The 144,179-nt window shown below is 44.6% G+C and overlaps 2 long non-coding RNA genes across 2 annotated transcripts; both read right to left on the bottom strand.

Moving 5' to 3' along the window:
• Positions 1 to 41,286: 41,286 nt before the first annotated feature.
• LOC140387232 (uncharacterized) lies at positions 41,287 to 68,972 on the bottom strand. Its single transcript, XR_011933794.1, has 4 exons — positions 68,938 to 68,972; positions 50,844 to 50,870; positions 45,698 to 45,733; positions 41,287 to 41,314 (listed from the first exon to the last, which is right to left on the bottom strand). It is a non-coding gene; the product is annotated as an uncharacterized lncRNA (long non-coding RNA).
• Positions 68,973 to 77,930: 8,958 nt separating this feature from the next.
• LOC140387231 (uncharacterized) lies at positions 77,931 to 110,490 on the bottom strand. The gene is made up of 3 exons (XR_011933793.1): positions 110,454 to 110,490; positions 89,695 to 89,721; positions 77,931 to 77,966 (listed from the first exon to the last, which is right to left on the bottom strand). It is a non-coding gene; the product is annotated as an uncharacterized lncRNA (long non-coding RNA).
• Positions 110,491 to 144,179: the final 33,689 nt, after the last annotated feature.

Below are 144,179 nucleotides of genomic sequence, written 5' to 3'. Positions count from 1 at the left end.
AACATTGGGGCAGTATACGGTACCCGGCTTAACCTGATCCAGGAAACCCCTGTCTCCAAGCCAAAAGTATAAAAGACCCCCGAAACGGTGAAGATCCCATACAAGATCCTGAACACGCTGCACGGTAGACATGTCCTTGCAGAATGGCAGAAACTGATCGGATCGCCATCATTCTCCCTCCGCAACCCCAAATTCGCCACCAGCGCCCGGGACCCTGCCAGGCGCGACCCCAAAAACGAAACCAGTGCCCGGCGCCCGCCAGACCTTTCACAAGGTCAGACGCCTCTCACCAGATCCCGGGACCATCCAGACACAGCTGTCGACCGAGAAAGAGACGAAAACGCAGCGATCTGCAGGCGAGACAGACGACAAGAGCTTTCATGACATCTCTTACCAGCACAACCCTGGCAAACATCCAAGCGATCGAAAACAAGCTCGACGAACTAAACGCTAGACTTACCTCTCAGTGCCTTCTGCTTCACAGAGAGATGGCTCACCTCTGCCTCACCAGACTGTGCCATTCAACCTGAAGGCTTCTTAATACACTGGACAGACCACACGGCGTCATCCGACAAAGGAAAGGGTGGAGGGTTTTGCATCCTCATCAACTCCTCCTGGTGCTCGGATGTAGCCGTCTGTTCCCCGGATCTGGATACATGTGCTGTATGCAGGTCCGGGGAACAATGAAACAGAACACCTGGAGGCTTTGTTCATCGTGGCTTGGGAAGACAAACACTAGAAGGTACTGCAAAAATTCCACCAACACATCTCCTCTCCCACCAGGGGCAATACGATTTTCGGCCACAGTTACATAAAAATTATGGGCCAATCCAGCCCACGACCGCACTTCGGAAAATTGGACAATATGACGCGACTTCTTCTCCCGGCACACAAGAAGAAACGTCAGCTGGAGAATCCGGTTAAGACGGTCATGCAGTGCTGGTCCGAGGCAACAGACGAGTTCTGTTTGGACTGTTTGGTGTCAATGGACTAGCCCATATTTAAGAACGCAACGACCAATCTAAATGAGTATGTCACCACCGTCACAGACTTTATCAGCAAATGTGGAGATGACTGTGCACCAAAAAACGAAGGACGCAGATTCCCCAACCCGAAACAATAGCTTAATCGGGAGATTGACTCCCGACTGAAGCCATGTCTGAGACATTCAAGTCAGGCGTCCCTGAATCTACACAGGAAATCCATCTACGACATCCAGAAAGTCAGCAGAGATGCTAAGAGACACTATAAGACCAAGTTAGAGTCACGGACTGGCGTTTAAGACTCTAGTCGGTTGCAGCAAGACTTAAAGAAGATTACGGACTATAAAGCGAAGCCGAACTGCATCTCTGGCAACAGCGCACCCCTCCCCGATTAAGTCAATGCATTTATGCTCGGCTAAAGCAGGAAACCATCAAGCCGCCATCGACAGCACAGCAACCCGGACACACCCACACACGAGGTTACAGCTTCCGAACTCAGATCCCCATTCTTGAAAGTGACGGGTCCGGGCGGGGTCCCTGATCGTGTATTCAGATCTTGCACGGACCAGCTAGTAGATGTGTTCGCGGATATCTTCAAACACTCACTACTCCATTCCGGGGTCGCCACCAGCTTCTAGAAGACCACCATCATACCTGTGCCAATGAAGAACCAGGCAACGTGTCTAAATAGCCATCGGGGTAAGCCATGGGGTACGGGCCTCTGGCACGGAGTCTGTCCCTGTTGCTCAGAAGGGAAGGGGGGAGAGGAGCAGAGCATTACTAATTGGGGACTCGATAATCAGGGGCAAAGATAGGAGATTTTGTGGGAGCGAGAGAGACTCACGTTTGGTATGTTGCCTCCCAGGTACAAGGGTACGTGATGTCTCGGATCGTGTTTTCCGGGTCCTTAAGGGGGAGGGGGAGCAGCCCCAAGCCGTGGTCCACATTGGCACTAACGACGTAGGTAGGAAAGGGGACAAGTATGTCAGGCCGGCTTTCAGGGAGCTAGGATTGAAGCGCAGAACGAGAACAAACAGAGTTGTTATCTCTGGGTTGTTGCCCGTGCCACGTGATAATGAGATGAGGAGTAGGGAGAGAGAGCAATTAAACACGTGGCTACAGGGATGGTGCAAGCGGGAGGGATTCAGATTTCTGGATAACTGAGGCTCTTTTTGGGGAAGGTGCGACGTCTACAGACAGGACGGTCTACATCTGAACCTGAGGGGCACAAATATCCTGGGGGGGGAGATTTGCTAGTGCTCTTTGGGGGGGGGGGGGTTAAACTAAAGCAGCAGGGGCATGGGAACCTGGATTGTAGTTTTAGGGTACGGGAGATTGAGAGTATAAAGATCAGGAGCACAGGTTTGACTTCGCAGGAGGGGGCCAGTGTTCAGGTAGGTGGTTTGAAGTGTGTCTACTTCAATGCCAGAAGTATACGAAATAAGGTAGGGGAACTGGCAGCATGGGTTGGTACCTGGGACTTCGATGTTGTGGCCATTTCGGAGACATGGATAGAGCATGGTTGTTGCAGGTTCCGGGGTTTAGGTGTTTTAGTAAGCTCAGTGAAGGAGGCAAAAGAGGGGGAGGTGTGGCGCTGCTAGTCAAGAACAGTATTACCGTGGCGGGGAGAATGCTAGATGGGGACTCTTCTTCCGAGGTAGTATGGGCTGAGGTTAGAAACAGGAAAGGAGAGGTCACCCTGTTGGGAGTTTTCTATAGGCCTCCTGACAGTTCTAGGGATGTAGAGGAAAGAATGGCGAAGATAATTCTGGATAAGAGCGAAAGTAACAGGGTAGTTATTATGGGAGACTTTAACTTTCCAAATATTGACTGGAAAAGATATAGTTCGAGTACATTATATGGGTCGTTTTTTGTACAGTGTGTGCAGGAGGGTTTCCTGACACAATATGTTGACAGGCCAACAAGAGGCGAGGCCACATTGGATTTGGTTTTGGGTAATGAACCAGGCCAGGTGTTAGATTTGGAGGTAGATGAGCACTTTGGTGACAGTGACCACAATTCGGTGATGTTTACGTTAGTGATGGAAAGGGATAAGTATACCCCGCAGGGTAAGAGTTATAGCTGGCGGAAGGGCAATTATGATGCCATTAGACATGACTTGGGAGGGGTAGGTTGGAGACGTAGGCTGCAAGTGTTGGGCACACTGGATATGTGGAGCTTGTTCAAGGAACAGCTACTGCGTGTTCTTGATAAGTACATACCGGTCAGGCAGGGAGGAAGGCGTCGAGCGAGGGAACCGTGGTTTACCAAAGAAGTGGAATCTCTTGTTAAGAGGAAGAAGGAGGCCTATGTGAAGATGAGGTGTGAAGTTTCAGTTGGGGCGCTTGATAGTTACAAGGTAGCGAGGAAGGATCTAAAGAGAGAGCTAAGACGAGCAAGGAAGGGACATGAGAAGTATTTGGCAGGTAGGATCAAGAAAAACCCAAAAGCTTTCTATAGGTATGTCAGGAATTAAAGAATGACTAGGGTAAGAGTAGGGCCAGTCAAGGACAGGGATGGGAAGTTGTGTGTGGTGTCTAAAGAGATACGCGAGATACTAAATGAATATTTTTCGTCAGTATTCACTCAGGAAAAAGATAATGTTGTGGAGGAGAATGCTGAGACCCAGGCTATTACAATAGATGGCATTGAGGTACGGAGGGAAGAGGTGTTGGCAATTCTGAACAGGCTGAAAATAGATAAGTCCCCGGGGCCTGATGGGTTTTATCCTAGGATTCTCTGGGAAGCCAGGGAAGAGATTGCTGAGCCTTTGGCTTTGATTTTTATGTCATCATTGGGTACAGGAATAGTGCCAGAGGACTGCAGGATAGCAAATGTGGCTCCTTTGCTCAAGAAGCGGAGTGGAGACAACCCCGGCAACTATAGACCGGTGAGCCTCACGTCTGTTGTGGGTAAAGTCTTGGAGGGGATTATAAGAGACAAGATTTATAATCATCTAGATAGGAATAATATGATTAGGGATAGTCAGCATGGCTTTGTGAAGGGTAGGTCATGCCTCACAAACCTTATCGAGTTCTTTGAGAAGGTGACTGAACAGGTAGACGAGGGTAGAGCAGTTGATGTGGTGTATATGGATTTCAGTAAAGCGTTTGATAAGGTTCCCCACGGTAGGCTATTGCAGAAAATACTGAGGCAGGGGATTGTGGCTGATTTAGAGATGTGGATCAGAAATTGGCTAGCTGAAAGAGGACAGAGGGTGGTGGTTGATGGGAAATGTTCAGAATTGAGTTCAGTTCCCAGTGGCGTACCACAAGGATCTGTTCTGGGGCCGTTGCTGTTTGTCATTTTTATAAATGACCGAGAGGAGGGCGCAGAAGGGTGGGTGAGTAAATTCGAAGACGACACTAAAGTCGGTGGTGTTGTCGACAGTGCGGAAGGATGTTGCAGGTTACAGAGGGACATAGATAAGCTGCAGAGCTGGGCTGAGAGGCGGCAAATGGAGTTTAATGTAGAGAAGTGTGAGGAGATTCACTTTGGAAGGAATAACAGGAATGTGGAATATTTGGATAATGGTACAATTGTTGGAAGTGTGGATGAGCAGAGGGATCTCGGTGTCCATGTACATAGATCCCTGAAAGTTGCCACCCAGATTGATAGGGTTGTGAAGAAGGCCTATGGAGTGTTGGCCATTATTGGTAGAGGGATTGAGTTCCGGAGTCATGAGGTCATGTTGCAGCTGTACAAAACTCTGGTACGGCCGCATTTGGAGTATTACGTACAGTTCTGGTCACCTCATTATAGGAAGGACGTGGAAGCTTTGGAATGGGTGCAGAGGAGATTTACCAGGATGTTGCCTGGTATGGAGGGAAAATCTTATGAAGAAAGGCTGATGGACTTGAGGTTGTTTTCGTTAGAGAGAAGAAGGTTAAGAGGAGACTTAATAGAGGCATACAAAATGATCAGGGGGTTAGATAGGGTGGACAGTGAGAGCCTTCTCCCGCGGATGGAAATGGCTAGCACGAGGGGTCATAGCCTTAAACTGAGGGGTAATAGATATCGGTAGAGGTCAGAGGTAGGTTCTTTACGCAAAGAGTGGTGAGGCCGTGGAATGCCCTACCTGCAACAGTTGTGAACTCGCCAACATTGAGGGCATTCAAAAGTGTATTGGATAAGCATATGGATGATAATGGCATAGTGTAGGTTAGATGGCTTTTGTTTTTTGACTTCCCATGTCGGTTCAACAGCGTGGGCCGAAGGGCCTGTACTGCACTGTATCGTTCTATACTCTATGTCCTGGCCTTGACTTCAATCGTAATGAAGGGCTTCCAGAGGTTGGTAATGAGGCACATTAACTCCATACTACCAGAATTCTTAAATCCACTGCAATTCACAAAGCGCCACAAGTTGTCCACAAAAGCCGTCATCTCCCTGACCCTGCATTCATCCGTGTAGCATAACGACAACAAGGACTCGTACATCAGACTCCAATTTATTGACTGCAGCTCTGCCTTCAGTACCATAATCCCAGGAAAGCGTATTTCAAAGCACCAACACCTAGGGCTTGACTCCTCATTCTGCAAGTTGATCGTTGACTCCCTGAAACGTAGACCAATCAGTAAGAATAAAAAAACAACAGCTCCTCCACAGTCGTCCTCAATAAGGGGGCCCCTCTTGGCTGCGTACTCCGATCCCTTCTATACTTCCAATATACACACGATTGCGTGGCAAAATTTGGCTCAAATTCCATCGACCAGTTTGCTGGCGAAAGGACAGTAATGGGTCGGATCTCGAACAACGATCAGTCAGATTAAAGGAGGGAGATAGAGAACCAAGTGGAGTGCCCGATCGACAACAATCATTGCCTCAATGTCCAGCAAAACTAAAAAGTTGGTCATCAACTTCAAAAAGCAAAGCATTGGAGACACCACTGTCTCCATGAGCGAGGCAGAGGTGGAAATGATTGACAGCTTCAAATTCCAAGGTGCGTACGGTACCAAAACTCTGTCGTGGTGCACTGACGTCGACACTACAACCAAGAAAGGCGAAGAGCGCCGATACGCCCTCAGGCAACTAAGGGAATTCGGCATGTCCACATTGACTCTTACCAACTTTTACAGGTGTACCATAGACATCATCCTATATGGCTGCATCACAGCCTGGTATGGCAACTGCTCGGCCCACCAAACTACAGAGAACCGTGAATACTGCCCAGTCCATCACACAAACCAATCTCCCATCCATTGACTCTGTCTACACCACCCGCTGCGTTTGGACAGTGGGCAGCATAATCAAGAACCCTTCCCACCCGGTTTACTCACTCTTCCAACTTCTCCCATCGGGCACGAGACACACAAGGTTGAGAAAACATACTGACAGATTCAAAAACAGCTTCTTCCCACTGTCAACAACCTCCAAATCGACCCTCTTATGAACTGATGGACTTATGGACTTATGGACTGATCTTATCTCTTCACTCATCTTCTCTACTGAGTAGTACTACACTCCACTTTGCTTCACCCGATTCCTGTGTCTATGTATTTACATAATGTATTTTATGTTTTCCCAATTGTGTATTTTTATTTCTTGTACGGAATGATGCGTTCAGCTGCACGCAGGACGATACTTTTCAATGTACCTCGCCACTTGTGACAATTCTCCAATCCAATCATTACACTACTCAGTCTAGGGTGTCCTGTTGTCGAGTTGGCTTCTCAACATATTGATCCAAATTACCATACCGCATACATTCCAGAATATACTCTTCTGTGGTATTGTGGCTAATTTGATTTTCACAATCTATATGCAGATTGAAATCACTCATAATTGCAGTTATAGGACATCACGTGGCGCAGTGGTTAGCACTGCTGTCTCACGGCACCGATGTTCCAGGTTCGATCTCGGCTTTGGGTCATTGCCCATGTGGATACATAGATATAAAGAAGATAGTAGCAGGAGGAAGCCTTTTGGTCCTTCGACCTAGCTGCGCTATTCATCACGATCATGGCTGATCATCCATCTCAATAAACTAATCTTTCTTTCTCCCCATAGCCTTTGATTCCATTCTCCCCAAGTGCTATCTCCAGCCGCCCCCTCAATATATTCAAAGTTTTAGCATCAACTACTTCATGTGGCAATGAATTCCACAGACTCACCAGTCTTTTGTCTCCTTACTTGAGAAGGGACGTACTGGCACTGGAGGGTGTGCAGAGGAGATTCACTATGTTAATCCCAGATCTGAATGGGTTGGATTACGAGGAGAGGTTGAGTAGATTGGGGCTGCACTCGTTGGAATTTAGAAGGATGAGGGGGGATCTTATAGAAACATATAAGATTATGAAGGGAATAGATAGGATAGATGCGGGCAGGTAGTTTCCACTGGCGGGTGACAGCAGAACTAGGGGGCATAGCCTCAAAATAAGGGGAAGTAGATTTAGGACTGAGTTTAGGAGGAATTTCTTCACCCAAAGGGTTGTGAATCTATGGAATTCCTTGCCCAGTGAAGCAGTAGAGGCTCCTTCATTAGATGTTTTTAAGATAAAGATAGATCGTTTTTTGGAGAATAAAGGGATTAAGGGTGATGGTGTTCGGGCCGGAAGTGGGGCTGAGTCCACAAAAGATCAGCCATGAGCTCATTGAATGGTGGAGCAGGCTCGAGGAGCCAGATGGCCTTCTCCTGCTCCTAGTTCTTATGTTCTTATGTTCTATGTTCTTTGTGTGAAGAAATGTTTCCGTATCTCTGTCCGAAATGGTTCACCATGAATCCTCAGACTGTGACCCCTGGTTCTGGACACACAGATCGTTGGGAACATCTTCCCTGCATGTACCCTGTCTCGTCCTGTTAGAAATGTGTAAGTCTCTGTGAGATCCCCGTTCATTCTTCTGTACTCCAGCGAGAACAATCCCAACCTTGTCAATCTCTCCTCTTATGACAGTCTCACCATCCCTGGAATCAATCAGGTGAACCTTCGCTGCACTCCTTCGAGAGCAAGAACATCCTTTCTCAGGTAAGGAGACCAAAACTGCAAATCATCCTCCAGGTGTGGCTTCACCAAGGCCCTGTAGAATTGCAGCAACACATCGCTGCTTCTATGCTCGAAACCCCTCGCAATGAAGGCCAACATATCATTAGCCTTCTTTACCACCTGCAGCACCTGCATGCTTACCTTCAGCGAATGGTGCACAAGGACAGCCAGGTGCCGCTGCACACTCCACTCTCCAAATTTACAACCAATCAAGTAGTAATGTGCCTTCCTGTTTTTGCTTCCAAAGTGAATAACCTCACACTTATCCCAATTATACTGCATCCGTCATTGTTTTGCCCAATCGCCCAACCTATCCAGATGATGCTGTAGGATCCTTGCATCCCCGTCACAATTCACGCTCCCACGTAACTTGGTACCACCTGCAAACTTTGAGATGTTACATTTTGGTCCGTCATCCAAATCATTAATATATATTGTGAATAGCTGGGGTCATGCACCGATCCCTGTGGTACCCCACTAGTTACTGCCTGCCAATTTCAATAGGGCCCATTAATCCCACCTCTTTGTTTCCTCTCTGCCAATCAGTTTCCTATCCATGTGAATACATTTACCCCAATCCCATGCTCTTTAATTTTGCACAATAATCTCGTCTGCGGGACTTTGTCAAATGCCTTAAGAAAGTCGAAATATACCTCACCGACTGGCTTCCCCTTGTCAACTACATTGTTCCATCATCAAATACTTCCAACAAATTTGCCAAGCACGACTTTCCCTTCATAAATCCATGCTGACTCTGACTGATCCTGCCACTGCTTTCTAAATGTTCCTCTATAAAGTCCTTGATTATGAATTCAAGCATTTCCCCCACTACCGGTGTTAGGCTTACTGGTCTATAATTCCCTATGTTCCCTCTCCCTCCCTTTTTGAATATCGGAGTGACGTGAACTGCCCTCCAATCCGCAGGGACAGTTCCAGAGTCTATAGAATCTCGGAAGATGACCACCGATGAAACCGTTATTTCCAGAGCCACGTCCTTAACCACTCTGGGATGCAGATTCTCAGGCCATGGGGATTTATCCGCCATCAATGCCATCAATGTTTCCAGCACTATTTCTCTACTACTATCTATCTCCCTCACTAAATCCCTCTCACTAAATCTTTCATTCTCCAACATTTCTGGTATCTGATTTGTGTCCTCTTTTGTCAAGGCAGAACCAAAGTATATATTCAATTGCTCAGACATTTATTTGTCCCTTATTTCATTCCCCTGTTTCTGTGGGGGTCGACATATCTCTTTGCCAATCCCTTTCTCTTCACATATTTATAGAAATTCTAAGTCAGTCTTTATGCTCCCTGCAAGCTTCCTTTCGTACTGTACTTTCCCCTTCTTAATCAATCCCTTCGTCCTTACTTGCAGGATTCTAAATTGCTCCTAATCCTCAGACCTATTATTTTTCTGGACCAATCTGTATGCGTCTTCCTTGTATCGGATACTATTTCTAATTTCCTTTGCTAGCCATGGATTGGCCCTCATGTCCCCTTTGCTTTTGTGCCAGGCAGGAATGAACAGTTGCTGCAGTTCCTCCATGCTTTCCTTGAATAGTTGCCATTGTCTACCCACTGTCATTCCTTTAAGTAACTCTCCCCAATCTATCAAGGTGAACTCACACCTCATAACTTCATCGTCGCCTTGATTAAGATTCAGCACCCTTGTCTCCGAATCAACTACTTATATCTCCATCTTGATAAAAACGTCTATCATGTTATGGTCGATCAACCCCAAGAAGTCTCGTACCGTCACATTGGCAATGACTCCCTTCTCATTACGCAGTGCCCAGTCTAAGCTGGCCTGCTCTCCCGTTGGTTCCTCCGCACACTGTTCAAGAAAACCATCCTGTATACACTCCAGGAATTCCTCCTCTACGGCACTGTGGCTGACTTGCCTAATCTATTTGAAGATTAACATCAACCATAATCACCGATACTCCCTTGTTACATGCATCTCTAATTTCTTTTTTAATGGCATTCCCAACCTCACCACCGCAGTTTGGGGTCTATATACGACACCCACTGATGTGTTTTGTCCCTTGGTATTTCTCAACTCTACCCATACAGATTCCACATTATCAAACAGATTTTCATCTGGATACACTTCCTGACGCACATGCTTATCCCAGCACTGGAAATGCACCTGGCCTCCCACAGTGCGGAAAGAGGAGCAAACCAAGGTTTTGAGATTTCCTGCTTTGACGTAATCCTTTAAATTAAACATTTAAAACTTGCTTCATATCATATTACAGCTAATTCTATAGTGCCCTTGTTACCTTGTCCTCGTATTTATTAATTATTCTCCTCACATATTATGAAACACAAAACGGAATTTCAAACCATGAAAGTGATCATGTTGTAATGACTCATTAACTTTACCTACAACTTAACCATCAGCTCTCTCTCTTGTTTCCTCTTCTCCCATTTCCACCCAACTCCAAAAGCACTCTGACTCAGCCATTCATTGAACATTCTAATATTTACTTCATTACTGATGTCTGTATTTCCCTGCGGTCTCCTTCCTTCCTTTCTCAAATCGTGGATTTTCTACTTAGCGCCAATCGTCCTGAAGAAATAATTCCAGACTGCACTGGATGCAGAAAACTGTGTAGGAATGCATTTATTATTTCTTCAGCAACCTCCTTCAACTCTCTCGATGCAAGCCTTCAAGCGCGGCACACTTTAAGTCCTGATCAAATATTAAATTTATGTATAATACTACAAGTAAAAAAGATTGGAAAATTATCATTTACACTAGTCCTACTTCGATTCTTCGTTATGTCTGAATTTTTTTAATCCTTTACTCAATAAAGGAAGACATAAAATATTTACAACCTTAATTGCCATTTCGTCGTTGGCCCCACAGTGCGTTTTTGCTAAACATTGATTTTTTGTTGCATTACTATGCGGCCATAGGGCGGCACGGTAGCACTGTGATTAGCACTGTTGCTTCACAGCTCCAAGGTACTAGATTCGATTTCCGACTTGGGTCACTGTCTGTGCGGAATCGGCACGTTCTCCCTGTGTCTTCGTGGGTTTCCTCTTGGTGCTCCGATTTCTCTCCTCCCACAGTCTAAACATGTGCAGGAAAGGAGGACTGGCCATGCTAAAGTGTCCTTACTGTCCAAATCTTTTAGGTGGGGTTACTGGTTATCAGGATAAGGTGAAAGTGTGGGCATAAGTAGGGAGCTCTTTCCAAGGCCCGGTGCAGAGGTGATGGGCCGAGTCACCTCCTTCTGCATTGTAAATTCTATGACTTGCAGTTGTTCTTTATCTTTATTGCCAGTTTGCTATCATGATCAATTTTTAACTTTTAATATTTATGTTTGCCCTCATTTTCATAATTGAAAATTCTTCCAAATCTCAAGCAACATTTGTGTAGGACTCTTTCCTTGGTCGAATTAATTTTTTTGATTTTCGAATTTTGAAACACATCTCTTCATCGGTTTTTTGAACATTAAATTAAATTTATATTTGTTACAAATAATGCATAATTTCGTCATGGTTAACCATTGCCTGCATCTTAAGATATCTTTCTAAATTAAAAGAGCCAATTTTCAGCTGATAAGTTCATAATTTCCTCCGATTTGATTCACGGATCCATATCCAAAAAACGAGATTTAATATAGAGTACCCTTTTGTCGGATGCTGCGTGTACCTCATAGGAATCCATATTGCAAACGTTCTAATAGATTTCCGCTCCACAAAATTTGCAAGAATCGATTTGCCCAGTCCTATTATAGATCAAATCCTCAATGATAACAACATTACCCAAATAACAAACACATGTGTTCTCCAGAATTATACTGTGATTTGCAAGGCATATTTCATGATCCGCGATATTTGTTGCTGCTGCTGTTTCCGTGATCGATCCAAACAGATTCTAGCCTTGATCTATCTAAATAGGCACATAACTCTTGAATGTAAGAGTTAAATGTTAAATAACAGGGCTACCCCAGCTTATGCAGCGTTTGTTCTTCGTAGGTATTACCTGCACTTCTATACAGCGATCCAGATTTTGTTTCCCTGAAGGCGCATCTTTATACTTGCGATCGTTTCAAGCATATCAACTCCGATTTGAGTTGGAAATTTACCTGTTTTATTTCGATATAGATCCAGAACAATGCAGATCAAAAGTTTCCTGTGTAGGACTTTGATCAACACTGTCTCCATAATTTTATTTTATGTGGCACCGAATTCAAAGATCGCTTTCAGGAAATACCGGGAACAAATTGGCTAGGCGGTAATACGTTCGAGGATTTTGGCGGGGAGAAACACATCATGGTGTTTGGACATTAATATGACAAGTAAGTCGCTTGTGGGGTTGTGTTTGTTGGATAATTGAACTGAAGTGGGTGCAACAACTGAAGGGCGACTGACAACATGTTGAAAACGGGAGGAATGAGGAAGATGGCATATCGCATTTTTGGGAAGATGTTCAAGGGACCAGACAGACAAATGTGGTTGGCGCAGCTAGGCAGATCGGATAAAACGTAGTGATAAAGATGTATTCAGCTAAATCGTAGTGTGCTTCAGCCAAATGAACTTCGAGAAGCACAGGTGCAAATCAAATCAATATTGTTCCAAGCACCGTCGTCGTTTCGTTTTGTATATTACCTGCATCTCTTTTATCAGCTTGTTCGCCTTCACGTAGTCAAAATAAAATACAACTATAAACAGTTAAATCACAGAATGCCTCCCGACTCTATGAAAAAAGGGTACACCGACGCCCAATCCCCCAGCAATGCCCGTAACGCCACCGACCCTACACATTTTCGAAAGTTGGTGCTGTTTCAGGTAACCTGAAGGAAAGCCGCGCAGGCACATCGTGGGCAATGTCCACACTCCACATAGCCACATTTTCGAAGGTCGGATTCGAAACCCATTCCCTTGCGCCACGATGTAGCAATGCTGACCACTGTGCCACCGTGCCAGCCGCAAAAAAAATGAAATTGTAGAATATGACCCTTATGGGCATTTGTGTATTTTTCTCAGGACGGAATAAAAACTACATATTCGCTTTCAACTTTTGCATTACCTCAGATGTTTATTTCTGTTTTTGACAAGCATAGTATGGCACGAAATTCCGAAAATCCATTTTTGCATCTAACGGTTCGTTCACGCAATACCTTGTATCATTCTTCACACAAAGAAACTGAGAATGGCATGCGCTTAACGTTTATGCTAAACAATGTTGTCTTTGCCGCAAAACATGAGAAAACATAAGCCGCATATAACGGGTGCAAGGAGCTTTTTTAAAAAAAATTGATACGGGAAATAATAGCTAATGCTGAAAGGCACTGCGGAGACCGAAAAACAAAACCCAGTTCTTGTCAATATTTTTTTAAAATTTAGAGTACCCAATTCATTGTTTCCAATGAAGGGGCGATTTAGTGTGGCAAATTCACCTACACTGCACATCTTTGGGTTGTGGCGGCGAACCCCACGCATACACGGGGAGAATGTAGAAACTCCACATGGGCAGTGACCCAGGGCCGGCATCGAACCTGAGACCTGGGCACTGTGAGGCAGCACTGCCACCTCTGCGCCACAGTGCTGCCCCTATAGCATCCTTTCTGTATTAGAGTAATGAGAACTGTACATAGTTTTCCAAGTGTGGCATCTTTAAGGTCTTGTATAACTTCCCAAAAAAAATAGCAACAGCTATATTCAATGTTCTGACCATGAAACCAAGCATGCCGAAAGCCTTCTTCACCACCCTGTCTTCCCTTGTCCCCACTTTCAATGAGCTATGGACGCGAACTCCTCGAACACTTTATGATATAACTCTCCCCTACTCCACACCATTAACTGAGAAGGTGCTGCCCCGAATTGATCTACCAAAATGCATCACATCATTTATATCTAAATTAAATTCCCTCTGCCACTCATGGGCCCATGGGCCCAATTGATCAAGATCCCACTGCAATCCTAGATAACCTGATTCACTTTCCACTATGCTACCTATTTTGGTGCCATCTGCAATCCTACTAACGATGCCCCCTAAATTATCATCTAATTAATTAATATAAATAGCAAATAACAGTGGACCCAACACTGATTCCTATATTTAAAGCAAAACTTCAGTTTGTTCCGGGGCTGTGGAGCTTCCCGAACCCAAATTGGATGCCAGTGAGCAGGTGCATTCCAAACACGTATCACATTATTGCACTACTGATAAGTCTTTCATCAATTACTTAATGTTCGAGATTAGACAGATGTGGTATTGAGTTGCCAGGTTGGTTTGTCCTGCTGTTTGTGGACCGGACATATCTGGGCAATGTTCTATGTTGCTGGGCCAATGCCAGTATTGTACCTGTAATGGAACAAACTGGCATGCGGCCCGGCAAGCTCCAGAGAACAGAACTTGTGGTTTATTGCTGAAATATTGTCAGGGCTCATGGCCTTTTCAATTATCATTGCTTTCAATCGTTTCTTGATATCACATGGAGTGAAATAAACGAGCTGTAGCAAGGCATTAATAGATGATGGACAACTTTGGAAGATGCCGGAATTGACCAATAGCTGGCCACGTCTAGCTAATGAGTATACCTGCTGCGTCAGACTTACCCCTAGCACTGATGCGTTTAGCTTCTCCTTTATGGAGTAGAGGGATATTTGAGCAGGCTCCTCCGTCGGTGATTTTTTTTTCAATTATCCAGCATCATTCATGCTTGGACATGGCTGCAGATCGTACATCTGATCTGACAGATCCGGTATCTGTTAATTCTGTTTATAACTTGCTCCTTCAGTCGTGTGGCACACAAGACGTCCTGTTTTGTAGCATAACCATGTTGTCATATCATTGTTCGGTATATCTTGTGTTGATCACGACCTGCCTCATGCATTCTTCATTTAAACATGATGCATCCCCTGATTTGGTAGTAATGGTAGAGGGGGGCATACGCCGGGCCATCAGGTTACAATTTATGGTTTGGTGCAATGTTGCTGCTGTTCATGATCAGTAGCGCCATTTTGGCTGGACATTATTGTCATGCTTGATCTGTACGAGAGATTGTACCATTTAGCACGGTGGTAATAATAACATGATGGTGATATGATCACTGTGATGACGTGACTCTGTCTCTGGAAAATATGTGGCACTCCTACCCATTCTGACATGAACAGTTGCATCTGCGGCACGCAGGTTGGTGAGGGAGTGTGTTTTTCTTCCGTTTTGTTGTTCTCATCACTGCAAGCCTGTCTTCAGATTCGCCACTTCGATTACACTCTGGTTCCCCGTCAAACTCCCCTGGTGTTCGAAATTGAAGAGTTCCGATTCATCAACTAGAGCGTTTCATATGGTAACCAACAGAATGTTTTTTTCCCATGTTTACCTCACGCCATTGAACTTCGGCCGTCAATTTTGAGGACCCCCCCCCCCCCCCCCATAAGTCCCAACTTCTAGGTATGACCAGGTGATGGTCTCTGTGACGTTGCACGTAAGGTATGGCACGATGAGTACGACAGTCAGGCTAGACTTTGAAACCACTATCCCAATTTTGAAAAGGTGGACTTTGCAGGGCCGACCGGGGTGTGTTTGTTCTTCTCACTCCATTGCCTTCTTTCATTCATTTTTATGTGACTTCGTAAACGCAATGGCTTGCCGGACCATTTAAGAGTCCATCACATTACTCTGTGTATGGATCAGCGATTATCCAGGTATTTGTGCATTATTAAAAGTGACGTCGCACCCCGGGCCCCAGAACATAACCCTGCATTTCTGTTTCATTGGTAATACCCATGTGTCACCGCCGCCCCACAAGGTTATGTTGGCTTCAATTGGAAGTTGGCGGATTGTTTAATTTCTAACTGAGCTTTCGCCTTTTTATATGATTTTAAATGAGTCTTGGGTTCAGTGCATACAGATAAGCTTTTCATCGGGATTTCTCATTGCCGCGACGCTAGGCTGTCGGGAAACTCGCGGGCGGGGGAGCGTTGCCAGGTTCAAAGAAGCCAGGTCACCGGAGAAATCCGCCCGCATTTTGAAGGCAATTTAATTTGAAGCCGTCCCAGCAACAACACCTAACTTGAGTCCAGGTGACGTGCTCATAGAATCATAGAAGTTTACAGCATGGAAACAGGCCCTTTGGACCAACCAGTCCATGCCGCCCAGTTTTTACCATTAAGCTAGTCCCAGTTTCCCGCACTTGGCCCATAACCCTCTATACCCATCTTACCCATGTAACTATCTAAATGCTTTTTGAAAGACACAATTGTACCCGCCTCTACTACTACCTCTGGCAGCCCATTCCTGACACTCACTACCCTCTGAGTGAAGAAATTGCCCCTCTGGGCCCTTCTGAATCTCTCCCCTCTCACCTTAAACCTATGCCCTCTAGTTTTAGACTCCCCTACCTTTGGGAAAAGATGTTGACTATCTACCTTATCTATGCCCCTCATTATTTTATAGACCTCTATAAGATCACCCCTAAGCCTCCTACGCTCCAGGGAAAAAAGTCCCAGTCTATCCAGCCTCTCCTTATAACTCAAACCATCAAGTCCCGGCAACATCCTAGTAAATCTTTTCTGCACTCTTTCTAGTTTAATAATATCCTTTCTATAATAGGGTGACCAGAACTGCACACAGTATTCCAAGTGTGGCCGTACCAATGTCTTGTACAACTTCAACAAGACGCCCCAACTCCTGTATTCAATGTTCTGACCAATGAAACCAAGCATGCCGAATGCCTTCTTCACCACCCTGTCCACCTGCGACTCCACCTTCAAGGAGCTATGAACTTGTACTCCTAGATCTCTTTGTTCCAGAACTCTCCCCAACGCCATACCATTAACTGAGTAGGTCCTGGCCTGATTCGATCTGCCAAAATGCATCACCTCACATTTATCTAAATTAAACTCCAGCTGCCATTCGTCGGCCCACTGGCCTAATTGATCAAGATCCCGTTGCAATCCTAGATAACCTTCTTCACTATCCACTGTGCCACCAATCTTGGTGTCATCTGCAAACTTACTAACCATGCCTCCTAAATTCTCATCCAAATCATTAATATAAATCACAAATAACAGTGGACCCAGCACCGATCCCTGAGGCACACCACTGGTCACAGGCCTCCAGTTTGAAAAACAACCCTCTACAACCACCCTCTGCCTTCTGTCGTCCAGCCAATGTTGAATCCAATTGGCAACCTCACCCTGGATCCCGTGAGCTTTAACCTTCTGCAACAACCTACCATGCGGTACCTTGTCAAAGGCTTTGCTAAAGTCCATGTAGACAACGTCTACTGCACTGCCCTCATCTACCTTCTTGGTCACTCCCTCAAAAAACTCAATCAAATTTGTGCGACATGATTTTCCACGCACAAAGCCATGCTGACTGCCCCGAATCAGTCCTTGCCTCTCTAAATGCTTGTAGATCCTGTCTCTCAGAATACCTTCCAGCAACTTACCTACTACAGACGTTAGGCTCACCGGTCTGTAGTTCCCAGGCTTTTCCCTGCTGCCCTTCTTAAACAAGGGCACAACATTCGCCACTCTCCAATCTTCAGGCACCTCACCTGTGGCTGCCGATGATTCAAATATCTCGGTTAGGGGACCCGCAATTTCCTCCCTAGCCTCCCACAACATCCTGGGATACATTTCATCAGGTCCCGGGGATTTATCTACCTTGATGCGCTTTAAGACTTCCAGCACCTCCTCCTCTGTAATATGCACACTTCTCAAGACATCACTATTTATTTCCCTTAGTTTCCTAACATCCATGCCTTTCTCCACCGTGAATACCGATGAGAAATATTCATTCAGGATCTCACCCATCTCTTGTGGCTCTGCACATAGATGTCCTTGTTGATCCTTAAGAGGCCCGACTCTGTCCCGAGTTATTCTTTTCCCCTTTATGTATCTGTAGAATCTCTTTGGATTCTCCCTTGCATTATTTGCCAAAGCAATTTCATGTCCCCTTTTTGCCCTCCTGATTTCCCTCTTAACTCTATTACGACAATCTCTATACTCTTCAAGGGATCTACTTGATCCCAGTTGCTTATGTACGTCATATGCCTCCTTCTTCTTTTTGACCAAAGTCTCAATATCTCGAGTGATCCAGGGTTCCCTACTTCTACCAGCCTTGCCCTTCACTCTAAAGGGAATGTGCTTACCCTGCACCCTGGTTAACACATTTTTAAAAGCCTCCCATTTACCAGCCGTCCCTTTGCCTGCCAATAGTCTCCCCCAATCTACCTCTGCAAGTTCCTGTCTGTTCCTAATCTAGGACAAAGGTTCGGCACAGCATCGTGGGCCGAAGGGCCTGTTCTGTGCTGTATTTTACTATGTATTTTTCTATGTTCTATACCATCAAAATTGGCCTTGCCCCAATTAAGAATTTTAACTCTTGGGCCAGACCTATCATTCTCCATAGCTATCTTAAAACTAATGGAATTATGGTCACTTGTCCCAAAGTGATCCCTCACTAGCACTTCTGTCACTTGCCCTTCCTTATTTCCCAAGACGAGGTCAAGTTTTGCCCCCTCTCTAGTCGGTCCATCCACATACTGAATGAGAAATTCCTCCTGAATACACTCAACAAATTTCCCTCCAACCAAGCCCCTAATGCTATGGCTGTCCCAGTCAATGTTGGGAAAGTTAAAGTCCCCTACTACTACCACCCTATTATTCTTGCAGCTATCTGCAGCTCATATTCCTATGTTGACAATGCAGCCTCTTCCCTCGGGCGTTGTCGATGTAATCGTTTAGAACAAGACAAGGTGTGCCACTCAGATGTTGTGCAATGAAAAAACTGACCTTGAGCAAGGTGAAGAAATGATACCTGGATAGATACCTGGAGCAGTAGAGGCTAGCAGTTCTCTATCAACTGGTAAGGAGATTTGTATTCATAAACTACTGCACCGAAGAAGAAAAAAAATACATATTTCGAATTGCTCACGGAACAGGGGCACTGCATTTGAAGAAAGTAACTTTGACAGTCAGGAACTTTATTCTAATAGAGGAAGAAACAGAAGACCACGAAGAAGTGGAAGGAAAAGAAGAATGAGATGGAGGACGAAGAGAACTCAGCGAAGAGTAGGCTGACACTTCTTCTGGGGAGCAGGATTTAACTATCAATAGGTGCTGAGATGAAAACATATTCAGCCACCTCTCCGCTCATCCCCTATGTTGATTTATCTTCTCAATTGATATTGCTTGAGTACTTTTTATTCAGCTGATTTTAATTAGTGCATCGTAGCTCAACTGCTTTTTCTTCAAAACATAAATGAACAATTTTGAAACTACTTGCGAACAGCCGGCTGGCCCTTTTCCGTATCTGCGGGCCGCAGCCCAAAATTCTGACAGATTGTATTTGTTCCGTATTCGATATTGTGGAAAGGGAGGCGGGTTAAGTATACCACTTGGGCAATGTTATCTCCCGAAATATTGTTCATAAGTTGTGTGAGTTGGAGAAATATTTTAATGATGTTAGCCTTTTTTATTCAGTTGCTCGTTTTCCGAAGGCTCCCAAAGATACCCATGCCTAATAGCTGTTGAAATAATTGAAGTGCGTCAGAGAAAAATGAGTGACTCGGAGCAATTACATCTGAAGGCTGAAGCAGTTGAGCGAGGGTTTTTATTAAAGACCATGTTCGCATTTTCATGCCTGTCAAGTCATTTCAGTCGTGAAATCACGCGCTAAAGGGAAATGTTTGTCCTTTCAATTGTCGTGAAATAACAAAAAACGGAATAAAACGTCTGACGATTATTGTTAAAAAAAAACATTGCCACTTTCGAAATAAAAAAACTCGTTTACGAACGTGCTTTAGAGGATGACATCGGGCATCCTAATATGATCCGGCTGCCGTGTGAATCCGGATCCACAGAAATGTCATTAACTCTGAACTGCCTGTATAAATGGTTTTGCAAGGTTGGAATTCGTTCTGTGATGTGAAATACTGGCCCAGCCGTGGTGCCCACATCCAGGGACTGAAACATAGCTTGCCAGGTGATTTGTTATAATGACGTAAAATAATGATTATTTTTGACTGGTTTTAGGTGAGAGAAAACATCGGAAATACTGGCGATTCTGCATGTTTTGCCCAATTCTTAGGCCCGCTGGACAGACTTAATTACTGCGGATGCTGGAATCCGAAACCAAATGCTGGAAAATCTCTGCAGGTCTGGCAGCATCTGTAGGGAGAGAAAAAGAGCTAACGTTTCGAGTCTAAATGACCCTTTGTCAAAGCTAAAATGCATAGAAAGTGGGATGGATTTATACTGTGGAGTGAGCAGAGTATCCCTGCTATGAGTTCCTCTGCTTTTTGGCCTATCATACATTTCACTCTCTCTAGCGACTGCCATTAGCCCGCTTCTCCATTGTGTTCCATGACTATTCGCAATGTTTTATCTTGGTTTCTGGGGCTTAGACTCACCTTTCATTCCCGCACCCCATAGTAAAAATATCTCCCACGTTGTATGCCTTTTAGATTTTACAAACTGTCATCTGGAGTCGTTTATCTCGTTTATCTCCCTACAAATGACGCCAGACCTGTTGACATTTTCCAGCATTTTGTCAGTTGGGCCTTAGGCCCAATGTCGGGGTAGAGGAAGACTTACTTCAGCAGAAACAATGAGTTCCCAGATGACATTGAATTTCAATGCGCAGTACAGACTGTGTCACAGATCGGAAGGATTATGGTTAGGAGAGTGGGTGGCTGGGCTGTTCAGATGTCACACGCTTCTTGCGCTGTCAACGTTTGGCTTCCGATTATTATGAACGATTAGATTTGAGGGGGTTCACTCCTTGTCAGGTTCCTTTCCTCTGCGATGTGCGGTTTTGGGACAGGGATAACCAGTTGTCAGTGGATTCTAAAAGTTTTCTGAAAGGTTTTGACGCCACTGAAGCATTTCCTCGTCCATACTGGGCACGTATGTGGCGTCGGAGCTCCGAGTAGAGTGCGTGTTTCGGGAGTCCAGTGCCAGGCTTGCGGACGATACGCTCCGCCCAGAGAAGCTGAACGACCGTGGCGAATGCTTCAATGGTCGATGGTTGCCTGAGCCAGAATACTGATGTTGATGTGCTTGTCCTGGTAATGCAGTTGGCAACGCTTTTAGCACTGTTGTTTCTACTCCAGGACATTTTGGTGCCTGCTGTACTTGATCCACGTCTCAGCCAACTGACCGTACGTTTGCGGCAGGGTCTGACATCGTCGTCTCAAAAAACGTTATTCGTCTCCCCACTCAATGCTGAGCTGCCGCACTGAAGACAACGTTGAACGTCTTTGTCGAATAAGTTGACACTAGACGTCTAAGGTATGGCAAGTAGTCCATGTTACCCATGGGCAAGTCGTGGACTTTGATAATAGAGGGGGGACGTGATACGTTGCAGGCGGTTTGGTTGCGGACCTTTACCGTAAAGATGCTGATCGTAAGGACATTGCACTCGTACACTCGGCAAAAGTGTTGAAGAATTCGGCTTCCAACTGCATGCAGAGGAATCATCGTCTGCATGTATTGGTTAAATAGGAGAGAATGAGACCACCATGGATCGGGACTCCAGAAGGCAACGTTTGATAAGATTCCCTTATTTCTGTAATTTAGCTCCTCTGCAGTGTGCAGCTTGCTGTAGCTCCGTTGAACCACAATGATAAAGAAGATATTGAAGAGCATCAGTGAAATGAAGCAGCCTGGACCGCAGTCAGACGATAAAGTTGATCCGTGGTGTAAGAATTGGGCTGAATCATGGCTTCAATGTCATCTTGGAACTGGCCGAAGATTATAACAAAATTGTTGGGGAGGGCGGGGAGAGGGGGGGGGGTGATGGAGATGACGCTCACCGCAGAATTCGGTAAGAATAAGGACGAGTAGAAGCAGCCGAAATTAATACTTCAAGTATTTTAATTCAAAGTCGAAGAAAAGGTCTTTGAAAAATCAAAATTTGCTGCAAGAAACTTTAGCCTATCCCAAGGATCACTAATCCATTCCAGACAAATCTGGGATAAGGAAGATCCTTGAATTGACAGTCCATCAATTCTTTAAATTACTTACCTTCACTTAGAACCAAAAAATAGACGGTGGGAAGAAAATTTTAAGATAGCAAAAGCAAAAATCCTTCCTGAGCGAAATAACTTTTGACACTTAAGATAACATTTTCGGAATAGTGTCTATCTGACCATCTGCATGTCTAAGAAATCCGACACAATGAAAATAGACAGACGTAGACAGATCTCTTAACTAACTCCCTGCTAACCATGTATTTTAGAAGCAGGCGGTTTGGAAGGGGATACTGAGATCATTACAGCAGGTACTCGTTGATAAGACAACAACCGTGACCATTTGGCAAAAGGAAATTAGGCAATGTTAAACGATAAGATAACAGAAAACCCCTTGACTAAATAGGAGACTTTATGTAAAAAGGAGGGGCATTTTATCAGAGCTGGTATCTCACTCTGCCCTGCTGAACTGGATTCAAGTTCTGTTCTGACAGCCTGCCTCGTCAAACAAAGACCATCACCGGTTTTGCAAGTATGTTTCTGTTAAACTTCTTAGAAATGTATTAGAAATTCATATGAGGTACTTTTGGATTTTCCATGGTTAAATATATAATTATCTTAGAGAGGTTTGTTTGTGAGCTGATAACAAAGGACTGTCAAATATTTTATATCCGTCGCAGATAATGAAGGACTGTTAATCAATTTATATTTTGAACTCCGAAATTCTGTATGTAAAAATTGAGAGTACTTTACAACGAAAATACTATTATTAGAAATTAAACTGTGCAGACTTACTCTCAATAAGTTTTAGATACTAGACTCTCATTTAAGAAGTCTTAAATAACCAGGATCCACGAGCGACAGCGGCAAGGATTTAGTTATGAGTGACGTATCTGAACTTCTTCCACGAGAAAGTAACTGAAATCGTGTTTGGCTGTTTGAGACACAGAAAGGCACCTTCCCCTAGTAAGATCTATTCTTAGGAGAGAAACAGATGTCCCTCTTTTGGTGTTTTGACCTAAATCATAGATTTGTAGGAAAATATTTTTCAGAATCCCGTGTACTTAAACCCGTCACAGAGGCAGCCAAAACTGTGCGTGAAAATAATGAGATATTTAAGTTTTTTGAGAAAGCGATGGTATCTGTCTTTGCCATTGCTGTTGTGACGAGCTTTGCTTTAGCAATTTCTTCATAAAGCATAAATGGGATCCGCTGGAGTATTGAAACCGTGCCCAAGATCGGGAGCATCAGGCTGGAGTTGACCAATTCGCCAACACGCCCCCTTATCTGGGCACGCAATTGACGAATAAATTAATTTTGAAAGTTAGATTAGGTGGTTCACCACTTCTAAGATACGGGTGAGAGATAATTCACATACTTTTGAGAATAACAGGGTCAAGTGATCATTCATGCCTTGGAGGATATTGTGCACCAAGCGATTACTGATTTGTGCAATTCAAACTCATTCAGGTTCTCTCAATATGTCATTCTAAAGTACTATATATTTTCTTCATCTACAAATGATTGCAATCGGCGGATGGTTGCACTTCTAAAACTCGAGTCCAGCAACTCCGATGTGCAGAAGAATCATTGCCTCAATTGTTTATTTCATCAATTTTTGGTGATGGAACAGTTCAAATAATAATTTCAAGCAAAATCTGAATTTTCATGCTGGAACTGAATAGGAGTATATCACCCAAGCTTCTGATAGTTAATTGGCTCGCCCCTCCCAATCGCTCTAGTGCTGCTCTGATCAATTGCTTACCACCGTTTTCAACTATATGGCCTGTATTTACTAACACTGCCTATTCTTAAATCAGTGAGTCACATTTTCAGGTCCTTAAATTCCATTAGAAGCATTATGTTGTGGGAACCTTGGAAGATTGATGTGATCCTCAGCCTACCATCAACCCTATTTTCGTTTCACTGGCCCAGGAACACTGTCCCTCCAGGCGACCTGAATTTATTTCGCAATCGAGATCGCAGTATGTAAGATCTCCTTGTAGATTTGAAAGTGGGAAACACAAAATATATTCGAGTGACCACCTAAAATTTCTACTTAATATGTCGAGCAACAGAAAGGCAGCTTTTTTGGTAGATCATTATTCAGAAGACAGCGCTGATGTATTACATGTGCTGGACAGAGGAGCAGTCCAAGGAAATCTAGTTACTTGCTTAAGCAGATATTGTTCTTTTTATTCTATTAACAACACGAGCCATAATTGGAATAATTAACGCATGTTTTAGTACGACGTTCAATGCATCAATTTTAATATACTGCAGTTCAATTTTAGTCAGAACGGGACCAAGTTACGTGCAAAAATGGAGAAAATATACAGTCAAGCATTAAATACTGTCTTCATTAGAACAATGTTTCCTGTAATCAGGATGTGTTTTATCTTTTCTTCCCAACTTTTCTTCTGTTTTGAATTATTACAGTTCCAAAGTATGTTTAATTAATGCGAGAAATGCGCGATTTTCAATCCAGTATCTCTGTCGGGCATGATTCTGTCACGCGATAGATTTACAAACATGTTGTCAAATTGTTCAAGGGGGTACACGCCATCGAATATCATTGAAAATTGCAACACCTCATCTTGTATTGTGCTTTTGTACGATGTCTATCCAAGTATTAATCTCTCCATCTCTCTATCTATCTATCGAGACGTAGACATAGACGTATAACATAGAAGTTACAGTGCAGAAGGAGGCCATTCGGCTCATCGAGTCTGCACCGCCCCTTGGAAAAAGTGTCCCACTTAAGCCCACACCTCCTCCCCTTACCCGTAACCCACGAACCCCACCCAAACCCTTTGCACACTAAGGGCAAGTTAGCAAGGCCAACGTACTTAACCTGCGCGTCTTTGGACTGTGGGAGGAAACCGGACATCCCGGTGGAAACCCACACAGACACGAGGAGAACCTGCACGGGCATAAACCAAAGCCTGGAATCGAACCTGAAACCCTGGAGCTGTGAAGCTACAGTGCTAATCACCATATTACGGTGCCGCCCTCAATTTATCTAGCTTGTACAAGGTTATGAGGGACAAGAACGTGGTGGTAGGAAGCAGCTGTTCCTTTTAGTAACATCCATCTCTCCATCCCTATATCCATCTCTCCACCCATACATAATTCTGTCCGTCCGTCCATCGATCTATTCATGTATCATTTACAAAGTTCTGAGGGACAAGGACAGGGTGGTAAGGGAGCAGCTGATCCTTTTAGTTCAAGGGTCAGCTGCGAACGGACACACGTTCAATGTGAGACGATGGAGGCAAAGGGGGAATTTAAGGTTACCGTTTTTAACCAGAGAGTGGTGGCGGTCTGGAGTGCATTGGCCGTGAGAATGGTGCATTCGGGCTCCCATAATTTTTTTAAAATATACCTGTGTTAGCAAATGGCACGTCACAACATACAACGCTGTCGGTAAAGTTTTGGCAAATGGGATTAGGTAGACAGGCCAAGTGTCTTCCAAGCGAGTAGCAGGGCATGAAGGGTCTCTTCTACAATGTATTGCTTGGAGATTCTGTGATGCTATCGCCTGTCTCGAAATATAACCACCCATCTGTACATCCCACGATCCATCTCTCTCTCTATCTATCTATCTATCTATCTAGCTATCTATCTATCTATCTATCTATTTCTCTATCTATCTATCTATCTATCTATCTATCTATCTATCTATCTATCTATCTATCTATCTATCTATCTATCTACATATATATCTATCTATCTGTCTATCTATCTATCTATCTATCTATCTATTTATCTATCTATCTATCATTCAATCTATCTAGCTATCTGTCTATATCTGTCCCTATCAATCGGGATAGCTCGCTACGCGTCTGTGTGTCTGTCTCTCGACATATCTATACATTTGAATTTAACCAAGACCAGATCACCTTGCTTACCTAATTCCTTTTGCGCCCTTTGGCATGTGGTTAATTCTAAGTCACAGGGAGAGAGAAAAGCGTTGTAATCAAGCTAAATTGGTCATTCTGGTGCACTTCTTGCACAGATGTGCTAATTCCTAACTATCTCCGAGAATGTACTAGGTTGGAGCGCAATGCAATGGGATAAAACATTTATTTTTCATTGTCACTTATTTGCTAACATCTGCTAAAAGTGCATCTACGATTCAGAAACTTGGATATGTTCCATCTGAGCCAAATCTTTTCAAGCAGCACGAACTTCATTATTTTCCAGAATTCAGGATATGTAAGATCTTTATTTTCTGTTATATTTCTTGCCAATAATCCTCTGGTGTTTATACATTTTTTGCAACTTCAAAACCAATGTTTTGTGCATTTTCTCAAATGTGATCTGATTAAGGTAAACGCCCTCCTGTAATAATACTTGGGTTTACGAAAGGGAATCTGAAATACCTTTTGAAGTCTTTTTATTCATGCTTATTTGATATTTACGATCAATGATCGGTGGGCTCACTCAGACAATTCAAGAGTCGAAGAACCTTCGCTCATCACCTACCTTCTTTTAGTTCATTCACTGTATCTTCTATTAGAGATATGGAATTTACAAAAATAGCTCGTGACATTTAAGGGGCATCTTGACAAATACATGAAAAGGATGGGAATAGAGGGATACGGGCCCAGGAAGTGAAGAAGATTGTGGTTTAGTCGGGCAGCATGGGCGGCACGGACCTGGAGGGCCGACGGGCCTGTTCCTGTGCTGTACTTTTCTTTGTTTTTTGTTCTTTGTTCATCATTTACACAGGGATATTGTTCACACAATTCAAACCAAAATTATTAATCTCCAGAACCACACAACTATGAAAATCATTCATTACAACCATCGTCAGTGGGAACAATGCATTAGTGCAGCTAATTATCGGATTGGTACAGACGTCACGAGTGATGGAATTCCCTGCACGTTCTTCGAGCTGAATATTCCTGGCCAGTAGCTGGCCGACATCAACTCAATATTTTGAACCCTGTTAACATAGTGTTTGGATGATTATTGCAAATCTCCTAACATGGTAATGTCTCCTCAACTGTTTCACATCTTTCCTGGAAGTTCGTGCTAAATTTCCATAAATCAATTGTGCACCTGACAAACTAGAGAACCTTTGTTTTTGGTGTCACAAGTATGATTGTGAAAAAGGTCAGTTATCCCACTTCGTTAGTCTTTGCCTCTAAGCAGCTTCAGCCCAAAATTGCTATCGAATGCTGACAATTTGTATCTTGTAAACCAGCTTGCTCGTCAGCTCCTGATCTGGTACTTCAGCAGTCCCCAATGATCTTTCATTGAACGCTTCCATTTCCGAGTTGAATCACGACATAATCTGAAAGAAGATTTGAAACGTAAACTGATCATCCCAAATCCACCGTTGGACTCTCGATCTCTCTTTCAACGAACAGATTGCATAGGACCAGTCTGCCGGCCACCAAACAACAGGACACCACATTGCCGCATTGCAAACGGCAGTTTTCCTCCGCAGGTGCATCACATACATCCGCCTCTCGCTGAGCTCATTCACTGCAGATTCCCTTGTCTGTTTTTGTCACATCATTTTTGTCTGTACGCGATGATTCGAATATCGGCTTCAGAGGATATCCAACTGATAATCTTATTGGCGAACAGCGTATTGTCCCCGTAAGTTTGTTCATGGCAACTTAATGCATTAAGTCTCGATTTGCATGATCTATTATGGCTGTCATACAACTAGTTGTTCATTATTAAAAAGCGCATTGATGTCAAGTATTTATATCGACCTAACATTAATCGCCAAACCATTGCTGTCATAACATAAGTGTTATGGCCCCGATTCAATACCCGAATTTTATAAAGATTCGGATTATATGCCAATGACTTGCATTAGTTAAAATTGTGAGAATACGTTATTGCACTAGGGTGTCATACCACTGATCATTAAACTGCGTTTCGATAAAATAAACGAGAAGGGCGGCTTGGTGGCGCAGTGGCTAGCAGTGCTTCCTCGTGGCGCTGAGGACCTAGGTTCTAACCCAGCCTCGGGTTACTGTACGTGTGGAGTTTGCACACCCTCATCTGCAGCCCGTGTCTGTCTTGGTCTGAGTCTCCACAGATCAGTGATGTGCGGGTGTGGTGGATTGGCCACGCTAAATTGCCTATCAATTTACACAAAAAAATGAATTGGGTACTTCAAATCAAAAGAAGACTCGAATTTGAACAGCGAGTTAAACATATCAGCAACAGATAATTAGCTTCATATTTAGCAGGTAAACATCGTGGGCGGGATTCTCCATTGGCCATCTCTAAATTCCGATTCTACGTCACCTAAAGAGCGGCGCAAATCCGTTCCTGTAGGCACGCACAGGAAACATCGTTTGCATGTCATTAGGGTGCCCGACCAGATATTCTCCGAGGCCACCCCGATTCTCCTCATCAGATGGGCCGAGTGCCCAATGGGGTGGTTCACTTGTTCTTTACAAAAATCGTGAACACTGGTGGCTAATGAGGAAGAGGGTGGAGATAAGACCGAACTCCTGCTCCTCGAAGACAGCGTAAGGGAACTGGATCTGGAACTGGATGAACTTCGGATCATTCAGGAGGCAGAGGGGATGGAAGAGCGGAGTTATAGGGAGGTAGCCAACCCTAGGTGCAGGACAAGAGTAGCTGGGTCAATGTCAGGGGAAGGAAACGAAACGGGCAGACAGTGCAGTGAACCCCCTTGGCCGTTCCTCTTCAAAAAAGGTTTACCATTTTGGATGCTGTTGGGGGTATGACCTATCCGGGGAAGACTCTGGCGGACAGGTCTCTCGCGCCGAGCCTGTCTCTGTGGCTCAGACGGGAAGGGGAAGCATAGAAAAGCAATAGTGATAGAAGACTCAATGGTTAAGGCAACGGATAGGAGATTCTGTGGTCGCTAACGAGACTCCGGGAAGGTATGTTGCTTCGCGGGTGCCAGGATCAGGGATCTCTCGGATCCAGACTACAGGATTATTAAGGGGGGGTGGGGGTGAGCCACCAGAAGTCATGGTGCACATAGGCAACAGCGACAGAGCCAAGAAAATGGATGACGATCTAAAAAGTGATTGTAGGGAGTTAGGTTGGTAGCTAAAGAGCAGGACCAACAACGTAGTAATCTTAGGATTGCTACCGTTGCAACGTGCAAGTGAGACAAGAAGCAGAGAGCGAGTATAGCTGTACACGTGAACGGCTGGTGCACGAGGGAAGCTTCAGATATGTGGATCATTGGGATACTTTCTGGGGAAGGTGGGACCTGCACATGAAGGACGGGTGGCACCTAAACTGGAGGGGCACCAATATACTGGCTGGGAGATTTGCCAGAGCTCTTCGGGTGGGTTAGAACTAGTTTGGCAGGGGGTGGGAACCAAAGCTATTGAACGGTAGCTGTTGAACAGGCAGAAATATTTGCAGCGGGTGTGCGAGGAAGGATAGGGCAAAGTTGCACTCAGTGGAATGGGTTAATGTGTGTCTGTTTGAATGGAAGGAGTGTCAGGAATAAGGGGACGAACTTAGAGCATGGATCAGTACTTGCAACTACGATCTTTTGGCCATTACGTAGACAATGATTTCACAGGGGCAGGAATGGTTGTTAGATATTCCAGGGTTCAGATGTTATAAGAAGAATAGTGAGGGACGGAAATGAGAAGGTGGAGTGGCACTGTTAATTATGGAGTGCATCACCGCTGCAGAAATGCAGGTACTCATGGAGGCTTTGTCTACTGAGTGAGTATGGGGGGTAGTCAGAAACAAGAAAGGGAAGTCACTTTATTGTGACGTTTCTGTAGACCCACCAATAGCAGCAGAGAGATGTAGAAACAGATTGGCCGGCAGATATTGGAAAGCTCTGGAAGGAACAGAGTTGTTGTCATGGCTGTCTTCAAATTCCCTAGTACTGATTGGAACCTCCTTACTGCAAATTGTTTGGAAGGAGCAGATTTTGTCAGGTGTGTAGAGGAAGGATTCCTTCCTCATTATGTAGATAGGCCGGCTAGGGGGGAGGCCATATTGGATTTGGTGCTTGGCAGCGAACCAGGCCAGATGTCACATGTCTTGGTGGGAGAGCATTTCGATGACAATGACCACAGCGTCTTGACCTTGACCGTCGTCATGGAGTGGGATACGATCAGGCCGTATGGGAAGGTATTTAATTGGGGGAAGGGGCATTATACTGCTATTAGAGAGGAGCTGAGGAGCATAAAGTGGGAACAGTTGTTTTTGGGGAAATGCACAACAGTAATGTGGGGGCTGTCTAAGGAGAACTTGCTGCGACTGCTCTATTGTGTTGTCCCACTGAGACGAGGAAGGAATGGTAAGGAGATGGAGCCTTGGGAGATATGAGCTTTGGAGCTTCTAGACAAGGGGAAGAAGGACGCTTAGGTAAAGCTGAGGAGGCAAGGATCTGGCACGGCTCTAGATGTTCCAAGGTAGCCAGGAAGGAACTGAAAAATGAACTTAGGAAATCGAGAAGGGGGCATGAAAATGACTTGGCGGGAAGCATTAGGGAAAACCTCAAGTTTTTCTACATTTATGTGAGAAATAAAAAGTTGATCAGAGTGAGAGTAGGGCCGAGCAGGGATAGTGGAGGGAACTTGTGCCAAGAATCTGAGGAGGTCGATTCCAGATAGATGGAATATTTTGCTTCAGTATTCTCCAGAGAGAGTGACCTTTTTGCTCATGAGAACAGCGTGAACCAGGTTCATAGACTCGAATAGGTTGATATTAAGAAAGAGGATGGGCTGGAAAGTTTGAAAAGCATCATGATAGAAAAGTCCCCTGGGCCTTAGGGGATGTACCCAAATTCACGACGGGAAGCGAGAAAGGCGATAGCTGCGCCGTTGGCCATGATCTTTGAGTACTCACTCTCCACTGGAGTAGTACCGGATGATTGGATGCAGGCAAATGTTGTTCCCCTCTTCAATAAAGGGAATAGGGAAATCCCGGGAATTACAGACCATTCTGTCTTACGTATGTGGTGAGCAACATATTGGAAGGAATTCTGAGAGATAGGATTCATAATTATTTGGAAAAACATAGTTTGATTAATGTTAGTCAACATGGCTTTGTGAGGGGCACGTCATGCCTCACATGCCTCATTGAATTCTGTGAGGATGTGACGAGACACATTAATGAAGGTCGCGCAGTGGATGTAGTGTATATAGATTTCAATAAGGCATTTGTTAAGGCTCCCCATGGTAGGCTCATTCAGAATGTCAGGGGACGCGGGATCGAGGGAAATTTGGCTGTCTCGATACAGAATTGGCTGGCCAAAATAAGACAGCGAGTGACAGTGGATGGAAAGTATTCTGCCTGGATGTTGGTGACCAGTGGTATCCCGCAGGAATCTGTTCTGGGACCTCTACTCGTTGTGGTTTTTATAAATGACTTGGATGAGGAAGTGAAAAGGTGGGTTAGTACGTTTGCCGATGACAGGAAGGTTGGTGGAGTTGTCGATAGTGTCGAGGGCTGTTGCAGGTTACAACAAGATATTGACAGGTTGCAGCGTTGGGCTGAGAAGTGGCATTTGGAGTTCAATCTAAATAAATGTGAAGTGATTCATTTTGGAAAGTCGAATGTGAATGCTGAATCCGAGGTTAAAGGCAGGATTCTTGGAAGTGCGGAGGAACAGAGCAATCTTGAGGTCCACGCACGTAGATCCCTCAAAGTTGCTACCCAGGTTAATAGGTTTGTTAAGAACGCATATCCTGTGTTGCCTTTCATTACAGGGGGATTGAGTTTAAGAACCCTTAGGTTGTGCTGCAGTTTTTAAAAACCCGGGTTAGACCACACTTGGAACATTGTGTCCAGTTCTGGTCGCCTCATTATAGCAAGAATGTGAATGCTATGGAGAGGGTGAAGAGGAGAATTACCAGGATGCTGCCTGGTCTGGGGGGCATGTCTTTTTAAGAAAGGATGAGGGAGTTCACTGAAGCGAAGAAGAAAGACAGGTGACTTGATATAGGTGTACAAGTGATGAGAGGCATGGATAGAGTGGATAACCAGAGACTTTTCCCCAGGGCAAAGATGGCTCGTCACGAAGCTGATTGGAGGACGGTATAGGGGAGATGTAAGAGATAGGTTATCTACACAGATGTGGTGGGTGCGTGGGAAGCACTACCAGCTGAGGTGGTGGAGTCAGTGACATTAGGTACTTTTCAGCGACTCTTGGACAGGCACATGGACAGCATTAAATTGAAGGCGTGCATGTTAGGTTGGACTTCGATGAGCATAAATGGTAGGCACAGCATCGTGGGCCGAAGGGCCTGTAATGTTCTGTACTTTTCTATGTACTACGTTCTATGTTGAGACACAGAGAGGAGCGACTGGGCGCTGCCGCGTTGGGCACTGGCCGTGCTCTCTGGGGTCGGGAGTGGCACGTGCCAGGGACACGGGAGAGGGGGATGGGGATTATAGGCCGAGTGGCATGGAAGTCACCCCAGCAAACTAGGGCTATGACTCGGCATGGACCACCATTCAAGTGGACATTGTCCCCCCCTCCCCCTGACCACCCACCTCGGCCGCTCGTTCTGCAGAGTGTCAACGACCGTATGGATGCCCCCACAAACACCCCCAGCCCCCTCCCCAGACAAACAACTCGCTCTGCCTCTCCACCCCCGTCCACATCCAAGCCGCTTCCCAAAGGCTGTCCACCCAGGGCAGTGTCAGCCAATGGCACCCCTGGCATCATGGGAACCCTCCACACGGTTCCTGGCAGCGACAGGGTCAAAACTATGGGAATGGGTGGGGGAAGGTACATGGGAGTGCAGATCACGCAGTCCCAGCCGAGGCTTCAATCTAACCCGGAAGACCTGTTGGGTATTGGAATACACACCGTGCTATTATGTTGTCCTTTCAGCCCCTGCGGACAATGGATATTGGAATTCAACCAGCAATGATAGGGTTCCGGCTAGTCGATGTATTGCGGCTGTACGAGAGTGTGCTGCTTGAGGACGAGGGAGCTGCACCAGCGGAGAGGACAGAAACGAAGTCTTCAGATGTTTGCACAGCTGACACCGCGGGGTGAGCGTGAGGGCACCCGCACTTGGTGGTGTCAAGGTAACGGTGGGTATGAACATTGACATGATCGGGTCCTTCCGGAAGCCAACTGAAAACATGTCCGGGACCTCACAGACATCGCTGCACAGGTGCATCCTGTATGCCCAGGCGGATCAATATATCCACTTGAATGAGAATCGAGTCCAGCATAATGCCGAGGCAGCGCGGTTCGCTGCCATGGACTGATGCCCCAGGTCCAACGGGTGATCGACGGGATGCATGTCCCGCTACGAGCACCGGCTGGTGACGGGCCGCTCTGCAAAAAACGAAAGGGGTTCCACTCTCTTTCAGACAGGGATAGATAGATCCATGATTAATGAGGGGATCAGGGGCTATAGGCAGAAGGCAAAAGAAAGGGGATGAGAAAAATATCAGCCATGAATCGATGGGCCGAGTGGCCTAATTCTGCTTCTATGTCTTATGATTTTGTGGCCACTCGATGGACGTGCAGCTGGTCTGTGATCATCAGCTGCACATCACGCACGTCTGTGCCCGGTACCCGAACAGTATGCATGAGGCCTTCACCCTGGCGGACTCGAAAATTCCTGATATGTTCGAGACACCCTGCCCCCTCCGGCTGGCGGTTGGTTCCTAGGAGACAGTGGTTATCAGTTGCAGTCATGGCTGCTGACGCCTATGCGGATGCCACAGAACTATGCGGAGACCCGCTGCAATGACGCCCATGGAGCGCCCAGGGGTGTGATTGAGAAGTGCATCCGCCTGCTAAAGATGCGGATCAGGTGCCTGGACATACACACACTCTCTTGGAGCCCTCCAGTATAATGCTGAAATGATTGCTCGCATTGTGTTAGCCTGCCTGCGTCCTCCACAATATCACGTAACAGTGGGGTGACGTGCTGGAGGAGGAGGATGAAGGCAGGGCCTCGTCCGACCAGCAGTATGCAGAGGTGGGCGAGGCTGGGTGGAACATGGAGCCCAGGTAGGCATGGGAAGTCGCACAAAATGTGTGTCTGGGCCAATGTACACAGGACGCTCTGAACACCTCCAGGTTCCCCGACTGGGGGTTGTGGAGGGATTGGCCAGGTGCTTCCCAAATCCGATCTCCCTGACTTCCTCCCTCTCTATCCCCCCGTCCCAGTCTCAGTCACTCCCACATGCAACTCACTATGTGATACATACCTGTCGCACGTGAGAACAGGCATTTGAAGGCCTGAAGGCTGTGTTAATCACTGCTAATGTGTTGTCTACCCCAAATTACACAAAATCATTCAACGTGTCTATCGATGCGCGTGGGACTAGGTGCTGTGCTCTTTTTCACTATCCTTATCACTACCCTCAAACTGCGCGTTATCTTTACCTCCGCCAATTTTAACTGATGTTCACGTTTCGTGGCCAGTTTCTGAAGATCAAAGTCTCATTCTTTTCCTTTTTCCTCTCGCTCTTTAGCTTTTTGTTCTGCCAGTGCTATTCTTTCTTCGTCCCTCATTTCTAATTTCATGTGCCATAATTATTTTTCATGCTTAAACTGCGTTTACTGGAATTGAATGATTGCCTTTTCCATTGATTCTGATTGTGTCTGACGCAATTGTAAATGCTCAGCTACCACCTCAATTACCCCTTTCTCCGGACTTTGTGAGGCAATGTTAACTGTAATGCTTTTGCCAAATCTAGAAGCCTTTTTTTAGTCTCCGTTTGTAAGGCACCTTCTTCACCCCCCAAAACGTCTGAGCCTCTGAAAGAGCCATTGTCCCCAACACACTCCCTGTATAAACTTGAAAATAACAGCTGAAAAGCAAACACAAATATGTTCACCCCTCACTGCTTTTACATTCAATAAGCCGCCCGCAATTGCGAAAGATAACATTTAATCCCACGAGCCGTCAGTTTTGTTGTGGGTTCGAACTAGGAACCTCCAAAGTGCATTATGCAGTTCACCTGACCTACAACGTTGATGTTGAATTTGGCTGCGATGAGCACAAGATCCTTCCCTTCAGGTGTGATTCATCAGTCTTCCTAGACACGTTAATCAAAATAAGCTTTATTTTACCAACTTGGTTAACATGTGGACATGCAGCAATATGTTTTTTTTAATCAATTACAAACATAAAAACACAACACAGCAACAGTCATCTCTGTATGTAACATTTAATGTGTTCCCCTTAACTGTTCCAATTCAAAAACCAAAATTAAATTGACCAAAAACACTTTTCAAGGGCGTGGCTCAGCACTCTGCATTCTCAGAGGAATGAGAATGGCCTTCCTGAGATTCTGATCCCAACTCACCATCAGAATTAGCCTCTTCCCGAAAGCAAACTATATATTTTAAGTTACTAAAGCATGTTGCTATAATCATTTTTTTAACTTGAACATCTCTTGAAAATGAAAGCACAGAAAGACAGGGAGAAAATGCTTCTTTCTCCCTCCGAGTTGACAGCAGTCAAACTTGAAATGAAATTAAAAGAAAGTCTCACAGCCACAACTAAGCTCAACCCACAAAATGGCATCACTAAAACCATGTGATGAGACAAAAAACGTTCTTAAAGTGACACTTCCATGACACTCTAGAGGGTGGGGGCCCAAGGCTGGCACTAATAGTGGGTCTGATCCATGGGATGGAGGATGATGACAGGCCGCTCTGTGATGAGCTCTGGTGCTGCGTATCGTTTGACAACGTCTGACTACTGCCCATGGAAGCATATTCCACTGTCCATCTGGGTGATCCTTGAATGCGAGCTGGCCATTACATCACGCAGTGCCATCGGATCCCCAGAGTGGTGGTAGTGTGGACCACGGACCACTCACAGAGTCCGCCCATTTCCCCAACCCATCCTCCGCCCATTTACCATCCCCCCTTCCCAACGACGAGCTGAAACCAACCCACCCCTAACACCCATCAGACACAGAACCTAGGCAGGTTGAAAAACTGGTTGCGAGTAATTATTATGAACAACTATTTATGTGCCCTAAACTGTGCTCTGTACCCATGCCACCTTAAATGCTGGCTACGTCTTGGCCTTACAGATCCAAACGCTACGTTCTGGTGGTTCGCCAAATGTTATATCAGGAGTTCAGGCGCCCTGTTGTGATTCACCATTACGACGTGGGTTCCCTTGGACGAGCATCTTCTGGGGCGATCCGGCCTGGATGTGTTTGGCTGCTGCTCAGCTGTCCTAGGCGGCATGTTGCCGCCCTGTGCTGCCCACTGCCCACGAGATGCGCCACGGACAGGAAGGGGTGTACGACGTTGTTCTGTTATCTCCCCTGTGGTGGCCATCGGCAGAGGCCCCATCACCTCCTCCTCCCTAGGGTGCCGAATGCCACCCCCCCCCCCCCAACGCTACTCCATGGGACATGGGTGAAATGGGAGCTATCCCCTGACGCTCGGCCGACATCTCGCACTGTCAAACCTGGATCTCTCTGATCTCGGCTAGTGCCTGCATGCTTGCGAGCATGGAGCACTGGGTGTGGACCATCTCCGTCTTGGACTGCACTTCATCAAGCTGCGATTGTGCCACCACATTCTTTGTTTGTGTTGCATCAGCCAGTGGAGCGCCATCTCGCTGTGTGACTGGGTCTGCTCCCTCTGTGTCTACGCCACGTTAGTCAGCTCCTCGGCAATACCGCCGCCGTTGACAGCCATTGCCTAGTGTAACGGAGCCGCGGTCAGAAGCACCTCTGCAATTTCCAGGTGGCTCGGAGACATGGACACCTGTGAGGCAGAACACCTGTATTGGGCATCGGATAGCGCCTGCGGAGAATGCTCCAGGCCTTGGAGATGATAATCCATACTTGCAACCGTCGCCTCCAATCCCTCCACAGGGAGGCCACCGGTGCATTGTTGGTCTGGGTGGCATTAGTGGACAGCTTCACCTCCTGTTCCTGACGTGGTTGGACCCCCTTCAACTGCGCCTGTAGGCGTTGGATGCTCGTCAATAACTCCTCATGTAATCCCAGGCATTGTAGCTACATTTCCACAATCTTTGACACTGTCTGTAACAGAACATCGAGACCCATCTGGGCAGAAGCTGCTTCTTCGGGCCAGCCTGCACTTCAACCGTCAGGCGTTTCTATTTCCCCCTGCTGTACGGGATCACCTGTATGGTTGTACCAGAGAGATTGCCAGGAGTGTTCCACTAATGTCCCCAACAGAGCTGAGTATCTCTGGGATGGTGGAGGGTGTTGGGGTCAGCTGTGACGGCAATATGTAGCGTCCTTCGACCCGAACAGCTGGGTGTCCTGTGTCTCGGATGGAGGGCTGGTCACCGAGTTACTCCCATCACTGTTTGGCTCATGAGAGGTTTCAGCTGTGGACTTGCTTGTACGGGGACGCCAGATGGACCCGCCCCATCCCCAGGAAGCCCTCTAAGACACAAGCCAAGACGCATGATTAGACCGTGGGCCATGGTGGTGGGGGTTGGCCTGGGCGTGGGTTGTGGTTGTTTAGCTGTGGGGTAGGTTGAGGATTTGGGTGATGTTGAGGGTGATGTGGGAATGATGATGGCGCGAGGATGAGGATGCTGTGGGTGCTGTGTTGTAGGTGGAATTGACAAACGTGCCACAGGCAACAGCAACTCAACAGGGTCTCATTCCCACACCCATGGGCTGATCTGCACCTCGGCGACCTCCCATTCCTCCGGGCTGCCAACCACGTCCAGCGCCCTCTGCTCTGCAAGAGTTGGGGGTCAGAGTTCCGGCGATCAGCCTCCTATATTCCCTCGCTGTCGGCGGTGATGTGCAGCCTTCTCGTTGAGTGGGGGAGGGTTTGTAGTGCGGCGGGGATACAGAAAAAACTGTAGTTTTAGTCAATCTGATCTATGGAACCCAGGTGATGGCGTCAGTGGCCAAGGACCCTGATCATGGCGGCCGGTATGGGTGCCAGCACGTGAAACACGTTGGAGGTTCGACCGCCCTCAGGGGGGTAGAAGGGTGTAGTTGCAGGTGTGTGGGAGGGGGTTTGATGCCTGGGGAACACTGCCACCTACTCACGTTGGGCGCGCTGAGGAGATTGTGCAGTTCTTGCTGACACTCCACTCCCGTCCTGATCGTGCTACGCACAGCGCTCACGGCCTCTGCACCACCGCCCAACGATCGCAAAAGGCGATGGCTGGTAGACTCCTACCCGAGCCAGGATACAGCGTCATCCAACGCACCTCCACCAATTAGAAAGGCAAATGCAATGTTATCAATCATGTGGATAGGGCTAGAGTACACGAGTAGTGATGTACTGCTCAGGCTATATAAGGCTCTGGTCAGACCCGATTTGGAATATTGGGAGTAGTTTTGGGCCCCGCATCTAAGGAAGGATGCGCGAACTTGGATAGGGCCAAGAGGGGGTTCACAAGAATGATCCCTGGAATGAACAGCTTGTCGTATGAGGAACGTTTGAGGACTCTGGGTCTGTAATCGTTGGAATTTAGAGGGATGAAGGGTGATCTTATTGAAAGTTACTAGATACTGCGAGGCCTGGATAGAGTGAAGGTGGAGGATGTTTCCACGTGTAGGAAAACGTGGAAACACAGGACACAATCTCAGACTAAAGGGACGATCCTTTAAAACAGAGATAAGGAGAAATGTCTTCAGCCAGGAGGTGGTAAATCTGTGGAACTCTTTGTCGCAGAAGGCTGTGGAGGCCAAATCACTGAATGTCTTTAATACAGAGATGTATAGGTTCTTGATTAACAAGGGGATCCGGTGTTATGGGGAGAAGGCAGGAGAATAGAGATGAGAAAAATATCAGCCATTATTGAAAGAAGGAGGACTCGATGGGTCGAATGGCCTAATTCTGCTTCTATGTCTTATGATCTTATGAAGTCGAGAGAGTTTCATTCTCTGTTTGTGAGATGGCTGTTGGCTGACATTATTGTGGCATGCATTTATTTCCACTCATCAAAATATAACTTGAAAGTTGAAAGATTTTGTGTCTGACTCGAAGCATGTTCATGTTTGGGGAGCTGTGAATAAAACTGAAATTAGTAGCGAGCATTGTCAGTCTTTTCGACTTGATGGATCAAATATATCTGATGAGGCAGGAAGATGATTGGACCTGAGAACCAACACTGAGCATATTGTACAGCAATTGTTCGGAGGCTGAAGAGATTTGCTACCACTCACCAAAGCCATGTTTAGATGCATTCCATATTAATCCTGCAAGTGGCTTATTAAACCAGTGACTCTCATTGACTTGAGATTCAACTAGCTTTTACCTGGTCACACACGGATTAATGCTGTTGTGATGTCAAAATCAGCCTCTCAATTTTTTTTCTTTCCATTCAGCACTTTGTCCCTAATTTAATCAACGTTATAATGAGGAATGGACAACTTCTTGTTTCATTTGTTTCATTTTTCCAATTAAGGGGCAATTTAGTGTGGCCAATCCACCTACTCTGCACATCTTTGGGTTGTGGGGGTGAGACTCACACAGACACAGACGAATGTGTAAACTCCACACGGAAAGTGACCCGGGACCGTAATCGAATGCAGGTCCTTGGCCCATGAGACAGCAGTGATAACCGCTTCGGCACGGTGCCGCCATAGGCTGTTGACTACTGAGCCGAAAGTGCATGCTGGTGCACGTGGTATTGATGCAAATGTGAGGTGAGAGCGACAGTCCTTGACATGAAGGTAATATTTCGTCTTGTAATATCATCAAGGGCTCCTGGAAATATTATGATCAATGGACTAAGATAAATTCCTTGGCTGTTTGGTATTATACCTGGCACGAAGCAAGATGATCTCGATATTTGGTTTTCAGTCATCTTATTTCCGGAACATCACTGCAGAAACTACGCATGATCGTGATATAGGCCCAACCATCCTCAGCTCTTTCACCGATGACCTTTATTCCATTCCAAGGACAGGAGTTGGAGTGTTCACTGATCTTTGCACAATGTTGTGCACTATTTGTGACTTCACAGACACTGAAGCAATCCATGTCCACATGCAGAAAGACCTGGACAATACCAAGGCTTTCTGTGGCAAATGCCAAGTAAAGCTTTGGTCACAAAAATGCCAGGAATGACAATCTCCAGCAAGATAAGATCGAACTATCGCCGCTTGACATTTGATACCATTGTCTTCGGAGAATACTCCACTGTTAACATCTTGGGTGGAACCGTTGCCAGAAACGGAACTTGATTGCAGTCATAGATAATGTTACTAATAGCAATAGCTACAAAGCTGTTAAAAAAGATTACCACATTTTAAACCAATATATGGGTGTCTTCGTCGCATCGCACCAGATTTATGGTGCGTCACGCAGTCGTGATTGTCCGTTTCGCCGGCTGGCCAATGGGGTTTCCCATTGTGCGGGAGGCGCACGCCGTCTGGAAATCCCGGTCTGCCGGCAAAATGGAGAATCGAGATGGCGGAGAATTCAGCCCATTGATTCTCCCCACCAGTGACGCAGAGTAGCAGCAGTGTGTAACATGTGCAATATGCACTGCAGCAACTCACTAAGATTCCTTAGAGAGAAGCTTTGAAACCCATGACCACGATCATCTCGAACGACAAGCATGTCAGATACCTAGGAGCACCAGCATTTATAGGTTCCCCTCGAAGTCACTCATGATCATCATCATTTTCACTGTTGTTAGGGAAAAAACGTGTAATTCCCTCACTACCAACACTGTGGGTGGAACTACATCCCAGGGACTGCACATGTTCGAGAAACGAAGTCATCAGCACCTTCTGATGGGCTACTGGAGATGGTAAATGAATGTTAGCCTAACCATTGAAGCCTAACTCCAGTAAATTATGAAAACTTGATGTCTTGAATGTTCTGCGCCGCTGCATTCAACTTCTTCACCAATGGACGGTCGGAGACTGATGCGCAGGTGATTAGTGTTGTTTACTTGGTCTTCCATTTTGAAGTAAAGATGTACTTGAACAAATTTCTACTTTCGCAGCTCAGTGTATGATTATATTCAATGTGCGCTTTCACAGTTTTTAGTTGAAGGACTGTGATTTCTCAGAGCCATTCCCAAATATTTTCACCGGTGTTATGCGCGATTCTTTGCTCTCTCTGGGACTGAAATGAATTCTCTGATGCATTGCATTCGTGATGCTTGTAACAAGAATGTATCTCAAAACAGGCAGCTTTGGTTTCAAGAGAGTTAATGATAATTTCACATTTGTTAATTTCAGTAACGCACAGTTCTCTCCTATCATTATGGATATTTCAATAATCGCCTGTTTCATTCTTTAAACGTACGCCGTCAATCACGACCAAATGAAATATATGGCTATAACATAATCTTAGAGCAGTTTGAGACCATTTCAACGATTGTCAAATTTCGCTGACAAATTTGAAGAGATTGCATCTGTACCATCTGCCATTGCGTGTGGCGAACGATTACATTTTAATTCCAAAGTCTGAAGCAGTGCCACAGAGTACCTTCTTCTTTTCGTTGCAGGTTTTTCTCTGTTGGGGAGAAACATATTTCCATCATTCATGATTTGGAGCGTATTGCAACAAATGCCGCTCAATGGTCCACTTGACATCTTCTGTATTAACATTTCTTGTTAATTTCCATATGCACTATCAGTGCATGAGTCATAGGAACAATAAATGAAACGCATATTCATATAATCACATTTAACATAGAATTATGCTTTACCGCACTTGCGAATCATATAACAAGACATAAATTGCAGATAATAACATGGATAGGCCCATTATTCTTAAAGATCCGACGACTGCAGTGAGTTTTTTACTGATTCGAAAAGCAATAGGCAGTTTCAGATGTTGTGCTTTAAATATATATATAGATATATAATTGCATGCTTCGACGTACAAGGTGCCTTCAGGTCCTGCACAAAGCCGATGTGGAATGACAATTCTATGAATGTGCGGGCTGCATGCAAATAAAGTACGGTCACCGTCCAAGTGACGCAAGTTATATAAGTATTGCTAAGAATCGGAAACAGGGCCATCGGCAACAGTGAGCCAAGCTGTTTCCACAGCTTAAACTGAGGAATTTCGATCAACAAGACATTGGAAGCCAACATTAAGTTGCCATGTTAAACGCCAATAATGGTTTATATCAATTCCAATTTAAGTATGCCGCAACATAGAAGAAGATAAGATTCGTCCGAGCATGCATTTCTTCAATTGCTTCCCAAGGAAGAGAAAATTTGGATTTTTTTTTGGCCTGCAACATTAAGAGACAACATGACGTTTTGAAAAGGCATAAAAATAAGTTGCTGTGCGGTAGCATACTATTGCTAATGACCCAAGCCATGATAAAGAATAGTTTTACATAGAAACAGACATAGAAAAGGGATGGACGTGGAGGTGATTTGACTCTTCAAGATTCTCCAACGTTCTTTATAATCATGGTTGATCATAGAATTTTCATAAAATCATAAAATTTACAGTTCAAAAGGAGGTCATTGGGCGCATCGAGTCTGCACCGGTCCCGCGAAAGTGCACCCTTCCTAAACCCACAGGTATACCCCATCCACGTAATGCGTAACCCCACCTAAACGTTTGGACACGAAGGGTCAATTTATTCTGGCCAATCCACCTATCCTGCACATCTTTTGACTGTGGGAGGAAACCGGAACGCTCGGAGGAAATCCATGCAGACACGGGAAGAACGTGTAGGCTCTCCACAGACAGCGACCCAAGCCGGGAATCGAACGTCGGACCCTAGAGCTGTTAAGCAACTTTGCGAACGTCTATGGTACTGTACTAATTTCTCAAGCATAATATTCCTTTCCTCGTTCCATGCTTTCATTGCTGATTATACCCTTGCTTTCGAAATATTACGCTATGATATCTTTGATAATGCACCCTTGAAACGTGCATACTACCATTGTTCGGCACATCGTTCTCTAGTTCCCCGTTATCTCTTTACCTCCCTTTTTGTATCGTTTTCCTTCCGACCTTTCCATAATCTATCTATTTATCTGTCTATTTATCTATCGATCTATCTATCGATCTGTCTATCTATCTCTCTGTTTCTTTCTATCCCTGTGTGCGTGTTTATCTATTAGTCCGTCCTTCTAGAGCACCCCATTTGAAGTTATTGGTCGAATTCAAAAATTTGGTAAAGGAAATCCACATGGTTCATTTTCATGTAACCATTCGATAAGCCATATGATCAAACATTTATTTCAGCTTCTTCAACGAACCGAAAGTCCCTGGATTCAGTTGACATCAGCAAGAACACTTGCCGAACAAACGTGCGAGGTATATGCCATTGAAAATCGAAACTAACGTGCAGTTTGGAAAGCCGAAGTAATACTTGCGAAGTAGTACTTAAACCATGAATTGTTAGATCGCCTAATTTAATTCTGGGGAGATTTTTGGAAACAAATAATATAGGAGCAGCTGCATGCCATTTGAAACTTCGAATCTGCTCCACTCACCATTGTGATCATGGATGTTCATCCAACTTAGTAACTTGAAACAGATTCCACCCAAAATTACAAATAACCATAAGGAAAATGTGTGTCTCATTTTCATTTGTCCATTTTGTGCTTTTACCTCGCCCACCAATTGCTAAATACAAGTTGATCGGACAGGTAGGATATACATTATGTCGCACTATTCGTACCACCATATGGAGTAATTCACTTGATTGGACCATGGTTTTTGTCCACGCACCATCAACTTGGAATATTGGTGGAGCATTTGGCAAGTTTTTACATTCTATCCGTTTCGATGTGGATTTTTACGAATGGTGCTGTTTCCTCATGCAGTCCAAATATGTGCGCGTTACATACAATTACCCGTTCTAAATTACCCCTTAGCACAGCTTGATGTTAGAGGATGGGATGAGGTGGTGCGGGAGTTGGCATTTTTGGAGCCTTCGTTTGAAGGGCCGGCGCAGACTGGTTGGGACTAATGACCATGGATGTTCATCCAACTTAGTAACTCGCGAGATTCTATGACTCTCAAGTTGAAAGATCGATCGGTAATTATATTCAACTCTCCATATTGAGGGAACAACCAGTTCATTTGTCCAAAGAAGTGTTTGGTAACCAAATAAAATGGCGAACAGCAAATCAAACACGGCATTTTGAACAGCATCTATTTTGTAAAATGTCAACCACGCCCAGACTAATGGCTGGCAATGGAGCAACGATAATAAGGATCGAGTTGATCCTGTAGCCTATCGTGACAGCGCGCAGAGTTATTTAATTAGCATCAACACTCAATCAATGATACGAGAGTTTACTCTTCCTGGTACCTATTTGAAAAATATATTTTTAATGAAAAAGCAACTTAGCTTTATGAACATACCGTTAGTATATGTAAACGAACGACGCTTCACAGGTGCAGCAGATAACCAGATATGTCTTCTAAAGGCATAAGGAGGCGTTTGCAAAATGGTCAAAGCTTCATGATGAAAGAAGGCTCAATGAAGTTCCTTAAGGCACATATAGAAAGGAAATATATGAAGACAGATATAGATGGTTAATTACATTTGAGGTCAAGGCAAGCAACCTTATGGTTATGAATGTGCAATCGACGCAATTTAGAATGCGTACGACGTCATAAGAGAAGATACACATACATCTCACAGTGATGTGCATGGAACAGGTTTCAAATATATCCGGGCCAAGATCACGTCGCTATTTTAAAGTAAGGCAGCTCATTTTAAATTCAAATTAATTATTTACTGTCAGCTACTGTTCTTGAGCGATGTCGTTGACGAGGGTAAGGGAGCGGGAGTTCGCCCATTTTCATTCATGTATGTGGGTGGAGTGCTGTAATTTGGATGCGAAATTAAATTTTCTCCGATCACCACATTGATACAGATGGTGGAACTTGGGTTGACATGCAGATAGAATGGGATATTCGCGGGCATGGATCATTTTCTCAGCAACACGTAAGCCGGCAGAAAGGTGTAGGGGTGCGACTTCATGGACTTGCAAGTAGGTCGGCAGAGGGATGTCCTGCATTTGTGTTTTGTAGGTCAGAACGAGATCCATTGCAACAACAACTTTATGAATCGACGGACTAAATGACAGGTTCCTGCAATGGTGAAAAATGTAGCCGGTAAATTGGAACAGTGCTGAATCCGATCGCAAGACATGTATAGAAATGTGCATCAAAGACTAGACAAATGATGGCAAAGGAAACATAACGACCGTGAAGAAAGCAGTTTTCTTAAAACATTTTTACACATTTCATAAAATTCATTATTCCGTCAGTTGAAGAGCAGATACATTCCCGCCCAATTTCCAACCAAACAAAACTCTCTCAAATTGCTGGAACTCCACCGATGCCAGCGACCCATCACACCCTACCTGGCATGCAAAATTACTAAACTTGGTTTTCCATTTTTAAAAATAAACTTAGAGTACCCAATTCATTTGTTCCAATTAAGGGGCAATTTAGCGTGGCCAATCCACCTACCATGCACATCTTTGAGTTGTGGGGGCGAAACCCATGGAAACACGGGGAGATTGTGCAAAATCCACATGGACGGTGAACCAGAGCCAGGATCGAACTTGAGACCTCAAGGCCGTGAAGCAGCAGCATTAACCACTGCCCCCACCGTGCTGCCCCAGGTTCTCCGTTTTGACAGTTGTGAATATGTAATGACCTCGTGACGAGGCCATATTGCATGGAATTGCTTATCAAGGATCCAACTTAAGAACCGATTATCACTTCATGCTGACGTCACATACTGTGCAGCAAAAGCGATTAAACCCTAGTTCTGATGCATCATGTATGAAAGATTTACAAACATTGCTGCGTACATTGACGAAGAGATTGCACTTACAAAAGCTTATACATTTACAAAGATAGCTCTCAGTGTTTTCTACAGATGACACTCGTGCTGCTTACCTGCTTCCTTTAACGCTGCTTGACACTTGGATAATTCTGGATCGCGATTATAAAGATATAAGTATTTATTTATTTTCACGAAATTGCTGGTGTTGCAGTCAATAAAATATGTTGTCGTTATATACAAAGTAGGACATTGTTGGATCCATCAGCTTCATGTTGGTGTCTGAACACAACAATTATATCATTGTTCAGCATTCTCAACGAGTTGCTTTGAAAGATCATTTGCCACGCGTTGCAGTCCTTACAATATGGGAATATACGTTGGACCCACTTGGAGAACCAGATACAAAGTGCCGAGTGACACGCCGTTACCTCCTTGAGCATTAAGACACCTTCCACACATGGCCTACGTCATTTTCAACCTGCGACCCCTGTTTTCTACGTGCAGCTAATGTGAATACAGTTTATTTGTTTACATTCTGTCGACCCACGATAATGCTGTACACTTTTATCACATTTCTGAACAATTTATTTTCGTTCAATGTGGTCGACCTCAAATTGGCCAAGCGATGCTAATTTCTGGGTTTCAACTTTATTTTCCAACCGAAAAGGCAATTTTCCCCAATCACTCACGTTTCATGTATTTAACCAATATTAGAACCATACAACCAGATTTACGTTACATCACCGAGGAAGATCATTCAGCCCACCTTTCTTATGTCAGACAATGGCTACCCAAGTGCCCTTTCTAATCACGTATTCCTGCACGAAGCCTGTAGCCCTATGGCTTGGAGCACTGACGATGCATTTCCAGGTACTCTTTGTATGAGTTTAGGTTAGCTTCCTCCATCTGCAACTCAGGCAGCCCATTCCTAACTCCTGCTATACTCTGCGTGAAATTATTCTTCGTCGATTTCCCTCGACACCTTCTGACACTTTAATTGAATCTATGTCCACTGGTATTCGAATTTTCCGCCAATCCATGCAATTTCATCCTGTCCACTCTATTTCTTCCCCTCATAATTTTAAGCAGCTTAAGCAAGTCACCCTTCAGCGCTTTTTCTTCCAAGGAAAATAACCCAAACAATTAAATTAGGCCCCGTTCTACACTGTTATAGTCCTGACAGCATTCCACTAATCCTAAGCTGCAGTCTCTCCAGATACAAAATATCCTTCCAGCAATGTGATGAGGAAAAATGCATATAATTCTCCAATTATAGTCTTACCAATTCCAATATTATATCCTTACTTTTATATTACATATTTTTGGCAATGAAGGAGAGAATTTCATATCCTTTCATTACAACCTTGTCTTCTTGAACTGCCGCCTTCAGGGATCTACTCACTTGTACGTCAAGGTCATTAACTTCATCTAACTTGTCTTAGTATAGTTCCATTTACTACGTAGTCCCAATAACTGTTGACACTTATTGAGAAACGCAAACAGCCTACAGTTCAAAATGTGTCCATTCGGCCCAGCGGCCCTGCTCCAAACCCTCTGAAACAGCACTCTACCGCGGCCTCCTCTTACGCCCTTTTCTCGTAACGCCATCACCCCAAAACAGCTGAACAGCGTTGAACACTAAGGGACAATTTCGGCATGGTCAATCTGTCTCACTACTCTGTGGGAGGCAACAGGAACACACTGAGGTGTAGAACACACTATGTAAACGCAGGGAAAACGTGCAAAATCCACAGAGTCGCACAAGGCCGGAATCAAATCCAGGTCCCTGGCAGCAGGGTTAACCAGTGGACCACCATGACGTTGGTCTCGGTGTTAAAATGGGCAGCACGGTAGCATTGTGGATAGCACAATTGCTTCACAGCTCCAGGGTCCCAGGTTCGATTCCGGCTTGGATCACTGTCTGTGCGGAGTCTGCACATCCTCCCCGTGTGTGCGTCGGTTTCCTCCGGGTGCTCCGGTTTCCTCCCACAGTCCAAAGATGTGCAGGTTCGGTGGATTGGCCATGATACAAATTGCCCTTAGTGTCCAGAATTGCCCTTAGTGTTGGGTGGGGTTACTGAGTTATGGGAATAGGGTGGAGGTGTGGACCTTGGGTAGGATGCTCTTTCAAAGAGCCTGTGCAGACCTGATGGGCCGAATGGCCTCCTTCTGCACTGTAAATTCTATGATCAATTCTGTGATGAAATCCATCTACCACTTTATCGCCCTCTTGAGAAACCCGTTAGGTTGTGTTACGGGAACATGGTGGGGGTGTGGGATGCTCTTTTCAAGAGCCGGGGCAGACTCGATGGGCCGAATCGTCTCCTTCTGCACCGTAAAGGTTATGATTCAATGATTCGGTAAGCAACGGAATACATACTTTTGTACTCTCATAACCAAAGAGGACACGAATCAGATAACAGAAATGTTGAAGAATGCAAGGTTTAGCGAGAGGGAAGGTTTGAAGGAGAATAATATTAGTAGGCAAATGGTGCTAGGAAAATTGATGGGATTTAAGGCTGGCCATCGACATCCCGGAGAAGTTGAGGAAGTGGCTCTTTAAATTTACAGAATTTACAGTGCAGAAGGAGGCCATTCGGCCCATCGTGTCTGCACCGGCTCTTTGAAAGAGCACCCCACCCAAGCCTACACTCCCACCCCATCCCCATAACCGAGTAATCCCACCCAACACTAAGGGCAATTTTGGACACTAAGGGCAATTTTAGCATGGCCAATCCACCTAACGTGCACATCTTTGGACTGTGGGAGGAAACCGGAGCACCCGGAGGAAACCCACGCACACACGTGGAGAACTTGCTGACTCCGCACAGACAGTGACCCAGTGGGGAATCGAACCTGGGACCCTGAAGCTGTGAAGCAATTGTGCTAACCACTATGCTACCGTGCTGCCCTCAAATAGTGCATGCATTGGTGGTTATCATACAGGATTTGCTTTTGCATCAGCGAGGAATAAACAGCTCTTGCAGTTCCTCCATGCCTTTCTTGAGTGCTTGTCATTGCCTATCCACCCTTATCCCTTTAGAATACGCTCCCCAATCTACGAACGCCAACTCACGCCTCATATCTTCACAGTTTCGGTGTTGAAGTTAAATAACTACGTTCTATAGACTATTCAGCCTTCCATGCAGATTGGAGGGTAGCTAATGCCACACCAATATTCAAAAAAGGATGAAGAGAGAAAACAGGGAATTATAGACCAGTAAGCCTAAGGTTGGTAATGGGGAATATTCTCGAATCCATTATCAAGGACTTTACAGCGTCGCATTTAGACAACAGTGGCGGGATGAGACAGAGTCAGCATGGATTTATGAAAGGGAAACCATGCTTGAAAAATCTATGGGAATGCTTTGAAGATGGAATTGTTGGCGTTGACAATGGGGAAGTCGGTATATTTGGACTTACGCAAAGCGTATGAGATTATCGCAAGTTTTAAGCACATGGGGTTGGGAGAAGTGTTTCGAGATGGATAGAAAACTGGTTGGCATAAAGGAATTTTCGGTAGGAATTAACGGGTCCTTCTCAGCTTGCAGCCAGTAACTAGTGGAGTGCCACAGGTATCGGTGCTGGGGCACCAGCTATTCTGAATATATATATATATGATTTGGCCTAGGGAACAAAATATAACATCTCAAAGTGTGCAGATAATACCAAATTGTTTGGGAGGGTGAAATGTGATGAGGAGGCAGAGTTCGTTCAGCATTATCTGGACAGGCTGGGTACGTGGTCAAATCACTGTCAGATGCAGTAGAATTTGCACAAATGTGAGGTTCTTCACTTTGGAATCAAAAAACAAGAAGGCAAATTACTACTTGGATGGCTGCAAATCGGGAGACGGAAATGTGCAGCGGCACAAGGATGTCCTCGTTCACCAGTCGCTGAAGGTAAGCATGCTTGCACAAGGCGTGAAAGAAGGCAAATGGTATGTTGAGTTTGATTGCCAGAGTTTTCGAGCACAGGAGCATGGATGTACTTTTGCATTTATTCAGGGCCCTGGTGAGACCACATCTAGAATATTGCGTGCAGTTTTCCTCTGCTTTTCTGAGGAAGGATGTTCTTGCTCTCGAGGCTGTGCAGCAAAAATGTTTTGGAGGCTGATCCCGGGGATGGCGGAAATGACGTATGAAGAGAGATTGACTATATTACGATTGTTAGCGTCGGAGATCAGACCAATGAGACTTATACAATTCTAACAGGATTAGATAGGGTGGATGCAGGGAGGATGTTCTCGATGGTGGATTTATCCAGAACCAGGGGTGACAGTCGGAGGAGTCGGCGTATACCATACAGGACAGTGATAAGGATACATCTGTTCACCCAAAGAGTCGCGAGACTGTGGAAATCATCACCACAGTAAGTAATTAAGGCTAAGACATTGAATACATTCAAGAGGCGGCTAGATATGACACTTGAAGTGAATGGAATCAACGGTTATGTGAAGAATGCAGGATTACGCTACTGTGTTGGACGATGAGCCGTGATCGTGACCAATGGCAGAGGAAGCTCGAGGTGCCGATCGGCCTCCTCCTGCACATATCTACTATGATTCTATGGTTCTATAAATATTGAGTATTAATCTACTATTAAATCTTTTTTAAAAAACATGCACACCATTGAATTTAAACAGACTGACCAGTGATTTTTGTGAAGGTTTTGCGGACTTCCCTTTTACACACAACAATTCTGGTGCACATCGTTCAGATCGAGAAAACGTGGGTTTGTATGAAAAGGCTTCAAGTCACTCAGCTAATAATTAATTTTTCACAGTGCGAGGTGTCTTGCCAACTCAAATCGGAACGATTCCTTCCTCTGTTCGTCCTTTTTTTTACCACATTCTGAAGAATAAATCACTCCGCGCCTTTTAAGGCACACTGAATATAGGAATGCAGTGGATAGTTATTGGATAACATTAGTTTCACATGCACATTCTGTTTTCCGATGTATTCTTTGTTATTCCGAGAATACCTTCTTATTCTGGATGTCATGCTATTTAATTCCGCGTTTATCTCGCTTGGAGATTCACTAGGCAGGCAGCATATCACATTTAATTTTGCATGCAGGTATTTTGTTTTATTCTCCTGTTTCGTCCAAGAGCGTTGTAATGTGTCCATGTCGTCCCTCTTAGAAACAGGGCGATTAATTATTCAAGTATCTCGTACACTGTCAATCGAAAATGATGGGAAAGCAATTTGCACGCGATTTCGAATCCTTAAAATGAAATTGTTACTTTTGTTTACATACTTCTTTTTAGTTGATCGATTTCATCATCTGTTCGGACAGACAGATAACAGGCACATTTAATGAACAGCACCTGATGTCCAAAGCAGACGTACGAAATGAATGCTACTTTAACTTCACCAGCCAGCTGACCACAGCAGAGCGAAATACATATTTTAATTTATTGGTAAAAAGGCATTCTGGTTGAACCACTGCGCATTAACAGGCATTAATTGTATAGTTAAGCATAATACACATCGGTGCAAAACTGAGTGCTTTCTGCCCCTTCCCATGATAAATTGGAGACACGGATTTCCTGAAAAAAGACATGCCTTACAGTGCTGTACATGAAGAGACCAGTTAAAAGGCTTCACTTCCAATTCCAAGGTGTGAATTATGAATTATTATGGACCTGGTGCAGGAACATGTTGTCATTTTTCCACTCGCGCCTGGACGACATGTCTTGAAGACAGTGCAGGTAGGTGCAGATTAACTTCATTTGGTGCCTTTCTATGTGGTAAATATTGTGTGTACCATACAACAACAAATTACTGCGGATGGTGGAATCTGAAATTGTTTGTACGATACCTGTCGTTGAACCTGATTTGCCGTTTCTCTGCAATTCTGTTTGGAGTTTGCACGTTCGCCCCGTGTGTGAGTGGATTTCATCCTGGTGCTCCGGTTTTCTCCCTGCATGTATGGATCTTAAGTTTAACTTTGGTGCCAGTAAACCAATCACCAAGTTCTATTATTACGGACCTGCCAATTACGATTGCTCTTGGAAAGCGGCCACTACTGATCATCTGAATTTGGTTGCGCCGGTAATACTGTGAAGATGGATGCATGCAGTGACATACCTCTGAAAAAGTAATAAACTTAAAGAATCCAATAGCGACAATTATCTCCCATTCTCTTGGGTGTGAGGGCAGATTGTGGGGGTCCATAGCCCCTCCTTCAAATCCAGATAGTTCCCCACGCGCAAAAACAAAACACACCCAGTCAACTGTTGTCCAAATGACTTCAATTTTGCCTCAAACGTGCCTAAATAGAGCCTTTTTTAAATAATAGTCGAGTCAACTCAGTTCTTGTCTGCGGCTCAATGGTAATGTTTGGACATACCTGGAGTGAATTCAGCAGTCCTATCGCAAGTGTCAATCGAAATCGCGCCTGTGAGCAAGGTATTGAGATGTCGGCTGACGAGGACACTGGATGAAAGTTTTATCAGGCTCCAGTGTCGACTGATAGGGCGGTTCATTGTGTATTGTATTTACACAATGTATTGAGTAGAGGGAACTGCATTTGGTCATGGACGCCATTACCGTGTGTAGTCCAGCCTAGTTCATCATTATTAAGATTTGTAAAGGTGCACAGTGCCGTCTGGAGCACAGTATCACGGGACATCCTAAGCTTCAGAGTCACCGCTGCAAACATTGCCTTCAGCAAACGTTTGATATATCGCCAAGTGAATCAGGCATTGCCAGTTGTCATTTTTATGATCACAGCAGAAGTTGGAGCTCGATCATCCACGCTGCACCTTCAGCCGAAGATAGCTGCGAATTTATACAGCATCAATGCCGATCCGTACACCCCCTTCACGTCCACGGACCCCATGGTTTGTAACCACAGCCCTTGCTATGTATTCACCGTACTCTATGACCTCGCCCACTCTGCGGTTGAACATGCTGTACACAGCAAAGTATTCGGTCTCCTACGCTTATGACCCACCTCAACGGATTTCGGTTTGGCAGAATACTGGCCCCCCCCCTGCGCTGCCTTTGTCTCTGTGCTCATTTCTGCAGGCAAAATACCGCCCCCCCCCGCGCCTGTCGCGTTGAACCGACCGTTTTATCCGACTCCACTATTCTCCCTATACGTGGATTCCGCCCTGTGGCCTGTTACTTGCTTTTGATGTTTTTATTGAGAACTGTCGGAGTAACAACACTCTATTTCTTTCTTCAACCTCTAAGCTTGCTGCACTCCACTCTCTCAGGTGCAACTCTGCCTTTGACATCAAAAGCGCCGACAAGGGGAAGAATGTTCTTGTCCGGGTATTGAACTCTTCCTCGCAGAGGCTCAGCGCCAACCCACATCCATTTCGTTCTACCTCCCTCTAAACGAAGACCCCACCGCTGATCACCAAACATTGGTATCGATTACTGTGACTGACCTCTTCTCCTCTGGAGGTAAATGCTCCACAACTGCCAATCACGTTGTCTTCCAACCCCAAACAGCCTGATTCTACTCCCTTTCCAAAAGTCACAAGCAGGACTGCCGCGGTTGGCTCATCGTTTCAGCCTGCTCGTGGCCCACCGAACTAATTTCTTCCTATCATCTTCTCCAGTCACTTCCCACCCTACATCCACGATTTCTCTGATGACCTTCAACATCTTATTGACGCAGTTATTCGCCCCTAACCTCCTGCTCTTCACTGTGGATGCCCAATCCCTCGCTACTTCGTTTCCCAGAAGGAAGATCTGATATCTCTCGGCTTCTTGCTCGAGCAGATGGCTGGAAATTCCCCATCCACCACCACTGCTTTCCGTCTTGTTGCACAATCGTCTCAATGAGCAAGCTCTCCTTTAATACGTATCACCTCCTCCAAACCAAAAGCATTGTCATAGCTGACCACTTGGGTCACAGTTTTCCCTGTATCTTCATAGGGTATGTGGAACATTCCTTTTTACAGTGATATTCCGTCCATATCACACACGCCTTTATTGGTACATTGGCGCCTGTTTACATCCCACTTCATGTCCCCGTTTAAACCTGTACACGGTATTAATTTGGCTTCCAATTTCCACTCTTGGATCACCTAATTACGGTCCATATCCGGCATGTTTCCCTTGCCTGGACGTCTCTATAACTATTGGTGGGGATACTCTGTCGACCAGGATCTATTACTAGCTCACCAACTGGAGTTCATCACAATGCACATCCTGTATGGTCTTCATCCTATTCTGCCAGTTCCTTCGCCTTCGTCGCATCAGTTCCAATGATTCCACTTTCCGAAACGGTGCTGCTGATGTGCCTTGTTTCTTCCTTCCTCGTGATTTCCAACCACTGTGGTCGTCAGGGAGTCTCAAAGGCAACGTGGACAATATCTGACATTACGAGTGACAACCGCAGAGAATTCTAAACTCCACGAGCTCTGAATCAGTGATGCATGCACCTTTGTCTTTATCTTCTAATTTGGCCTCTGTGAAGGATACAGAGTATAACTTTGATAAATGTTCGGAAAACGTTGTAGCGATGCATCACATTAATGCATTTAGATTCAGAGTACATTGAGGGTTTTATTTCCGATCACAGAACTTGATCAGTAAGGACATTGGTGACTTTTCTCTGCATGTTAAAGCGCACTTGCCTAAATAGCTGCTGAGTTTGGTTGCGTTCATGTTGCGTTTGAAGACGGTGAAGTTGTTGAGTAAGTATACAACAATGCGAATGGTAGAAACCGATAAAAGAATGTCGTGGCAACTTAAGGCGTCTCAAGGAGGGAAGGGTCTCAACGTGTGCAATGTTGAGAACTTGGGTTACCGTGGCCAATGGTTAGAAATATTGCCATTTTGAAAATAAGGTAACACATTTCTATTTCGTTGTATTGACGGATCGGGAACGAGACAATTCGATCGCAATTGCACCGAAACCTGGCGTTGAGTTGGAGTTGGGAAGAAACATTTTCGTTTGATCTCAAATATACGCATCTAAGCCGGTAAGATCCTAACCAATAGCAAGTTGCATTATCCAATTTCAGGTGTTTTGGTATTTAGTAGGGCATTTTCAACTGCAGTGTTGAAGTCATATTAAAGACAATGCAAAACGCTGCATCATCCACCCGCTTCCGCGAAATCCATTTCTACCCACCCTCCGTACACATCCACAACTGCAAGAAAGGCGTCGTGGTTCATTATGCTGCCTCAGAGCGCCAAGGACCCAGGTTCATGCAGGTTTTGACGTCACTGTCAGTGTGCAGTTTCCACATTGTTCTGGTATCTGCGTGGGTTCCGGTATGCTGGTCCAGTTTCCCCACAGTTCACATATGTGACGGTGAGGCATATTGGTCATGCCCAGTTTCCCCTTAATGTCCAAACGTTAGGTGTGATCACGGCGATAGGGCGCGAGACTGGGCCAAGAACAGGTGCGTTTTTGTTGGGTCGGTACGGACTCGATAGTTCGAACGGCTTCCTCCTGCAATGTAGTATTCCATGTTCAAAGGTTTTAATTCCTAACTTTAGATCATGATTGTTTAGTCAAGCTCTCAGACGAGCCTTGTAGACATAGACCAGAACACAATTTACTTCCACATGATAGTGCGTACGATCCGGCACTTTAACATATTTTCTGAAACACTGGAAAACGGTTATGCCAGCGGCCCTCAATGCTTATCCAGAAAAATCGTGCTCGATATTTACTCTTTGCCGAACACAGCAAACGAGATAATCACCGTTTAGTCTACTAAATTCGAATTCAAATCGGCATTTGTTTCATTATTTTTGTGCGTAATTATGCATTCTTGTTTACATTAAGTCCAAGTTCTATGGAAATAAGAGTCCATTGGATAACCTGGATAGTAAATTTCGACATCGACGCCAAATGTACGAAGGACACAGATCAGCGTACTGACGGAACAAGGCATAATACGTTACGTTATGTTATAAAGTAGAGTATTGGTTGAGATAACATGTTGTAATGTAAAAGAAAACAGACAGCCCACACAGAATCTGTCTGTACATGTCGTGGTCATGTATATTTCCAGTCCATCAATAACCACTTTAAATTGGAAATATCTTTATCTTTTTCTTTTAATGCCTCTTCTGCGAGAATGTAACATGCATACTTCAACGAGGTATTAGAAAATACTGCGACGGAAGAGCCGCCAGTGCCGGCTACATGCATTTCCATTATTTTTCATAGCATACCAAATTCAACTTAAGACCATAAGACCATAAGACAACGAAAACATGGATCGAGAAAAAAGGAGATTTTAACAAAATAATAAAGGAAAATGTTTCAACCAGAAACATATCTGTTTAAATTAGGCGTGAAATATAGACAATCATAATAAAATGTCAATAGTTAAGTGTCTCGTCTTTAGCCAAGAGAGACATGATTCATTTTCTATCCAGCATAACATAGCAAAGTTGAGACAGTTTGTGTGGAAAACCGCAGCTACTTATATAAATAGCTGAAGTTGAACTCACAAAACTTTTGAATTAACGGTTTAGTTCTGTTGGCTGAAATAACTGATTCCTGATGTAGAGCCAGGTAAACAGCAGGCGTGGATTTCACATACCGCCTGAGGCGAATTATCAAGATCCACCTTCTCAGCCTTGTCTCTAGCCTGAAGAATGGTGATTCTCAGATTCAATCACGATCACTCAACTTTCGCCTCAAAGGGAAAAGCAGCCTATGATAATCAAGGATGTTAAGTAGTTAAGGGACATTCCAATCAATTGTCTCAATTATGTTAAGTATCCAATAATTGACACTGATATGTAAAGGGGATTCAGGGAGCCTTTGTGTCAGGTAATGTAATGTTAGAGTTTGTGCAGAGTCTGTTGAAGCAAATGAAAGGTGTTTGTGGAAAATGAGCAGAACCTTTGACTCTTTATACAACAGCTGCAAAGCATATAACAAATGGTAGCAGATGTTGGTTGCTGTGCAAATGTGAAGGGTTGAAAGATACAACTTTTCCAGACCTAACCAAGGAGTGAGTGCGAAGAACCGCCCCCCCCCCCCCCCAAAGCTATATGGCTGAAGCTGAAAAAAGGATAAAGGTGGCGGGATATGGCTACCCCCCCCTTTTTTCTGAAAGGGTATCGTGAGACGAATGGAGAAGTGCAGTAGTTATGTAGACTAAGGTAACTGCCTGGGGAAAGGGAAAACAAGGTATTGCATTGGCTCTTTCTGTATCTTATGACAGTAACATTCGTAGCGAAGTGTTTTATGAGCTGGAATTGGAAGAGTTAGACTCAGAAGACGTTCTGCAGACTTTATTACGTTATACGGATAAGATGTATAAGAAGGACGACTTGTTAAGTGCTTATGAAGCATGGCCGGGTTTTCATAGTTTCCGGAAAATAGAGGATTTCTCCATTGAATACTATATAATGGAATTTGGCAGACTATATACAAGGCTGCAGAAACACAACTTGGAATTTCCACAGTCTGTGTTGGCCTTTAAATTACTTGACTGTGCTAGAGTGCGCAACATGGATAGGCTCCTGTTTTTGACAGGAGTTTAGTTTGCGGATACGGATACCTTATTCGATCACATGGCAGAAGCTTTAAAAACGTTTCTGGTGAAGCATTCGATTCTGAGTGCTCTGATGACCCAAATAGGGCAGTCTGCAACAATGCAGAATATGGAAGATACACTACTAACAGGATGCCGAAATCGTACGGCTACAAACAGGTTCCAAGGCTTTCGAAGGAGATCGGCACCCGGAAATTATGAAAACAGAAACCCAGTTAGAACCTACAATAGGTAGACGAACCCCAGAAATGCACTGGGCATGATAAATCAATGTTTTCGATGTGACTCTCAATACCATCATGCTTTCAACTGTCCAACACCGTTATATAGAGTGTTTGAAATGACACATGACACGGAAGAGTCAGAAGAGTAAAAACGTAGTGACCAGAAATAAGGCATTGACCTATTAACAAGCTGTTTTACGCCTATAATGAAGGTTTTGGTTGCAGAATCCTTCAATTTTGCTGTATTGGACAGTGGCTGCACATCGCCTGTGTGTGGAATTGACTGGTTAAAATGTTACCTGGAGTCCTTGAAGGCTGAAAATCGTAACAAGGTTAAGGAATTTGAAAGTTCCACAAGTTTCCGGTTTGGTAATGATAATACTCTGAAGTCGCTTAAAAGAGTGGTGATCCCTTGCAATATAGCCGGAGTGAATCACTTAATTAGCACTGACGCTGTATCAATGAGATACCTTTACTGCTGAGCAGACTGTCGATGAAGAAAGCACACGTGAAACTGGATATGGAAGAGGATAAGGCAAAAGTTTTTGGAAAGACGGTGGACTTACAATTTACACAGTCGGGACACTATTGTATTCCATTACTGACAAATAGTATTTCAAATAGAGTTGTTAAGGATGTGTTAATGACAGTTGAAAATGGGACTTTAGCTGATAAAAAGCTTGTTGTATTAATCCTACATAGGCAATTTGCGCATCCGTTTCCTCGGAGGCTGAAAAATCTATTAAAGGATGCAGGGGTAAGGGATGACGACTATAGTAAGCTAATAGAACAGGTTAGTGGTCGCTGTGAAGTTTGTAGGAAATTCAGAAGGACACCAGTACGACCGATAGTAACCCTAACTTTGGCCAGGGATTTTATCGACATTGTTGCCTTGGAGCTTAAGGTTTGGAATAACGCCAATCATATATTTATTTTGCATTTTGTACATTTAGCAACCAGATTTAGTCTATCAACGATTGTACGAAGTAAATAAAAGAGAGTAAGTCTGGATCAAATCGTGGAAAAATGGATAGGAACAGAAATGGCACATCGGCAAAATTCCTTACGGACAATGGGGGAGAATTTGCTCTTGATGAGTTTAGGGATATGTGTGAAAACGTGAAATTCACAGCTCTGAATACGGCTGCAGAAACCCCATTTAGTAATGGTGTGTGTGAAATAAACCATGCGGTAATAGATGCCATGCTCTGGAAAATTTTGGCAGATAGAACAATCTGCAAGCTGAATTCAGCATTAGCATGGGCGGTACACGCAAATAATTCGTTGCAGATGGTTGTGGGCTATAGTCCCTGTCAATTAATGTTTGGTAGAAATCCTAAAATTCCGTCCATTTTGGATGACCAGCCTCCAGCTTGGGAAGGGACTACGATTAGCTCTGCCTTTGCTAAGCATTTAAATGCATTACATAGCAGTCGAAAAGCTTTTTTGAAGCAGAAATCTCTGAAAGAATTCGCAGAGCTTTGAGGCATAATGTGCGGCCATCAAATACCGTTTTTCAGCAAGGAGACATAATATACTATAAGAGAGATAATTTTAATGAATGGTAAGGCCCAGGGAAGATGATAGGCATAGATGGGAAAACAATTATTTTGCAACATGGCAATCAAACTGTTGGAGTATGTTCATCAAGGATAATGGGAACATATTGCACATTTTCAAATTTATACAGAACAGACAGACATGACGAGGAAACAAGGACATCGGATATGCACGTGTTACAGAACTATGAGGACCAGTTAGCTGATATAGACAGGGTTTATCTAGAGGAACACTACATTTCTGATAATTAAACACAGGCCACTTTGCCAAAAGGACAACTGCCAAAAGTCGGTACAGACGTGACAGACTTGCCTGAAGAGTCCAGGCAATGACATGATGCAACTGTTCCCAGTGGAGCAGGGAAGGCCACTGGAAAGTATAATCATTGGTTGAATGTGCAGCATTCAGGGGAGGGAGTCATGACAATGGATAGGGAACACGAAGTGCAAAAATGGAGGGCACAGAAACGCAGTGCCAGTTCAGATAATACATCGGATAGTGAACAGTTCTGCAGGAAAATGTCGAGAACTATTGACAGGACATCCCACAACAGAAGGGAAAGATCAAGCAGTCGCAGTACAGAACGAGATTGCAGGTGGGGAAGGGGACGGAGTTTATCAAGTTCTCGGAACATGAGTAAGACTACAAATACTAATCGGAGTAGAAGCCCATATGCACGTGAGATTTTGGTGGCCTCCAATAAGTTAACTGAAAAAGTCATCAAAGATGCCAAACAGCAGGAACTGCTTAGTTGGAATGAATTTGAGGGTTACATTGAACTACCGGAGAGGGGACAAAGAACTCTATCCCACAGATGGATTTGCACAGAAAAGGGTCTTCCGGATGAAACTTATCAGGCAAAGGCCAGGCTTGTGGCGAGGGGATTTGAATAAATCTGAGAAGATCAGGATGTAAGGGTAGATTCACCTACTGCAGGAAAGGTTACTTTAAAGATCTTCTTGGCTCTATTAGCCAAAAAGTCATGGGAATGCAAATCTATAGATGTAAAAGCTACCTTCTAGCAGAGACATTTTTCTCCGTCCTCCTAAAGAGGCAGCCAATACAGAAGGGGTTCTCTGGAAGTTGAACATATGTGTCTATGGATTAAATGATACATCTAGAGTGTGGCATTTTTCGGTGAGGTCAGTGTTGTTAAGGTTAGGCTGCTGACAGTTGAAAGCAGATCCGTCAATGTTTTACTGGCGCTATGGCGGAAATCTTTCTGGCATCTTTATGATGCATGTCGATGACTTTTTGTGGGGTTGGATTAGTGATTTCGAAGCTATTGTAATCTCTGGTTTGAGGAAATAATTCAGGGTTGGAATTCAGGCTTCCAGTGCATTTAATATATTGGATTGGAAATCGGACAGACTAAGTTCGGGGCAACTTTACGTCAGCAATCTTATTTGGAAAGCATCAGCCCAATAGCAATTAGCCGTGGCCGGGTTTCACAAAAAGACGCAAAGGTTTCCAGCATGTAAATCGAGTGTAGTTTAATTGGGCAACGGAATTGGTTAAATCGGCAGACTAGACCGGACGTGAGTTTTGATGTCTTAGAGTTGAGTACAAAAAACGAATGATCCCAAAGTGGAAGACATAATAAGAGCAAATAAGGCGTTGGTCAAACTAAAAATGCAGGACTGTGTTTTGAGGTTTCTTGTTTTAGGTGACCTTCGGCACTTGAAACTCATAGTTTATAGTGATGCCTCCTATGTAAATTGATGTGATGAGGTTTCAAGTGCAGGAGGTTTTATAATTTACCTTTTGGGGAACAATGCAAAACGTTGCCCTCTTGTGTGGGAAACAAAAAAAATAAGGAGAGTGGTCAAAAGCACTTTGTCTGCGGAGACGTTAAGCCTTCTAGAGGCGGCGGTTATGGTCTTTTATATGTCTCGGATATTGACAGAAAGTTTGGGATTAGGGGATTTGGTTAATATACCTATTGAATGTCACATTGACAATAAATTCCTGTGGGAAAATGTGCACTCTACAAAAAGTGTCAATGAAAAATGGTTAAGGATAGGCATTGCAAGTTTGAAGCAGATGTTGGTAGAGGGGAAATATCAAAAATAAAATAGGTTGTCAGCGGCTATCAATTATTAGACTGTTTTACAACAAGAGGGGCTAGCTCACAGAAACTTTTGGATATTGTTAATGAAGGGGGCCTGTTTCCGTGACTGCTTTTTTTTCTTCTATAAAAAAAGGAGGCGGGAAATTGCGTCTCTGTTTTTGAGTTTCTTGTAATTTTGTTTTCACCTAATTATTTTTTTCTCCAAGAGAAGACTGTTAAGTAATGGGTTAAGAGGCATTCCAAATCATTGTGTCATTTAGGTTACGTGTCCAATAATTGACACTGATATGTAAAGGGGCTTCAGGTGGCTTTTGTGTCAGGTGATGTGATGTTAGAGTTTTGTGCAGTCTGTTGAAGTAAATTAAAGGTGATCGTGGAAATGGAGCAGAACCTTTGACTCTTTACACAACACCTGCCAAACGTACAACAAGGGACTCTGGCGGCTTTTCTTTTTTCTATCAATCTATCTATCTATCTATCTCTCTATCTATCTATTCATGTGTGCATCTGTCCATTTATTCTGGTATGCATGTGACTGTATCTCTAACCCAGTGTTTCATGCTGCTTTTTAAAAACATGAAATTGCTTCAATATGAATCCATGATTTAAGTTGAATGGATTCGCGCTGTTTTTTAACGAATATTTTTATTCTCCTCCTTTTTCATAATTCCATCAAATGTACTCCCACCAACAAACAATCAACAATCTCAAATTCAGTGGCAATCCCCATGCCAACAACCAGTTTCTCACCCAAAAATATCCAAAATCGTCCCGTGCATAATCACCATTAAACTATACATTCCAGACGCCCACGCCAGCCGCACCCCCCCCCCCCCCCCCCCCCCAACCACCACTTCGGCCACGAATGTTCGATAACATCCAATTCTTCAAAGTGCATCATAAACAAATATCATGAGTTGGGGAACGCTTCCATCCTTCCCTTCAAATTCAAATTCACGTCCTCGAGCGTTGAAAACTCCAACAGGTACCCCCGCCATACCGACGCACAGGGCCGAGAAGTTGCCCGGCACCCCAACAGGTCGCATCTTCGGGTCATCAGCGAATCGAATGCCAAGACATCTGCCTCCACTCCTGCCTTCATCCCCAGCTGGCCCGACAGCCCGAATATGGCTTCTAAGGGCCCTGGTTTGAGCCTCACGTGCACCATCCTTGGGATTACCATGGAGAGCTCCCTCCTATACCCTTCCAGATTTGGACAGGATAAAAACGTATGAACGTGACTGACGGGGTTCACCCCACAGCGTTCACATACATCCTCCACCTTCTTAAAGAGTCGGCTCATTCTCGTCTTCGTGAGGTTCGACCTATACACCACCTTGAACGTTATCAGGCCCAACTTCGCGCACGATGTTCAGGCATTCATCCTCCGGAGCTCCTCACGCTCTGTGACCGCCCAGACTCTTCCTCCAACCTCGCCATAGTCCTCTCCAGTAATATCTTGTCCTCCCCCAGAATCACGCGATAAATCGCCGACAATCCCCCCCCCCCCCCACACACACACACCCTTCTCCATTCCCCCTGTCGTCAATACCTCCTCCAACAATGTTGGGGCCGGAGCCAACGGAAAACACTGTACCTCTTTCCTGGAGAAATCTCGGACCAGCATGTATCTAAACGTCTCGCCCTTCCGAAGCCCAGTTTTAGCCCTCCGCTCCTCCAGACCCTAACCGCCTCCCCCCAGCCCCGAAAAACAAACCCTATATCACCCTAACTCCCCTCTCTTCCCATCTCCGAAAACTCCCATCCCACTTCCTTGGTTCAAACGTATGATTCCCCCGAATCGGCACCTTCCTTGACCCCGCCCACAACATAAAGTGCTGCCTCAGCTGTCTCCAGATCTTCAAAATTGCCACTGCCTCCAGCGAGCCTCAATATTTTCCCGAGGTCATCGGGAGCGGCGCTGTTGCTAACGACGTCTCCACTTACCTAAAAAACGCCTTTGTGAAAAAGATCGACAGGCATTGAAAAATAAATAAAGACTGAGGCAACTCTTTCATCTTAATCGCCTACACCCGACCAGCGAACGACAGAGGAAGACCATCCCACATTGCCAAATCTGCCTTCACCCTCCCCACACAATTAGTAAGATTATACCTTCGGAGCCACCCCCACCCCCTATCCCGTCACACCTGCACCCTCAAGAATCGAAAGTAAGTCGTTGCCCTACGGAATGGCATCCACCCGTCCTCGCCGCCCCAACCCCCGGTAGGCACACCACACATTATTTGCTTTTATCCAAATTGAGTTTGTACCCCGAAAAGGATACAAACACACGGAACATTTCCAATATAGCTCCCATTGACGCACTCGGTTCCGACATTTCCAACAACAAATTATGTGCGTATAAAGATACCCTATGTCCATCCCACCCTCCGCACTATCCCCCTCCACCCCCCCTCCGGGCAAACTCCTCAACGCGATGGCCAAAGGCTCAATCCAAGCGCAATCAACAGGGGAGCAGAGGACATCCCGACCTGGGCCCACCGTGCACAGAAAAATACACCAAACGCATACTCTTCGTACCTGTGAAGGCAGACTTGGAAAGGTGGGTTGGTCTTCCTGTGCACTACTCGCCCTCAGTTCGCTGTGTAATAATCGTCCCCACAAATCGCGGCCCAATCAAATCAAACCGCTCTAAAACCACCATTGCATACCGCACTGTACGCGATCAAAAGCCTTCTCGGTATCTAGCGCCACCACCACCTTCGCCTCCTTCCCCTTGGGTGCCATAACTACATTGAGTACCCTCTTAATATTCGAAAACAGTTGCATCCATTTCACAAACAATGTCAGAGCTTCCCCTATTATCATAGGGAGTCACTCCGCCAATCTATCCACCAACACCTTAGCCAACACCTTGGCATCCACATTCAAGAGTGATATGGGCCTGTACGACCCACACTCTGTTGGATCCATATCCTTCTTTAGAAAAAAGGAGATCGATGCCTACCCCAAAGTCTGTGGCAACACCCACTTCCTTATCGCCGCCTGAAACTACCCCAGCATCAGCTACGCCAACTTATCCCTAACTTTCTGAGAGTACTGCACCATAAACATATCCCGCCCTGTTACTTTCCCAGATCACATCCATCCATTGCCTTTTACTCCTGCTCCCCGATCAACCCTTCCAATGTGGCACTCTGGTCATCGCCCAAACTCGGATATTCCAACCCATCCAGAAGTTCCTGTATCTCACGATCCTCCCCCGGTGGATCCAACCTAAAACCTCTCATAAAACTGCTCCAACATCCTGTTAATCTGGTCTGGGGATACTACCAAATACCCTGTCCTATCGAGCACCTGAACAATTTCCCTCACCACCGCCTCTCTCTGAATTTGCCATGTCAGCATGCACGCCGCCTTCTCCCCAGACTCAGAGACTGCTGCCCTCGCCAACCTCAATTGGCATACCATCTTCCTTGTGGACAGCCATGAAAGCTCACCTGCGACCTCTTGCTATTCTCCAAAAGTGCTGGATCCACATCCTCTGCATACCTCCTGTCTCCCTTCATTATGTCGTCTATCAATCTTTGCTGCTCCACCCTCTACTCTTTGACAACCTTTGCCTTCAACGATATCACCACCCCCCTCACTTCCGCCTTCATACCAACCAATACCACGGCCTGCAAAACCTCTCCCGTAAAATTCAACCCAACGTATTCCTCAATTACTTTCCCAATCTTATCACAAAACCGTCGACCCCCACCAACCCCAGATGCAATCTCCACAACGGCCAGTGCACTGTCCCTTCCCCAACATCCTGTCTACCCACTGCGGCGCATGATACGATTTAGCAATCAGCGAGTATTCGGGCCGCTTAAAACCGGCAAACAACGGCTATCCCAGCACAAAACAATCTATCCACCAATTGACCTCATGGCTGAAGAGAAAAACGAATACTCTCGCTCACCCAGCAGCAAAAACCTCCAGGGGCCCACTCCGCCACATTTCCTCCATAAGTACAGTCAACGCAACCCCCCCCCCCTCCCCCAACAACTGGGCGAACCACTGCGGCCTCGAACTGTCCAATCTTCGTTCCAGCACCAAGTTCCAGTCTCCACCTATCAACGCATGTGAATCCAAGTCGGGAATTGCCCCATACGCCTTCTTAAAGAACCCTACACAATCCCAGTTCGGTCCATATACGGTTGCCAACGCCACCAATCTGGGCCTCCAATGCCCCTGTTACTCCATTTGGAACTGCACTCTTTTACTAATTACGACCGCTAACCCCCGCACTTTGCCATCAAAATCCGAGTGAAATATCTGACTTCCCGGCTCTTCCAAAGCCTCACCTGATCCTCAACGCTCAGGTGAATGGCCTGACGCATCGCAACATCAGCCTTCAATCTCTTCAGGAGCTTTGGCACCCTCGATCTCTTCACTGGGCCTCCCACCCCCTCACATTCCACGTAACCAGCGTAACAGGAAGTCTACCCTCTTCCCCTTCCATTCCTATCGACCATCATGATAACTCCAGGCACTGCTCTCTGGGTCTGACCCGTCCCTATCCATTTTTAACATCATACTTCTCCCCCCTTCCCTGATTCTCCCCCGTCCACATCCGCTCGATAAACCTCACCCAGCATCGATGACTTCCCCCCCCCCCCTTTTCACATCTCCTAGTCCCATTGGAAACTGCTTACCGACGCCAATGTCAGAAGACCCCCACCACACATCCGCTCACTACCGACTAAAGCATTCCTTGTGCGGTGACCCATGCGTCGCCCCCTCCCCTCTGCGCCGCCCCCTCCCCTCTGCCCAGTGTCATGTGATAGAACCTATAAGAACTGAATGTTTATTAAATAGCTGTAGTGGATGTATCTTTCCGAAATGGTTGTTTATTGAATAGCTGCAGTGATGTCAGAGCGTGGTTGGAGCTGGGCTGTCTGTCTTTCACTTTCGTTTTTAAGCAGGCAGCTACAGGGTGTTTTTAGTTTCGTTTTGAGAGCTGGATAGCTTCGGGAAAAGCAAGCAGCTGTATACGGATCTGTCTGCAACCTAAATATTATCTCCAGATCATTTGGTTGTTTTCAAAGTGATAACTGCTCTCAGTAGTTAATTTTGATCTGATCTCTGTGTTAAAAAGAGTATTTCGTCTTATGGATTTTGCAAGAAAAGATTAAGGGTTACTTATAGAATATTGTACCAGTGGGGATGATTGGTGTCGATAGTTGTTCAGATGTTTACTGTGGGTTTATAAAGAGTGAACAGGTTTCATAAATAAACATTGCTTTAATTTAAAAGTACTTTAACTCGCTGTAGCACTACACCTGTAATGCAGACCCGTGTGCTTCCCATAACCACAACCTATTAAAACTTGTTGGTCAGATGAACTCCATGACACATTTTGGGGTTCTCTAATCCCTGGCACATAACAAATTGGGGACTCGTCCGGGATAAAGTTGTATCTATTGTGTGGCTCAGTGAAATTAAATAAAGTGCGGGGTGAGCATATTTGTGATTGCTTTTCAGGTGTGGTATTTCAGTATAAGAAGAGAATGGCACTTTCAGAGGCTCGGAAGTATTGGGGGATGGATAAGGCCACATGCAGTACCTTACGAACAGAGACTAAAAAAGGCTTTTAGATTTGGAAAAAAACGTTGCAGTTCACGTTACCTGACAGCATACTAAAGAAGACGGAGTTCACTCGGTAGCTGAGCATTTACAATTGCCCTAGATACAGCCTGACTCATTCGAAATGGCACATATTCAGTTGCAGATTAAGCAACTTGAACATGAAAACTAATTAAAGCAGCTTGAATACGATAAAGAGGAAAGCCAAAAAGAGAGAGAAAGAGATAGACAGCAAAAAGAAAAAGAGAGAGAAGAACGGAGGAAAGAAAGAATGACCCTCGCAGTTCAAAAAGAAAGATAAAGGGAGGAACACATCAGGGAAAAAGAAACATAAAGGGAGGAAAGGGAAAAAGACGGAGAGATTGATCTTCAGAAAATTGTCATGAAACATTATAGCCAGTTAAAATTGGCGGATGGAAACGGACAGTTAATGGATAGTGATCAGGATAAAGGGGAAGAACGTCATAGTCGAAGGCTTGGTGGAGATCTAATTAAATATGTCTAAGCATTGCCAAGGTTTGATGAGAAGGATGTAGAAGCATTTTCCATTTAATTTGAGAAGGTAGCGAAACAGTTTAAATGGCCACCGGACATGTGGGTATTAATGATTCAAAGAAAGCTGGCAGGTAGGGCTAGTGAAGTGGTTGCATCACTACCGTAGGAGGTATCTGGGACGTCTGAGTAGGTGAAAAAAATCATCTTAGGTGCATCTGAACTAGTGCCTGAAGCCTACAGACAAAGGTTTAGAAAGTTAAGGAAAGAACCAGGTCAAACATACATGGAGATTGATTAGATCAAACAGAGTAATTTTGATAGGTGCATAAGGGCGTTGAAACTAGACCAAACGTATGAAGCTCTCAGATAAATTATACTTTTGGAGGAGCCGAAAAATTCAATTTCTGATGTAGTGAGAACTCATGTGAAAGAGCAGAGCTTAAAACTGCGAGGTTAGCAGCAAACATGGCAGATGATTATGAATTAGCTTGGTTTCCGACATCGGTTTCAGCTGTGAGGGATAGCATCTGGCGAAAAGGGAAACACTCAAGTGGTAGAGGCAAAGGAGATCTGATGGGAGATAATAAGGAGAGTGTATCTCTGATTTAAAACAAAATCCAGGAGGGTGGAAGAGACATTGAAAATTTTCAAACGTTCTCACTGTAATAAACTAGGCCATGTAAAGTCACAGAGTTGCTGGTTGGAAAAGAAACACTGGGAATACTGACGTAGTAAAACAGGATACGACAGTGGGGTTTGTTAAAGTGATAAAGGAAAGCCCAAGTGAAGCGTAGGGGGTGCAAAAGACTGCAAGCCTGACCAAGAGCTGATTGATAAGAAGGTGTCAGATCTCTTTAAAGAATTTGCTTGTGTGGGTAAAGTATACTGATGTGTATCAGGATGAGCAGGTGAAGAAGTCACAATTTTAAGAGATATGGGTGCTAGTCAATCTTTAATGGTAAGAGGTGGGGAGTTATGTAGTTTGGGAATAATATTGCCAGAAGAGGTGGTGATATATGGAATTCAGGCCATGTGGTCGAACTGCGGCGTGTTCCCAGTCGGGCCTACACCAGGGAAAGGATTCGGCAGTTCTCCTGGGCCAGGTAAGTTAAAGAGTTTTTTGCTGGGGCCTTGGATGTTCGCTTTGTTGGAGATCTCCAGTCGGGGTCGGTCGCTGGGCAGGCGGTCGCTGCTCGTGGTTGCTCCGGTCTGCGATGGAAACATATGTAATGCCAGAAGGCATGGTCCAGGGTACGCATCCTTGTTTCTACACTAGAAAGGATCAAACAAATGTGAATTGCTGCGAGTCCAGGCACTCGGAATTAAGCGGACTTCTGCCATGGTAGGATTCGCACTCGGTTGCAACGACCATTCTTCGCCTCTCAGTCACAAGCCCCGTGACAAGTCCACTATGCCACCTCCCAATAACAACATTGCCATTAAAGTATGCTAAAAGCTTGTACAATGTTAGAAAATAAATAATAAACATCCCGGGGAAAGCTGTATTCTTAGATACTTAAACAAATGGGTATCTTATTTTTCGCTCTGATTATTTGCTATGTTACAGAACAGACACCTGTGCAAAGAATATCGAACAAAGCCAAGCCGTTGGCAATTTCCCTCCTCCCCTCCTCCTACCCTCTGTACAGGCAATATTAAGTTCTCCTTCATCAAAATTGTGAATGATGAATGACCTGCGGATGCCAACATATCTAACTTCAAAATCGATTGTCTGTTCATGATGACAATACATGCAATGCGGCAACAGAGGCTAACATTATATTTTTCATCCGACGTGTATGCAAGATTTGCAAACTATGCTATTCATGGTTAGGGAGGATTGCGCATAACAAAAAAGTATGGACTTACAAAGGTAACTCTCGGAGTTTTACACAGACGCCGATCAGTGCTCACCGCTTTCCTTTAATGCTGCTTGGCACTTGGATAACTCTGGATAGTGATAAACGTTTTTTAAATTACTATCAAGAACTCAATGCAGCCATTGAAACATGTGGGCGGCACGTTAGCCCGGTTGCTTCACAGCGCCAGGGCCCCGAGTTCGATTCGCGCTTGGGTCACTGTCTATGCGGAATCTGTACGTTCTCACCGTGTCTGCGTGGGTTTGCTCGGAGTGCTCTGGTTTGCTCCCACACCTCCCGAAAGACGTGCTTGTTAGGTGAATTGGACATTCTAGATTCTCCCTCTGTAAACCCGGACTGTGGCGACTTCGGCATTTTCACAGTAATTTTGTTGCAGTGTTGCTGTAAGCCTACTATGACAAGAAAAACATTATTGTTACATGTAGCCCTGATGTGAGAGTAGAAGACTGATAGATATGTCAAGTTCAGATTGACTTTGTGTAGGAGAATCAATTCAGCCAAGTCCACCTTTCTAAACCTGTTGGCCTAAAAGTTCAGTATCCACAAGTGACAATTGTTTAGAATATGGATTTTATACACCATAACAAATTCGAGGACCGAAACTGCAACGAGTAACAAGACATTACCTCCTGCAACTTTTGGATATACTCCACACATTGCTTATGTACGTCTGGCATAAATATTTCAGTTGATGTCTCCTAATCATTATGCTCCGCGAATGTGAACACTATTTAACTGTTTATATTCTGTAAACCTCCTCCAATGATGTATACTTCCAGAACTTAGCAGCTCAATGTCCTTCCCTTCAATGCGAACAAACTCAAATTTTCCAATTGAAGTTATTTCCTGGCCTCAACTTATTTCTTCCAATCTAAATTTTCACTTACCTCCTTTCGCACGTGTCTTCGTGATTTCAGCATAAATGTACGTGCTTCTCCTTCAAACTCAATTTAATGTCGATGCTGAACTCATCTCTTTAAAATTCATTCACTTCCTTTTTTCGTCATACAAGATCAGAGTCTGTCAAAAGTCGTTTAAAACATATTTTGCTTTCCAGTAAAAAAAAGCCCCTCCCGTCCAATAATAAGTAAAACGGAAGAGCCAAACAGGATCTGTCTTTTCCAAGCACACCTCTTTTATAACTCAAACATTGTCAAATGAACGTTGATTATTCCCCTGTTTTTAACATCTAAAATTATATGAATCAGTTAATTTTAACGGACAGACCAGTCGGAAGGACGAGTGTTTTTGTGGAATTTCATTTAACACTCAGCAATTCTGGTGTCCATCGCCATGATTTCGAAAACGTGAGATTTTTATACTTAATGTAACTCCGTTAGTAATTATTTCATAACCGTGCAACGAAAACTCTGCAGACCAAATTATTAGTTATTTGACAGCAGGCGGTATGTGGCGCACTGGTTAGCACTGGGTCTGCGGCGCTGAGGTCTCGCGTTCGAATCTCGTCCCAGAGTCACTATTCATGTGAAGTTTGCACATTCTCCCCCTGTCTGAGTGGGTTTCACCCCCACAACCCAAAGATGTGCAGGTTAGGTGGATTGGCCACGCTAATTTGCCCCTTATTTGGAAAAAAAATAATTGGGTACTCTAATCTTAAAATAAAATTAATTCAAAGTATTACGATCCTTTCCACGGTTGGTCCTTCAATTTTTTCCCCTCATATAGCAGAGACAATCCTATCCCGCCTGTCACTACGAACACTGAATGCATGAATGCTTCGGAAAGTTATTGGTTTATCTTTATTTACATGAACATTTAATTCTGCTGTTTGGTCTTGCTATTCGAATTATCGCTTTTAACTCCCTGTTTCAAGATACTTTTTTAAAATTGGCGTGTTTCTCGCTTGACGAATCCACCTTAAACAAACATCATACCAGGTTTTACTTTTGGTCTGGCTTGTACTTTTAACCTCCTCTGACTTTCAAGAGGTTTGTCGTTGTTTATTTTATTTTCGTCCTTCTGGAAAGTACAACGGAAGCACCTAAAACGCATCTGCTTCAATTCACAGCCACTTGTGTCGGCTTATTTATGTTTCCTGTTTAATATTGCTTCATTTTTATCATACAATGCACTCGGCCAGGCGAGTGTGCACGGACCCCTTGAAATATCAATCTACTCTCTCTCAACTAAACCAGTAACTCCGCCGGACCTTTTTTTCGAGAACAAGCCGCAATTCAGCATGGCCAATCCGCCTATCCTGTCCATCCTCGGACAGTGAGAGGAACCCCGAGTACCCGGAGGACGCCAACGCAGACACGAGGAAAAAGTGCAAACTTTACATAGTGAGTCAGTCAAGGCCGTAACCGAATTCATTCCCGGGCGCTCTGAGGCAGCAATGCAAACCACTGTACCGCTGTGCCGCTCCAATTTATACTCATTTTAAATGTTTCCTCTTTCAATTGAATTTCGCACTCTTTAAAGATCTTACTCATACTTCAGATGTATTAGCTTACCTTTTTTTAGTTCGTTTACTTCACCCTCTGTTTGAGACAGACAGGTTAAAAAGAAATCGTGAATAGAATACAGGCTTGATCAGATTTCGGGATTTTATTAAATTACGGGATTTGCGAGTTGCTGGTTCGGCCAGCATTTGTTGCCCTTCGGTAGTTTCACTTCAGAAGGTGGTGATGAGTTGCCTTCTTGAACCGCTGCAGTCCTTCAGGTACAGGTGCACACACTATGTTGTTGGGGAGGGTGTTCCAGAATTTTGCCCAAGGGAAAGTGAAGGAACGGGCATATATTTCCAAGTCTGGGTGTTGAATGACTGGGAGGGAAATTTCAGGAGACGACGTTCCCAAGTATCAGCTGCTCTTGTCTTTCAATAAGATAGTCGACGTAAGTTTGGAAGGTGCTCTTTAAGGAACCTTGGTGAATTACTGAGTGCATCCTGTAGATGGTACACAGCGATGCCACGATTGATCGGTGGTGGAGGGTTTGAATAAGCGTGGAAAGGTGAGAAATCATGCGGGCTGCTTTGTCTGGATGGTATCAAGCTTCTTGAGTGCTGCACTCATCCAGGAAAGCGGAGACTATTCAATTACATTCCTGACTTGTACCTTGTAGAGGATGGACAGGCGGTGGGTTACTCACCGCATAATTTCTAGCCTTTGAACTGTCCTGGTAGTCACAGTATTTATGTGGCTAGTACAATCCAGTTTCTGATCAACGGTAAACCTCTGGATGTTGATTGTGGGAATTCAGCGCTGGTGATGCCATGGAATGTCAAGGGGCGATGGTTACATCCTCTCTTGTCGGAGATTGTCATTGGCTGGCATGTGTGTGCAACAAATGCAACTGGACATCATCTCTCAGTTACGTGGTGTGCGTGAATCTGGCTTCATCTTTATCGGACCAAGCCTGAATTCTTTCAGGCTCTTGCAAATGTTTTTTCAAGTGCCGAAAAGCAAGGAAAGCACATACTTATTTACGACCTGCCACCTAAGACTGTCTTATGAACCGGTGACTAAGTCATAATGGTCGGTTGGGTGGCACTACCCTGAGGAAGGCTTTACGTATGGTTTACTTGCTTTACGTATGGTTTCACTATGGACACCCAACACTCCAACAGGATTACACATCTCGCTATTTGTTCGGTTTGAGGGACAATCGTGGATATCCACATCACCTCCCTCACAGTCAGACGCTTCCCACAATCTCAACCAACAAGAAAAATACACACGCAAACAAATTTTCTAATGGACCGCAAGGTTTGCAGTACCACATTCGGACAAATATTGCACTCATTAAAACGACAGCGGCAACCAACTCAACTCTCGACTCCGGCTAATGGGCCATGTTTGTAAAATGGACATAATTAGGTCTGAAGTCACGGTTCCGTGATGTCACCGTGTTTGCAGTGTCCAGCTGGTCATTCTGATGCAAGAACAATTTAATGGCGCCACCGACGATACCTGATGTGGGTTGTGCATTTCCGGAGTGCAGGCTGATATGGAGGACGAAGAGGAGCAATTTTCGTCTTAATATAGCGGCCAGAACTTTATTTCATTTGATCAAGATTATAATCCTAAAGCCAGAGTTGTAAGTGTACGTGAACAACGGGCTCCGGAGACGTCGGGTTCGGGAACAAACGTCTTTGTTACTCAATCCGGATATTAGTACGTCGCCGAGTCAATTATGTGAAAAATGCCTTTGGTACCTCGCTTAGCAAATTGTTGACTTGCATATGTCATTTTAGAACGCATCGGGGAAGGGGGAGTGGGATAATCCACTCCGCACGTTTCCCTGATGATCGCTGCAAATATTTCGTCAGCTTGTTTCTGATGTTTGGGCTCAGAAACAATTGAGGGTGTTCAGACAGTTGACCATGGCACGGTGGATCGTTTATAAGACCATGAGACCATAAGACATAGCAGCGGAAGTAAGGCCATTCGGCCCATCGAGTCCACTCCGCCATTCAATCATGGCTGATTTCAACTCTCTCTCAACCCGCTCTCTCTCCATAGCCCTTAATTTCTCGGGAAATCAAGAATGTATCAACTTCTGTCTTAAAGACACTCAATGTCCCGGCCTCCACCGCCCTCTGAGGCAATGAATTCCACAGACCCACCACTCTCTGGCTGAATAAATGTCTCCTCATCTCTGTTTTAAAGTGACTCCCTTTTATTCTAAGGCTGTGCCCCCGGGTCCTAGTCTCCCCTGGTAATGGAAACAACTTCCCTACATCCACCCTATCTAAGCCATTCATTATCTTGTAAGTTTCTATTAGATCTCCCCTCAACCTCCTCAACTCCAATGAATATAATCCCAGGATCCTCAGACGTTCATCGTGTGTTAGGCCTACCATTCCTGGGATCATCCGTGTGAACCTCCGCTGGACCCGCTCCAGTGCCAGTATGTCCTTCCTGAGGTGTGGGGCTCAAAATTGCTCACAGTATTCTAAATGGGGCCTAACTAATGCTTTATAAAGCTTCAGAAGTACATCCCTGCTTTTATATTCCAAGCCTCTTGAGATGAATGACAACATTGCATTTGCTTTCTTAATTACGGACTCAACCTGCAAGTTTACCTTCAGAGAATCTTGGACTAGGACTCCCAAGTCCCTTCAGCATTATGAATATTGTCACCGTTTAGAAAATAGTCAATGCCTCTATTCTTTTTTCCAAAGTGCAAGACCTCGCACTTGCCCACGTTCAATTTCATCAGCCATTTCTTGGACCACTCTCCTAAACTGTCTAAATCTTTCTGCAGCCTCCCCACCTCCTCCATACTACCTGCCCCTCCACCTATCTTTGTATCATCGGCAAACTTAGCCAGCATGCCCTCAGTCCCGTCATCTAGATCGTTAATATATAAAGAGAACAGCTGTGGCCCCAACACTGAACCCTGCGGGACACCACTCATCACCGGTTGCCATTCCGGAAAAGAACCTTTTATCCCAACTCTCTGCCTTCTGCCTGACAGCCAATCGTCAATCCATGTTAGTACCTTGCCTCGAATACCATGGGCCCTTATTTTACTCAGCAGTCTCCCGTGAGGCACCTTTTCAAAGGCCTTTTGGAAGTCAAGATAGATAACATCCATTGGCTCTCCTTCATCTAACCTATTTGTTATCTCTTCCAAGAACTCTAACAGGTTTGTCAGGCACGACCTCCCCTTACTAAATCCATACTGACTTGTCCTAATCCGACCCTGCACTTCCAAGAATTTAGAAATCTCATCCTTATCAATGGATTCTTGAATCTTGCCAACAACCGAGGTTAGGCTAATTGGCCTATAATTTTCCATCTTTTTCCTTGTTCCCTTCTTGAACAGGGGGGTTACAACAGCGATTTTCCAATCCTCTGGGACTTTCCCTGACTCCAGTGACTTTTGAAAGATCATAACTAACGCCTCCACTATTTCTTCAGCTATCTCCTTTCGAACTCTAGGATGTAGCCCATCTGGGCCCGGAGATTTATCAATTTTTAGACCACTTAGTTTATCTAGCACTTTCTCCTTTGTGATGGCTGCCATATTCAACCCTGCCCCCTGACTCTCCGGAATTGTTGGGATATTACTCATGTCTTCTACTGTGAAGACTGGCGCAAAGTACTTATTCAGTTCCTCGGCTATTTCCTTGTCTCCCAACACAAAATTACCAGCGTCATTTTGGAGCGGCCCAATGTCAACTTTTGCCTCCCGTTTGTTTTTAATGTATTTAAAGAAACTTTTACTATCATTCCTAATGGTACTGGCTAGCCGACCTTCAAATTTGATCCTCTCTTTCCTTATCTCTCTCTTTGTTATCCTCTGTTTGTTTTTGTAGCCTTCCCAATCTTCTGACTTTCCACTACTCTTTGCCACATTATGGGCTTTCTCTTTTGCTTTGATGCATTCCCTAACTTCCTTTGTCAGCCATGGCTGACTAATCCCCCCTATGATAACCTTTCTTTTCTTTGGGGTGAACCGCTGTACTGTGTCCTAAATTACTCCCAGAAACTCCTGCCATTGCTGTTCTACTGTCTGTCCCACTAGGCTCTGCTCCCAGTCGATTTTCGTCGGTTCCTCCCTCATGCCCCTGTAGTTACCTTTATATAACTGTAACACCTTTACATCTGATTCTACCTCTTTTCTTTCAAATTGGAGATTGAATTCTACCATATTATGATTAGTGCCTCCTAAGTGCTCCCTTACTTTAAGATATTTAATCAAGTCTGGCTCATTACATAACACTAAGTCCAGAATGGCCTGTTCCCTCGTGGGCTCCATCACAAGCTGTTCCAAAATGCCCTCCTGTAAACATTCAATGAATTCTCTTTCCTTGGGTCCACTGGCAGTATTATTTACCCAGTCCACCTGCATATTAAAGTTCCCCATGATCACTGTGACCTTGCCTTTCTGACATGCACTTTCTATTTCATGGTGCATTTTGTGCCCCTGTTAGGAAGCCTGTACATAATTCCCATTATGGTTTTTTTGCCTTTGTGGTTCCTCAACTCTACCCACACAGACTCCACATCATCTGACCCTATGTCGTTTATTGCTATTGATTTAATTGCATTCCTAATTAACAAGGCAACCCCGCCCCCTCTGCCCACCTCTCTGTCTTTTCGATCGGTTGTGAATCCCTGGATGTTTAAATGCCAGTCCTGAACCCCCTGCAACCATGTCTCTGTGATGGCTACCACATCATACCTGCCAGTCACAATCTGGGCCACAAGCTCATGTTGCACTACCAGACCAGTCTCAATTCTATTTGGCAAAACAGAACCGCCTTGATGTTGTATGGCTGCAGGCTTAGGAAGCTTAAATTTTTGCAGTGCAAGAGACACCGTCTGCAATATCCGCCACTCCGAGTGACAACAAAAGTGGACATTTGACTCCAGCGAATCTGGACCAAATGGCTGAAAGTAACTTTTTGGTTCGCTTCGAACTTTTTCCCATGTTTACAGGCCCGATGCCACGTCAGCCATGCAAAAATAACAAAAGCAAATTCGATTTCAGCACTGGACGTTAAGGGGGCAATCAATGTATTTCTCCGATGGTTTGTTTCATACTCAAAGGGAATGACAGACAGCTAAATCATTTCAATCTTCTTGACAAACGAAAAATCAATCCATGACAAAATCTAGGGCAGAAAAATCGAGCAATATGTGTCTGAGGCGTTTTCTTCTGGCAGCCTTTCGTCGCAGAGGGTAGGAAGCTAAATTTACCACTAACGTGCAAACAATGATACTTGAAATTCATTTTCATAATTGGCAGCATTTCTTGTACAACTCATTGAAAATCAATTTAATTGTATCTCGTTCCGCTAACATGAATATCTGGACAAAAATTCGCAGGAGCATTGCATGGCCAAGTATGATGTTCCCACACATAAACAGGAATTAGGTCAAATGCTTACCAGCTTACACACACAAATATGTTTTGACAACAGCTTCAATGTACGATTGCAAAGAAAAGAGGTGGAGACAATTCAGGAGGGAAAATCGGAGTTGAATACTCGGTAATTGGGGGCATTTACACAAATATTTGTAATTTGAAATGCAGAAGCGATTGTAAAATGAATAATATACAGATGTTCCAGCCAGGTATGCAGAAGTGCTGAGATGGCTAGCATCGGAATCACTGTGGTGCAAATTAAAAATAATTACGCTAATGAAGACCGCATTTGTTCGGCAGATGCTGGCCACAAGTGCAGCTGGAGGAAATAGGCGCAAATGCCGCCTATAGAGCGTGTGTATGTGTGAAACAGAGAGTGAGGGGGAATATGAGTGGGTGGTTCGGCAGCTAATGGCATTTCCTGCGACTTAATTCGCAGATTTGGATTACCGAAAGTGTATGGATGTTGTCATCCTTCAAGATAAAGTCAGGTTCGCGTTTTTATTTTGGATCTATAATTGATCTATAGTAATCAGACAAATTACTGAAATAAGTTGAATGAAAGCAAACCTTTTACAAATTGTAACGACTGTGTTTCTCTTCAATGCTGGCAAAATCGGAAAGTCCCTTACCTCTTTCTTACACTTATGAATATGTAATGACATTTGGAAGTGGGCATATCGGCGAAAAAAGCTTATCTGCGTTCTATTTTAACAAGCTATTAAACTTTCCAAATAATGATGTTTTGCTCAGTAACAGAGGTTGACATTGGACTAGATTCTCCGATTTCCCAGCCGCTTGTTTCTCGTTCGCTCGCGGCTAGACTCTCTCCTTCACCGCTTGCCAATGGGATTGCAAACGAGGCTGCACCACGCTGCAGGTATACCGGCGTGTGGGAGTGTGCTTCCATTGGGAACAGCAAATGCCAATTCTCCCTTGTCGGTATTCACTGTTCCCGCTGGCAGAGGAGCCCGCACGCGGATTTCGTGGCGGTTTGTGGTTGTTACAATGGGAAATTCTATTGAAAAGCGGCGGGTAGAAAGAATCATATGGCCAGCCAAAGGAGCTTCACCGAGAAACGTGCGGCTGCAGAAGCGGAGGATCCTTGCAGCGTATGTTCAAGACAAATTTCAGACAAATTGCACTTGAGAAGGGCATCGAAAGTCTACTTTCATGTATGTTTACCTGATACCTGTCGAGCTTCTTGGCACTTGGATAGTTCTGGATCGTGATAACACAGCAAAACGTAATTATTTTTGCTTGATTCACAGTCATTGCATCAGATAGTCATTATGGTTGAGAAGGAGTTTATTCGACCCAGCAGTTTCCTAGGAGTATCAGGGGTTATGGGGAGAAGGCAAGAGAATGGCGAGAAGGGCAGCACGGTAGCACATGTGGATCGCACTGTGGCTTCACTGCGCCAGGGTCCCAGGTTCATCTCCACGCTGGGTCATTGTCTGTGCGGAGACTGCACGTTCTCGCCGTGTCTGCATGGGTTTCCTCCGGGTGCTCCGGTTTCCTCCCACAGTCCAAAGACGTGCAGGTTCGGTGGATTGGCCATGATAAATCGCCCTTAGTGACCAAAACCTTTATGAGTGGCTATTGAGTTACGGAGATAGGGTGGAAAAGTGAGTGCTTAAGTGGTTCGCTGCAGAGTCGATAGGCCGAATGGCCTCCTTCTGCACTGTATGCTCTATGAGATAAATATTAGCCATGATTGAATGGCGGAGCAGGCTCGATGGGCCGAGTGGCCAAATTCTGCCTATCAAGCCTCTGTATCGTCGACTAGCTGTATTAAGCTCTCGCCCTGTAATTTTATATCCTCCAGGTGCCTCTCAAATTTGCTTTTGCATCTATACAACCACCCCGCTTCCAGAACCTCACGAATAATATATGTACATCTTCCAAACATTTCATGGAAACCTATAAAATATCATGTCATTCGGTCTCTCGAACTCGTTTTGCAATTCATTACGCTCATTTCTGATCAGCTACCTCAATATCCTTCTCCCGCTCCCATCACAAATTCTTTCATCATTGTAGCCCAAGAGCCATATCGAACTCCGCCTTGAAAACATTAACGCCGGAATTGCCTGCCCATTGGGATTCTCTTTTCCATCGGAATCACAACTCTGTGTGCGGGCGTCCGGCGGCCTGGCTACAATGGGAAATTCCAATGACAAGCAATGGGAATCCAGCCACCCGTGAATGTGTGCAGCAATGACCCACGCAACTGGAGGCCGGAGAATGCTACCCAAAATGATTTGTCTTGATCTATTTCCTGTCACTATGAATTGCACAGGCTTTTCAAACTCTGGATGAAGAAATGTATCTTTTGCAAATCCTATCTGGTCGACTTTGAATCTTCGCACTCTTTTCCCTGGTTGATGACCCACCACCATGGACATCAACGCCCATGCATACATTCTGGATATCCCAGTTAGTATTTAGTAGCTTTCTAACAGATTCCACCTCATTTTTCTGAATTCCAAGAAGTATAATCCTGGACAGCACGGTGGCGCAGTGGGTGAGCCCTGCAGCCTCACGGCGCTGAGGTCCCAAGTTCGATCCCGGCTCCGGGTCACTGTCCGTGTGGGGTTTGCACGTTATCTCCGTGTTTGCGTGGGCTTCGCCCCCACAACCCAAAAAAAGATGCGCAGGCTAGGTAGGTAGAGTGTCCATGCTATATTGCCCCTTAATTGGACAAAATGAATTGGGTACTCTAAATTAATTTGTTTTTACATTTAAAAAAAAGAGGTATGATCCTAACCAATCAATCCCTCCTCGTACGTCAGTACTGTCATCCCAGGCATCAGTCTGGTGAACCGTCCCTGCAGACCTCCTATAGCATGGGCATTCTGATAAAAAGACCAGCACTGCATATTGCATTCATCTTAGCCCTGTACAATTGCAGGCCTGTCACTGCCCCTGTAGTCGAATCGCTTCGCTATGAAGGCCAACATACAATTTTCCTTCTTATCACCTGCGGGAACAGAATGTTTTCCTTCAGCGACTGGTGTAGGAGAACGCAGATGTCTTGTTGAACTTTCCCCTCTCTCAATCTGCGGCCTTTCAGATAATTATGTGCCTTCCCGTTTTGCTACCAAAGTGGATAACCTCAACGTTATGCACATTATACTGCATTCCCAATGCATTTCATATGCACTGAACTTATCCCGATAACGCTTTATTTCTCGTTTCAACGCCTCGGTTTGTGACCTCTGTCCTATGCGATCGCCTTTCGTCTACATTCTGCAAAACTCCGATATTTGTCAAATGCAATCATCTCTCAACTGAAGTTTCGTTACTGCCGTGTGAACGGCCTCAGTTTCTACCATCCACCTTCTTTCCACTCTTAACAATTTATTCCAATTTAAATGCATAGTTATGCGCCAAGATAACGGGTCTAATTTTCTCCGATGTTGACTGTCCCTCTTTGTCAAACGGCGTTTTAATGTTGGGATTCTTAAATACATTTGTGTTACACTCATTCGCCCCTATTACATGTTCACTCAGGAAAAGTAAGAATCCAACAAATGCCGTTGAAATCCCAGATAGTTGGGCAGCACAGTGGCGCAGTGGGTTAGCCGTGCTGCCACACGGCGCCCAAATCCCTCGTTCGATCCCGGCTGTGGGCCACTGTCCCTGTGGAGCGTGAACATTCTCCCCGTGTTTGCGAGGGTATCGTCCCCACAAGCCAAAAATGTGCAGGCTCGTTGGATTGGCCAGGTCAAATTGCCCCTTAATGGGAAAAAATGAATTTGGTACTCAATTTTTTTTAAAAAATAATCCCACATAGTTCTGCGTTAAAATAAATTCTGTCTGTTTATTTAAAAAATTAATGGTTAGGGGGAAAGGATCTGTCTTTTCCAAATAGATCTGGCTCTTATCATTTAACTCGAACAGCGTTCTGCGACTGATAATTATTCACCCCCTGTAGAATCTAAAACTCAACCACCAATACCGATGCACTGACTGCTCAATCGCTGCTACGAATGTATTTCCGGGCACCATTCAATAAAGTCGTCATTTTTGCCTCTGACCAATTCTAAGGCACTTCTCGCTTAACAAGGCAACGTGGATGTTGATGAGAGATCCTGAATGTGACCGGCAGTGAAAACGTCATTGTTGATGCTTTATCACCGGTGTAGAGTAGACTATATGAAGTCGATTGGGCGCATTGTGGCAGACTGGCCTAGCACCGTTTATTTACCCAGAGAAACAGACTCCGCTGAGATAATGAACTACACACCCCAAACATCGCCAACCTTTCCATTGTTCCTCCTTCAGTTGTTCGACTAAAAACTGCATTTATATCCAGAATAAGATCCACTCTGTTACTCAAAATACTAAATATTCAGATGCCGATGGAATGTTATCGATTTATATCTTCTGTGCGAAATTCCTAACATGTCTTCATTGAAAGGCGATTTCGTTCATCAACCCTTTCTTATCCGTTATACATTATCAACCATGAGGATTATTTCAATGCATGCATTACCAAAGAATATACCATAAATTGATCCACCCAATGTTCAATAGAAGAAGGAATCCTTACAGAGCAGATATAGACCATTCATTAAATTTGTACAGATCTTCTGAAAGAGCATCCAGCCTCTCCCCATACAAATCCTTAGGGGCAATTTAGCATGGTCGATCCACCTAACCTGCACATCTTTGGACGGTGCTTGGAAACAAAAACAGGCTGAGAAAAGCGACTCAGACATGGAAGAAAAATTCAAGCTCTATACAGATTGTCACTGAAGGTCCTGAATGAACCCAGGTCTCCGGCACAGTGAGGCAACAGTGCTAACCGCTCTGGAACCATGCCGCCCAATATACTTCCTATAGTCTATTCTACACCAGGGATAAATCATCAACAAAGACGTTTTCACTCCCGGCCACATGAATGAGTTTTACATTAGATGACTGTCGTTCGGAGAATGGGGATGAGAAAATATCAGCCGTTATTGAATGGCGGAGCAGACTCGATGGACCGAGTGGTCTAACTATGCACATATGGTTCTGGTCTTGTGGTAACAAATACCACAACTGATTTTCTCACTTCGAATTTTTTTCCAGACACTTTCAGGGATTTTACCAGACATTTTAGCGGATCATGGTCGATACATGGGAATGTCTTTGCTGGATTGTTGGCGACATCCATCTCTAAGTTTAACAATGCCAATCGTAAACTAAATGACCTTTTATTCAGTTGTAAAATACTTCTGTTGGGGACAATTTAATTTTCTTGAAAAGGACCACAAGGGTTCCCAAGTACAGGTTCATTTTCTAACGACACCGCTCCCACACCAATGTCCCGAGCATCCACAGCCACTTTCAGCTGTGATAATTTGCTTTGTCCATCACTGGCTTAGTTCTCAACAGAGTTTTTGAATGTTGGAATGCTGTTTCATAGTCTTCCAGCCAGTTAAATTCCTTGTTCTTCTTCAAAGCTTCTGTTCGTGATACTGTTAACGTTTCGCACAAGCACATTATTATTCCACTTAGTCCCAGAAATGTTAAAATATACTTTCTTTCTGTCTGTTTTTCAATTTGCAAAATTCCTAACAGTTTTGCAGATTGCGAGGCAAGTTGACTATGTCTCACAATATGTGCAAAAAACAAATTTGAGGTTTAATAAATTCACACTTGGCGGAATTTATGACGACATTATCTAATTTCAGGCGTTCAAACAGTTATTGCAAGTGTTTCAGATGAACTTCCCAATGTCGACTACAAACCTTTAGATCGTAAATTTACACTGAGAGATGTTTAATCCTTGAATAATATTAGTCATTCGCTTCCCGAAGAGCAGAACTTTAAAAAGATGAAGTATTTTTGGTGTTACGATTGCTGAGATTTCCTTTACCTTCTCAGATCAAGGTAATTACCAGCCGTTTAGCAAGTTTTTTTGTGTTTGCACCACGAGAGAGCAAAATACCGCCAATCGGACCATCGTGTCAGCACCGACCCACTGAAAGAGCACCCCACCTTGTCTCACTTCCCACCAATCGCACAAAGCCCACCGAACGGTTGGGAAACAAAGGGACAATTTAAATGGCCAATCCACCTTACTTGCACGCTTTTGAACGGTGCAAAGAGCCGGAACACCCAAATGAAATCCACGCAGGCTCCGGGAGAATTAGCAAACTGACAGTCGCTCAAGGTTATAATTAAATCCCACAAATTTCCACTTCCATATTAATGAATTTCTAGTCAGTGAACCAGTCCGTATTTTCGCTTTTTTCGAGATGTGTGCCGAATCTAATGCCTTGAATTATCCTTAGAATTTCTGGTCCATACTCAGGAGGTTACGCGTTACCTGTAAGATGTGTGGGACGCTATTTTCTCATTACCAGTGATTGTTTACATAATAACATTCAGGAATACACATCTCCATTTTACAGCACGCTGTTTCATCGATTTGGTTCATTTGGAATAAGACCATAAGACCATAAGACATAGGAGCGGAAGTAAGGCCATTCGGCCCATCGAGTCCACTCCGCCATTCAATCATGGCTGATTTCAACTCCATTTACCCGCTCTCTCTCCATAGCCCTTAATTCCTCGAGAAATCAAGAATTTATCAACTTCTGTCTTAAAGACACTCAACGTCCCGGCCTCCACCGCCCTCTGTGGCAATGAATTCCACAGACCCACCACTCTCTGGCTGAAGAAATTTCTCCTCATCTCTGTTCTAAAGTGACTCCCTTTTATTCTAAGGCTGTGTCCCCGGGTCATAGTCTCCCCTGCTAATGGAAACAACTTCCCTACATCCACCCTATCTAAGCCATTCATTATCTTATAAGTTTATATTAGATCTCCCCTCAACCTCCTAAACTCCAATGAATATAATCCCAGGATCCTCAGACGTTCATCGTATGTTAGGCCTACCATTCCTGGGATCATCCGTGTGAATCTCCGCTGGACCCGCTCCAGTGCCAGTATGTCCTTCCGGAGGTGTGGGGCCCAAAATTGCTCACAGTATTCTAAATGGGGCCTAACTAATGCTTTATAAAGCTTCAGAAGTACATCCCTGCTTTTATATTCCAAGCCTCTTGAGATGAATGACAACATTGCATTTGCTTTCTTAATTACGGACTCAACCTGCAAGTTTACCTTTAGAGAATCCTGGACGAGGACTCCCAAGTCCCTTTGCATTTCAGCATTATGAATATTGTCACCGTTTAGAAAATAGTCCATGCCTCTATTCTTTTTTCCAAAGTGCAAGACCTCGCACTTGCCCACGTTGAATTTCATCAGCCATTTCTTGGACCACTCTCCTAAACTGTCGAAATCTTTCTGCAGCATCCCCACCTCCTCCATACTACCTGCCCCTCCACCTATCTTTGTATCATCGGCAAACTTAGCCAGAATGCCCCCAGTCCCGTCATCTAGATCGTTAATATATAAAGAGAACAGCTCTGGCCCCAACATTGAACCCTGCGGGACACCACTCGTCACCGGATGCCATTCCGAAAAAGAACCTTTTATCCCAACTCTCTGCCTTCTGCCTGACAGCCAATCGTCAATCCATGTTAGTACCTTGCCTCGAATACCATGGGCCCTTATTTTACTCAGCAGTCTCCCGTGAGGCACCTTATCGAAGGCCTTTTGGAAGTCAAGATAGATAACATCTATTGGCTCTCCTTGGTCTAACCTATTTGTTATCTCTCCAAAGAACTCTAACAGGTTTGTCAGGCACGACCTCCCCTAACTAAATCCATGCTGACTTGTCCGAATCTGTCCCTGCACTTCCAAGAATTTAGAAATCTCATCCTTAACAATGGATTCTAGAATCTTGCCAACAACCGAGGTTAGGCTAATTGGCCTATAATCTTCCATCTTTTTCCTTGTTCCCTTCTTGAACAGGGGGGTTGCAACAGCGATTTTCCAATCCTCTGGGACTTTCCCGGACTCCAGTGACTTTTGAAAGATCATAACTAACGCCTCCACTATTTCTTCAGCTATCTCCTTTAGAACTCTAGGATGTAGTCCATCTGGGCCCGGAGATTTATCAATTTTTAGACCTCTTAGTTTCTCTAGCACTTTCTCCTTTGGATTGGCTACCATATCCAACTCTGCCCCTGACTCTCCTGAATTGGTGGGTTATTACTCATGTCTTCTACTGTGAAGACTGACGCAAAGTACTGATTTAGTTCCTCAGCTATTTCCTTGTCTCCTATCACAAAATTACCAGCGTCATTTTGGAGCGGCCCAATGTCAACTTTTGCCTCTCGTTTGTTTTTAATGTATTTAAAGATACTTTTACTATCATTCCTAATGTTACTGGCTACTCTACCTTCATATTTGATCCTCTCTTTCCTTATTTCTCTCTTTGTTAGCCTCTGTTTGTTTTTGTAGCCTTCCCAATCTTCTGACTTCCCACTACTCTTTGCCACATTATAGGCTTTCTCTTTTGCTTTGATGCATTCCCTAACATCCTTTGTCAGCCATGGCTGCCTAATCCCCCCTCTGATAACCTTTCTTTTCTTTGGGATGAACCTGTGCACTGTGTCCTCAATTACTCCCAGAAACTCCTGCCATTGCTGTTCTACTGTCTTTCCCACTAGGCTCTGCTCCCAGTCGACTTTCGTCAGTTCCTCCCACATGCCCCTGCAGTTACCTTTATTTAACTGTAACACCTTTACATCTGATTCTACCTTCTTTCTTTCAAATTGGAGAATGAATTCTACCATATTATGATCACTGCCTCCTAAGTGCTCCCTTACTTTAAGATCTTTAATCAAGTCTGGCTCATTACATAACACTAAGTCCAGAATGGCCTGTTCCCTCGTGGGCTCCATCACAAGCTGTTCCAAAAAGCCCTCCTGTAAACATTCGATGAATTCCCTTTCCTGGGGTCCACTGGCAGCATTATCTACCCAGTCCACCTGCATATTGAAGTCCCCCATGATGACTGTGACCTTGCCTTTCTGACATGCACTTTCTATTTCGTGGTGCATTTTGTGCCCCCGGTCCTGACCACTGTTAGGAGGCCTGTACATAACTCTCATTATGGTTTTTTTGCCTTTGTGGTTCCTCAACTCTACCCACACAGACTCCACATCATCTGACCCTATGTCATTTAGTGCTATTGATTTAATTTCATTCCTAATTAAAAAGGCAACCCCGCCCTCTCTGCCCACCTCCCTGTCTTTTTGATAGGTTGTGAATCCCTGGATGTTTAAATGCCAGTCCTGAACCCCCTGCAACCTTGTCTCTGTGAAGCCTACCACATCATACCTGCCAGTCACAATCTGGGCCACAAGCTCATCTACCTTGTTCCGTACACTGTGCGCATTTAAATATAGCACCTTTAATTCTCTATTGACCGTCCCTTTTTGTTTTCTTAGTGTGGTGGACCTTGGTTTACTGAGCCTTTCCATACACTGTGTCATATTTTGTGGGATGGGGACTATCGTAACCTCTCCTCAGTTTTGTCTTTTCGTGCTTTTTTGTATTCCTAAGCAGCTGCGCTTCCCACTGATTACTTCACCTCTTGGTTCCCTGACTTTCCCTTCCCCCCCCCCCAATCTTTAGTTTAAAGTCCTATTGACCACCCTATTTATTCTTTTCGCCAGAACACTGGTCCCAGCTCGGTTCAGGTGGAGACCATCCCAACGGTATAGGTCCCCCCCCACCCCAAAACTGATGCCAGTGTCCCATGAAAAGGAACCCCTCTTTCCCACTGCTTCCCACTGAGCCTGCTTTATTTCCAGAAATCTCTTGGAACTAAGTACACCGATATATTTCCCACTGTCAGTTCGATCTTCTTTCAATTTACTCAGAATCATGCCAGATGGCCTTTGCTTACCTTTCTCATTTTGGACTCTGAATCTGGACACCACATCTTATGTTATCGTCGATGCACGTGGCCTCGTTACTGCACAGTCAGGAAACACCCAGGGATTGACTGTTTACATGTTTTCTTAAGTTAGATTTTCTACCAGCTGTTCAAATACAGAAGGCATCAACACGATGGGTGACCAAATCTTTATCGTTCCCAAGAACTAATTGAATCCCTGAAATGAACGACGTTCGTACTACTCAAGCAACGCCTTAAGTTTATATTCACAGAAGTATTTTCTTCTTTGTTTCGCCCAATATTACTGTTCATCAGAATATTTTCCTTCTGGAGAACAAATATTCTCACTCCACATCATTAGCTGTTGTCTCATTCCTATATCCATTAAAATTATCTAATCTTTCGTCGTTGCATTGTGGGTAGGTGGAGACACTTTTTTGTCGTACTCAAAATTCCTGAACACCGGCTCGGCTGTTCAGTCTGCCCCTGCACAGTTTGTCGACAAGTTTAACCCTTTTTTGTGCTGTTCTCTGCGCATCGACCCGGTCTGCTTTTTTGTTCTCCAATATCATATTTAATAGTTCCTTCTTCAGATGTCTAACTCGAACCACATCCTTTTAACAATCTGCATAAAGATGTTTTGTGGCCAGGAAAATCATTCAACTTTCCTCACATCGGTCAATCCCACAGAACCATTTGAAAAAAAATAGAGGTGAAGGATCCTTGGAGTTTTCAAACACTACCTTTCTTTATTGAGTGTCTTTTTCTCACAAAGTCCCATTTGCCAGCTCTCACTGACTTTAAAGTGAATTGAAAAAAATATACTTGCCCTCAAAATTAACTCATTCGTCAGCAATCTTCGTGGCTTGATATGCAATTCTAACTCCGTGTTTCTCCAAATGACTTATTTTCACGGGACGTGATTCATGCAACATAATTATTTCCCTAAGTGAAACGCACGTTTTGACAATTTTGAATGCTGTCGCCCATCAATCGAAATGATTTCCTTGAAAGTTTTCGGGTTCGATGTAAATCTCCACAGATTTTTTCCTGACAATTGGAAAGTGTACTGGAATCTTCCTGCATGAACTCATCCCCACTTAGAGTAGCTTTCTTCACTACATCGTTCCTCCCCAGAAATGTCACTTGACACAATCGAATTGACTTCACTTGCCCTACCCCAAAATTCTACTCAGCAAGCAGCGTCCAAATGTATTGTGATCATTTCATTTCTCCTGCGAGTTTCTCAAAAGCATGGAAACCAAAGTCTCAGTAGACGTCCTGCTCGTCAACTTTGGGAGGCGCTGGTACAAATCGAAATATTTCTCCACTAGCTTAATGGGCACAACAACATCCATCCTCCACCTTCTCTGGTCGTTCCATTTCCACTTCCCAAACTTGAATTTGAAATTGTATTTCTCTCTTCGTTTCCTCTGCCTTTGCTAATCTGCATTTCAAGTGCCTTTACTGAACATTTTTGTTTCTCTTGTTCCTTTTCTTTGCAATTATTCTTAATTCCTTTACTTTTCGTCTTAATTGCATTTTATTGAATTCAAGCTATTCATGTTTCGAAATGATAACTCAGCCTGCCAACCCTTATGGGCAGCACGGTAGCACAATGATTAGCACACTTTCTTCACAGCTCCAGGGTCGCAGGTTCGATTCGCGGATTGGATCACCGTCTGTGTGAAGTCGGCATGTTCTCCCTGTGTCTGCACGTGCATCCTCTGGGTGATCCGGTTTCCTCCCACAGTCCAAGAAGTGCAGGTTAGGTGGATTGGCCATGATAAATTGCCCTCAGTGTCCAAAGAAGGTGGTGGCGTTATCGGGGTAGGCTGGAGGTGTGGGTTTGGGTAGGGCGCTCTTTCCAAGGGACTGTGCAGACTCTATGGGCCGAATGACCCCCTTCTGCACTGTAAATTCGATGATTCTATGATATTCAAGTCAATTGATATTTCGTCACTTGTCTCAAATTCCTTAAACTCTGTAGGCGATTCAAACGTTCCAAGGCAATATAGTCTATACCCTAACACTTATCGACGTCTGTAGGGGACATTTTTGCAGTCACCGTATGTTGTATCACGCACGTCGTCACTTGGTTCCACGCTTTCTTCATATAGTGACAGATAAAAAGTCACAAATTCTATGTATCCACCGAAATCTGGGCCAAGCGTCACCCCAATTTCTGTTGCCAACCATGCTGACGTTTCATGTCAGGGCATCTCAAAACTCAGAAGGGTGGCGTAGTGTTACATGTTCTTTTTCGTATGATATCAGGAACGGTATTCAATCCAGTGAGGAAATAGTCCAGTCGTTTTGTGAACATCTCATAAAGAATAATTATGAAATAAAAAGAGAGTAAGCCACACACAACAAACAGGACAATAGTACACGATGGGGATTACGTATACCGATGACGCATAATGTACATGAAACTCTCCCTTCTCAACATATTTATCTGGATCTCTAGGAGCGAAATCCAGCAATTAATTACCAAAACCTGTTCCATGTAGTCAAGTCTGAGAAATAATGCTCATGTTCAGCAGAGGCGGAAAATTGCTTTTAGTCGACCATTTCAGTAAACTACTGGAGTTCCTACGTCAGCTGTCTCGTTCTCTGCTTATTTAGCGTTCTGTAATGATGACATTTCTTGCAATTTTATGCTCTTCATGCTATTTCTTTTTTGCCAGGTACATCTCAAATTCATAATTGCACCAATGTCCGTTGTCCAATTTCATAATGTCTCCACTCGTCTCTCGTCCCATTGCTTTCAATGGTCACATGTGTAAAATAATTGTTTTCCCTGACAGGCGAATTTGTATCTTTTTATTTCACCAGTAGTTTATCTTCAATCAACTCCCCGATATACTTTGTTTTAACTTAATTTCTCCTTTTTACTGGAGAAGTTAGATAGCCTTCTTTCTGTCAATACTGAAATATATGGAATTGTGCGATCGAACAAAATTATGCAACTCGGTGCATCTGTTCTCCTGACGTGAATGCCGCAATACGATTTATGTTCTGATCCAGTAGAAAAGTGAGAGGAGAAATGGCACCCTGAGACATTTTAGTTAATAGAATGCAGCGGCGATTGTTGCCAGCATATAGCGGGTGCAAACACATTGTCGGTGAAAGTACCTTTCCCTTTTTCTTTCGAAGTTTCGTCTGGAGGTAAACAAATGCCGACTTCAATGAAACGGTGAAAAATACACCCACCGATGTAGCATCAATGCGGCCAAATCGGTATGCTTGTGATATTTTACATGTAGCACATGATGTTGAATTGTCTTGCATGGTGCTTGAATCAAACAAAGACATTGCGCGTTTATAAAAAAAGACACTTAATCGAGGAATGGGTTTTCATCAAAGATAACGCCTTGTGATAAAATGTGATAGACAGCCAATCAAAATACGGCAGCAGTACGTCAGCATTTCAAAGACTGCCAAGAGGGATATGACACAAACTGAATCCAGAAACAAGCAGGAGTATTTGAGACAGTGTGTTGTTATGGCCCAGGGTGTAGAAAACGGCAATGTATATCATGGAGTTCACCTGACCTACAAGTGTTTTTTGAATTAGGATAGGATGGGTACAACAGCCTGCCTTTCACGTGTTATTTAACATAGATTTTTGGCGCTTTTAATCAAAAAACAAGCTTCATTCTTCGAATTTAGTTCACATTTGTATAACACATACAGTAAGAAGTTTTAGTAACTTCAACCGTAAAGACCCCACACAGTTACAGTAATCTATATATAACTCTTAATGCATTCCCCCTTAACAGTTCCAATTCAATAATAAATTCCAAAAATAACCAGAGGTGCCTTTTCACAGGTGTGGCACAGCGTACGGCGATCTTACTGGTATAAGACTTGTCATTGAGACTCTTGTTCCCTTTTCCAAACAGCAGGTTTGAATTCCTTTCAGAAATCGATTATCTCTTTTAAGTTATCAAGTATTCTGGAAACAGCTTTTAAAATGAAGATAGAGACACATCTTTCAACCTGTGCATTTCAAAACAAAACTCAAACAAAAGTAAAACCCACAGAGCCACAGCTAGCTCCACGCTCACAATGACTTTACTGAAGTTATGTGATAAGACAAAAATATTTCTTAACATTCCCATGTCAGTGTATTGTAATGCCGTATTGCAGCATTCACGTGAGGCAAATAAATAAATGTGAACAGGTGATGATTCGATCAACATGGATTCGAAGAACAAAGAACAAAGAAAAGTACAGCACAGGAACAGGCCCATCGACCCCCCCCCCCCCCCCCTAGCCTGTGATGACCATGTCGCCCTTCTAAACTAAACACTTCTACACTTCCTGGGTCCGTATCCCTCTATTCCCATCATATTCATGTATTTGTCAAGATCAGGTTACCACTTAACCTCCGTCGTTCCAGTGAGAACAAACCGAGTTTATTCAACCACTCCTCATCGCTAATTCCCTCCATACCAGGCAGCATCCTGGTAAATTTCTTCTGCACCCTCTCCACACCCTTCTGGTAGTGTGGCGACCAGAATTGAACACTATACTCTAAGTATAAGAAGAACTAACACGAGTTCTAAATTGACGGATAACATTGAATTGTCTTGCTGTGACTGAGGAAGCAGAAACATGAACTAATTATTGCTAACATTGGAAACAGCAGCAAATCTATTGTTATGGGCCAGGGTTTAGCGAACCCCAAAGTGTATAATGGAGTTCACCTGACCCCCAACTTTGAATAGATTGTGGTATGGGGAGCACATGGCCCACTCTACAGGTGTGGTACAGCAAAAATCGAAAGGTATTCTTTAAAGCACAACAATGTTTATTCTATGAACTCAAGTTAACCTTTTTAAAACATACACTGAACATTTTAGCAACCATCAATTCAAATACAACCCCCCAAAAATACAGCACTAAGTATTCCTTAATAAATTCCCAAACTACATCCAGAAGACAAAGGACCCTTTTAAGACAGAGATCAGGTTTGAATTCTCTAATGAGAGCAGTCATCACCTTGCAATCACCCAAAAGAACACTCGTTAGCTTGTAGACAGATCCAGGCACATCTGCTGGCTTTCACTGCAGCTCTTCTCTCTGAAAACGAAACCAAAAGAAACACAGACACACCCAAGCATTTCTCAAACTGAAACTAAAATCTGACAGACAGCCCAACTCCACCCGCACTCTGACATCATTGCAGTAAAAAACACCCATTTCGTAAAGGTCCACCCACTACAGTTATTCTATAAAAAACACCCATTTCTTAAAGGTACTCTCACTGACACTATTGTCAATAAAGATGAGATGTTGGCAGGCAAGTGCCAAATATTAATCAACGATCAGGGGCATTAAGAAGATATAGAAGATTTGTGATTAAAAATGCGACATCAATGTTCTTAATTTCAATTGGAGGAGATTGAAGAAAATGACAGTCCCCCGTTAACAAAGAACAAAGAACAATGCAGCACACGGACAGGCCTTTTGGCCATCCAAGCCTGTACTGGTCATGACCCCCAAACTTTCCCGAAGTCCTCAGCACTTTTTGTGCCGCATTCTCTTCCCATCCTTTCCATGTGTGCGTTAAGATGCCTTTTAAGCTCCGTCAATGTATCTTCTTCCAGAACTTCCTTTGACAGCGCGTTCCAGGCACTCACCACGCTCTGCGTAAAAACCCTACCTCGCACAGCTCGTCTTAACCTTGCCCCATGGACCATAAACCGATGCCCCCTGGTGACTGATCCCTCCACACTGGAAAAGAGTGTCAACCCATCCACTCTATCCATGCCCCTCATAATCCTGTCGACCTCTAGCACATCACCCCTCAACCTCCGTCTTTCTATTAAAATAGTCCGAGTCTGTTCAGCCTCTCCACTTAGCAACACCCTGCAGATCAAGCAAGTTCCTGGTAATCCTCCTCTGCACCTTTTCCAAAGAGTCCACATACTTCTGGTTGTGTGTCGACCAGAATTGTGCACAGTATCACAAGTGCGCCCGTACCAGATTTCTATACAACTGTCACATGACTTGCCAGTTTTTATTCTCAATGCCCCGTTACATAGCAAGTAATCATTCCGTATGCTTTCTTGACTACCTTGTCCACTTGTGTTGCTGCTTTCAAAGATCTCTGAACCTGCACGCCCAGACCTCTCTGACTTTCTATATTCTTAAAAGATTTGCAATTTATGGTACATTTACCCTCTATGTCAGACCTAACAAAATGCATGACCTCACATTTGACCAGATTCAACTCCATTTTCATTTCTCTGCCAAATCCTCCAATCTATCTGGGTCCTGCTGTCCTTTGACAACCCTCAACATTATCTGACGCTCCAACAACCTTGGTGTCATCCGTAAACTTACTAATCAGATCAGCTATATAATCATACAAATCGTTTACGTGCACTACAAACAGTAGAGGCCCCATCACAGATCCACGTGGAAGCCCACCAGTCACAACCTTCCATTCCGAAAAAAAAATTCTACTGCTACCCTTTGCCTTCTGAGACAGAGCGAATTCTGCATCCATCTTACCATTCACATCTGACCCCGTATGACTTCACCTTTTATACCAGTCTGCCATGTGGCATCTTGTCAAAGGCTTTACTGAAGTCCATGTAAAAAAACATCCACCGCCCTCTCCTCACCTGTGATCTTTGTCAACTCCTAAAAAAACTCGACCAAGTTAGTGAGAAACGACCTCTCATTCACAAAGCCATGCTGGTAATCAGTCCATTTGATTCCAAATGTGTATAAATCCTGTCCCTGAGAATTCTCTCCAATAATTTACCTACCACTGACGTTAGGCTCACCGGCCTATTGTTTCCAAGATTATCCCTGCTACCTTTCTTAAATAATGGCACCACATTGGCGATTCTCCAGTCCTTTGGACTCTCAGCTGCAGACAATGAGGATACAAAGATGTCAGTCAACGCACCGGCAATTTCCTCCCTTGCTTCCCTCAGTATTCTGGGTTAAAAACCAACCGGTCCAGGAGATGTATCCAACTTAATATATATTTTTAAATCCAATACTTCCTCTTTTTCGATGCTAACATGATCCAGACTGTCCACACATCTTATCCAAGAATCATATTCCATAAAGTCTCTTTCTTTGGTGAACACTGATGGAAAGAACCCCGCCCATTTCCACAGGCTCAACACATAGACAGCTGCCCCCCCCCCCGCCCCCCCACCCACCCCCGCGCACTGTCGATTGGCGGTCCAATCATTTCCCTCGCCACCCTTTTGCCTTTTAAATTTCAATAAAAAACTTTGGCATTCACTTTTATCATGCTTGCCAAGGAGTATTCATGGACCCTTCCAGCCTACCTAATTTCCCTTTTCTTTTTGACGATGCTTACAATATCCCTCGTTATCCAACGTTCCCTCATCCTTATCCAATCTTCCATACGTGTCATTCGTTCTCTCTGGAAGTGACTTTCCTGATTCCTAATCAACTGTCGCATGAACGGCTCGCTCAGGTCCGATATTGATCTATCATCCAACACCCAAGCCGGACCCAATCTAAATTCTTCAATTTATGTCCAGTATTAATCGTAATTTGATTTCGGAAGTTTAGCATCTTAACGCGAGTGTTACACGCATGCTTGTCCAAAAGTACTCTAAAACGTACGGAATTGCGGTTATTACTCCGAAAGTGTCCCCCTGCTGAAACCTTAACCATGTGCCATGCTCATTCCTCAATACTAGATCCAGTACTGCGGCTTCCCTAGTTGGACTATCTGCATAGTGCATCGAGAAGCCTTCCTGGATCTATCTTGAAAACCCTGCCCCATCCAAACCCCGAGCACTAAGTGAGTCCCAGTCAATATAGGGGAAATTGAAATCCCCTACCACAGCAACCCTGTTACTTTTGCTCCTATTCAAAATCTCGCGACCGATCTGCTCCTCTATCTCTCACTGGCAGTTGGGGGGCCGATCACAAACCTCCAACATTGTGATTGACCCCTTCCTGTTCTTGAGTTCTACCCAGGTTGCCTCATTGTATGAGCCCTCCGAGGTGCAATCCCGCGGTACAGCTATAATATTCACCTTAATCAGTATTGCTACTCCACCACCCCTTTTACATCCCCCTCTAACTCCCCTGAAGCATTTATGCCCTCCAAAGTTCAGCTGACAATCCGGCCCTTTCTTCAATCACTTTACTTTGGAAGCCACAACATCATAATTTTAAGTACCAATAAGTACCCTAAGGTAATCGACCTTACCCGCTACACATCTGGCGTTCACACAAATATACTTCAAACCACTGCGTTTGAGCAGACAGGGTGATGTTGTTCTATTATTTTGTCCTCTCTGCCCCCTAAAGGTATTAGACCTTCTATGTTTACGCTCTGGTTCCCACGCACCTCTCCCCACCCCCCCACCCCCACCCCCCCCGCCCCACCATACGAGTTTAGTAGAGTCAAAGTTGAATAGAAAAAAATACAAGTAAAATACTTTGGATAGTGATATTCAAAATAATTACAGAAATAACATCTGTTCACATCTCACCCTTAGTCGGCAACATTTTCTGTGCGACGCAGGGAACGTCAGAATCCAGGCAGATGTTCACCTTTGGAAGAGTTTCTGCCTCCTCGTGTGAAACTTGAACCAAGCCATTCTCCAGAAATACACTATTGCCTGAGTTTGTTGCCCGCAACGTTAGTGAGCTAGTCACCAATTGTCCATTATTTAGAATTCCTTTCTTTGCAAATCCCAACAATCCCTCACCTGCAAAAGGGTAACCTCAGGAGTATATCAATTAAGTCATGCTAGTTCAATCGTCATTTTGGATTTGCTCCACAGTGAATCTTCCATGTGTGCGGAACTCCAAAATCAAATGAACAGTACAGAAATAATCAAGGTAATTCATATTTTTGTATTCCACATTGAGGGATTAACTAATTATTTTGTCCTTTGAATTGTTTAATAGCCACAAATTATGACAGGCTTTAGAACCATTCCAGGTTTAAAATAAATTGTACAATTCCACAATGAAGAGCACCAAGAGTAGAAACGTCGAGCAATATGTGAGGCGGGATTACCCGGCAGAGGAACTTTCTGAACTGCATAATGATACAATAACCAGTAGTTTGCAATCAACAATATTTTATCTTAGTTCTCACGATAGTTAGTTGCAGCATTTCATATGCAATTTTAAAAACATGTAATTTGGACTTTTGCAGCTTTGGTAACATAAATACTCGCACAATTCTTCACAGGAGTAATAAATAACTGTGAGTCACATAAATAGCCATTGGATCCGTGGCTCAACAGTTTGGACAGAAAAGTATGCTTTAAAAATAGCCTTAATGTACATAGCAACGGAAAGACGTAGAGACAATTTAGGAACGAACATCACTTGAGGCCAAGGCAGTGGAGACACTGCACACATGTTAACATCTGCGATTTGGAAAGCACAGGAGCTTGCAAAAGCAGTAATATTTATGTATATCGAATAGAATCGATGAAATCTATGAATCTATGACAGTCTGGAAGGAGGCCATTCGGTCTGCAACTCCCTCCGAAGAACTAAACAACATAGGCTTATTCTTATCCAATATAAACATAACGACGCGCTTTGGTCATGGCCTATCCACATAACATGAACATTAATGGGCACCAGGACCAACTTAGCATTGCCTATTCAACAAAACTGCAACTCTCCAGATTGAAGGATAACAGCACAACACACGGAGAGAATGCAGGCAAACGCTCTTCGAACTTTGAAAGAACATATAGTCACCCATCGCTAGAAAATGTCCATGTCATCTGCACTGGAAGATATTGGAGCGAAGTACTCAGCCATTGCGCCGACCTCCTATCGAAGCGATCAATGCATAAGTCATTACAGAGAAGGGCGTAATATCACCATGACGTCATTTGAAAATGGTTGTAAATCAACACGTTATTTGATCGCCAGCCATGGTTGTTAAAGCAGGAGATGGACACTGCCGAAAACTGCCCATAGAGGATTGGGCGGGCGTTCCACCCGACCAGCGTGCGTGTGCCTATGAGAAAAAGATTTGTTTCAAATCATTTGTTTTCAGAGCACTGCTCCTTCCTCAGGTGAAGTGCTGAAGCAGTGCTCCGAAAGCCAGTGATTTGAAACAAACTTGTTGGACTTTAACCTGGTGTTGTAAGACTTCTTACTGTGCTCAACCCAGTCCCTTGCCGGCATCTCCAAATTATGAGAAAACGTACAGAGACTGGCGAGAACCTGGTGACTCTCTCTGAGCTCGTTCACATAAATCCTCTTGCTACATCTCTTATAAAAATAGTAACCATTACAAATTTTATTCTAAAACTCATACTATCTCTAACCTTTCTTGTATGTCCCCTTGCAGGTGTGAAGATTCTCCAACTTTCGTGGGCGGACACAAATGTTCCGGCCCGATCAGGCAGGACTCCTCCAACAACCCGAACCTGGCATGGAACTAGAAGTGCATGAGGCCCGAAACAGAAATCAGACACGGACCTCGGGAAGAACCCGACACCATCTGAGGAGCGCCAGGTCCGACCTGGGAGGCGACGCCATCCCCCGGATCGCCCAATGTAGCCGCCCGGAACACGGCATGGTTCCTGACCACGTGATTCAACCCGACCCAGAGACGCCCACCCAGCGGCCCAAACCGGGGAGGCCCGAAGAGCGTCCTGACGTATGGGCAGATGGAGAAAAGTAGGACAACCCACCTGGAGGCCCGACGTGGCTTAGTCCAAGACCCGATACCAGGAGCGCACATCTACACCACAAACCCTGCGGAGAGAACACTGGACACAGACCAGCCTGACCTCGGCAGACCCAGCCTACAATCCAAAGCCGGACTAAATACCCTGAAATGGCAGAGACCCCACGCGAGTACAGAAATGCGCTAAAATACAGAAGCCTGCTCGCGGATCCCTGAGCCCCGATTGGATCATGTATCTGCCACCAGCTTCCCCCCCCCCCACCCCCTCGCCCCGCCGCAGCACAAACGTCTCAAACCACGCCGGGGACCCTACCGGAAACGACATTGAAATCGAGACCAGCCCCGGACCCCACCAGACAAAAACATTGACCTTGCAAATGGTCACACCTCTCCCTTCAGATCCCGGGACCATCCAGAAGCAGCCGCCGACTGACCAAGCAAGGGAAACACGGCGATCTGTTTCCATGTTTCCATGTCTACGCTTCCCAGGATACACTTGGCAAACAACGAAGAAAAGGAAAACAAATTGGATCAGTTAACGATAGACTTTCCTCTCAGAGGATGTAGGAAGCCACCGTGTGCTCTTTTTCATGGAGACAAGGCTCACAGCAGCCTCATCGTACAGTGCAATATAACCTGACGGCTCCTCAATACAACAGATGAACAGTAAGACGTCTGCAGGCAAAAATAAGGGTGGAGGGGTTCGCCTCCTCATCAACTCTTCCTTCTGCTTGGACGTGGCGACCCTGGTGAATTACTACTTCCCAGACCTGGAATACCTGACTGTTAAGTGCCGCCCATACTACTTTCCACGGGTATATACTTCGGTCATTATCATAGCCATGTACATCCCAGCCAGGCGGAAATGAAGGAGGCCTTAATGAATTGTACACTGCTAATAATAACTGTGAAACAGAATGCCCGGAGGCCTTTATCATCGTGGCCTCCAACTTCAAACAGGCCACCCTCAAGGGTGTTCGCCAAATCTCGAGCACGGCGTCTCCTGTCCCATCAGGGGCGCCAATATTCTCGAGCACTGCCACAAACATCAAGGCCATTTATCGATCTATCCCGCGACCGCACTTCGGAAAAGCGGACCGCAAGAGAAGGTACTCCTTTTCCCAGCATAAATTCAGAAACTTAAGCGGGAGAATACGGTTCAGATGGTGGTGCAATGCTGGTCCAAGGCAACAAAAGCTCTCCGACGTGACTGCTTCGTGTCAGTGCCCTGGTCCATGATCAAAACAAGGTGTCCCTTTTCTTGGCATAGATGCAGAGATTAAAGCGGTATAATCCAGTTTCGACGGTGGTCCAATGCTTGTCCAAGACAACAGGAGAACCCCTATGTGACTTATTCTTGTAATTGGCCTGATCCATGCACAAGAATTCAGTGGCCGAACGAAACGATTATGCCGCCACTGAGATATACTTCGTCTTTTTAAAATAAATTTAGAGTACCCAATTATTTTCTTTTCCAATTCAGGATGAATTTAGCGTGGCCAAACGCCCTAACCTGCACATCTTTGGGTTGTTCGGGTGCAACCAATGCAAACAAGGGGAGAATGTGCAAACTCCCACGGATCGTGACCCAGGACTGGGATTCGAACCCGGGTTCTTCAGCGTCGCAGTCCCAGTGCTAACCACTGCGGAACATGCCGCCCTTGATAGATTTTATCACCAAGAGTATAGAAGGCTGCATTCCAAAATATGTAGTACATTCGTTCTTCAACCGGAATATTTGGTTCAACCGGGAGATTACCTCCCCACTGAATTCCAGGTCTGAGGCATTCAAGTTAGGCGAATCTGTCCTATTCAGTAAATCCAGGTACTACCTCCACAAGGTCGTTTGTGAGAAGAGGTAATAACAGACTAAGCTAGCTGGTGGAAAGACTTAAACAACAGAACGGGCTGCAAAACAAAGCTTATTAGAATCGCTGGCAGCTGTGCACCGCTCCCCAATGAATTCAATGCATTCTGTGCTCGGTTCGAGCAGGAAAACATCAAATGGTTGTCAAGAGCCCCAGCAGGCTCAGAAACACCCATACATACCGCCACAGCTTCCAGAGTCAAATCGGCCTTCTTTAAAGGGAATCCCCGGAAAGCGACAGGTCGTGCACTCTGATCCTGCATGGACTAAGCGGCAGATCTCTTCGTGGACATCGTCAACCTCTCCCAACTATGCTCCGAGTTCCACACGTGCTTCAAGAAGACAGCCATCATTCCAGTACTAAAGCCCAACCAGGCAACCTGCCTCAATAACTACCGTCTGATGGCCCTGACATCGATCATTGTGAAATAAGAGGGTGGTCATGAGACACACCAACTCCATACTCCTAGAATGCCTTCACCCAATTTGCATATCGCCACAACCGGTCCACAGAAGATACCATATCAATGGCTCTGGACTCATCCGTGGAGAATCTCCACAACAAGTAATCCTAAATCCGACTCCTATTCATTGACTATAACTCCACTTTCAACATCATAATCGCAGCCACACTCATATCAAAACGCCAAAACCTTACTCATGGCTACTGACTCTGCAATTGGCCCATCGAGCTCAGGAACCGTAAATCACAATCAATAAAGATAAACAGCAACACCATCTCCACTTTAGTCCTGATACTGGGGCCCCACAAGGCTGCGTAATCCGCCCCCTACTATGCTCCCTATACACACTGGAGAGTGTGGCAACATTTTGCTCCAATTCCATCTACAAGATTGCTGATGACATGGCCGTAGGTAGTATGTAGGATTTCGAATCCCGATGAGTCACAGCAGAGGAGTGCGATAGAGAACCTAGTCGAGTGGTGTAACGACAGTAATCTCTCCCTTAATGTCAGAAAACCTAAAGAAATGATCACTGGCATCAGGATGCAAAGTATCGTACACACCCCTGTCCACATCAACGGTGCCGTGTTGGAGCTGGTTGACAGCTTCAAATTCCTAGTTGTGTACTTCCCCAGCAATCTCTCTTGGTCCACCCACGTCACCGCTATGACCAAGAAAGCGCGACAGTGCCTATATGTCCTCAGGAAACTAACGGGATTCGGCATGGCTACATTGACTCTTACCAATTGTTACAGATGTAACATCGAAAGTCTCCTATCTGGCCGTATCACAAACTGGTATGGCAACAGCTCAGTCTAAGACCGGAAGAAACTACAGAGGTTTGTGAACGCAGCCGAGTCTATCACGCGAACCCGCCTCCAATCCATTGATTCTGACTACATCTCCCGCTGCCTTTGGAAAGCGGGCAGCGTGCCAAAAGACCCATCCAACCCGTATCTTTCACTCTTCCAACTTCTACCATCGGGCAGGAGATACAAAAGTCTGAGAACACGCACTAACAGGTTCAAAAACAACTTCTTCCCCGCTGTTACCAGACCCCTGAATGACTTTCATATGGACTAACCTGAACACCTCACACGGGAGTCAAACTTCTATTCCCACAGCTGGTGTGGAAGGTGGAGTGCAAACAAGTGAACTACAAAATAAATTACTGCTCTGTGAAGACTAAAGGAACATTCAAGGCAAGTGATCTGATTTATGTGAGGAACTTCGGAGATGGCTCCACTGGATGCCTGTAAACGTCATGGAAAAATAGGGTGACATTGTCGGAAAATGATTAACAGTGCTGTTAATGGTTCAATATTGACCATGGGCGACTGTCTGTGTGGAGTTTGTCCATTATCCTCATGTCAGAAACGGTGTCCGTTTGTTGCCCCGGTTTCCTCCCGGAATCAAAAGATGTGCAGGTTATGTGGATTTTCAATGCTAAATTGCCCCAAAGTGGTCAACGATTAGGGGGATTATGGAGATAGTACAGGAGAATGGGCTTCGGTAGTGTGCACATTCGGAGGCTCGGTCCAGACTCGATGGGCCGCACGGCGTCCTGGTCCACTGCAGGGATTCTATGATTCTATCTTCTCCACTGAGTAGTACTCCGCTCTGTTTGCTCACCCGTTGCAAGTGCTTATATATTTAGATTGTATATTTTTGCATGTATTATTTTTTCCATGGAGGGATAATCTGTCTGGACTGTACGCAGAATTATACTTTTTACTGTACCTCGGTGCACGTGACAATAAAACACATCCAACTCCATCCAAATACGAAAGTGGCATAGAAGGTGGGCGAGGGGGTGAAGTGGAGTGTTTTTCGTTGTTGAGGGATGCGGGCAGACTGTAAGATCCAAGCGAAACTGGGCAACAATTTATAATGGATAATGAGAAAGTTCAGAAAATGGCTTTCTTCACCCAACGAGTGGTGGGAATGTGGATCTCGCCCCTACACAGAGTGGTTCAGGGGAAACGGATAGATGTATGTCGGAGGAAGCTGGATAAACATATGAGGAAGAACGCTGGGGTTTGATGAAGAAAAGTGGGAGGAGGTTTGTGGTTAAATGATAGTGACTGCATCGCCTGGGTCTATGCTCGACATCGTGTGTGAAGAACCTGCATAAATCAAGATTCCATTCCCCTCAACCAATTAAATACTTTTTCTGAAGATATGGCATTTCCTTTTTTTTATAATATAAACCATGCTCATGTTTGGGTGGGAATGTTCATGTTGAAGCTGCACACACTTATAAATTTGTAAATAGCGAGAAACTGAGGATAGTGGCTAAAGATCCCGAAATTGCGAAGTTAAAACCTGCCCAGAATGCAGCAGGACGGGGTCAGCAAGCTGACACGGAGGTAAAGGAGACCAGGGTCTGGAAAGTCTCTGAAATAAAGAGGCTTGTGTCCACACAGGCCTTGTACTGAAGGGGTTTGTATGAATACACATCTTGAGCTGAAGTGGCTTGTATAAATGCCCATCTTGTGCTGAAGGTGTTTGCGTAAACACCGATCTTGAGCTGAAGGGTTTTTCATAAGCATAGACCATGAGCCACAGAGAGTTTAAATGTTTTAAAAGGTGCTGTCAAAAGAGTTTGGTAAATTGCTGCAGAGCATCGTGTAGATGGTATACATGCTGCTGCCATTGTGCTCTACAAACTGCTGGATTGACCTGAATGAAACAGGCTATCTGATTTGAATCTGGGCAGTCATATAATAATTGTTTCAAGAAAGGACTGGAATCCAGTAGATTTAAATCATGCAAAAACTCTGCTATTTAAAGTTATATTGGAACAAACCACACGGAACGGTTGTCGTTCAATTGTATGTCTTGTCTCCTCTTTTCGGGCAGCTGGATCACAAGAAGCATTGATTGGACAATAGCTGGAAACAATGAACTGAAATGTTCTTCTGCGAGGAAACTGTGTTTCTTTAATCCGGCATGGATCGTGGAGGTATTAAAGGCAATACCAGGCGAAATAACATTGAATATGCAACAAAGAAACAGGCCGTTCAGCCCAGCCAATCACTGCCAGAGTTTGCAGTTCACTTGATCCACCTTCCATGGATTCCTATCAATTCTATGATATCTGTTAGTTTATGCCTCATGCGTTTATCCAGCTTGCCCATACATGTATTGACATAATTCCCTTCCGTCACTCCCTCTGTTGTAAAGTCCATATTCCCATCACTCTGTGGAAAATAAGTTACTCCTGAATTCCATGTTGCATTTATCTTTCATTGTCGTTTTCCTCTCCCGTTATAAATGGAAATACTCTCCGTGTTTATAAAAACGTCTCATAATGTCAAAGACAAAGAACAAAGAAAATTACAGCACAGGAACAGACCCTTCCGCCCGTCCAGCCTGCGCCGATCCAGATCCTTTATTTAAACCTGCCACCTATTTTCCAAGGATCTACTTCCCTTTGCTACCCACCCGTTCAGATATCTGTCCAGATGCATCTTAAATTATGCTATTGTGCCCGCCTCTACCACCTCCGCTGGCAAAGCGTTCCAGGCACCCACCACCCTCTGCGTAATACACTTTCCACGCACATCTCCCTTAAGATTCCCCCCTCTCACCTTCAAATCGTGACCCCTTGTAATTGACACCCCCACTCTTGGGAAAAGCGTGTTGCTATCCACCTTGTCCATACCTCCCATATAATTTTGTAGACCTCAATCAGATCCCCCCTCAACCTCCGTCTTTCCAACGAAAACAATCCTAACCTACTCAACCTTTCTTCATAGCTAGCACCCTCCATACCAGGCAACATCCTGGTGAACCTCCTCTGCACCCTCTCTAAAGCATCCATATCCTTCTGGTAATGTGGCGACTAGAACTGCACGCAGTATTCCAAATGTGGCCTAACCAAAGTCCTATACAACTGTAACATGACCTGCCGACTCTTGTACTCAATACCCCGTCCGATGAAGGCAAGCATGCTGTATGCCTTCTTGACCACTCTATCGACCGGCATTGCCACCTTCAGGGTACAATGGACCTGTACTCCCATATCCCTCTGTACACCAATTTTCCCCAGGACTCTTCAATTGACCGTATAGTACGCTCTTGAATTAGATCTTCCAAAATGCATCACCTCGCATTTGCCTGGATTGAACGCCATCTGCCGTTTCTCTGCCTAACTCTTCAATCTATTTATATTTTGCTGTATTCTCTGACAGTCCTCCTCGCTATCTACAACGCCACCAATCTTCGTATCATCTGCAAACTTGCTAATCAAACCACCTATCCTTCGTCCAGATCATTTATGTATATCAGAAACAACTGTGGTCCGAGCACGGATCCCTGTGGAACACCACACGTCACCTTTCTCCATTTGGGACACTCCGTTCCACCACTACTCTCTGTCTCTTGTTGCCCAGCCAGTTCTTAATCCATCCAGCTATTACATCCGGAACCCCATACGACTTAACTTTTCTATCAACCTGCCACGGGAAACTTTATCAAACGCCTTTCAGAAGTCCATGTATTTGACATCTACAGCCCTTCCATCATCAATTAACGTTGTCACATCCTCAAATAATTCTATTAGGTTTGTAAGACATGACCTTCCCTACACAAAACCATGCTGCCTATCACTGATAAGTCTATTTTATTCCAAATGTGAATATATCCTATCCCTCAGTATCTTCTCCAACAGTTTGCCTACCACTGACGTCAAGCTCACAGGTCTACCATTCCCTGGATTATCGCTGCTACCCTTCTTAAACAAAGGGACACAATTCTCAAATCTCCAGCCCTCCGGGACATCACCCGTGCTCAAGGATGCTGCAAAGTTATCTGTTAAGGCCCCAGCTATTTCTTCCTTCGCTTCCCTCAGTAACCTGGGATAGATCCCATCTGGACCTGGGGACCTGTCCACCCTAATGCCTTCTAGAATACCCAAAGCTTCCCCCTTCCTTATGCCGACTTGACCTAGAGTATTTAAACATCCATCCTTAGCCTCAACATCCATCATGTCCCTCTCCTTGGTGAGTACCGATTCAAAGTACTCATTAAGAATCTCACCCATTTCCTCTGACTCCACGCATAAATTCCCTCTTTTGTCTTTGAGTGGGCCAATCCTTTCTCTAGTTACCCTCTTGCTCCTGAGATACGAATAAAAGGCTTTGGGATTTTCCTTAATCTTGTTAGCCAAAGATATTTCATGACCCCTTTTAGCCCTCTTTATTGCGCGTTTGAGATTTGTCCTACTTCCCCGATATTCCTCCAAAGCTTCATCAGATTTAAGTCGCCTAAATCCTGTGTATGCTTCCTTTTTAATCTTAGTAAGTCTCACAATTCCATCAGCCAACCATGGTTCCCTAATCATGCCGTTTCTATCCCTCATTTTCACAGGGACATGTCTTTCCTGCACTCTAATCAACCTTTCCTTAAAATACTCCCACATTTCAAGTATGGATTTAGCTTAAGAGAGCTGCACCCAATCCTCACTCCCTACGTCATGCCGAATTTTGTTATATTTGGCCTTTCCCCAATTTAGCACTCTTTCTTTAGGACCACTCTCGCCTTTGTCCTTGAGTATTCTAAAACATACGAAATTGTGATCGGTATTCCCAAAGTAATCTCCGACTGAAACTTTAACCACCTGGCCGGGATCATTCCCCAATACCAGGTCCAGTATGGCCCCTTCCCGAGTGGGACTATTTACATACTGCTGTAAAAGACTCTCCTGGATACTCCTTACAAATTCTGCTCCATCTACTCCTCCAACGCTACATGAGTCCCATTCAATGTTGGGGAAGTTAAAATCTCCCATCACGACCACCCTATTGCTCCCACATTTTTCTATAATCTGTCTACATATTTGTACCTCTACTTCACGCTCGCTTTTGGGAGGCCTGTAGTAAAGTCCCAACAATGTTAGTGCACCCTTCCTATTTCTTAGTTCAACCCATATTGCCTCAGTGCTCGAATCCTCCCTCGTACCCTCCTTAACCATAGCTGTGATATCATCTCTGACCAGTAATGCAACTCCTCCACCCCTTTTACCTCCCTCTCTATCCCTCCTGAAGCATCTATCCCCTGCGGTATTTAGTTGCCAGTCTTACCCTTCCCTCAACCAAGTCTCCGTAATACCAATAACATGATATTCCCAGGTGCTAATCCAACCCTTGAGTTGATCTGCCTTACCTGATACACTTCGCACAATGAAACAAATGCACCTCAGACCACCTGTCCCTTTGCGTTCATCAGCTCTTCCCTCTCTACTCTTCCTCTTAGTCACATTGTGTTTATTATCTAGTACATTACTGGCTTTCGTTGCTGCCTCTTTACTGACCTCTAACCTCCTAATCTGGTTCCCATCCCCCTGCCACATTAGTTGAAAACCTCCCCAAAAGTGTTAGCAAAAGCACCCCCTAGGACAATGGTTCCAGTTCTGCCCAGGTGAAGACCATCCGATTTGCAATGGTCCCACCGCCCCCGGAACCGGTTCCAATGTCCCAAAAATCTGAACCCCTCCCTCCTGCGCCATCTCTCAAGCCACGTATTCATTCTGACTATTCTTGAATTTCTACTCTGACTGTTTAGTGGCTCTGGCAGCAATCCTGAGATTACTACCTTTGAGGTCCTACTTTTTAACTTATCTCCTAGCTCCCTAAATTCTGATTGAAGGACCTCATCCCGTTTTTTACCTATATCGTTGGTGCCTCTATGCACCACGACAACTGGCTGTTAACCCTCCCCCTTCAGTATGTCGTGCAGCAAATCTACGACATCCCTGGCCCGTGAACCCGGGAGACAAGATACCATTCCGGAGTCTCGTTTTCGACCACAGAAACGCCTGTCTACTCCCGTTACGATTGAATCCCCTATGACTATAGCCCTGCCGGTTTTTTCCCGTCCTTCGGTGCAGCAGAGCCAGCCACGGTGCCATGAGCCTGGCTACTACTGCCTTCCCCTGGTGAGTCATCTCCCCCAAAAGTATCCAAATCGGTATACCTGTTTCCCGAGGAGCAGAACACGGGTCAGGGATCTCCTGACATTTTTACACTTTACCTTAACTGATTACAATATCAAGTAATGAATAAGTGAAAGGAATAAGGATTTTACTTACCAACCACAATACTTATCAATCCACGAAGAGTTAAATTTCTCCCAGCTACTTACCTTCCCGACAGACCCCTGGCCACTGCTCCCGCCGAAAATCTGAAGGCCGCTTCTCCTGCAAGGTAAGGTTTTAAAGGGTAAACCTACCTTACCGACAGACCGCTGGCTACTGCTCCCTCCGAAAATCTCAAGCTATAACTTGCGGTAGAAAGAAAAAGAAAAGAGAGAGCTTACCTAATATTCACTCACCTCTTTAGGTTAGAGGAGGTGGAAGGGTGGGAGACACTACAAGTGTAGTGTCTCGGGTTTCGCAACCGCCCAACTTAAACAGAAGTACAAATCAAACACGTTAACACCTACCTGATTCCCTCTATTATCCATTTAAAATTGCTTTTCAAAAGAGAAGTAACTCGGTCGAGTCATCATGTCCTGATAAGTGTAACATCTCAGAGTACAAATCTGAAGTCAAAGTGCTTTATTCACACCTCAGCTCAGGGTGCAGGGACAGAATCACAATGGAACCTGAGAACAGGCGAATTGCTCGGCTGGGCATTGTGAATGAGTGGGTTAACCAGGTTGTTCCTGCTCTGGATCTTGGTGTTGGGGGTTGGTGGAGGAGTTCAAGTCATAGCCTTTAATAAAACCACAAATTGCAACTATAAAGCGCATTTAATGAAATAAAAAATCACTAGGATTTTCCAGTAACACAGTAAAACAAAGTTTCAAAAATGTTTAGCTGAAGTTGTACAACATCATGATGATGTACCAGAAGATAGCACTCTCTCGCTCAATGTTAGAAATCTCTGTTCCCCAACACTCTCTACTCCCTATTGATTTCAACACTCATTCACGCTAATATCCTCGTTTTGCCTCCCCCCAATTCTTCTCCCCTAAAGGTGCTGACTCTCGGGTTCAGTTTCACACGAACCTATTGCCCTCCCCAATATGTCACACAGGTATCTAAATCTTTATTAATAATAATATGTATTAGTGTGACAACTAGGCGTATATGAACACTGCAATGACCATACTGTGAAAATCCCCTAGTCGTCACTCTCCGCCACCTGTTCGGGTACACTAACCGAGAAGGCAGAATGGCCAATTCACCAAACAGCACATCGTTCGGGACTTGTGGGAAGAAACCGGAGGATCAGAAGGAAACCCACGCAGGCATGATGAGAACGTATAGAATCCACACAGTGACCCAAGCCGGGAATCGAACCTTGGTCCCCTGCTCTGTCAAGCAACAGTGCTAACCACTGTGCTCCGTGCCGCTCTACACCTGAAGTTAAAAATTGTTTTGTTCAGGGGGCGTCACGATCAAATCCAGTGGCGACCCACATGTACTTTGTATCAGTGTGCAAGTACCACATTTGTCATCCCAGTCCCAGGAATTTAGAGACTGGGTCGGTCTGAGTAATGGCGGTTCCATCTCCAACAATACCCGGCGCTGGCGAAGGCGCTCTATTCTCCGCGTGGGCGCGCGACCCGGGTCTGCGCATGGCCAAGGAAATGGGGTAGATGGGTATGTTCAGGTGTCCCCACCCCCGAGCTTCCTTCTGAGCTGTTGATCAATGAGAAGAGCTGGAGTTCCGGAAAGACTCATGTTCTGCAGCCAATCAGAGCGCTGGCTTTGTGAAACTAAAGATTGAGTTGCAAAGAGACTGAAACATCTTCCTGTCTTCAACATCTGTGAGTAAAACAATTTATTTTCTCCCCCTTTCCATTTCTATTCTCATTCTGACATTCAGTTGTTGAGTTGCAGCAACTGAAGTGAAAGGGAGTGAATCCAGGAAGGGTGCAGACTCTGGAAAGTTTGTCCCAGGTCTCTGTCTCTCTTAATTGACATTAGCAAGAAAAAACAACAAACTCGAGGATTGGGAACAATTTAAAATTCAGCAAAGCTGAATTGGGGATGATGAACCTTGGGTAGGGATGATGGGCACTGGTTTGGGAATGGTGGATATTGGATTGGGGATGATGAGCATTGGGTGTGGACGTGGGCACTGGATTGGGTATGATGCACTCTGGATTGGCGGCGGTGGGCCCTGGATTGTAGGTGGTGGACATTGGATTGGGGATGAAGGGGCGGCAGGGAGGCACAGTGGTTAGCATTGATGCTTCACACCTCCAGGGCCCTATGTTGAAATCCGGCATCGGGTGACTGCCTGTGTGTAATTTGCCCTTTATCCCCGCATCTGCGTGGGTTTGCTCCCACTGTCCAAAGAAGTGCAGGTCAGGTGGATTGGCCATGCTATATTGCCCTTAGTCACCAAAAGGTTAGGTTGGGTTACGGGGATAGGGTGGAGGTGTAGGTTTATGCAGGGTGCTCTTTCCAAGGGCCAGTGCAGTCTCTATGGGCCGAATGGCCGCGTTCTGCACTGTAAACTCTATGATTCTATGAATGGTAATGCCATTGCCCACAACAGAAACGCAGAGTGGGATTGCCAGACGTTAGTGATCATGAGAAATATCAATGCCAGGTAAGATGTCGCAATGACAGTCGAAGACCTGAATTATTTTTTCCGTAACACACAGGGCAAACCAAGGTGAAAGTTGGAGTTTTCATCGACTTGAAAGTAGATGATTTAAGTGAAGGTGCGCAACCTTTTATGAGGTCATGTCAAGACCAATAAACAGTGCACTCGCGGACGCAATTAGCTCAGTAGGATGGACAGCTTGTTTGTTATACAGAAAAAAGCCAGCAGCGCGCTTTCAGTTCCCGGACCAGCCGAAAAATCTGAATTCTCCCTCTGTGTACCTCAACCGGCGCCGGAATGTGGCGCTTTTCGCAGTAACTTCATTGCAGTGTTCATATAAGCCTATTTGTGACAATAAAAGGATTATTATTCTGTGCATGTTGAACGTGCCAACTGGCGGTAATACATCACAACTGCCCGGAACAAATTTGCCTTCCTGGAAAAACATAGCGAGGTCTTTCCTCGTTTTTGGCCTCAACGATTTAACCTGGTAGATTTCAGACAAATTGGACACAAAACGGAAGTTAAAGCAACGGTACAATTGCACTGGAGATGGCGCAGAGCCCAATTACCAGTTGTTAGCCTGAAATGGAGTATTTGAGCAACGAAGAAAGCTTTGACAGGATTGCAGGGTACTCATTAGATTAGAGAATGGTGGTTAGGAATCAGCTGTTCTTCTTAGTTTAATAGTTAATAACCAAGGCCATAATTCTCCGATGTGATTTAGACGTTTTAGAGTGGGTGTAAAGGATGAGAATGGCAACCAGAGATTGATGAGCGTCTGAAATGCACTGCATGGGATGGTGTCAGATGTGGTAAACCGCCCAACCGTGAAAATGTGCATACGTGACAAACTGTAATGTCAGTAACATTTCTGGATTGGTTCCAAATGGTGGAAATTGGGATGGATTAGTGCAGGGTTTCTTGCAGTCAGTATGGTGCATACACTACTGTTCAAATGATCGCATCTGTACTGGATGACTCTATAACTGTATCACAATTTCTCACACTTTCTTCTACGCCTACGTAGGCAGAACGTGCAAAATTAGGGAATATTTGGTTACGTTCGTGAATATGTAATTACATCTGCAAATGCTAATATCGGATGATTTTGTTTATGAACGTCCCATTTTACGAATCTTCTATTTTTCCAATCCTGATGTGGCGTGCAGTAACATAGGTTAATATTTTTGGATGCACAGCCGTGAAAGATGTAGAAACCATACTGTATTTTTTGAGACCAATTGCACTTAAGAAGCCTGTTTCAAAAATTACTCCTGGAAAATAGTACAGGTATATTTCACGATCCTTACCTGAATCATTTAAAGCTTCTTGGCATTTGGATAATTCTAGATAAAGACAAAAACGCAATTTGTTTTCATCACAGCACTTCCAGGTACCGGATGAATGGTCATTCAATCATAGAATCATTATGGCAGAGTAGGAGAATATTCCATCTCTAGGCTCCTTGCAATATTTATGCAACTGCAGTTTCTTCTGATGGGCAACCACAGTAGGTATCAGTATTTGGGTTGGTCAATCTTCATAATTCTCTGAAATGAATTGAATATCTGCATTTTGAAATGCTTCTGCTACTCCTACAACCACTTATCTACTTTACTTATATTTACACCAAAACAATGTTTCTTGTTGCGCAATCAATGCTGGTGGCCATTTCCGTCTGGATAACACATATCCACAATCAAGAACAACAGGGAATCACTCGTTCCTACATCTCTTATCATTTAAAAATAGTAATCCATTCTATTTTGAATACATGGAAATACATTTCCACCATGAAAAAAATCATAAACGCATCCACCACCTGTTGGTCACTCTGCCCCTGGATAATTTGTGGACACTTTCGAACCTATTGTGTGGTCTTTTTTACATATCAGCCTTACTGGCTGTTCTTGTCCTCCAATAGCGGATTTAGTAGTTTATTTCTTAAGATCTATAAATTCAAACGGATTTCCAGCTTTGCCAAATTGTCATCCAGACACGAAACGTTAGCTCCCTTATGTCTCCACATATTCTGTAAGACCTGTTGAGATTTCCAGTATTTGCTGACTTTGTTTACCTTTGCAATCCTGCACAATTTGTTGGTGTGGCCCAATGAGAGCTCCTGACTTTCCTTATATCTCGCAGTCCTTCTGCAGAATTGTTGGAGTTGTCGACCACTATCTATTTATTTCCGATCTCTTGCACATCTTCATACTTTTATGTTTCTCAGATTTAAAAGTGTGAGAAAAAAATGTTTGCTCATTGAACCAATTCGTTCATCGGGAATCTCATAGAATCATAGAATCATAGAAGTTTACAGCATGGAAACAGGCCCTTCGGCCCAACCAGTCCATGCCGCCCAGTTTTTACCATTAAGCTAGTCCCAGTTGCCCGCACTTGGCCCATAACCCTCTATACCCATCTTACCCATGTAACCATCTAAATGCTTTTTGAAAGACACAATTGTACCCGCTTCTACTACTACCTCTGGCAGCCCATTCCAGACACTCACTACCCTCTGAGTGAAGAAATTGCCCCTCTGGGCCCTTCTGAATCTCTCCCCTCTCACCTTAAAACTATGCCCTCTAGTTTTAGACTCCCCTACCTTTGGGAAAAGATGTTGACTATCTACCTTATCTATGCCCCTCATTATTTTATAGACCTCTATAAGATCACCCCTAAGCCTCCTGCGCTCCAGGGAAAAAAGTCCCAATCTATCCAGCCTCTCCTTATAACTCAAACCATCAAGTCCCGGCAACATCCTAGTAAATCTTTTCTGCACTCTTTCTAGTTTAATAATATCCTTTCTATAATAGGGTGACCAGAACTGCACACAGTATTCCAAGTGTATCTCCGTGGCTTTCTCTGCAGTGCTAACGCTTTCCTGATCCACATGAGTTCTTATCACTTTAGGTGATGGGTGTGCAAATTCTTCCAACAGAAGTGCATCTCTAATAGCCTCATAGGTTTCTGGTATCTCAACGCTCACACTCAAAAATCAAAATTACCTAGCTGATCCGTTTGAAATTAAATATCAACCTGTCCAGACTATTTACTTCCATTTGAAAGCATTGAAACTCTCAAACGCTAATGGATTCACTGGACTGGATTGTCTCTTGCGAGTCCGCCACGCTCCTGTTGATAGCGATGACAGAAATGTTTTACTCGCGAATCGCTCGTGGTTTGTTTTTATATTCACTTTGCTTGTCGTTTTTTAAGTAAATATAGAGTAGCCAATTATTTTTTCTTTTTCCAGTTAAAGGGCAATTAAGTGCGGCCAATCCACCTAACCAACACATCTTTGAGTTGTGGGGGTGAAACCCACGCAGACATGGGGAGATTGTGCAAACTCCACGCAGACAGTGACCCAGGGCCGGGATGATTCGAATCCGGATCCTCAGCGCTGCAGTCCCAGTGCAACCGGCTGCGCCACATGCCGCCCCCATTCGCTTTGTTTGTAAATGGGATTTTGGAACTCTGGCCGGTGGGATTGTATTTTCCCGGCCAGATACACTGCAGTGCCGCCCCAAATAAAAAACACCCCATGGCGACAGTAAAACAGCGGGGCACCCCTGCAATGCCGGCGGGAACAGAAAATTCCGCGATCTGCGAATGGCCCGAGAATCCCGGCCTCTTTAGCTTTCTTCACCGTATCAAACAACCCAGAGCATTCCTCTGACAAACTCAAATAGATTCCCTAACCTATCCACAAGCTTATTGGGTAAGAAATTTGTCCAAATAATTGGTGACCATTCAATTTGTCTGGCTATGTTCTGAATGAAATAAAAGAAAAGTCTCAACGGACGTTCCCTTTTCCTCAATTTTGGATGATCCAACAACAAACGAAATATGTATCCACTAGCTTCATAAATAGAATAATGTCCTCATCCACCTGCTCTGGTCGCTCTTTTCGAACTGGCCACTTTTGATGTCGATATTTTATTTCTCTCTCCTTTTCCCTGCCTATCATTGCTCACTTCTACAATTCAAGTGCAAGAATTTTCGTTTATTTGTCTTTCTCTTTGTCGTTTTGTTTTTCCTTTGAAAATGTTTTATTATTTTTAATTGTAACAGAATTTCACTGAATTCAATTTCTTCACGTTTAGAAATACTTAGTCTGGCTGACAATTCTTGAACATTAAAGTGCGTGGTTATATCCTCAATGACATCAACTTTCTTAAGTAATTTTATTAACCATACTTGCAATATATTCACCAATTGCATATTTTAAGTTTGAGGTACACTGTTGAAACTTTCCAAGATTTGTATTCCACTCCCAGACCAATACTGGACAATGCTAGGGCAATTTTTCAGTCACTTTAATTTGTTTCACAGAGCTGCGCACTTGATTCCACTCTTTCCTCTATCTCGTTTCGTTGAAAAAATGACAAATACTCCACACCCCCAAAAATCTTTTTTGAAAATTCCCCGCCAAGAGCCTGTAATTTGATCGGAGCCACGCTGGACTTTAAGGTGTGGGTATCCAAAATCCAGAAGGATAACCTGGAACACCGCTGCGCAGTGATGTGTGTGTGTTTGTTTCGTATAATGGTGGGAACGATTTAGAACCAAGTCAGGAAACAGTCCAGTCGTTGTGTGAACACTCAATACAGAATGTACATCAACTGAAAATAATGACAAATGCACACACAAGAAGGACGCGAATGCACTTTTAAGTATATTGATTATTACAACACATAACGTTACATTGAACATCCAGAGTTGAGTAACACTATAAACACGTAGATGCCGCGACCTGGCCATTGTCTTGTAATTAGTATTCAAGTTCATCAGATTGGGAAAATGGCTGATTCTTCCGGAAGATCTGAAAACTGCTGCAGTTCTGAAAGTGGCTGCCTTATCTCTCTTCCTCGTGTAGTATTCTAGAATTATGCTGCTTGTTTTTGCTTTATTCACTTCATACCGAGGAGAACTTTTATGGCAAGTACGCTTGATTTTGCGTAACTCTCCACATCTCGGGTGCCCACTGTTACATATCAAAACTGTGCTCTCCACTGACAGGCGAATTTATATATTTTCATTTCACCAGTCATCTGCCTCCATTAAGCTCACAGATTTACTTTTGTAAAATCTTATGTTTCCCCAATTCTTAACGGGCATTATCTGTTTATGCAACTAGTGTGATTTTAGGAATGAATGAAATGAAATGAAATGAAATGAAAATCGCTTATTGTCACAAGTAGGCTTCAATGAAGTTACAGTGAAAAGCCCCTAATCGCCACATTCCGGCGCCTGTTCGGGGAGGCTGGTACGGGAATTGAACCGTGCTGCTGGCCTAATTGGTCTGCTTTAGAAGCCAGCGATTTAGCCCAGTGTGCTAAACCAGCCCTTAACAGATAATTTTATATATGATATGTTTGCTAAAGCAAGGACAAAAATGGTAATCTGTTTTCAGCAAGCGCATGAGGTTATATTACATATGTTACGATCGAACAGAAGAAGGAGTGGCGAGATGAATTCTGTGACACTTTATATAATATATAGCAGCTGCATATTTTGCCAGTGTGTGCCATGGTCAACTACATTTTCACTCAGTGTACGCCCAAGTCAAATTCATAAAGTACCGTTCTCCTTTTCCTTCAATGTTTCGTCTGGGTGTGAGAAACATGCTACTTCATTAATGTTTTGGAAAATACCTGTTCATATATAGCATCAATGTGGTCAAATCCATACATGCTCGATAATTTACATATAGAATGCAACTTTTAATTTTGATACATGATTCTTGAATTAAGAAAGAAATTGAGCATTTTTAAGAAGGACACTTAACCAACGAATGCGTTGTAATCAATGACAAAGCCGCATAATGACACCATCAATTTAGGGCTTCAGTATGGTGAGAGATATGGCACAAATTGAAACCAAAAATACCAAGGCGAAGTTGAGATAGTGTGTGCAGAATAGCCGTAGTTTTAAAAGAAAACAGATGAAGACTCCATCGGCATAGGTTGAGGCTGAATGAACAAGAGCTCTGAATTTCTTGGTAACATTAAATTCGCTGAGCCGAGGCAGGGCAAGCAGAGACTGTCCCAAAATCTGATAGAATCAGGAAACAGCAGCAAAAGTACCATCAGTAAAGAGTAAATGTTGCCCGGATAGAGGCAAATATGTATCGACGATCAAGAGACTTCAGAAGCCAAAGGGATTTGTGATGTAAAGTGGGAACACCGATTTGATTCGTCTCAAGTGGAATGGATTTACGAAAATGACTGCCTGTTTGTCCTTTAGTGTAGTCAAAGTTGAACTGAATAAAAAAGTAATGTATTTTGGATAGCCATGTGCAAATTGTTGTCAGGAATGACATTTGTTCACATCCAAGCCTTGGTGAGCAACATCTCTGTCTTTTCTGTGGAAGGGACATAATAAAAAATCTTTGAAGAAATTGCTCCTTGGAAAACGTTATTGCCTTTCCCGATAAAACATTAACCAAGCCAACCTCCAGAAATAAAGGATTTACTGGGTATGTCGCCCATAATGGTAGTGAGCAAATTACAATTGCCCGTTGCTCAGGTTTCCTCTTGAGATATTGGTCTGAAAGAGAGGTGATCCATTAATTCGTGCGATTGCAACCACCATTTGGAATAAATTGCATGTTGAATTCACATTCCTTTGAATTCTCCATGTGAGTAGAGCCAGAAAGTCACATCAACAGGTTAGAATAGGGCAGGAAGGTGGCTCAGTGGTTAGCACTGCTGTCTCACGGAGCTGAGGACCTTGGTTCATTCTGGCAATGGGGCATTGTGTGGGGTTTGCATATTCTCCCCGTGTCTGCGTGGGTCTCACCACCACAACACAAAGTCCTGCAGGGTAGGTGGATTGACCATGCTAAATTGCACATTAATTGAACAAGAAACTGTGTACAGGCAAAAGGAATTCGTATGACACATACCACGCTGAGAGGGCAACCGATTAATTCGTTCGATGAATTGTTTAATAGGTAAAATGAATGGGAGGCAGCGCAATAATTCCAGGCGTAATGAAGAACTTATAATTTGTACAATTCCTCCTCAGACAGCACCAAGAGCAGAAAAATCGAGGCATATGATGATGAGAAGATATCACCATGTTACACATGTTCACGCAGCGTATAATTACCGCTGGTGCATATGCAGTAATACTTGAGATCCGTCTGCCTGGTGAAGAATTGCAGGATTTCTTATACAATTTAATAAAACTGCAATTTATGCTTTCTGTCAGATAAATAAACGTACAACTCTTCACAGGAGGAGTCCATCGACAACTTTGTTTTTGATACACATGAAAGACATCAGATCATGTGCTCAACAGTATGGCCAGCAAAGAATATGTTAGAATACCCGTAATGTACAATTATACTGGAAAGACGTGAAGGTAATTGAGAAATGCAAATCAAAGGTGAGACTCAGGCAACTGGAGCCAGTACACAAATTTCAAAACATTCCAATTTGGAAAACACACAAGATTGAAATACGAGTTATATGTATGTTTTTAGAGTTCTATGGAATATCCACAGTGCATAAGGAGGCAGTTCGGCCCGTCCGGTCTGCACCGACCCACCGAAACAGTACTCTGCACACAATACCCTCATCCCCGCTCACGCACGTCCATAAGCTAAACCTGTGCATTTCTCTTGAGTAATCAGTCTAACTTCCATATTTGTCGATATGAAGGATCAATTTAGCTTGGCCAGTCCACCTAACCGGCGCATCTGTAGGTTGTGGATAGAACCCACAGAACACAGAGGAAATTCAGGCAGACACAGTGATAACATGCAAACATCAGATAGTCACCATAACCGCAATCGCACACGGTTCATGGAGCTGTGAAGCCAACATTGCGAAGGACTCTGCCACCGTTCCGCCTCATGTCGAAGCGATGAGTAGTGTAGCTTGGGCGGGAGGGGGAGGGTAGGTTTCTCGATTTTTAGGGGGGAGGGAAACGGAGTATGTTCGATGGGAGATGTCTTTTTCTGCGACATAATGACAGATTTGGATTGCCGAAACTGTGTGGGAGTTAGAATCCACAACCCCAGTCCAGATGGCGCTGTGACAGTTGTGGGTATGGGTATTTGTTTCCACAACCGACACGGTAAGACAATGTTACAGTGGTCATGTTCAAGGGCATGGAAATGCACCATCAGTTGATGTTGTTCATGTGTACTTTTGACTTCACATCCGGACCAATAATACAATTTATTTGCTAACAAACTGACTTCATCGCAATTCGCAACCATGGGCAGGAATTGAGTCGATAGCTCGGCACAAAGCTGGGAGCCTCCAGGGAGGTGTATCACCGGGCATGTAAATAATTGAATATTAAACAAAGTAAAACGTAGATAATAAATCACAATCACCCGCAATGAAGTTGCCTTCTCCAAAACGAAAGCAAAGTACTCCTTTTGTTTGCCTCAATCATTTATTTCTGTTGGAGATCAGACACCATTTGAAACAAAAGTCGGATCAAAGTAAGGATTGAATTGCACTGATGAAAGTACAGAGGTCATTCGCCAGGATGTTAACTGGCATGGAGCATTTGTGTTAAGAAGAGGTCATTGGTAGTTTCGAATTGACTTTTGAGCAGAGAAGGCTGAGGGGAGACGTGCTTGAGATATGCACGATTGATTAAGATGGAGGGAGAGGATCAGATGCAGCTCAGGTGAAGGTTCACTAACGAGGTGGCATATTTCACCAAATCGTGATGCGGGACTGGAAATCATTGCCCGGGCTGGCAGTACCGGTGGGGAATGTCACATCCATTAAAATAACGCGGAGAAGCAATTGATGTTTTGTTACATTCACGGCAATGCGTCAAGTGTTGTAAAGTAGAATTTTTGGAGCTGTGGTGTAAGTTTTTCGGTGCAGACTTTCTCACCAAAGCGAGATAGCCGTTATATAAATGTGGCCATACCCAAGGTGCAGGCAGAGAAATGAGTGACCACCAGAATGGGCAGCCAGTCAGTGCAGTGATCCCCTGTAGTGGTCACCGTCTCAATCAGGAATACCACTTTGGATACTGTCGGGGGGAATAGCCTATCAGGGGAAAGATCAATGGCACCACGGCTGGCTCTGGTGTGCAGCAAGGAGGATCAAAGCGCAGAAGAGCAACAGTCATAGGGTCACTATAGTCAGGGGAAGATATAGGCACTTCTGTGGACGTGAAGGAGACTCCAGGGTGGTATGTTGCCTCCCTGGTGCCAGGGTTCAGGATGTCTGAGAACGGGTAGCGAGCATCATGAAGGGGGAGGTCAAACTGGCAGAGGTCGTGGTACATATTGTTACTAATGACATGGGCAGGAATGGGGATGAGGTCCTGCAGCAGGAGTTCAGGGAGTTATGCAGAAAGTTAAAAGTATCAAAGGTTGTAATCTCAGGATTACTCCCTGTGCCACGTGCCAGTGAGGCTAGAAATATGAAGATTGAGCAGCTAAACACGTGACTAAAGAGCCGGTGTAGGAGGGAGTGTTTCAGTTATGTGGTTCACAGGGAGCTCTTCCGGGACAGGTGTGACCTGTATACAAAGGACGGGTTGCATTTAACCTGGAGAGGCATAACTATCCTGGCCGCCAGATTTGCTAGTGTCGCACGAGAGGGTTTAAACTAGTACGGCAGGGGGTTGGATACCGGAGCAATAGGTAAGAAGGTGAAAAAATTGTGGGAGAACTAGGAAATAGGGCCGGTACGGCTCTGAGGAAAAGCAGACAGGGTAATGTTGCTGAAAACAGCGGGACTGGTCGCCTGAAGTGCATATGTTTTAATGCAAGATGTGTAACAGGTAAGGCAGATTAACCTAGTGCGTGGATTAATACTTGGAATTATGATGTCGTTGCCATTACAGAGACCTGGTTGAGGGAAGGACAGGATTGGTAGCTATACATTCCAGGATTTAGATGTTGCAGTCGGGATAGAGGGGGAGGTAAAAGTGTTGGAGGAGTTGCGCTACTGGTTCGGGAGAACATCACAGCTGTACTGCGGGAGGATACCTCAGAGGGTAGCGAGGCGAAATGGGTAGAGATCAGGAATAAGATGGGTGCAGTCACAATGTTGGTCGTTTACTACATGCCTCCCAGCCGCCAGCGGGAGATAGAGGAACAGTTAAGTAGACAGATTTGGGAAAGGAGCAAAAGCAACAGGGTTGATCTGATGATGTGATGGGAGACTTTAACTTCCCCAATATTAACTTGTACTCATTTAGTGCTCGGGGCTTTGACGGGGCAGATATGTATACAGCCCTACTAGGGAAAGGGCTGTACTGGACCTGGTATTGGGGAATGAGCCCGGACAGGTGGAAGAAGTTTCAGAAAGGCAGCATTTCGAGAACAGTGACCACTATTCAGTACGTTTTAAAGTGCTGGCGGACAAGGATAATAGTGGTGCTAGGGTGAATGTGCTAAATTGGGGGAAGGCTCATTATAACAATATTAGGCGGGAACTGAAGAACATAGATTGGGGGCGGATGTTTCAGGGTAAATAAATGGAGGCTTTCAAATGTCAGTTGAAAGGAATTCAGGACCGGCATGTTCCTGAGAGGAAGAAGGATAAATATGGCAAATATCGGGCTCCTTGGATAACGAGGGATATTGTAGGCCTCGTCAAAAAGAATAAGGACGCATTACTCAGGGGTAGAAGGCTAGGAACAGACGAAGCCTGTATGGAATACAAGAAAAGTAGGAAGGACCTGAAGCAAGGAGCCACGAGGGCTAAAAGGGGTCACGAAAACTCATTTTCAAGCAGGTTAAGGAAATTCCCAACGCTCTTTACACGTACATAAAAAGCAAGAGGGTAGCCAGGGAAAGGGTTGGCCCACTGAAGGACAGGGGAGGACATCAATGTGTGGAGCCAGAGGAAATGAGCGAGGTACTAAATGAATACTTTGCATCAGTATTCACCAAAGAGAAGGAATTGGTGGATGTTGAGTCTTGAGAATGGTGTGGAGATAGCCTGAGTCACATTGGGATCCAAAAATACGAACTGTTGGGCGTCTTGAAAAATATTAAGGTGGATAAGTCCCAGAGCCTAATGGGATCCGGCCCAGAATACTAAAGTAGGCAGGAGAGGAAATTCCTGAGGCCTTGACTGAAATCTTTGGACCCTCACTGTCTTCAAGTGATGTCCTGAAGGACTGGAGATTAGCCAATGTTGTTCCTTTGTTTAAGATGAGTAGCAAGGATAATCCAGGGAACTACAGGTCGGCGAGCCTTACGTCAGTGGTAGGGAACATACTGGAGAGAATTGTTCGAGACAGGATCAACTCCCATTTGGAAGTAAGGGGTCGTATTATCGAGAGGCATCAGGTTTTGTGAAGGGGAGGTCTTGTCTCACTGAATGGATAGAGTTTTTTGAGGAGGTCACAACGATGATTGATGCGGGTAGGGCAGTAGATGTTGTCTATGCGGACTTCAGTAAGGCCTTTGACAAGGTCGCTCCTGGCAGACTGGTACAGAAGGTGAAGTCACACGGGATCGGAGGTAAGCTGACAAGATGGATATGGAACTGGATAGGTCATAGAAGGATGAGAGTAGCTATGGAAGGGTGCTTTTCTGATTGGAGGGCTGTAACGAGTGGTATTCCGCAGGGATCAGTGCTGGGACCTTTGCTGTTCGGAGAATATATCAATGATTTGGAGGAAAATGCAACTGGTCTGATTAGTAAGTTTGCGGACGACACAAAGGTTGGCGAAATTGCAGATACTGTTGCGGACTTTCAGAGGATACAGCAGGATTTAGATCGTTTGGAGACTTGGGCGGCGAGATGGCAGATGGAGTTAAATCCGGGCAAATGTGAGGAAATGCATTTTGGAAGGTATAATACAGGTAGGGAATATACAGTGAATGGCAGAACTCTCAAGAGTGTTGAAAGTCAGAGATATCTTGGTTTACAGGTCCACAGGTCACTGAAAGGGGCAACATTAGTGGAGAAGATAGTCAAGAAGGCATACAGTATGCTTGCCTTCATTGGCCGGGGCATTGAGCATAAAAATTGCAAATCATGTTGCAGCTGTATAGAACATTAGCTAGGTCACAGTTGAAGTATAGTGTTCAAATCTGGTCGCGACATTACCAGAAGGATGTGCAGGCTTTAAAGAGGGTGCAGAAGAGATTTACCAGAATGTTGCCTGGTGTGGATGGCAAGAGCTATGAGGAGAGGTTGAATAAACTTGGTTTGTGCTCACTGGAACGAAAGAGGTTGAGGGGCGACCTGATAGATGTCTCCAAAATTATGAGGGGCACAGACAGAGTGGATAGTCAGAGACTTTTTTCCCATGGTAGAGGGGTCAATTGCTGGGGGGCACAAGTTGAAGATGCGAGTGGCAAGGTCTAGAGGAGATGCACGAGGCAAGTTTTTTTGCACAGAGCGTCGTGGGTGTCTGGAACTCGCTGCCGGAGGAGGTGGTGGAAGCAGGGACGATGGTGATATTTAAGGAGCATCTTGACAAATACATGAATAGGATGGAAATAGAGGGATACGGACACCGGAAGTGCAGGACATTGTAGTTTAGATGGGTAGCATGGTTGGCGCAGGCTTAGAGGGCCAAAAGGCCTGTTCCTGGGCTGTTCTTTTCTTTGTTCTTTGCTCTTTGACCGTCTTCCGTATTGTATGACTCTTCGACTTTATGAATGAATCGCAATTTATCGCACTACCTCCCATTCTTTTGCAGGAAATATTGGCAATCTCGTTGCACTGATGAGTATGTATATACCTCTGGAAGTGTTCATATAAATGGCCCAGTTTATAAAATTGTTGTCTTATCCTCATTATATTGTGTGCAGTACAGAGCTTAGCATTACTTTTTGACGCGTCAAATTTACGAGATTTACAATTAAGACTTTCATTTTACAGAATAATTACACTTTAAAAAGTATCCATTTCAAATACAACTCTCGTACAATTAGGCAAACTATTATCACGATGCTTACATGATTCCTTTAAAGCGTCATGGCACTTGGATAATTCTGGATTGAGATGACAGAGCGAAACATGGTTCCTTCGCTGCATTTACAGTTGCATGATTTTCAGTATTAAAATAAAGTGTGAAATGCAGAGTAAGAGGTCATTCGATTCATTTGCGTCATAATGGCGCTTCACTTAATGAAGTTGAAACCCACCTTCCTAAATCTGACACTGGAAGCTGATTGTGTCCAGTTGCCTATCGAATTTAACATGGAATTCAACACAGTCCCCTCCAACAACCCCTGAAACAAAAACATAAAATGATAACCATGCACATATTTCCCATGCATTACTTTGTTAAGATGTGGAGATGCCAGCGTTGGTCTGAGGTGAGCAGTTAGAAGCCTTACAACACCAGGTTAAAGTCCAACAGGTTTGCTTCAAATTGGATTGGATTGGATTAGAGAATGACTAACTTTCGGAGCACTGATCCTTCCTCAGGTGAATGAAGATGTATGTTCCAGAAACATATGTATAATCAAAGTCAAAGATGCAAGAAAATGCGTTGAATGCGAGCATTTCCAGGTAATTAAGGCTTTTCAAATCCAGAGATGGGGTAAATCCACGTCAAAGAGGTGTGAATTGTCTCAAACCAGGACATTTAGTAAGATTTCACAAGCCCAGGCCTGATGGTGGGGGACGAAGGTAATGCGACATGAATCCAAAGTCCCAGTTGAGGCCGTACTCATGTGTGCGGAACTTGGCTATAGGTTCCTGCTCGGCGATTTTGCGTTGTCGCGCGTCCTGAAGGCCGCCTTGAAGAACGCTTACCTGGAGGTTAGAGGCTGAATGCCCTTGACTGCGGAAGTGTTCCCTGACGGGATGGGAACATTCCTGCCTGGCTATTGTTGCGCCATATCCGTTCATCCATTGGAGCAGCGTCTGCATGGTCTCACCAATTTACCACGCTTCGGGGCATCCTTTCCTGCTGCGTATGAGGAAGACAACGTTGGCCGAGTCACGCAAGTATGTACCACGTACCTGGTGGGTGGTGTTCTGACGTGCAAATAAGTTGTCTTAGTTTCTCCACTCCGGGGAAGTACTGGACCACGAAGGGTACTCTGTCAGTTGTGTCCCGTGTTTGTCTGCTGAGGCTTGTCCATGGAGGATGGGTAAGGAAGCCATCACCTATGGACAAGACCTCCATATACACAGGATCTGCTCAGACGAGGAGGAGCGTAACAGACATCTACAGACGCTAAAGCATGCCCTCGTACGAATGGGATATGACGCGCCACAGCAAAAACCGCACCGACCTCCTCAGAAGACAAACACGGGATACAACCGAGAGAGTACACCTCGTAGTCCAGGAATTCACCAGAGCAGAGAAACTACGACATCTTCTTCGCAGCCTTCAACACGTCACCGATGAAGATGAATATCTTGCCAACGTCAACCGCACACACCTACTACTTGCCTTCAAACAACCGCACAACCTTAAACAAACATTTGTTTGCAGCAAACTACCCAGCCTTCAGACCAGCGAACACGACACCACACAACCCTGCCATGGCAACCTCTGCAAGACGTGCCAGATCATTGACATGGGTACCACCATTACACGTCAGAACACCACCCACCGGGTACGTGGTACATACCCGTGCCACTCGGCCAACTTTGCCTACCTCATACACCACAGAAAAGGATGTCCCGAAACGTGATACATTGGCGAGACCATGCAGACGCTGCGACAACGGATGAACGGGCATCGCGTGACAATCGGCAGGCAGGAATGTTCCCTTCCAGTCGGGGGATACTTCAGCAGTCAAGTGCATTCAGTCCCTGACCTCTGGGTAGGCGTTCTCCAAGGCGGCCTTCAGGGTGCTCGACAACGCAAATTCGCTGAGCTGAAACTTAGAGCAAAGTTCCGCACACATGAGTACGGCCTCAACTGCGACCTTGGATTCATGTCGCATTACATTCATCCCCCTCCATTTGGCTTGGGCTTGCAAAATCCTACCAACTGCCCTGGCTTGAGACAATTCACACCTCTTTAACCTGGGGTTTCCCCTATCTCAGGATCTGTAAAGACTTAATTACCTGCAAATGCTCGCATTCGAAGCAGTGCCTTGCATTTTTGACTTTGTCTATATATATGTTCCTGGAACATACCACTTCATTCGCCTGATGAAGGAGCAGTGCTCCGAAAGCTAGTGATTTGAAACAAACCTGTTGGACTTGAATCTGATGTTGTAAGATTTCTCACTGTGCTTACTTTGTTAAAACATCAGTTTCTGAGCCTTGTCCTGGACAATCAGCTGATTTCCGATTTCCCGGTCCCCAACCTAGTGTTTTTCCACGGGATACGTTCGCTGGGCACCGAAATCTCTCATCCTGCCGCTTGTCAATTAGATTTCCCATTGCTGCCACCTTACGCCGCCTGCAAACCCGCTCGTCGGAGTGCACAGCCAGTTGGAAAGAGAATTCAGACGACCCGTGTATTCTGGGCAAATTCTTAGTCTTTATTCTGCAATTATATACTCGTGTAACATCTTAAAATAATTTTCTATACTCCTGGGTAAACAACCCGAATGTTGAGTAGGTGGTGCGATATCCTGTTTTCTCCCTTTATTTCATTTCTTCCAATGTAAATTCAGACATAGCGCCCAAACTGCCCTCTCTCGTTATGTTCAACCTAATTTGTGTGTACCTATTTTCAATCGCCGTTTTAAAGTCAATGTTGTTAAAGTCATGTTGTTCACCTTAATTTTCCCCTCTTTACTGTTGATTAAATACATTTAGAATCTATCAAAAGTTGTTAGCATCCCATTTTGTATTATATTTAGGAAATGGATGTATTTGAATAGAAAAAATGTCATTTCCTAAATGTCATGGTTCTTTTTACTTTATCCATAAGTTGATATCTAAATTTCCACGTGCTGATAGAATCTAAACTAGAACCTCCACTTCCATTACACTGATCGGTCGGTCGTTGTTACGAATGTGCTTCTGGACTATCTTCAATAAATCCGCCAGACCTGCTGCTGACCAATGCTGAGACACATCTCACTTATCCAGAAACCGTGAAAATGTATTAAAAGCGCAAACCGTAAAGCTGCGTCTGTATCTTGCTGAAAACTAGGCTCTACAGAGCAAATTGCAGAGGCAGTCTAAACCTCGTCATCCTTCCAACGATCTTGTTTCAGTACTCAGTATCACACAACACAATTTCTCCTGAATAAGACGGTATCAGTCTCTTGCTTGGTTCTCCTTTGAATGCACCCGGCAGGTGTCATACTGCCTTTTTTATTTTTGTTCGTGACATCCTTTATTGTCACAAGTAGGTTGACATTAACACTGCAATGAAGCCACTGATAAAACCCCTGCTCGCCACTCTCCGGGCACACGAGGGAGAATTCAAAATGTCCAATTCACCCAACAGCACGTCTTTTGGGACTTGTGGGAGGAAACACACACAGACACAAGAAGAACGTGCAGACTCCGCACGTCTTTTGGGACTTGTGGGAAGAAACACACACAGACACAAGAAGAACGTGCAGACTCCGCACAGACAGTGACCCAAGCTGGGAATCCACTGTGTTAACTGCGCACTGTCCTGTTTTACTTCATGAGCAGGTCACATGGGCAATACATAGCTGGCATCTAAAATGGGTAGGCCTCTGAGACCAACAAAGTGTCTGGTTCATTCGTCTTTTCCTGTTTACATTCTCTTCCCGGGCCATTTGAATCTAGCATGTTTTCAATGCAGTACTTTTGATTTTCGCTTCCTCTTTGAGAAGCTCCTTTAGAAATTCAAATCTTATGATTCCGAGTTCACCCGCAGTACGACGTGTGTCTGACACAATTGGAAAACATATCTCTACGCCTACAGTTGAACGAGTACAAGCACAGACGCACGCAAAAACGCACCTCTACACAAACGCAAATGCAATACACATGCATAAACAGACATTAATTCAGTCTTTTCCAACTTATTTTGCCGCTATAATAGGGTTCTTTTGTAGATCACTTTCACAATTCGAGAGTTCATCGACAACTTGCGTCTTGATTTCATGGAAATCATAATTCAGAAGATATTTCAAATATGACCGAACAAAAGTCAGAAAACTATTTTACGAAAATAGATTTCCCCATGCCATCTGACGAAATGTTAATCAAATGCATAACTGCTAGTGAAACAATTACTCGCATGATACGTCGTATCCAGTATATCATTCAGTGATAAGATTTGTTTTCCCCTTTCCAATGGTCAGAATGTGCATTTTGTTCTGCGGAACTGTGGATCCTGCAGTATAGTTCCTTTTTGGAGTAACACGTTTGATCTATCTTGAGATGGTAATTTTTTTTGTTGTTTATGCCTCACCCATTCTGAGCTTTATATTACCTTCAAATTAGTAAATAAAAAACATGACACGAATCACAGACATTGACTGCAGATTATATCCCATCGATTTAGAACGGAGAAATTTAACACGAGAAATTTCTCTCCAAATGCTTCTGATGCATTAATTCACATACCTTTTTTGAGTTCGTTTCCTGTCTCATCTAGTTAGGCGCGTAAAGCACATTCACATTTCATGAAAAGACGCAATGCCCGTTGGAGCTCCAGCAATTAAACGGTTGTTCATGTTCACTTCAGTATTCTAAATGAGTGAAATTGGTAACCACAGCAGTACACATGAATGTCATAAGACAATAATAAGTCGCATTTGAAATCGAGATCCATGCAGGTGAATATAAATTCAGATTTGCTTTCATCAGAAGATGATGGTGATTACAATTTGATTGTTCCAGCCAATTGACATGAAGACTTTAAGACACGAGTACGAGGGGAAAAAAGGGAACCCGCATTTTGCGTTAACAGAAACAGTTTAAATTTATTCTCTTAAAATTCCAAAGTATAACGATCCCGGACCAGACCACATCAATTGTCAGAATGCCCCACAAAATCTCCAGTGTATTATTTTATTTTGTATGACTGTGAGGAACAGATACCTCCTGCAATGAGCGATTCCACGCAAAAATACGGATACGGGATATTAAACCAAACTTTATTGCTTACACAGGCTTTAACATGATTAAGCAAATGTTTTATATTAATCAATGCTGAACAATGACAATGAAATACCAAACGTATTATATTTTATCTCCACTCAAGCAAAACCTATCTCAGGTACAATTCCACTTTTATATATAGTTAGCCAACTCAATAATACTTGCCCAAAGATTTGCGTTGGATAAAGCGCGTTTAAAGAGAAATTCTTCATGAAACTATTGTGATACAAATTCACGACAGAACTGTATATAACCACGTCGGGAGAGTAGAGCAGATAGCAAAGGCAATTTCAGAGATGTTAAAACACGGGAGAAAATACTCGGGTATTCTGGTAAGCAAAGTTCTGAAAGGCGTACAGGAGGTAGATTTCTTCAATTGCATTGTGGAGCTTGTTTTAAGCCAAACCTTCAAAAGTCATAAAACACAGCGACCGCTACGACACCTAATTTTGAGGAATGACGACGTGCATTTTGTAGAAATGTAAATAGGGGCGAATTTACGAGATAGTCACCGTAACTGGCTAAGTGTTGAGGTAGCTTCGAAAAACAATAAAGATGGCGAGAATTATGTTTCTGAATTGATGGTAGCATGACGTGCAGATGCCGGCATTGGACTGGGGTGAGCACAGTAAGAAGTCTTACAACACCAGGTTTAAGTCCAACAGGTTTATTTCGAGTCACAAGCTTTCTCACATCTCCTGACTTTACCTAAGGAAGGAGCTGTGCTCCGAAAGCTAGTGATTCGAAACAAGCCTATTGGACTTTAACCTGGTGGTGTAAGACTTCTTACTGTTTCTGAATTGAGGGAAGATGGATTAAAATATGAGGAGCTGGGTCAAGTCAACGGGCGGCAGGGCAGCATAGTGGTCGCAATATTAGTTCAGAGGTTCTTGGTCCCAGGTCGATTCCCGGCTTGGCTTACAGTCTGTATGGAGTCTGAACGTTCACTTTGTGTCTGCATGGGATTCCTCCGGATGCTCCGCGCCCATGAGTCCCGAAAGACCCGCTGTTCGGTAATTTGGACATTTAGATTTATTCACCTGTGTACACGAACAGGTGCCGGAATCTGGCGATAAGGGGATTTTCACAGTAACGGGATTGCAGTGTTAATGTAAGTCTACTTGTGGCAATAATAATTATTATCATTATTTGCTATCGTCCTTCAACCAGTGCTATCCAGCACACTTCGATATCTCGCCAACCGTAATTCTGGTAGTAGGAGAAGATAGATCAGCAAAACGTTTTCCCAGCAATGGATGCGACTGATATATATTTGGTGATCTGCAGTTCTGGCACAAACACGATTGAAGGTGTTTTTATTTGAACAGCATCATCCTGGAAGTGGCGCAATGTTGTTGTCACGGAACCCTAGTGACACAGGCCAAAATCTGCAGGACAGGGTAAAGCGATTACTGCAAATGTGAATCCACTTAAAAATAAGGAAAGAAAGTTCAATAAATATCATGAAACCATGGCCGATTGTCATAAAACCCATCTGGGATGTACTACTCCGTCCGCTTGTCAATGGGATTTCCGACTCATACCAACACATACAACAAGGAAACTGTTGGCCCTGGATGCGGGCTATTCCGGCGGCCATTATTCGTAACTACAGGCAATTTATTACTTACTGCTGCCGTTGGGATCAATTGAGTCGATAGCTTGGAACAAAGCCGTGATGACCCACCTAGAATGATGACTCAACATGTAAATACATGTTTGTTTAGCGCATGGCAATTGTGGGAAATGTATCACAGGCACGCGAATAAATTTGTCTGATTCGAAAAAAAAAGATCTTTGTTGGCTTCCACGATTTAGTCACTTGTAGACTAGACAAATGAATAACAAACTCTCAGTAAGGCAAGGATGCAGTTTTACTAGAGAGAGTGCAGTGCATATTCATCAGGATGTTGCCTGGAATTGAGCATTTCTACTATTGAGCGAGGTTAGATAGATTCAGGTTGTATTCTTTACAGCAGGCATTTTCAAAGTGGAGGTGGGTCAGGAGCTGGTGTCGGGAGGGTCGCGGAGCCAGCCATCGCGGATTTCCCGTTCGTGGGAATTCATCTGGAACAGCCAAAGTAGCCGACTTTGAACGATTCCGATGCGAGCGACTTTACCATGCGGCCGCTACCAGCTAACAGAATGCGGGAGCACTGCACATGCGTGTCAGCTCATCAGTGCGCATGCGCCCCTGGAGTGTTGGTCAAACCCGTGGTCAAAGTGCGACCGAGGCATGGCAGCAGCTGACTATGTTGTGATCACCGATGATGAACAAGGCTATGACCTTGATTTCGTTTGCTTCTCTAACCATTACTTAAATGATATGGAGAGAGTATATATTCCTCATAGTTTACTCATGGCCAGAACTGAACATTTGGCAAGGGATTATAATGAAAGCCATGGGAAATCATGTGTACGGAAGGCTGGCGATAAATTTTTTGCTGACCTTTTAGAGTACATTAACGCATTGAATTGAAGCAGTGACCAGTCAGTTACAATGATGGTGGACTTCATACGCTTCAAGAGTTACTGTAATGATCTGTCAATATGGGAGATACTCAGAGTTTACAAACTGAGGTAAGAAGAGAACCTGAGGAACTGAGGGCAGTACGGTAGCACAAGGGGATAGCACTGCGGCTTCACAGCGCCAGGGTCCCAGGTTCGATTCCCTACTGGGTCACTGTCTGTGCGGAGTCTGCATGTTCTCCCCGTGTCTGCGTGGGTTTCCTCCAGGTGCTCCAGTTTCCTCTCACAGTCCAAAGACGTGCAGGTTAGGTGGATTGGTGGAGTCCATGATAAATTGCCCTTCGTGTCCAAAAAGGTTAGGAGAGTTTATTGGATTATGAGGATAGGGTGGAAGTGAGGACTTACGTGGGTCGGTGCAGATTCGATGGGCCGAATGGCCTCCTTCTGCACTGTATGTTGTAAAAAAAATCCACACTTTCCTACTCTATAAATTGCCCTATCTGACTGATTGTTGCTCATGAAACTTGGATGCTAACTATGTCTTACCTTGCAGACATATTTTCAATTAAAAAAGAACTGAACCTCAAATTTCAAGGGAGGGATGATGGTCCCTTTCGGCAAAGTGAAGCAATCACCGATTTCCAAAAGTCACTGGTAGTTAGGTAATTGGGAGTGCAAAGTCAAAAATATGACATATCCCCCACAATGCTACAATGATACAAAGACAGGTGGAGGGGCAGGTAGTATTGAGGAGGTGGGGAGGCTGCAAAAATATTGAGACAGTTTAGGAGAGTGGTCTAAGAAATGGCTGATGAAATGCAACGTGGGCAAGTGCGAGGTCTTGCACTTTGGAAAAAAGAATAGAGGCATGGTCTATTTTCTAAACGGTGACAAAATTCATAATGCTGAAGTGCAAAGGGACTTGGGAGTCCAGTCCAGGATTCTCTAAAGGTAAACTTGCAGGTTGAGTCCGTAATTAAGAAAGCAAATGCAATGTTGTCATTCATCTCAAGAGGCTTGGAATATAAAAGCAGGGATGTACTTCTGAAGCTTTATAAAGCATTAGTTAGGCCCCATTTAAAATACTGTGAGCAATTTTGGGCCCCACACCTCAGGAAGGACATACTGGCACCAGAGCGGGTCCAGCGGAGATTCACACGGATGATCCCAGGAATGGTAGGCCTAACATACGATGAACGTCTGAGGATCCTGGGATTATATTCATTGGAGTTTAGGAGGTTAAGGGGAGATCTAATAGAAACTTACAAGATAATGAATGGCTTAGATAGGGTGGATGTAGGGAAGTTGTTTCCATTAGCAGGGGAGACTAGGACCCGGGGGCACAGCCTTAGAATAAAAGGGAGTCACTTTAGAGCAGAGATGAGGATAAATTTATTCAGCCAGAGAGTGGTGGGTCTGTGGAATTCATTGCCACAGAGGGCGGTGGAGGCCGGGACGTTGAGTGTCTTCAAGACAGAAGTTGATAAATTCTTGATTTCTCGGGGAATTAAGGGCTATGGCGAGAGAGCGGGTAAATGGAGTTGAAATCAGCCATGATTGAATGGTGAAGTGGACTCGATGGGCCGAATGGCCTTACTTCCGCTCCTATGTCTTATGGTCTTATGCTACGACACATCGAAGAAAAAAGCATTATTTTGTTTTTTTTGTAATTTTAGTGTTCCAAATTATTTTTGTCTGCAATTAAGTGGCAATTTAGTATGTTCAATCCACCTACCTTGACCATCTTTGGATTGTGGGCAGAAACCCACGCAAACACGGGGAGAATGTGCAAACTCCATATGTACAGTGACCTAGAGCCGGGATCGAATCTGGGACCACGGCACCGTGAGGCAGCACGTCTAACCCACTGCTCCACCAGCAAAAAACATTAATAGGGAAACTGTAAATCGACTGGCAAGCCTGACTCCAAATGAAGTTGACTGGTCTTCTGCCCATCAGCTTTGACAACACAATAAAAGCACAGCTCAAGTCAATGAAACAGCCAACATTCTGGTGTAGCTTCTCCGAGGAGTATCTGCATCTGAGTAAAACAAGCATTTTGTTGCTTTTGTCCTTCACAAAGACATACATGTCCGAGGTTGGATTTTCTGTCCTCACAAAGATTAATACAGCCCTAAGGAACTGGAAGAACCCTGAACGTGATATGCGCACCTGTGAACATGATTAGAATGAGATTGTGAGGGCCAAGCAGACTCACCTCTGCATTAATAGTAAGAGAACATGGTAGTTCGTGAATTACAGCCAGTATGAGTCACGAGGTTCGGCCAGTGTGGATTACGAAGGTCGACTGGCATGGGTTGCGAAGGTGGGTAGGCATTGCTCCCAATGGTTGGCTGGTGGGTAAAAATTAGTCCCCGGAAAAAAAGTTTTAAAAACACTGCTTTAAAGCATAGAAAATTGATGTCGTACCTGAGTGTATAAGATTATTATGATGGGTAGGACAGAGTTGTTAGGAACCAGCAGTTATTCTTAGCTAAACCAGAAATAACGAGGTGGCTTAATTTTAGGGTGAGCGGCAAAAGATTCAGAAATGGGCCGAAGAAAGATAATGTCAACCAGGGCATTTTGAGAGTCTGGAATACGTTGACGTGGAGGGTAGTAGGGGTGAGAATCCTCACCAATGTTTAAAGGTAAGTTGATGAGTAGTTGAAGTATGATAATAGTTGATACAATGGGCTAAATTCTGGCATATGGCTTCAGTGTACATTTTTCATTTTGACCTTGCAGACACGATGCACCAAAGGATCTTTCTGCGCAGTGTAACTCTATAAGAGTACGGCAATTGATCGCCCTTCTTCCCCATCTATGTAGGCAACATTGTTAAAAGTAGGTACCACTTTGTTCCACTTATGAAAATGCAAAGATCTCTGCAAGTGCACAAATTGAATGACGTTGTTCATCAACATCTCAACTTAAGAATCAAATATATTTTCCAAATAAGGATGTGTTATGTTGGAACAAAGATTAACATTCCTTTTTTCTGTGTCAAGTGTGCAAATTTACAAATAATTTGTTGATAGATTTTCAGAGAACTTACACAAAAACTCGACCAAAATCTGCTCTATGTATGACATAGATTCGCATCAGGATGCTTACCTGATTCCTTTAAGGTTGCTTGGCACTTAGATACTTCTGGATCGTGATACAAACGCGCAATATGTTTTCTTCACAATATTTACAGGTACCGATTTAATGGTTGTTGAAGCACAGAATCACGATTTTATTCAATCTATCGGCTTCATGTGAGCTTTGGATATATGAAAATAATCAAATTACATGTGTCTGAACCTATCGCCTGAGAAATTAATATTCTGCGGGTGCCTAGAAATTTAGTTTTGAAACCATACACCGTCCCAATTATGTGCAATAACAAGACTACACGCTTTCATCATTTTTTCAACCTTTAATGCGAACTCTTCAATGCTTCTTTGATATTGGATGATATTCGGATGATTTATACTGTATTAATGCATGCGTATTCATGTTCTGTTGAAATAATCCGGCATCAAATTTGATACTTCACCTGATTTATCTATTTAGGTAAGCCATATCTAGTATTGAGCTTGGTCAGTTGATCTGCCATTCTGTTCACTGTAATGGTTCTTTAAAGTAAGCCTTCGGGAAATCTATTCGATATATGCATAAACGGATACACGTATTGAGTGCCACTTCATGTTTTCAACAAAGGTCCTATGCGGTCAAAAATAACTGTTGTTCAACGTTCTTTGAATGATGAAATAAGGACCAATGGTGCAGCATCTATTGCAGCTCACAGTTCCCTTTATTAATTGGCATGTGTGAGATTTCAGACAGGTGAGTGGGATCGCCAGTCCCGCTGCCGTATGTTTCTCTGTGGCCCGCTGCTCGCCGGCACTGGGTTGCTCTTGACGCCGAAGGGAAACATGCTAGCGCGGTACACTGCCAGTGGGAATAATGATATCCAGCAGACAGTTATTCCGGCTGAAATTTAGTAATGGGCCGGATTCGCCAGCCTCCCTTCCACGTGTTTCTCGCCGACAGGGGACGTCACGCTGTTCTGGAGGCGGGATTGTCTGTTCCCACCACTTGTAAGTGGCATTTTCCTTTGAAGCCACTCAACACCCTCGCAGAAAGGTGGGAGGGTGCATTATCTGAGGTCCAGAATAGCCCGCCATGAGCTAACAGCCAGAGAAATATTGCCTGCAATTTCTGCAGTCCCGATCATTAAAAATGTCTCCCAATCTCGCACGGTGTACCTTTATTCCATAATGGCGCCCTTATGGAATTTAATGAACTATCCTTAGATACTCCTTACACTATTGAGGTTATAATACATTTTTATGCAGTTCTGTCCCGTTGGAATCTGCCCAAACGTGTGTGACATGACAGTTTCCTTGTTGTGTGATTCTTTGCTTAACAACTTACAGGAATGGACCGAGGGCGCGATTTCCCAGAGAAATGTGAAAGTGCTGTAGCGAGCGATGATTGCTGTGAGTTTCCCGGCACCCGGCCCAGCGAGGACGGCAACGATATGCGACGGTAACTGCTCCACTTAACGGGGGCTCACGGGCTTCTCGCCCTCAATGCCGGCTGGCCATCTGGTTTGCGGGTCCCTGCTTGCAGCTTTTTGCTGACATGGTCGCGCAGCACTTAAACTGCACTTGCTCAACCAACTCCAGCAAGGTCGCAAAAATAGAGCGAAGGAGACCAGCTCAAAGATTCAGGAATGTGGACCTGGAGAGGCTCCTGGACGTAGTGGAGGTCATGATGGATGTCCTGTGGCCCCGGGGATCCGGTAAGGTGAACAACAATGTCCTAAAGGACCTATCAGAATAATTGGCAGCTCGGAGGCAGCCCGGAACCGTCCCTGGATTGGCCACAGTAGTCAGCAGCTCCCCCGAATTCCACTCCTCCGATGAGGCCACCTCTCACGGCGGCACACGGGACAGGGCCGCACGGCTGTGCACTTGCCGCCCACATGTGAGTGGGGGCGACCCATCGCAGAGCATCCAGAGGACGCCAGCCGGGGGCATCGACGGCTATGGGACGAGGTAAACAGCTGGATTCCTTCACCTCAAATGTGCGCCAAGACGTGCTGGTAGAGTTAGAAGAGCTAGGCACGTTTAGGATCACCAAGGACATCGGGCAGGGGGTAGAAACTGGTAGGGGTTAGTTCTTTTATATTTATTTTATGGTGTCGACAACTTGGAATATTTAACCACCACCTCGTTCTGGTCTCGCATTAACCCATTTTCTACCTTGCTCATTTATAACTGTGCCTCCATATGAGTTCTGATCACTGCAGGTGATGAAGCTTTCAATTCTTCAAGCACAATTATTTCGCTGACGGCCTTATAGATTTACTTCTGTTTTAATGCTCCCACGTATCAAATTAAAACCTTGTGCAATTCAGTATAACTCTATCCAGACTGCTTTCTTATAGAACATAGAACATAGAAAAATACAGCACAGAACAGGCCCTTCGGCCCACGATATTGTACCGAACTGTTGTCCTAGATTAAGAACACATTAATCTACACCCATCATTCTACCGTAATTTCCAATAGCCGCCTGAAGGTCCCTAATGTTTCCGACTCAAATACTTCCATAGGCAGTGCATTTTATGCCCCCACTTCTCTCTGGGTAAAGAACCTACCTCTGACAGCCCCCGATATCTTCACCTTAAATTTATGTCCCCTTGTAATGGTTTGTTTCACCAGGGGAAACAGTCTCTGACTGTCTACTCTATCTATTCCCTGATCATCTTATAAACCTCCATCAAGTCGCCCCTCATACCTCTCCGTTCTAATGTGAAAAGGCCCTCTGAACTATAGCTTTCTTCACTGTATCGTACTTTCTGTCCTTTTATCTGAGAAAGTTGCGGAAGCGTGACCAGCCTTGCCCACAAATAATCGGTAGAGTCTGCCAACTCTTGAACATTTAATACATGACTGTTTCTTGAACTGCTTCAACTTTCTTTATCTCTGAAGGCAATGTTCATTGCAACGTATTTACAGATTTCATTAATTCAGTTTTAGGGTCACCTTTGAAACGTTCCAAGTTTATTCTTGGACTCTCCAAAAAAATCTTGGTTGTGCAAGAGCCATTTTTGCAGTGACCTAATTTTCAGTCACATGTTCCACGATATGCTGACTCTCAATGCGTTTAGAGAGTGACAGATACCCGGCATCTAAAAAATGATGCGTTTCAAATTCTCGGCGAACAGCCTCAAAATGTTTTGTTTGGAACCACGCTGATCTTTAACGTCAGGGTATCCCAAAATCCAGAAGGGTAACCCGGAACACTGGTTCGTAGTGGTGAATGCGATGAACGATTTACTGCGCAGGAAGAAAAATTCCAAGTCGTTGTGTGAATACTGAACAATATTTTTAAACGGGAAAAAAGCCAAGTCCACATACGCCAAGGAAGACTTTAATACAGTATGACTTATTAGGTATACGGATGACATTATATAGTTACATTTACATAAAACCCTTGGTCCCAAATATGTCTGTTATATGAAATCCCTTTTTCCGAAAAAGCACACATCTATAAACAACTTTCTGAGCTAAATTTAGAAAATACCGACAGCAACCAGTCCAAGGTGGGTACGTCTGGAAGTAGGTTCAGCGATGGCAGAAAAGAGCTCCTTCATCCGGGAAAATATATCTGCACACTGCTGCAGATTAGCTGACTCTCCGTCCGTTATTTAAAGTTATACAATTATACTATTTACTTCTCTTTCATCCAATTCAACCCATGAAGGGCGCATTTGCATGTACCTGCCAATTTGCTTACATCTCTATCTTGCGGTTAACAACATTGTTTTCTGAAGTCACAGATGTGAAATACTTGGGGTGGGATTCTCCGTCAGCTGACGCCGGGATCTAGAAACGGAATTGGCCGTAGAATCGTTTCCAATATCAAAATCGCGGCAGGTGCTGATTCGTCGCAAAACCACGATTCTCCCGTCACCGCTACAGCGACGCCAATGCGATCGGAAATGCACGTACAGTAAACACTTTGCATGTCATTAGCGGACTTGACCTAGTATTATCCGGGGCCTCTGAGCTTCTTCGACTCCAATTGGTCGATGTCCCGATGCTGAGGTTCACCCGTACGTTAGATGTCGTGAAAACGACATGGTGGCTGCTGAGGGAGAGAAAGAGGAGGTAGAGCTGAGAGGAGCAACTGTGGGCTGCCAACCCGAACACTGGCTGGTTTGGTTGGGGTGGGGGTCCCAGCTGCGGGATGGGGCGGTGTCCAGACATGAACTGCCATTACCGCGGCACCCATCCTGACCAATGTTTCTGCAGAGCTCCACTGAGCGTATGGGCGGGCCCACTCCGCCCATGACGCTCCACACTCCACCACTACTCCCCGCCCACCGGCAGTCACCCGCCGGCGGCCCACCCAGGGTGTCTAAGGCTGCCGGGGACTGTTCTAGCCACCCGTGCCTCTGGCGTCAGTCCCGGTCGCAAGGGTCAGCGGCCTCCTTAGTATCTGCCACCGGTTGAAAATGGGATGTAGTGATGGGCGAGGTGTGAAAAATGGACATGTCGGGGTTGATGCTGCAGTGCCAACCATCGCCTATATGTAATCCGGTGGCCCTCGTTGTGCAAGTGGTACGGAACATTGCAATATCTCTGTCTTTCACCCCCTGCAGATATTGGATATTGGAATTAATCCAACAAATCCGGCCTTCATGCTCGTCAGCGCAGTTCTGGCGGATGTCCTGCGGCTGTATGAGTGCATTATTCTCGAGGAGGAAAAGGGTGAAGCTGCAGCAGTGGAGCGTACAGCAGCAGAGCAGGAGGCAGCGCCCAGGTTGAAGAGTTTGCTGCCCGACAGACCGAGGAAAAGGAGACACCGAGGAGGCACGGCATGTCGCCGCATGTGGACCGGCACCACCTGTCATTGGAGGACCTTCCGTGCGGGCTTGCTGTCAAAGAATCCAGCAGAGCAAAGAGACTGTGAGAGATGTTTGCCAGATGATGGCAAACCGGGTACCGTGGGGGTATGGGAGAGGAAAGGAACCCGCTACCAGTGACGTCCAAGGTCATGAACGTAAATGCACAGAGTCCCTCCTGGGGCTGACGAATGTGATATAAAATAGTTACTTTAGAGTTACTAGTTAATGTAATGTAGAAATAAGCCACTTTGATTTTTGCAGTTAGGGACAAAGGAATTTGAGACCGCATGGAAAAAGCAGGAAGAGGTGTGTCTATGAGGGTGATGCTTCATTGATAGGGGCCAGAGAAAGGGATTGGAAGTGAGCCAATCAGAATAGATCGAACAGGTCAGGAGGGACCTAGGCTAACCTATGTCCGTCGAGTATGTGAAACTTGATACCATTTGAACTGATTTTGCAGAGATCCCTTTGTCTGTTAGTTCAGTCGTTTTCTGGAGTGTAAGAGGCTGGATGTCCTGTTACATTTCTGTAAGATGATTCAAGCTTGCAAGCTAAATAAATAACTTCTGTTTACGTGCGAATCCGTCTCAACTTTTATTGAGGCCAGACTGACAGAGAAAGAAATTTGGAGATCAACATTTGGTGCCGAAACCCGGGATTTCTCTGGGCGATCCTGATCCAACTGCGAAATCAGAATTAGACTGATTATGAACAGGAGGACGGGAACAAAGGGCCCTCAATGTAGAAATGGAAAACGACCAGCATTGATTGTTCCCCTCTTCTTATCGTCTGATTAGTCTGGTCACTCGCGGTTGGCACAGAAAGACCGCCTCGACGAAATCACAGGTCAGTCTGGGGATTAGCACTTTAATTGATGGGATTTCATATTGTTGTTTCGGCTTGGGTTAGGGTTTTGGGCTGATGGGACTTTAAATAATAAAGGTTCAGTCTATTATCAGGGTTCAGAGGCTGATGTGACTTAAATAATAAAGGTTCAGTCTATTATTAGGGTTCAGAGGCTGATGTGACTTAAATAATAAAGGTTCAGTCTATTATCGGGGTTCAGAGGCTGATGTGACTTAAATAATAAAGGTTCAGTCTATTATCAGGGTTCAGAGGCTGATGGGACTTTAAATAATAAAGGTTCAGTCTATTATATGGGTTCAGGGGCTGATGGGACTTCAATAGATGGGGGTTCAGTCCAGTATAACTGTTTTTAAATCTGAAGATGGTTCAACTCTATGTGTGAGTGTTTTAAATATATAGTTGATGAAGCTAAAATTGTCTCCTTGGACTGTAAAGTTCCGAGGTCTAGTTGAGATTGTGAGGTTGAAGCAGAAGTCTCTCAAAGGGTTAACAGCAGCAGGCGGAGTTGAAAACAGACAGTGCTTCTCACTCAGGCCTTGAGATAACAGCACCAGTCTGCAGTGTAATCGGATACATTTCCTTTGATTCAGTGAACACCAGCAAAGTTACGTTTTGAATTAATTAAAGGAAACCAGTGGGTTTCTCCACCTCTTTGATAAAAGTTATTATTTTCGAAAGCAATTGATTGAAATTGCCAGAATCTTAAATTTCACTTACTTGAAATAAGGTTTATCTCATTTTATCTGGAGATTAATAGAAACTTAAAGAAGATCATGGACACCATTTTAAAAAGTGTCAATCTGGAGATGATAATTGATTTTGCTAATACTTATGATAGTTGATTTTGCTAATACTTATGTGTATGTAACAGAAAAAAACTTGTTAAAAGAAAAATTGTTAAGATAAAGAAATAATCAAGTTGTAAATGTTATACAAGTTTGTGTTACGCAAATTGTAAATTTAGTTCTGAGTTGAGATCAGAGCTAAGCTTGCAAGTTGCAGTAATTCAATTTGAATTTTCAAACATTTTTAAGTTTTAAAAAAAAGAGAGCAAATAGAGAAAAGAAGGACACAGATCTTGAATGCGTTGAATAGCACATTTCAAAGGCCCATAAATCTTTCTGTTATCTTCGACCTAAAACCTAGGAAGATTGACGAGCCATAGGAATGTCTGGGGCGTTTTAATGAAATCTACCGGGGGCAGTCAGGCGATTTGCTGTATCAAACTGGTCAGAATTCCCCTCAATACTGTGCTATGTTAATGCATTGCCTACCACCTTCTGTGGTTACTGCTGTGAAATGTAATAACATGAATTGGACAGAGAACGACCCTTCCCAGATGGCAAGGGCAGTCAGATTTTACTGGAAGGAGGGTGTAGGCCAAGAAGGAGGCTCAGTTACAAAGGTTAAGACTGAGTATGTAATGAAAAAGGATGATCTGCGATCCCAACAAGCGGCAGAAATGGTAGTTTACCAGCAGGAGCTCCAATATAGTGACTTTGGGTGGGTGGATCAGCGAAGAGGAGGATGAGACAACAGTGCTATATTTCTATCACCCCCCAGTGGTGGACGTTAGACATTGAACAGTCACTGCATCACGTTACCCTGGCCTATGACAGAACTGGACGAAACAGGGAGTTGGAGGACAAATACCGGCCATTACTTGAGACCGAATGGCCAGTCAAGGTTACAGCCACAGTCACGGGAAAAGAAGGTACAGCCGATTTTGTTACAATATCACCACATTTATGGCCACAGTCAGCTTCGGTAAGCCCTCATATTACACGTCAGGTCCATGACCAGTACCATGCCAGGGATATGGGGCGAATGGTCAGCATCTTACCGCAGCTCGTCAGAATAGGTATGAGATATACCTTTTGAACAATCCACGTCTGACATTTAAATACTGTACCACTATCAATCCAGCCTGTTTTCTTAGTGGTCCCCCTGTCCATGAAGACGCACCTGGCCACGACTGTTTAGCCTTGATTCAGGAAACTACCACAATAAGGGGCGATTTGAGTGACATTTCGTCAGAACAACCTGACATGATTATGTGTGGTCAAATATCCCATCGGGGTTTAGTTAATGACCTACTGCAGGCCCTCCTTCTGCCAGCGCAGATTTCCGTTATTAAATGCGCTGCCCACACGAATGATACAACCCCAGTTGACGTTGGTAATGAACGAGCAGATTGTGCAGCGCGCACAGCCGCAAAAATTCAGCAAGTGATGGTGCCTAAAATGTTAAGTCAGACTAAACGATCTACTATGAATGTGTTTGCTTCTGACAAGCCAATGCCAACCATCCAAGACGTCATAAGGTTACAGGAGGACGCTCCTGAGAGTGATAAACAAATGTGGAAACGGTTAGGTTGTACATATGATTCTGTTTCCTCTTTATGGACCACGCCTGCACATCAGACTTGTATGTCTGATGTGCTGGCTTTATGGGTCATCGAATGTGTACACTTTGCAACTCATTGTGGGGCTCGGGGGACTAGTGATTTGTTGCTGGACACTTGGTGGCACCCTAAAATGCAGGGGTTGGCCCAAAGTATCAGTAATCGGTGTTTGATTTGTCAGCAATATAACACCGGAAAAGGTATCCCTTGTGGGAAGGGGCAAACCCCGTTGCCCAGTGGTCCCTTTGAGACGCTCCAAATGGATTACATTGAGTTGGAAAGGTGTCAATGTTATAAATATGTTTTGGTCATTGTGGATGTGTTCAGCAGATGGGTTGAGGCGTATCCGACTATCTATAGTAAAGCTGCTACTGTGGTTAAAGTCTTGATGAGGGAAATCATTCCCCGGTACGGTATACCAGCTCAGTTAAGTTCTGATAATGGGCCTCATTTTATTGGACAAATTAACAAGGAGTTTTGCTCCCAGTTGGGCATACGCCAGCAGTTACACTGTGCTTACAGACCGCAGGCAGCCGGGGTGGTTGAGAGACACAATCAGACCCTCAAAACTAAATTGGCTAAATTAAGAGCAGACACGGGACTGACATGGCTTAAGTTGCTCCCCGTTGCCCTCTTCCAGCTGCGGGTTACACCTGCGGGACCAGCCCGGCTCTCTCCCGCCGAGATTCTTTATGGCAGGCCTCTTAGAATTCCTTGGAGCCTGCAGGTTCCCAGACGGGTTCAGTTTCATCAGATGACTGAAGAAATGACCACCTATGTTCTAGCCTTTACGCAAGTGCTCAAGGAACTCCATGGCCCAGTCCGTGCGGCTCACCAGCCATTGCCCCAGTACCTAGCTCACTTTCAGTCCAGCCCGGTAGTTATGTAATGGTCAAAAATTGGACTAGGAAGGGGTCGGAGCCGCGATGGGATGGGCCCTTCCAAGTTCTCCTTACCACCCCCACAGCAGTTAAAGTGGAGGGGCGAAGTGCTTGGGTCCACCTACATCACTGTAAATTGAGTCCATCTCCACTACTGTAAAAGGTCGGATACTAACCTGCCTCCCTTCTCCAGTGCTATTTTACAGGTGTGGAGCATGATGGAGTGGCTACGCATCGTCTGTCTGATATTTGGCCTCACTTCGCTTGGCGTGTTATTGGCGATGGACATGGAAAAGGGGAATATTATGTATCTGTGTAGCCCCAACCAATCTACAAGGATACATCACCTATGCAAAGGTGATGTTCTTCACTGCCCCCATATACGAGGACATGGTATCGACTCATGGAAGGTCATCAAAGTTAAGGAGAATGCGGGAGTCATGAAGCAGCTGCACCGGTCCCGACGATGGGAAGGGAACATTATATGGACATTGCCTTGTTTTTGGAATACATGTAAATTTGATTTTGGATGTGTTAAAAGTGGTACAATAAAGGTAACATCAGGCTGTCAGAAGAGTGTAGGAAGAGACCATGAGAAAGAGAAAGGGACTAGAGAGAGGACGGGGCGTGTGAGAAGGGAAGTACAGCTAGAACGTAGGTTACCGGGAGATGCACTTAAGTTAATTAAAGGCCAAACTGAGGAAAACCCGGGTAGTATGAATCTCTTCTACCAGATTGACCACCGTCTGTATGGCCAGGGACGGGTTGTCTGCTACCCAAACCCCGCAGCGGTGTCTAGGTTATTTTCTGTTTCACCGCTTTGGGGCACTCCCCAAACGGTGGTTCATTGTCAGCGTTCCGAGCCATTGCCCGAGCAAGTCACTCTTCCTTACGATCCGGATTCAGCACCACCGGCTATTTGCCTTCCCCTCCCTCGGGATAATTCCCATTCACAGTACGATAGGCTGCGACGGTGGAGGGCGTACATACCTAGCCACTTCACTCCCAATAGGGATTCCCGGTCGTACGAGAATTGCTTCAGCAGTGAAGGATATGGCTGTTTGCTGGTAGAGGTGGACAGAAATATAACATGTCTGTTTCCCACCTGTACGGACAGGAGGTGCCATATCACCCAGGCGTCTGGCCAATGCGTTTGTTATAGCACCACTTGCGTTCCATTGAACGCTGGCCTCCAGCTTCTTTGTGGCTGGGCGAATGTCTCTCATATCACTGTTGGGAATAGGGCTTTCTGCATTGCTGGGCGGCCCGAATGGGCATTTCAAAATTGGATAAACTGGGCTACTGGGAGGTCCTTACGCAACCGATATGCTGATTGTGATGCTAGTCTCCACACGGAACAAGGATACTACTTTTTATTTAATGGTACGGCGACCAACGTTTTGTCACCCCATTTCCCCGCCGAATTGCATTTGGGACTCTAGTCCCTACCACAGTCCCCTGCCCTTCGGCGTGGAACCTGCATAATCAGTTAGCACGCCGGGCAGTCTCTGCTGAATTTTGCGAGAACTGGAAAAAACCTCAGGTTCTTGCACCCAACCGGGGCCACTCAGCCGGGTGGGGCATTCTGAGCGTATTGACACTGGGAGGTGTGGGGGGTTCCTTGGCTGTTAGTGATCGGAATTTTTTATTTGCGGCCTTACCATCTTGGGAAATGAAACCTTGGGAGCCCTCGGGGCAATAACCAAGGAGTTGTCTCAGCTACGGTTGTTTGCAATGCAGAACCGGTATGCTCTTGACTATCTTCTGGCCCGTGAGGGTGGGGTATGCGCCATAGTACAGGGCAAGTGGATCATGGGTGTTCAGGACTTGACCGCTAACATTACTAAATTTATGGATCGCATACGGGATCACTTGGACGGGATGCAGGATCCTGACTCTTGGGGTAACTGGGGATCTGGAGGATGGAAGGACTGGTTGATAAATATGGCCATGTATCTAGTGGTAGCTATCGGCTGCATCTTTGTGGGCCTGGCCATCCTTAAATGTGTGATGGGTAGAATGCGGTGTGCACTAGATCAGATCACCGCCCCAATCACCGAGAAAAAAAATTTAACTGTTAAAATCCATGAGGGTGAAGCAGATGAAGGGGGGGCTAAGACAGGAATTGGAAATGCAGCGACGGATCTTTTTAGATGAGGGACCGTAGCTATAGATTGGATAGTTCGGTTATCATGGAATGATAAAAGGAGGGAATGACGAATGTGATATAAAATAGTTACTTTAGAGTTACTAGTTAATGTAATGTAGAAATAAGCCACTTTGATTTTTGCAGTTAGGGACAAAGGAATTTGAGACCGCATGGAAAAAGCAGGAAGAGGTGTGTCTATGAGGGTGATGCTTCATTGATAGGGGCCAGAGAAAGGGATTGGAAGTGAGCCAATCAGAATAGATCGAACAGGTCAGGAGGGACCTAGGCTGACCTATGTCCGTCGAGTATGTGAAACTTGATACCATTTGAACTGATTTTGCAGAGATCCCTTTGTCTGTTAGTTCAGTCGTTTTCTGGAGTGTAAGAGGCT

This window comes from Scyliorhinus torazame, chromosome 12 (assembly GCF_047496885.1).
Source record: "Scyliorhinus torazame isolate Kashiwa2021f chromosome 12, sScyTor2.1, whole genome shotgun sequence".
Taxonomy (NCBI): Eukaryota; Metazoa; Chordata; class Chondrichthyes; order Carcharhiniformes; family Scyliorhinidae; genus Scyliorhinus; species Scyliorhinus torazame.
This window is presented reverse-complemented; position numbering and strand designations above follow the sequence as displayed.